The 130,407-nt window shown below is 38.7% G+C and overlaps 6 protein-coding genes across 7 annotated transcripts; 3 read left to right on the top strand and 3 right to left on the bottom strand.

The window, feature by feature from the left end:
- Positions 1-17,083: 17,083 nt before the first annotated feature.
- LOC140160027 (uncharacterized) lies at positions 17,084-17,563 on the bottom strand. The gene has a single exon (XM_072183296.1). It carries the CDS (start codon positions 17,561-17,563, stop codon positions 17,084-17,086), a length of 480 nt encoding a protein of 159 aa, XP_072039397.1.
- A 205-nt stretch (positions 17,564-17,768) lies between these two features.
- Positions 17,769-25,277, top strand: LOC140160803 (uncharacterized). The gene is given in 5 exon segments (XM_072184112.1): positions 17,769-18,268; positions 18,271-18,932; positions 18,935-18,985; positions 19,198-19,345; positions 20,449-25,277. Coding segments are annotated over 5 exon segments (1,449 nt in total). The 5' UTR covers positions 17,769-17,862; the 3' UTR covers positions 20,631-25,277.
- A 6,163-nt stretch (positions 25,278-31,440) lies between these two features.
- LOC140160802 (probable cysteine--tRNA ligase, mitochondrial) lies at positions 31,441-55,872 on the bottom strand. The gene is made up of 13 exons (XM_072184111.1): positions 55,454-55,872; positions 54,869-54,919; positions 54,140-54,329; positions 53,175-53,280; positions 51,811-52,036; positions 50,799-50,932; positions 49,761-49,895; positions 48,496-48,634; positions 46,938-47,061; positions 45,593-45,691; positions 43,248-43,365; positions 41,608-41,720; positions 31,441-33,436 (listed from the first exon to the last, which is right to left on the bottom strand). The coding sequence occupies exons 1-13, from the start codon at positions 55,744-55,746 to the stop codon at positions 33,377-33,379; spliced, it is 1,788 nt and encodes a 595-aa protein (XP_072040212.1). The 5' UTR covers positions 55,747-55,872; the 3' UTR covers positions 31,441-33,376.
- Positions 55,873-56,411: 539 nt separating this feature from the next.
- Positions 56,412-65,138, top strand: LOC140160801 (inhibitor of growth protein 1-like). The gene is given in 2 exon segments (XM_072184110.1): positions 56,412-56,675; positions 61,239-65,138. Coding segments are annotated over 2 exon segments (816 nt in total). The 5' UTR covers positions 56,412-56,521; the 3' UTR covers positions 61,901-65,138.
- A 5,240-nt stretch (positions 65,139-70,378) lies between these two features.
- On the bottom strand, positions 70,379-87,929 carry LOC140160797 (malignant T-cell-amplified sequence 1-B-like). The gene is made up of 6 exons (XM_072184104.1): positions 87,774-87,929; positions 85,307-85,459; positions 82,661-82,755; positions 80,033-80,166; positions 75,234-75,301; positions 70,379-74,556 (listed from the first exon to the last, which is right to left on the bottom strand). The coding sequence occupies exons 1-6, from the start codon at positions 87,788-87,790 to the stop codon at positions 74,475-74,477; spliced, it is 549 nt and encodes a 182-aa protein (XP_072040205.1). The 5' UTR covers positions 87,791-87,929; the 3' UTR covers positions 70,379-74,474.
- A 247-nt stretch (positions 87,930-88,176) lies between these two features.
- LOC140160796 (CWF19-like protein 2) lies at positions 88,177-114,448 on the top strand. Of its 2 annotated transcripts, XM_072184102.1 has the most exons (15): positions 88,177-88,285; positions 92,403-92,507; positions 94,038-94,160; positions 96,259-96,444; positions 97,241-97,372; positions 98,335-98,547; positions 99,448-100,563; positions 101,298-101,537; positions 102,230-102,370; positions 103,515-103,724; positions 104,796-104,912; positions 105,667-105,822; positions 106,741-106,821; positions 108,342-108,443; positions 109,253-114,446. In XM_072184102.1, the coding sequence occupies exons 1-15, from the start codon at positions 88,193-88,195 to the stop codon at positions 109,409-109,411; spliced, it is 3,174 nt and encodes a 1,057-aa protein (XP_072040203.1). In that variant the 5' UTR covers positions 88,177-88,192; the 3' UTR covers positions 109,412-114,446. The 2 variants fall into 2 exon arrangements, with proteins under 2 accessions (XP_072040203.1, XP_072040204.1); XM_072184103.1 differs by lacking the exons at positions 88,177-88,285; positions 92,403-92,507; positions 94,038-94,160; positions 96,259-96,444 and adding an exon at positions 96,451-96,579 and having other exon boundaries at positions 109,253-114,448.
- The last annotated feature ends 15,959 nt before the right edge of the window (positions 114,449-130,407 follow it).

The raw sequence follows: 130,407 nt of genomic DNA, 5'->3' as shown, positions 1-130,407 counted from the left end.
TGCGCAGGTGGTGGTGGTGGTGGCGATGATGATGGTAGTGTGGTGGTGATGACTGATGATGACAGTGGTGGTGGTGCGGGTGGTGGTGGTGTTGTTGGTCAGTGATGGTGGTGTTGGTGTGGGTGGTCATACAGGTGGTGTGGTGGTGTGGGTGGTGATGTTGGTGGTGGTGGTGCAAGCGGTGGTGTGGGTGGTGATGGTAGTGTTGTTGGTGCTCACGGTGTTGGTGGTGGTGGTGGGGATAATGATGGTGGCAGTGCGGGTGTTGCCCGGAGGGGTGTTGGTGGTGGTGGTGCAGTGTTGTGGATGGTGGTGTTGGCTATGTACGTTGTGCGTGCTGTTGTTGGTGGTGATGGTGGTGTTGGTACGGGTGGTGATGGTGATGATGATGATGGTGGTGGTGATGGTGGTGCAGGTGTTGAGTCGTGTGGCCCATGGTGCTGGTGTGTTTGTTGGTGCGGGTGGTGGTGGTGGCATGCAATGATGATGATGATGGTATAGTGATGAAGATGATGATGATGGTGTTGGTGTTGGTGTGGTCTTGCGGGTGGTGATGGTGTTGTTGTTGGTGGTGTGGGTGGTGATTTTCGTGATGGTGGTGGTGTTGGTACCGCTGGTGATGGTGTGGGTGGTGTTGTTGGTCAGTTGGTGCGGTGGTGATGGTGGTGTTGTTGGTGGTGATGGTCGTGGTGCGGGTGTGGTGTTGGTACAGGTGATGGTGGCGTGGGTTGTGATGTTGGTGGTAGTGGTGGTGGGGTGGTGGTGTGGGTATTGTTGGTCAGTTGGTGCTGTCAGTCAGTGTGGTGGTCTCTAGTGATGATATTGGTATTATGTATTATTGAAGTAGCTATCTGCTAGCTGCTGATGTCATCAGTATTGATGAAGTACCCAGCAAACACAAAACGTTTTCGACATCATTCGCAAAAGGTTATAAAAGGTTGTCAGAAAACGTTTAAATGTCGGGTTATATAAACGGTATATTAAGCGTATAAAACGTTTTCATAACCTTAAAAAACACGTTTTGATAATCTACTGCTCAGCAAACAAAAATGTTTTACAGAAAACGTTTAAATGTCGGGTTATATAAAGGGTATAAAAATGTTTTAATAACATTCCAAAAACATTCTTGAAAACTTGATACAAAACATTCTAAAAAGAATGTTATTTTGGGGTTGAAAAAATATTTTGCGAAAAATGTTTGCCCAAAATATTTTCAATAACGTTTTAAAAACGTTTTCATGACCTTTGTATAACCCGACATTTCAATGTTATTAAAAGGTTTTGAAAAAAACATTTTAAGAACATTTCTGTGTTTGCTTGGTTCAAATATTTTAACATAATGTTATTTAAGTATTGACACAATATTTGGCAAAAATGTTTGCAAAAATAGTTTACAATAACATTTTTTGAAAACATTTAAAAATATTGTTGTAGTGTAGTTTCATACAAAACGTTTTAAAACGTTATCATGACCTTTATATAACCCGACATTTTAATGTTATTAAAACGTTTTTACATAAACCAAAAGCCAAAATATAACTTATTTAAAACGTTTTTAAAACGTTTTTGTGTTTGCTGGGTAGCTAACTGCTGATATCGGTATTGATGAAGTAGCTACGTATATCTACTGCTGACTGGTATTGATGAAGTAGCTATCTACTACTGATAAGGGTATTGATAAAATAGCTATATACTGCTGATATCTGCAGTATTGATGAAGTAGTTATCTTCTGCTGATATTGGTATTGATTAAGTAGCCAGCTGCTGCTGATATCATCAGTATTGATGAAGTAGCTATCTACTGCTGATATCATCAGTATTGATGAAGTAGCTATCTACTACTGATAAGGGTATTGATAAAATAGCTATATACTGCTGATATCTGCAGTATTGATGAAGTAGTTATCTTCTGCTGATATTGGTATTGATTAAGTAGCCAGCTGCTGCTGATATCATCAGTATTGATGAAGTAGCTATCTACTGCTGATATCATCAGTATTGATGAAGTAGCTATCTACTGCTGATATCATCAGTATTGATGAAGTAGCTATCTACTGCTGATATTGGTATCGGATGAAGTATCTATTTGCTGCTGATAAGGTATACACTACTACTGCTGATATATTGGCAGTAGTGATGAAGTAGCTATCTACTGCTGATATCATCATCAGTATTGATGAAGTAGCTATCTACTGCTGATATTGGTATTGATAAAGAAGCTATATCTACTGCTGATATTGGTATTAATAAAGTAGCTATCTACTGCTGATAAGGGTATTGATGAAGTAGCTATGTACTGCTGATATCATCAGTATTGATGAAATTGCTGAAATTGGTATTGATGAAGACTCATGAAGTAGCTATCTACTGCTGATATTGGTGTCGATGAAGTAGCCGTCCGCTGCTAATATCATTACTATCATGAAGTAGCTATCTACTGCTGATATCGGTATTGATGAAGTAGCTATACGTATATCTACTGCTGACTGGTATTGATGAAGTAGCTATCTACTAATACTGATAAGGGTAGGCCTATTTATAAAATAGCTATATACTGCTGATATCATCAGTATTGATGAAGTAGCTATCTTCTGCTGATATTGGTATTGATGAAGTAGCCAGCTGCTGCTGATATCATCAGTATTGATGAAGTAGCTATCTACTGCTGATGTTGGTATTGATGAAGTAGCTAGCTATCTGCTGCTGATATCATCAGTATTGATGAAGTAGCTATGATCTACTGCAGCAGCTGATATCAGCAGTATTGATGAAGTAGCTATCTACTGCTGATATCATCAGTATGAAGTAGCCAGCTGCTGCTGATATCATCAGTATTGATGAAGTAGCTATCTACTGCTGATATTGGTATTGATAAAGTAGTTATCTACTGCTGATATTGGTGATACAGTAGCTATCTACTGCTGATATTGGTATTGATAAAGTAGCTATCTACTGCTGATATTGGTATTGATAAAGTAGCTATCTACTGCTGATATTGGTATTGATAAAGTAGCTATCTACTGCTGATATTGGTATTGATAAAGTAGCTATCTACTGCTGATATTGGTATTGATAAAGTAGCTATCTACTGCTGATATTGGTATTGATAAAGTAGCTATCTACTGCTGATATTGGTATTGATAAAGTAGCTATCTACTGCTGATATTGGTATTGATAAAGTAGCTATCTACTGCTGATATTGGTATTGATAAAGTAGCTATCTACTGCTGATATTGGTATTGATAAAGTAGCTATCTACTGCTGATATTGGTATTGATAAAGTAGCTATCTACTGCTGATATTGGTATTGATAAAGTAGCTATCTACTGCTGATATTGGTATTGATAAAGTAGCTATCTACTGCTGATATTGGTATTGATAAAGTAGCTATCTACTGCTGATATTGGTATTGCATGATAAAGTAGCTATCTACTGCTGATATTGGTATTGATAAAGTAGCTATCTACTGCTGATATTGGTATTGATAAAGTAGCTATCTACTGCTGATATTGGTATTGATAAAGTAGCTATCTACTGCTGATATTGATAAAGTAGCTATCCTGATATTGGTATTGATAAAGTAGCTATCTACTGCTGATATTGGTATTGATAAAGTAGCTATCTACTGCTGATATTGGTATTGATAAAGTAGCTATCTACTGCTGATATTGGTATTGATGAAGTAGCTATCTATCTACTGCTGATAAGGGTATTGATGAAGTAGCTATATACTGCCGATATCATCAGTATTGATGAAATAACTATCTACTAACTGCTGATATTGGTATTGATGAAGTAGCTATATACTGCTGATATTGATGTCGATGAAGTAGCCATCCGCTGCTGATATAATTACTATCATGAAGTATTGATGACTAACTGCTGATATTGGTATTAATGATGTAGCTATCTGCTGCTGATGTCATCAGTATTGATGAAGTAGCTATCTAGACCTACTGCTGATATCGGTATTGATAAAGTAGCTATATCTACTGCTGATTGGTATTGATGAAATAGCTATTTACTGCTGATATCATCAGTATTGATGAAGTAGCTATCTACTGCTGATATTGGTATTGATGAAGTAGCCAGCTGCTGCTCATATCATCAGAATTGATGAAGTAGCTATCTACTGCTGATATTCGTATTGGTATTGATAAAGTATAGCTATCTAGCTATCTACTGCTGATATGGTAGTGATGAAGTAGCTATCTGCTGCTGATATCATCAGTATTTGATGAAGTACCGGGTATCTATCTACTGCTGATATTGGTATTGGTATTGATAAAGTTAGCTATCTAGCTATCTACTGCTGATATTGGTATTGATGAAGTAGCGGATATCATCAGTATGGATGAAGTAGGCCTAACTAAACTGGCCTCAAAAAGAAACTTTTATTTTTTTACAAGGTCATATCTTAAAATCCTGTCCATAATAATGTACAAAAATTACACACATGATGACTTTAATACTCTACTCTAAACACATGTCAGTAACCAAGTCAAGTTAGCTCAATCGATAAGGCGTTCGACTATGGTGCCAGAGCAGGGGCGGATCCAGGAATTTTTGATAGAGGGGGCGCCTTTTGGTCAACGACGAAAAAATGGTGTTAGGGGGTTACCCTCTCGAAAACTCAACGGTTTTGGCCCATTGTTTGCTGCTCATGGCCGAATTTGTTCATTTTTTAAATTTCTTTCATTTTTGTATTTTAAGTTGGGCCGGCGCCCTTTGCTAGGCAAAAAATAGAGGGGCGCGTGCCGGCTGCGCGTTAACTGCGCGCCCCCTAAATCCGCCCCTGCAGAGGTTGCGGGTTCGAACCCTGGTGGTGCCTAGCATAGACATACCACCTAGACCTATTACTGCCCATCCTTTACCACAGCGGGAGGTGAAGCCCCGTATCCAAGGTGATATTGACGGATTGACGGGGTTACTAGGCGCTGAGAAATATCGCATACATGTTTGACGCGCTCGTTTGCGTGATTACTGCGCCGTTATCGCCGCGTCAAATGCAACATGTTCCATAGACGCGAACATGTCTGCTTGTTTGCGTCCGGGTATGCGTCCTTGTCAAATTCGTTGCTAAGCAGTGTCGGCTTCACTACGCGAGTCAAAGTCATAGGTCTAGGTTCTCGTTTGTCTGGGGTGCCTAGTACGCTCTCTCATGGAAAAATTGAGTTAGCTTGAAATTACCCTGGACAAGAAATTTACTGCTAATTTGTCTCGTTGTAACCCGTACGAAACTCGTGGAGCTGATCCTGGTTGCGAAGGTTATTTGTGGAATGTCTAGGGTGTGCGCTCTTGCAAAGTCCCTGAATTGTTATTTAATGATTTGTGGAATGATGTGGGGCCGTAGTGGTCAGCGACAACCTGTAAAGTGTGCTGAGGCTTGTGGATCAACGTCTAGGCGTTATGCCTGTTGGTAGCGCACTGCACTATAAATCACTGCGCTTTTTTTCCCTTTTTTCTTTTTTTTGTCCAACTGACACAACAGTAAAATGCCCTGACACGGAACAGCTTCCGGGACCACATTCACAGGCGAATAATTGGAACCCAGCAAAATAAATCTGTGAGACGGTGAACAAGATCATTACACGTGATTATTTCCAAAAGAGTAAGTGGAATAGTGTGGAACGGGACTGCTTCTGCTTTTCACACACTTTCTTCAAGAAACAGGTCTTGTTCCACACTATTCCATTTACTCACAAGTTTTTTTGTGATATGGGTGCCAATTATTGGGCTGTGAATGTGGTCCAGCCGTTCCATGTCAGTGCATTTTGCGGTTGTGTCAGTTGGACACTAGGCTGTTGGGTTACTGACCAGTGTAGAATATTGAGTCTGTGTGCAATTTTTGTTCATTTTTATGGACAGGATTTTAAGATATGACCTTGAGAAAAATTATAAGTTTCTTTTTGAGGCCAAATTATCTATATAGGGCCTACTATTGATGAAATGATGTATAAATCCAAGTTTTTAGGGTTTCTGTAACACTTTTTAAACACTGCACGGTGTTTAATTTTTCATTTAGGGCCTACACAGTAAAGGTATAGGACACCTAAACCCGGACCGAACACCAAAGTACATAAAGTAAACACGTAAACATATGCCTATGAGTAGGCCTATTTAGATTCTATAGCTGATTCTAACATCAACCTATACTTTCAAAATTGTTTAGAATGTATAAACACACCAAATGTTTATAAAGTAGGCCTAAACACACATTACTTTCCGAACAATATTAAAGTTGTTGAATGTTTAGAATCTAAATACTCTGATGATGTGTTACTCTTACTCTTCGTGTTTAGGCCGTGTAAAATTAATATTTTGGTTCTCCCCTCCGGCATAACTACACAATACCCACCACACCATGGGCACAGCCCCGAGCTGCTTCGAAGGGATAGCCCCCTCAATTTGATATTTTCTTGTATTTTGACAAATAATCCCCCTATAGTCACATCATAATTTCTTTTACATTTTGGTTCTTGGACAAATGTCTTCAACGAAGCGCCATCTATCTAGTAGTTGGACAAATCATCCCCCTACAGTCACGACATGGCTTTTTGGATTCTGGTATTTGGACAAATAATTTCAGACAGAGAGGGCGTGTTGATTGAAAACAGCCCGACGGTGTTGGTCGGCGTAGACGCAGTGTCTTCGGTGTTGGTCGGCGTAGACGCAGTGTCTTCAACGAAGCGCCATCTATCTAGTAGTTGGACAAATAATCCCCCTACAGTCACGTCTTAATGTCTTGTATTCTGGTAATTGGACAAATAACCGAACACCATGGGCCATTAACCAAGTGCGTCCATGTCCAAATAGGATATGCACGCAATTCTTGGTTTTATGTTGGCGCAGTCGGCGCAGACGTAGTTCTGAATTCGATAGAGGGCTTATAGGCCTTGGTTTTATGTTGGCGCAGTCGGCGTAGACGTAGTTCTGAATTCGATATGGGGCTTTGAAAACAGCATGCTTCTTAACAGGACATAGACACACTTGCGTGTAGGTTTTGACCTCGCCGCAGTCGGCGTGGACATAGTTGAGAATTCGCAGTGTTCCGTAATTAATGGACACACTTGCGTGTAGGTATAGACCTCATAGTTGAGAACTCGCAGTGTTCCTTACTTAAACACAATGCAAGACTAAACATAATGTATGAGGGAATGCCTCGTTCTAACAAGAAAGCCCGACTGCGCGTTGGGACGAGAGACCTTATTTTTTGTAATATAGGCCTATTTAGAATCAATCGTATCAAATTTTTAGTTTAGTTGTAAAAACCATAAAAAGAGTCTCAATCAGTCTCATTAATTTTTATCTATTTTGCTGTTTGTTGGTATAAGAACATGTGTAATAGTGCAATGCATCGCAACAAGACCAAACTCATATAATTTGGATTCTATTATTTTTAGAATTCAGTTTATTCCAAAGCCATAAATTCGCGGGAGAATTGTCCCAATTTTAACGTGATAAAATGGACTTTACAATCCATACCCGATGACCCCCCCTTTTTTTTTTTTTTTTTTAGTTGCGGCTACCCAATGAACCCCTTTCTTTGGTTGCGGCTACCCATAACCCCATTTTTTCTATAATAGCATCATCAAAATGCAACTAAAAAATGCCGAAACTGTCCAATTTTGCTTCATTTTTTCCAAATTATGCCGAAAGTTTCAAAATTTTGCTACATTTTTTCACAATTTTCTACCCGATGACCCTTTCTTTCAATTTATACTCGATGACCCCTTTTTATTTTGTTTGTACCCAATGACCCCTTAGTTTTAAAAATAACGCTTTGTACCCGATAGGCCCCTACTTCGCGACTCCGGTAGGCACATACCCGTCACTTCCAAAGTTGAGTGCCCCCTGTCCCCGAGGTCCAAGTTGGATATGGTATACAAATGTGACTCAAAGACAGAGATATACACAATTATTGTTAAATTCTTGATGGTTTATTGATAGTAATAACAAAATATACTTACAAAATTGGATGCAAATATAAGTGAGATGATTGTAGTCATACAGTTATATCAAGATTAGAATGTACACGAATTTGTTTGCCTTATTAAGAAATACAGAAAGGTGTACAATAGAGTTGATAATGGTCATCATGGCTATGTGTCATTCATGTTAACTGTGTTTTCTTTTGAAAATATGCTAGCTTCATAAGCATGTAATTGAAGATTCCGCATGTTTTGAAGGTGATAATGATACTTTTGATAATTTTGGCTATGGAGCACGGGCCCAAAATGGGGAGGATGTATTGCACGTCCCACGGCTGGTACCAGAGGACGAATTAAGCACTTCCCAGCAAGTCTTGCGGTTAGCATATAGCTGTGGGGGTGAACATGACACCACTGCCCGCCCACTGCATACACACGTACACGTGCATGGTTCAATTTGAATTTGGACAGATATATTTACAATAAAAACACCTTCAAAAAGTTGGTCGATTTCACATTTTATGTTATCTTATCTACAGAAGGTGTGATTTATCCTTCATGCATACATCACTTTACATCTGAAATCGACCAAGTAATAATGACACACGGACAATTCTTAAACAACATCTTTTGCACAGAGTTCAATGGGATTTGAAAAATATAGTGGCAGTTGAAACTCTAGTGATAACACTTTTACAGTGCATGATGGGCCTTCCTTAAATCATCCTCTGGGCTGGTACGTTCAATCTCAGCCCATTGTCATTCCGAAGCAATAAACATTTGACTTCAACAGGAAGGCCTGTTTCCATTGCTACATTCTTGATGTTCTTATATTAAACGAAAGTACGATTGCCGGATTCCGAATGATATTGTTGATTGTAACACATAATAAGTTCTATGTTAAAGCTTTGTTTTACATTGCCTAATTACAATTGGGTGAACAATGTGTTCGTATGTTTACTGCGCTCTGTACAAAATAGAAGAATAACATTACATAAAACCCTCCACCACTAAATACTTACAAATTAATACATGAAGAAAATAATAATATTTAAACTGGACTACTGCCTAACATTTTGTGTCTTGAGCTGTTTAAGGTGGTTATGCAGGCATTATAAAAGTGCTCTAAACAGATTAATTGAGTAGACCAAAGTACACTGCAGTTAGCAGCCTGCACAACCGATTCTTTTGTTTGGCAAGGCTCACTCAGTCATTTAATGAGGCAATACAAACGATCGAATTTGGTGTTGAAATGAGCTAAATTTTTAGTTACACCTTTTCGATGTAAAATTAATTTTCTCGGCCAAATGAAAAGCAATCATTTTCATTTTTCAGTAAATGTCAGGAAAAATTGTAGTGCTTGATACTGTATTTTTTTTTCAAATTCTAGTGTTAAACTTAGGCGTGAAATTTAGTCATTTAGTGTAAGATTTTCATTTTGATAGGCTTAAACTCTGTCCGCGAGCCTTTTTTTGGATCAACCTTTTAGCTTTTCAAAGTAAGATAGTTCGCTAATGAAGGATTTTTCCCAACTTTCTAACGCACATCACCGTGAGCGATATATTATAGTTTTGTCAGAATTTCCGTTTTGATTTCACCATCTTTCACTGTCGGCTGAAAAAATTTCAAAATCAACACGTGAAATCTAAGGCGAGTACTAGCATTGTGGATCGATATCCCTGGGTTTAATAGGAATACCGGCATGATAGATAGATAGATAGATATTTATTAGAACATACGCTTTTACATCAGCGGCACACGTTTAAGACGGTGCGTTCTACATTTAGTCTACAAAGTTACAAAAGGTGATTCAAAAACAAGCAAAACAAAACATAAATACATTGATACAAGTCCAAAATTGAAAACGGGTCCAAACATTTCCCTGGCCCGAAGTAGGCCCTATACATGTAGACATTAAATAACATTAAATATATACATAATTAACCCGATTATCTATATATACAACACTGTTCTGAGCTATAACTCGTTATATGTCTATAGCAAAGTAAGCTCAAACAGGGACTTCAATACAAATACATTTATGAACATAATAAACTACGGTGACAGTGGACTATTGATTTTTATGGTTATTTCTATGAGCCCATGCCTTCTTGAGAAATGTTTTACAATACCTATAGCTATAGTGTTGCCAGAACTTCAATATAGCAAAGAAATTCCCAGACCTATAGCGCTCCTACTGATCATGTTTAACCAGAACACCCAATTGGGGATTTAATCGCTGGTCGGGCAATTTGCTTTCAATGAAAAATTGACCTGGATAACAACAAAGGAAATATCGACTATTTCTTCTGGTTGCTCTCGAGATAAAAGTACTCACCATTACCTACTTTTACTTAGTTTGACATTTTCGGAGCTTGAATGGAAAAAGGGTAAAACAAAACGGAAATTCTGACAAAACTATAACATATAGACCCACACGATGTGCTTTACAGAGGTGGGAAATATCTTTCTTTAGCAAACTATGTTAGTTTGAGACGCTAAAACATGAATTCCGTAAAAAGCTCGCAGGCGAATTCAAGGCCTATAAAAATCAAAAATATCACACTAAAAGACACAATTTGATGCTTAATTTTAACACCAGGATTTAAAAAAAATGTATATCCAAGCACCAAGTTTTTAACTGACATTACTGAAGAAAAAAAAAATTGCTTTATATTTGACCGAGAAAATTAATTTCATAGCAAAAAGGTGTATCTCTGAATTGTGCTGATTTTTACATGTATCGATCGACTTTTAGCGCGACTAAGCATTTCTAAAGAATTGGTTCATCCAGGCGGCTGACTGACTGATCAATATGCCTTTTCTTTGGAATCAATCGGACATAGGCCTACAGTTTTCAAAATACATCAATTTATATTTTCTTTGTATCGTATTGTCTTTATCAATAATCAATCAAGTCAATAAGCTAAAATGACTGGAGAAGCTCATTAACATATAATTTTTGCCAATATTTTGCTAACAATCCATGCATAAATGTTCGGGGTACTTTTATTTTGCATAAATTTGCCCTGAAACTTGGTCAAAGTGTTTCTAATATGTTTTAATGTATTATATAGTGAAGGCCAAGTTCAATAATAAACAACCTGTTTTACATCCGACTTATTCAAAACAAGGTGGAGGAAAGGGCATTTTATTTTTAGAGCAGAATCGTGAATACCCATAATTATAGTTATTCTAGCATACACTATGTCTGCACAAAAGAGGAGAAATCTTTTTATTTGTTATACTGACATATAGGACCCCCTTATTTATCTCAAAACATTCCTAAAGTGTTTCTAGTTTATTAGCAAGGCTATAGGAAGAATATTTGTTTTGTTAAAATAACTGACTTTCACAAAATACAAATCTAATTGAATAAACCTCAACAAAGGAAACAAAGAAGACGTGAAACATGTTAATTTTGTTTATTTGGCCTAACTTAAGGGCTGGGGTATGAACGTTTGGACAGTATTTATTTTGGGACATTAGAGCACATCAGACATATCGAATTGCATTCTGAATACGAAGAATGTCATTCTGATATCAAATAATTTTGGTTTTTGAAATTCGCAATTTAATACACATTTTATGGCAAATCATTAAAATTGATATTTTTGATATTTAACAGTACTCGAAGTAAACTTTATAAATCTGATGATTTATACTTAACGTGTATGTAGGTGGAATGAAATGCCGACGATCAATTGAAAAGTTTGACCTTTCGTATTGAAGATACGGATTTTTTCCCCCAAAACACCAAAAAAAATTAGGTCTTTTGGGAAAAAAATCTATATCTTCAATATGAAAGGTCAAAATTTTCAATTGACCGTCGGCTTTTCCTCCTGCTACATACACTTTAAGAATATATCATTAGATTTATATAATTTACTTCGAGGACTGTTATATATCAAAAATTTGAAAAATATCAAATTTTTATAATTTGTCATAAAATTTGTATTATATTGTGATTTTCAAAAATGAAAATTATTTGATATCAGAAAGACATGCTTTGTATTCAGAATGCAATTCGACAGGTCTGAGGTGCTCTCATGTCCCACAAAAAATACTGTCGAAACGCAATAAACGCTCATTTTAGATCCCTTAAGGGCTATATGTTTTACATCCTACAGCATTATCGTTGCTCAACAATGTAAAAACGTTTTTGTAACATTCCTAAAACATTTTTGAAAACTTGGTACAAATCATTCTAAACAGAATGTTATTTTGGAGTTGCACAAATATTTTGAAAAAAATGTTTGTCCAAGTATTTACAATCACGTTTTTAAAATGTTTTCACGACCTTTATATAACGCGACATTTAAATGTTATTAAAATGTTTTACGTTTTATAACATTCCAAAAACATTTTTGAAAACTTGGTACAAATCATTCTAAACAGAATGTTATTTTGGAGTTGAAAAATATTTTGAAAAAAAAATGTTTGTCCAAGTATTTACAATCACGTTTTTAAAATGTTTTCACGACCTTTATATAATGCGACATTGAAATGTTATTAAAATGTTTTACGTTCTTATAACATTCCAAAAACATTTTGAAAACTTTGTACAAATCATTCTAAACATAATGTTATTTTGGAGTTGAAAAATATTTTGAAAACGATGTTTGCTCCAAATATTTCGTTTTTATAAATATTTACAAATGAAGGTAAAATGTTTCTAGTAAATGGTTGAAATTTTAAACAATGTTTTTGCTTCCTAAGACTATGTATTTATTATCAATATCATGCCTTATACTCTGTTTGACCAAACTTCCTATTCAATCATGAGATGGAAATTTGTTTTTTAAGATGTATCCGGGAGTTGTATAACACTTTCAATTTTATTTCATCACTCACGAAAAATTGATTTCTTATGTATTACTTTGTTTCGTGATGAAAACCGTGATGTTTTATTTCATCATCACGCTCTAAAACAAACATTTTCTTATGCATTATATTTGTTTTGTGATGAAAATCGTGATGTTTTATTTCATCACGCTCTAAACAATAATTATAGTTACATGCATTTTAAGAAAAAAATCTTATTAAAACAGTATGTTGTTTAGAAAAATGTAGAAAGTGATGATGATGATGATGATGATGATGATGATGATGATGATGATGTCTCCAAAAGTGTCCCGGTTTTTTTCTTGCCCTAAATCGTGCGTATATCTATAAAATAAGGCACTTCAATAATCAATAATCAGTCCCGCGACGGTCTCCGCTAACTAGCTACTAACTTGGGTTATGGGCGCTGATTTTCATGTTCGCTGTCACTTACTCATCAGCGAAGTACGACCCTTTGTCAATCACCTTCAGTACCCCATTTCGGCATACTATATAAGAAACTCATCATGATGATCGAACAGAGAGTACTTTAAATGTAGCTTGTACCGTTTTCGTGTGGCATTCTTCAGAAGTGAGCGGTCCGTTTACCAAAATTTTCGGTCAAATCTCCATTCAATTAACACGGGAGTTGGCTAGCTATGCCTTGCCCTCACTCACTATTTTACCAAAGTACCAAATTTCTGAACATCTAACCTATAGCTGTAATTTTAGGTCATGTACTTTTAATATTGGCCGGTTAAGCCTAACCCTACCCCTACCACAATATACTGCCGGCCATTTTGAAAAAGTCCACTGAACCAATGTAGATACATTTTATGCAAAAAAACCGGCAAAAAAGCTTTCCGGATTCGGTTTCAGCAGCCAAAATGGCTATAGAATCCACTCGTCTAATAAATGATTTGCAAAAAATGCTATCATTTGCCCAGGTACGGTATTGTGCAAAATTTTACTCAACAGCAGAGTAAAATCTTTCCCCTTACTCAACACCGGGTAATTTTACTCAATTCATGTGATGTTTGGTTTATAATGTGATTTTTGGTTTACATTGTGATATTTTGGTTTAAAATGTGATTTTTGATCAAAAAATTAGTTTTTGGTCTAAAATGTGCTTTTTGATCAATAATTTGATTTTTTTTGTTGGTCAAAAATCAAAAATGTGACTTTTGGTCAAAATTAATGTGATTTTTGGGTTGGAAGGTGTTTTTGGTCAAAAATGTGATTTTTTTTTGTATGTATGATTTGTTTTCCTTTTCTAAAACATCTTGTTTTAAAATTGGGAAACAAATGATAATGACGTAGATATTCATTATTTTGTTTTATACACATTACCCACCTAAAAAAATGCGGACAGTCCTATATTGCATAATATGTATTTCGATTGAACATCTGCATTTTGTACCATTCAAAGAACAGTAGTTTTAGCTAGTAGTAGCTATACAGTTAATATTGATGAGAATTTCAATAATATGATATTGGAATTAAATTCATAGTCCCTCTTTAAAAATAAAATGTTATCAATTTCAGACAATTGAGGCCCGATTTAAGGAAAGTTAAAAATGAGAAAGAATCCTCACTTTGCAGTTTTTATGTTTCTTATTATTTTGTGATGATAAAAGTAAGGATATTTTAACTCTTTAGAAATTTCTCGTTTGTTATGTTTCTTATTACTTTTAAGGAAAAGTAAGGAATTTTTGTATTTGGAAATTTTTCACTTGTTATCATCATGTTTTGTGATGACAACAGTGAGAATTATTTTCATCATTTCGCCAACTTCTCATTTGTTATGTTTAACGTTTCTTATTATTTTGTGAGGAAAAAGTGAGGATTTTTTATCACTTTGGAATGTTTTCATTTGTTATATTTCTTATTATTTTGTGATGAAAAAGTTGTTCATTACGACGCCAATTTTTCATTCATTTTTTTAAATTATTTTGTGATGAGATACGTGAGGATTTCTATCACATTCGAAATATAATTAGATATGGCACGATTTGGGGGAGAAATTTTGGCACCTATTTTTTGGACATCATAATAATTCATCACTTTTTTCATCACTTTGAAAACAATATTACAAAATGCAATCAAACAATATCAAGGCATGGAATAATAATATTAAATTTCTCAATCCATGGGCTTAAGGGATCCAAAATGAGCGTTTATTGCGTTTCGACAGTATTTTTTGTGGGACATGAGAGCACCTCAGACCTATCGAATTGCATTCTGGATACGAAGCATGTCTTTCTGATATCAAATAATTTTCATTTTTAAAAAATCACAATATAATACAAATTTTATGACAAATTATAAAAATTTGATATTTTTCAAATATTTGATATATAACAGTCCTCGAAGTAAATTATATAAATCTAATGATATATTCTTAAAGTGTATGTAGCAGGGAGGAAAAGCCGACGGTCAATTGAAAATTTTGACCTTTCATATTGAAAATATGGATTTTTTTCCCCAAAAGACCTAATTGTGGTACTCTAGGGGTTTATCCTCAGAATCTCATTGAAAAAAAAAAAAAGGGCCTCATCGTTTCCTCGAGCACTGTTGCATGGAGAAGACCGAAAACTACTGACAATGCTAATTTTACATTGGAAAAAAAAAAAAAAAAAAAAAAAAAAAAAAAAACACCTCCCTCCCTCATCAATTCATGAAAATCCTCTGGACGACAACCAAAACATTAATTTTATACGGCCTTATGTGTTTACTTTGTGTTTAGGCCTAGTGTGTAAATGAAAAATTAAACACCTTTTTAAAAAGTGTTACAGTACCCCTAAACACTTGGATTTACCGTGTACTGCCGCATCACTCACTCTGCACGAGATAGTTGTAAATTTGAGTGAAATCCGAAAAGTTGATTTTGAGAAAATCTTCTTCTTCTTCTTCTTCCTTTGAAGTACAGTCCTCTCTACGAGAGTATTGTCGTACTGTGTGCAGTGCAAATGTGGCGAGCAGGAACACGACTTCCAGTGATGCTCTTGGAGAAACTATTTACAGGTGCAGAATAAGGTGCAAGTAAAAACCAAAACCACTGAGCGGTTAGCGGAGTGTCAGCAGGTTCAGCCTACTCCTGAAGGAATCCAGGGATTCGGCTGACACTACCGAGGCAGGAAGTTGGTTCCACAGGCAGATGGTGCTGGGAAAGAAGGAGTGTTGGTAGGCTAAGATCCTGCAGTGCTGTTGCCTATATTGCATGGGGTGACCTCTGGTTGACACGGTGGATGGAATGAAGAGAGGTGGGCCAGATGGAATGGCCACAAGCCCATAGACGATGCGGTAAAGCATGATCACTTTGTTATGGGCTCGTCTTTCATAGAGTGTTTTCCATTGCAGGTCTTCTAGCATTTTGGTAACACTGTGCCTCTGGTGGTAGTCAGATTTAACAAATCGGGCAGCTCTTCGTTGAACCATGTCTAACCGGGTCACAAGATCCTTTGGATGGGGGTCCCAGACTGATGAAGCGAATTCCAGAGTAGGGCGAACATAGGCGTTGTAAGCTTGTTCCTTGATCTTGGCTGGACACTTCCTGAGGTTCCTTTGTAAGAACCCTCTGGTACTATTTGCCTTCTTGCAGATATTATTGACATGAGGTTTCCAGCTTAGGTTTTTATGAATGGTGACACCTAGGTATTTGGCTTCATCAACGGTGCGTAGAGTTGTTCCATGTATGGAATACTGGGCGTTAACAACTTTCTTCTTGTTGGTAATTCGAAGCACCTCGCACTTGTCTGGGTTGAAAGCCATCTGCCATGTCTTCTCCCATGTCTGAAGACGAGCCAGGTCATCTTGAAGGGCGGAAGCATCATGGTCCGATCTGATTGGTCGATAGAGGAGTGCATCGTCGGCAAAAAGACGTATGTTGGATGTGACGGCTTCTGGTAGGTCATTAATAAAAACCAAAAAGAGGAGGGGACCTAGCACTGTCCCCTGTGGGACGCCAGATGTGACGTCTGATGTGCAGCTCTTTTTACCTTCCAAGACGACTTGTTGGGTGCGGCCGGACAGGAAGTCACGGATCCAGGACAGGAGATGACCGCGCACGCCGACATGGTGGAGTTTCAGTAGGAGTCGTTCGTGGGGAACCCGGTCGAAGGCCTTGGAAAAATCTAGTAGGATGGCATCAACTTGTTCTTTGTCGCGAAGGCCCTCGGCCAGGTCTTGGATGGTAAGTAGAAGCTGAGACTCACACGAATGCCTCTTCCTGAAGCCAAATTGCTTACTGGTAAGTATGCCATGTTCATCAAGATGGTGTATTATCTGGCTGTGAAGGATATGTTCCATGAGCTTACAGATGATGGAAGTTAATGATATGGGACGGTAGTTCTCCGGTTTGTGTTTATCGCCTTTTTTAAAATTGGTGAGACATCTGCTGACTTCCATTGAAGTGGAATCTTGCCTTGATGTAGAGAGGCTTCAAACAACAACGTCAAAGCTGGGGCCAACTCATTAGCACCTTCCTTCAGAAGATAGGCGGGAATGTTGTCGGGGCCTGAAGCTGAGAATGGCTTAACCTTAGCCAGCAGATTGCGTACTCCCTCAACTCTGATGGTGAATTGAGGTACCTCAGGATGGATAGTTGGACCCAAACTTGGGAGGTTGGTTGTATCTTCGTCGGTAAAGACGGAGACGAATTGATCGTTAAGCATGTTCGCCTTGACAACACTATCACTTTGTAGGAGACCATCCTTCATAAGTGGAGCGACGCCGGAATTTTCACATCTGTTGCTTTTTATAAACGACCATAGCTTTTTGGAGTTCCCAGATGAATCATCACATATCATATTGTTGACATAATTATTGTAAGCGAGACGACAGTCAGATTGCATTTGCTTTTTCAGACTCTTGTATCTGGAGCGGTCATTTTTGAATGTAAAATTTGGAATAAAAAACAGCCATCACCAAGGTGTCTAACCCCGCCTGGCATTTGTGTCTGCGTGTTTGACCTTTGTACCGATTACGTCATGATTGATCAGTTGCTACAAAACAATAACGAAATCCTGTTGTGTGGGAAAATGCGTGGTGTTGAAAATATCTAAAACAAGGTATTTTTGTGAAGAAAATATCGTCTAAAACATCAGCCATGTCTGCCGAAGGTAGCCCAGAACCGATAGACTTCGACTTTTTTGATGAAGATGATAACCGTTCTAAATCTAAGTCGAGAGAAAAATCGCCGGCCGGTACAACCGGTAGAGACAACACGTCACGCAATGATAAATACGGGCAACAAGATTACACGAGTGGTGGTAGTCGACCTGATTCTGTGCGGTCAACAACTAGTAGTCTCAGTGTAAAAATTCCCACCGGTGGATCTTCTCGTGAACGAAGACAAAGATATTCAAGTGATGAGGAAGATGATGATTACAGCCCAAAAGGTGTGAATGGATTTGACAAATCTTATCGAAAGAAGGGTAAAAATAGCGACCGATCTAGGTCCGACTCGGGAGGAAGTTCTGCTTCTGGACCATCAAAATCCACAAGACCAAAAAGTCCACGCCAAGACGTCATGGTAGTGGCAGCTCTAGTGCAAGTTATAGCTCAAGTTTAGATTCAAAAAGTGGAGATAGTGACTCCTCAAGCTCGGACAGTGTTACTGATGTGTCACCGATGCAAAGTCCCACCAATTCTCGGTCTCCAAGTCCACCAAGATTGCAGTACAATCATGATGAAATAAACTCATCACCAGAGAAAAGGTCCAAAAGGTTAGCTAGTAAAGATAGTGTGCGTTTTAGAGAACCCTCACCTGAAGGTGGGTGTGTCAGACCACCACCAGGTTCTAAGAAGAATACTCGATTAGCTGAAAGTGAAGCTCAGGAACTAAGCATGCTTCTCCGTGCAGTTTTAGAGATGGAAGACACACCACAGAGACCTGGCTTTCAGGATTTTGAACCACCTAGACTGCATAGACCTTCTTCAGGAAAACGACCAATGTCTGGAAAAGCCATGCCCCATCAACGCATGAATATGTCATTTAGCAATGATGAAGTGCGAAGAATTGATAAAGACAATCAAAGATTGCTGCAGAACATTATGAGCCCTCCTTCATCTGTTCCTAAGCCAGAGAAGAAAAGACCAAGTTCTGGCAGAATGCGGACAAGAAGTGCAAGCTATGGATCCATTCATTCAAGACCAGCAAGTGGACACATCAGTCACTTTCGGCTTTGCTGCGGCAAAGAGATCAGAGGCGCATTGAAATGGAAAATATGGTAGGCTATAATAGTTTCTACGTATATATGATGCCTGGATTTAGCAAATTATAAATTGTATAATACCAGCACGGTACCGAAACTAAAGGTAAAACTCAAAACTGGTTCAGTTTCTTTGATCGCAACACCTTTCATCGAATAGCAAGCTCAACGTACAGCACTTGAAACTATCAACTCTCCAAATTTAATTTTTTAATCATTTTCTTACACAGAAAATTCTGAAGAGGATAGAGGGGGCAAAGCCAACCAGTGAGTTACAGTCCAACAAATTAAAGAAAGATTTTAATAAACAACAGCAATATGCAGCACAAGTATCTAAAGCTCCAGGAAGAGTGAGACCATCAAGTGCTAGGAGAGCAGGTATGTGATTGGTAATTGGACTAACTGCCCTCTTCAAATTTTGAAAAACTTTTTTGTCTTTTCTGTACAATAGAATACATGTGACAGGGACTGCTTTTTGCTCTCTTAAATCCGATATAGGAGTGATGTTTATCTCTCCTTAGTTGACCACATTCTCTCCTTACATTCTATTGTAAACAAGGTCTTAGCCAGCCATGCGTCCACCCGTCTTTAAGACGGCCTAATCTAATTTTAGACGGGTGGATTTAATGGATTTTACAGATGTGATAGCTCTAAAACAGATGATTTTAAGGTTATATGAACTTGAGACTAATTCAGAGTGACATGTAAAGGCCAAATCAGGACATAGTTGACCCTAGTGACCCTTCCATGGGTATAGACAAGTTGTTTTATATTTGAGGGTCAAATTTTAGTGTCTGCTTGGACGGGTAGTTTCTGATTTCTGGCTAAGACTCTGATTGTAAATGCTATAATCAGCTCTCCTTGAAGGCTCCTGAAGAGCTTTTTAATGCTCTCCTGCAAATTCCAATAGACAGTCCCTGCTCTGATGTGACGTGTACCGTACGTAATTTATCAATTCTAGAAAAAGGTTTTTTACTTGCAGAATTTGTGCTAAATTGGTTTCAAGCATGAATGAAGATTTAATATTTTTGGAATAGGCCTACTCTCCTACACCAGAAAATTTGTGCAAAACAACAATGATTTTTTCTTTGCCTACATGATGTACATGAATGCAAATCTTATATTAAAGGGGAGGTTTAGCAATGCTGGTTGTACTTGAGAGATTGCTCTCACTCTCCTCCCTTTAGTGATTTTGCCAAGGGGAGCTCAAATTTATTCCCCCCATGGGACTTGGATAGAGATTGAGAAGATGAGGGCAAATGCCAATATCACATTTTTTAAAGCAATGCAAAATGGGTTTGTGTTTATGTTGATGTCCATGCTCAGTACCTTGGATGAGCCTTCAGAGGTGCTAGGTCATAAAATTTTGTATTAGTAAATAGACTAATAATATAGTGTTACAATGTGAATGTGAACCTTCAAAAAGGTGCAGCATGCTATATCTTTTGTGTAATGCTAAATTCCATCTTTTCTACTTTCAGATTTTACTGACAGCAGAGGTATGAGTAAAGCTTCAAGTATGCAGAGTTTACGCAGTGATTTCAGCCATGCATCATCTAGCACAGCAACATCATCAAGGATAAGGAGCAGACCATCAAGTGCCAAGTATGGACCAGGAACGCCTGCATCAAGGCCGTCATGGGATGACAGATTTGCTTATTAATATTAAAAATCCCATAAGGGAGGGTGTGCACTTTTTAGCTTTCAGAGGTTCTCAACAGCGTGCCCCCGTTTCAAATTCGGCGCCAACCACTGATATTGGCCCTTGACCAACTGTTCAATTTATAGGAAAACATGAAGCGGGGGTATATTTTGACCTTTAAGCATGTATGTTTGAAATGTGTGGCCCTCAAACAAATGAAGTTGAACCCCTGCTTTTAAATCACTACCTTTGACAAATGAAAACTAATAAAGCATAGGTGTTGCCTTCAAAAGTTTACGTCGTCCGAAAGAAAAGACCTTGGCACAAGTTGTGTGTGTGGCCATGTGTCCTGAACACGCTACCCTTAGCGTTACATCACAAATATCATGAATTTTTATACCAATAGAGTTTCTAATTAGATTATCTCCACAATTATCAACCCTAAACTAGCAAAAGCATACATTTTTGGAAAGCTGAAGGCATAAGCAATTCAAACATATACACATTTCAATTCATTATACAGGGTGACCTTCAATTTATACAGGGTGGAATAAAACAGATTTGGATAAAAAATGGGATACTTACATTGTATTAATGAACAATTGCTTATTACCAACTTGCAGTAATAAACTGGAAGTTAACAACATTCATTTGGTTAGAGGATAGAGGGAGCCCACTGCCTTTGGAAGAAACCAAAATCACAGCTGTTAATCTCGGAATTCAGGGTGTCCCAAAGTATGTTAGATTTTTTTACAATTCAACATTATTTTGAACTGAAACATTTTGCCCTTAACCCTAACCCTACCCGGAAGGGAAAGAAGAAACAAAAAAGGAGAGAAGGTGAAGAAAGAAGTCACTTGGTACCCCCGGTATTCGTTCCCGGGACCCCTCACATGCCACGCACACTATCACCGACATGTAGCTACCGAGGCTTGGCTGCCCCGGGCAGCAATTCCCTGGGTTTATATGACTTGGGCTGATTGCGTCATCAAGTCATGTGGAATGCATACACGCAGAGTGGTTTTAATAGTGAGCTTTAGTGAGACTCAGTTGGGTTAGGGTTAACCCATACAGAGAAAGTAAGTCCCTAATTAGATTCCTCATCAAATTTCTCTTCAGAAAATCTGTACTTTGACTATGGTAGGAAAATTACTTACTACAGTGTTTAATATGAAAACGGGTAGTTTTGTATGGAAAAGTTTGAATTTTCTAGACTAAACCAATGATTAAAAACAATTAGTAGAATTGTTTAGCTGTATAAAGGTCATGAGTCTTTTAGATGATAAATAGAGTCAAAATCCAATTTACAGCCTTTTTATGATTATGCATTAAAAATATCAATCCCATAGAGTTTATGTGTACAATGTACCACATCCCCCACCTCCACCACCCTGCCCATTCTGAATTCTATGAAGCACAGTGTCAGTATTAAAAAGGCTAACAGATTTTTTTACAGGGTTGAAAGTGCATTTTATTTAGCAATAAAATGAGACCACAAGCATGGCAATAACTTCTTGCTTGGCAGAGATATCATCATTTAATTTGAGTTGAATTTGGGAAAATGTAACTTACATCACCACCTTTTGGTAGCGAGTTCAAGATGCACAACTGTGTGTGTCTATCGGTCCAGTCAGTGTGTCCCTCCGGCCGTCAGTGTGTGTTATATGGCTTTGGTTAAAATTTGGTCTCATGAAGAGTTTAAAACCTAAATTGCAGCCAAACTTGGGTCACACTCTGCATTATGGGTGCCTTCATGTATTGGTGGTATCCAAAGTCACATACTGAGGTCAGAGGTTAACTTGTAAATTATAGGCTGAATTACAACCAAACTTTGGCCATAGCGCTACACTATAGGAACTTTCATGTAATAATGGTGTTCAGGGTTACACACACAAGTCATTTGAGGTCAACTTGTAAAATGTAAAAATGGCTGAAAATTGGAAAAAAAAGTCTCATATCTTCGGACGACAAAATTTGGGACCGCTGTCCCTATTTTTATCCCACTGGTTAGCGACTTCAGCCATGATTTGGGCTAATTGTGCGCTATATTGCTATCTAAAGGCAATAATTGGGTTACTGTTGCTATAGTTAATTCCGGACAAGACATGTACAATTTGACAGCAAAGAGTGTGTCCACAAGCATTCCAGACGCTTTTGACACTGCTAACTATGCGCAACTGGAGAGGGGTAAAAAACCTACGCTACGCAATGTTGTTACTAAGCAGCCGGTCGCTAAGGTCAGGGCTTACATGTACACAAAGTACACATGCATTTGACATGACGCTCGGAATGTACATTTTTGTTCGAGAATTTAAAATAGCAACAGTAGTTATTATCTGTTCTAACTTCGATGACACCTCTGTCTCTTTCAAAGAGTGATTTGATGAGACAGGTGTCCTGTTCAATTCTTAGCAAATCACTGTATTGATTGCAGATTTATTTGCTCCATTGCATTCACACCCACAAATCTTCTCTGACAGTGAATGGAATTTGTCCAGCATGACGCTACGACGAGGTGTCGCCGTACTAGCTGGAACATGCGTATTATTGTAGTATGTATTTTCTTACACTTATCTTCAATATGACAGCCAGAGGCATTTTGTGGTTCAAGAACCACCATTTTTTTTTAATCACTATGTGTGTGTTGTCCATGTTTGATGTAATAGCAAATGATTGAACAATTTTGTTCCCAGAGTTAAACTCTGTGAGAATGTTAAAACTTGTAGGAGTATTATAGTACGGTAGCTGGTTTCAGACATCAAAAACAGAAAGGTTAGGTTCAGACCACAGCAGCTGAAAGGAGTATCCCATCATGCATTGCAGTATATCTGCATGCTCTATAGCAAATGTATACAAAATATAAACAAGCGCCGATTAGATCTTGAGAGCTATTGATAGATTCACAAAATCTAGGTGTGATATTTTTTCAAACAACAGTCTAAGCTCCCCTGATTTAAATGAGTAACTGAAAGCTGAAGTGTGGGATTTTGTGTACATGATTTTCTATGGCACATTCAGTTCTATTATGGTACTGCAAAGCATAATGGGATACTCCCTTCAGCTGCTGTGGGTTCAGACAGTATTAGGAGCAATAGGAGGGCATCTGTTTTATAGTTATCTACAGTAGATAGTAATTGTTTGTGTACTTCATATGACCAAAGGAACTCTATAGTACTGACTATTGAATATCACCAAAAAAATCTCAATACATGATGTGTATACTGTGCGAGTTAATTTTGACATTATCAGTATTTATGTTGTAAACATGGATTTGTTACTTTTCTTACCCCACTCCCTGCATCATAGACATATTATAACATACAATGTACAGTACTTGTATTTGGCATAAAATTATGCTTCAATAGATTCATAATTATGATCATATTCTTTTTTTTAATAATTTTTATTGACTAGTAGGCAGGCAGGATGTAGTGGTAAATGTACAGTGGGATTTGTTGGGTTTATTTTTCGCAATTTTATAAATTCTGGGCAGTTTTAGTGGGTGTAATTTGTGTTTCCAAATATTCACATTAAGTACTATGTGGATAATAAATATTTATGTGGGGTTAAAAATTTGCAGCTGCCTGGTTGACCGTAAAAAGCACGAAAATTAACCCCCGTGAAAATTTTCCAATATTAAGTATACCATTTTGGGTGGGCAGTGTTTACCAGAACATACCATCAAGGCAGGCTGTTTTGTTGCAAGTGGACAAATACACACCAGGAAATTGTATGATATATAAGGTTACTTTGCATTGAAATGGTATTACATGTATCTTAGGCTAAAAACAAAAAAGTGCAAATGTTCAGTAAGGCTGAACTGATTATCAGATCATTTATGGGTTCTGTTATGTGCATCATCGGTAACACAATTTTTGTTGTTGTTGAAATTCTGGGTTTGTTTTAATGAAAATTATAAAAAAAAGTTATAGACCAGGGACACATTGCATTAGTATGCATTGCTAGCTAATAGCTATCCAATAGAAGCAAACTTAATAAAATGTACAACTGTATCCAGAAGAAGGTCCACTTTTCACAAAATTGCCCTCCTGGAAAAAGGTCCACTTTTTCAAAATCTGCCCCCCAAAAAAAAAAAACCCCAATCCTGCGTACTGGCCTGAATCCTTCTCCCCTGGTTTCCCATTATATAATATTTTTTATTATTGTAGCTGATTTTTCCATGATGTGTCATATTAGTATAGACAGTTCCTCACACACAGGATTCAACCTGTTGTTATGACAACAAGCTGCTCATTGATGCATGGGGAAAGACAACATGTGGAAGCCAATAATGCATACATACGTACACATGTACAGGGACAATTATTGTTTTAATATTAAATCAATTTTATGAATTTGCAATATTCTGATGAATTGTTTGGTGGAATACACCTGGCGTGTGTGGTACACAATTTGTAAATGGCTGATCAAAATTGTTGCATTTTAATGCAATTAAAATAAGTAGAGTGTTGTAACAAGATAAGTCAGTAGATTTCAATTGTGTAATGGATGAAATGCTGGGGGGGGGGGGCATATAAGTTAAAAAACAAGAACCCTGAGCCGCCTTATGCATATTGTTTCTACATATGTGATGCGATCAAGCAAAATCAGTCGGAACTCGGAAATATAAATTTTCAGTAAGATAGTAAGAGGCATTTACAAAGCTGCATTTTGGTATTGAAATTGAACAACCTGTTCCAAAGATATGAGTTTCCAAAACAATAGGAAACAAAAGGAAATATATCCTTTGTTTGGCTATATCTCAAAATCGATATTTCCGAGTTCCGACTGATTTTGCTTGATCGCATCTGTGTCCTATCTTTTCATTAGGAAGGGGGGGGGGTAAAATGTTGATTATGTTTCTCCTATATGGCCTTAAAATTCAATGTTGTTTCCTGTTTTGTTAGACAGGGAGGCAGGGAAAAAACAAACCTAGTTATGATTAAAGATTAGGTCTATAGGATGTCATCGATCTTTTGGTTTGGTCCCCCCCCCCCGGCCTAATAATTTTGTGTGGTAGTCAGTTGCTTTTGTATTATGTAATATTATTAATCTGCAATGTTTTGTTTGTTTGTTTTTTTGCTTGTTCGTTCTTAAAATGCTAGAGTGAACAACCACCTGTGAAATATAATAGAACTGTCATCCATTGTTTTAAAAACAGCAAAATCTGGTTTTAGTGTGTGTTTGTCCATGGAGAAGTATTTTGTGCACACCTTTAAGGGATCTAAAATGATCGTTTATTGCGTTTCGACAGTATTTTTTGTGGGACATGAGAGCACCTCAGACCTATCGAATTGCATTCTGAATACGAAGCATGTCTTTCTGATATAAAAGATATATAAAGTCCTCGAAGTAAATTATATAAATCTAATGATATATTCTTAAAGTGTATGTAGCAGGGAGGAAAAGCCGACGGTCAATTGAAAATTTTCACCTTTCATATTGAAGATATGGATTTTTTTTTCCCAAAAAGACCTAATTTTTTTTGGTGTTTTGGGAAAAAAAAATCCATATCTTCAATAAAAAGGTCAAAATTTTCAATTGATCGTCGACTTTCATCCCACCTACATACACTTTAAGTATCAATCATCAGATTTATAAAGTTTACTTCAAGCATGATTTGCCATAAAATGTGTATTAAATTGCGAATTTCAAAAAATCAAAATTATTTGATATCAGAATGACATTCTTCGTATACGAAGAATGTCATTCTGATATCAAATAATTTTGATTTTTTGAAATTCGCAATGTAATACACATTTTATGGGAAATCATTAAAAATTGATATTTAACAGTACTCGAAGTAAACTTTATAAATCTGATGATTTATACTTGAAGTGTATGTAGGTGGGATGAAAAGCCGATGATCGATTGAAAATTTTGACCTTTCGTATTGAAGATATGGATTTTTTTTCCCAAAACACCAAAACAAATTAGGTCTTTTTGGGAAAAAATCCATATCTTCAATATGAAAGGTCAAAATTTTCAATTGATCGTCGGCTTTTCCTCCCAGCTACATACACTTTAAGAATATATCATTACATTTATAAAATTTACTTCGAGGACTGTTACATATCAAAACTGAAAAATATCAAATTTTAATAATTTGTCATAAAATTTGTATTATATCGTGAATTTCAAAAATGAAAATTATTTGATATCAGAAAGACATTCTTCAGTATTCAGAATGCAATTCGATATGTCTGATGTGCTCTCATGTCCCACAAAAAATACTGTCAAAACGCTCATTCCAGATCCCTTAAGCATTAGTGCATTTTTTGTTCCAGAATGCAACACAATTTTAAACTTAAATTTGGGTGCTAGGTTGAGGTTGAATTTATTTATTTAAACTTTGTATATTATCCAAGACTTAGACAAACAAGAAAGGCAATAATTATCTAGATGTGAAAGTTGTGTTTTGTTTTTTTAATTAATTGTAGGAATTCCAAAAAAACCTCTTTTTTTTACTTTGTGCAATAGGTTTATGGTCCCAAAACGGATCAAGTTTGCATTATTTCAGTACTGTGCTATATACGTGACCTGCTACTACAAAATGAGCGTAAAGTCGCAAGGTGAGAATATCGAGACAATCCAACTGTTGAGTTGATGTTCTTTGTTTAAGACCCAGGTATTGGCAGTGGTATAGGTGCAGTCATTGAATACATAGTACAGCATATTATGTCCCCATTTACAAAGGACATACCACAGTTGGAACGTCTAAAAACACCCTGCTTGCGACTTTGCGCTCATTTTGTGGGAGCAGGTCACATATTTGTTTTTTACTATCTTTACGTTTTGAAAGGATTAGATCCGTTTTTAAAAAAAACCTCTGAAAATACTTTGTAAATTTGAGTCACATGGTACTTTCAAAGTCATTGTAATTCCACACAAAGTAAGATATGAAATGCTGTTTACTGAAGTTTTAAAATGTTTCATGTTTTAATAATTATTCTATTTAATCATATTCTATTTAAATCAGTACTTTCTTATTTTTTTAAACAATTATAAATGTGGATTGTTTTTACAAAACCAAACCAAATTTTAATTGGCGATTTGACTTTCTTAACTCCGTCATCAGATTTGAACTGGTTTTGTAAAAATAATGCAGTAAATATCCATGTACTATTATTATTATGTTGACTTGACAATATTGACGAATGTCGCTGGTATTGGTTTATTAATTTAATAATAGCACACTGGTGATGGCTCATTAATTCTTGCTGTTTTAAATGTCATATGATGTACATGTGTGTATGTAACAGGTAGAAAGGTAAAGAAATACTAACACTATTTACTTGACTACATGGTACCGTACAACTAATTTGGTATAATTACAGTATGCAGGGGCATAGAGGCAGGGGTGGGTATCCCCCCATCACCAAAGACTAAACAGGTGTACTTTGCGAGTGTAGCAAGCGCAAAAACAACTCAGGTTTTACGCTTTTTCTGTCAAAAAGGACCAAATTTGCCTGTTGGCGAGCTAAGTGAGCAAAAAAAATGGGTTCTTTATGCTTTCTTGGTCAAAAAAGTCCAGTCTTGGCCACGCCCCTGCAGTACATGTATGTCTGCTAGTGCTAGGATATATATGTACCCATGGTAGATTTCTCGGTGTTTTTCCTTTGAAGCCAAAATGTATGGATGTTTGGGTGATCAACTTGTTTTTGTTTTAACTATGGAAACTGTTAAAAAGCTTGATGTATACTCCCACTTCACGCAAAGCTGCAAATGATGAACAAATTAATTCGCAGCTTTGCGCGAAGGCATTGATGTATACTTCCATCAAAATATCGCCGAGTATCACAAAGAATTGTTGCCCCCCCTGTGCTTTCTGATAGGACTTCACTGGTCAACCCCTCTCCAAAAAGTTGAACCAAATCCAACTCTCCGCAAAGTGAAGAAATCTGCGAATTTCCTTCGTGTAAGTCGTAAATTTTCAGCTCAAATTTTGTTGCGGCCGCGAAGTGAAGTGTACATTGAACTTTACCTCTTCATGTGAGATAATAGAGAAGTAAAATAAATAAATGAATAAATAAATAAATGAATGAATGAATGTTGCATTCCTTATATTCCTGCCTTAGAGTTGGGGTTGGGAAGAACGCCGGGACTCCACATAACACAGTGAAAATGTGATTTGGTGCGTATTTCGCTATATACAGTATTGAACCGTGTGCGTAATAAGTTAATCGTGCAGAGCGTACACTCATATATGTACAAAGGTGGTCAAAAACATTGACATCATGAAAACCAACTTGAGTTATATCTGTTGTCATTTACTGTATACTGCCAGATATGTCAATATCAGGAATGTGATTGAGAAATGCAGAGAGCATAGACTTCCTCTTTACATGTGCTTCATAGATTACAGTAAAGCTTTTGACTGTGTTAGCCACCCTCAGATGTGGGAAACTATGAAAAGATGGGTTTTCCAAGTCATCTTGTGGATCTGATCAGCTGCTTATATGAAGACCAAGAATCGGCAGTCAGAACAATAGTAGTGGAGACACAGATTGGTTCAAGATTGGAAGAGGCTTACGACAGGGCTGTGTGCTATCACCAAACCTATTTAACATCTACTCTGAAGACATAATGAGAACAGCTTTGGAGGGGTTTGAAGGTGGAGTGAAGTTTGGCGGTACAAGAATTACTAACCTGAGGTACGCCGATGATACCACTCTTATTTGTAGCAGCAGAGTAGAGCTGATTGATCTTTTGAAGCGCATCAAAGAGGCCAGTGAAGAAAAACACCTTCTCCTGAACACAAAGAAGACAAAAATAATGGTTGTAGACAGAGAGAGAAAAAGTGATGAGTTTGTGATAGATGGACAACAGATTGAGGAGGTGAAGCAATTTGAATATCTGGGTTCAATGATTAACAACAGTGGTGACAGCACAACTGAAATTAAGAGAAGACTGGCTATTGCAAGGACAACTGTGCAGGGCATGTCAAGCATATGGAAAAGCAGAGGCCTATCCATTGACCTCAAGGTACGCCTACTTCAGGCAACTGTGTTTTCCATTGCCACTTATGGATGCGAGTCTTGGGCTATGACCAAGAATGATAGGAAAAGAGTAGATGCTTTTGAAATGTGGTGTTACAGGAGGCTTCTACGAGTGACATGGAAAGACAGGAGAACAAATTCTTGGATCCTTGACAAGATTGGTACAAGTCTAACCATCAGAAGCGGCATAATGGAGAGAAAGCTGAAGTACTTTGGCCATATTGTCAGGAAACATGGAGGTGTAGAAAAACAGATTTTGCAAGGGGCCATGGAAGGCAAACGAGGAAGAGGACGTCCACCAACATCTTGGACTAATGACGTGAAGCTGGTTTCTAACCAGGGAATGCAAGGTGCAACACACTTGGCATCGGATCGAGTGAGATGGCGTACTCTTGTGAAGACCACAGCAGCGCTACACAGCGCCACCTGACACAGAGAGAGAGAGCCAGATATGATATGGCATTTTTACTTGAAGGGTGGACTGATTCTAAACAGAAGTGTCTCAATCTCCCAAGATAAAAAGGCAATTTCTAAATGCAAAATCACAGACAAAGTATCTCATATAAAGCATTTTCCATCCTGATGTAGCAGTGATGTCAATTCGCTTTTCATTGGGAGCAGCTACAAATCGCTAGAGTCAGCTCAAAGAGCTGGCGTACACACGCACGTGCATAAGACGAAACGGCTGCCTCAACGCTTTGACGTCACTGCCATATCAGGGTGGAAAGTACAATGGATTCTCAGTAACACCAAATGTCAGGACCTTGGATGGGCTATTTCAATTAAAATCCATACAAATTGTATGGAAGACACAATCATGTAAATCTCCCACACAGGGAGTGTAGATTTCAAATGGATTCAGGTAATTCCATTTGAAATTCATACTCCTTGTGTGGAAAATTAAGGTCATGTCTTCCATATGGTGGATAGCCCATTTCAGTTTGTGTTGACAGAATTTTGTGTTACCAGGTCATAATGTATAAAGATATCTGCTTGGGACTGTAAAACTATTTTCCAATGTAGTACACCAAACAATCGTTTGTAAATCTGTACAATAATATGTAAAATAAAACAGAATTATGATGGTTGATATCAAATAAAATAACAATTTTGTGCATGCGTCTCATTCTTTTATGTGAAGTACTTAGATGGTACATAGGTGAATGATTGTCCCAACATTGTTCAAGGGTTAAATTAGGCAAACAGTATTTAAGTTTTAAATTAAACTTATTGGTGTTAATAAACAAAGGGTGGGGTAACATCATTGTCATCAGACCCACTACCTTGTACTTGTGTCCTGATCTGTACAAATTACACACATCTGAATTGGTAGGTAGGTGTTCAGGGGTTTCACAGTCTCGTAATCATTATTTGCTCCAATTCCAGTGGCACCTCATGCATATTGCCCTGGGTAGGATAATTAAGGCTATGTTCACAAGAGGGGCATGGAAACTCACTACACAGCTCTGTTATATTGAAGTAAAATGGTAATGCTAATACCTATTTCAATAGGTAATGGCTCATCTGGTAATGGCGGGGCAGATGACCCATGACAAAAGACCTTGTTACAGTTGGTTCCGATCAGGGTGATAAGCCCGATTCTTGGATACACTTGACTGTCCTGTCCTTCGTTCACCAGGTCACTTGTGCCTGGCCGAAGTTTCATCAGCGTATAAATATCTCCTAGATTTCAGCTATTAATGCCTAGATATGCGCGACATAAAAAAAAAATAATAATGAGGTGTCACTGGAGCTGGAATAGATAATAACATCACTGCACTTTGAAATAAAATGGCAGAGGCAATTTTACTTGTCAATTTGTTTATTAAAAACATGCTCTTTTTGGCAATGGATATGAAAGCAGACATTAGAACATATGTGACATGATCAAGGGGAATGAGTCACATGTCGGCCCTGGTCGAAAATGAGTTTTACAGATGTTTCTAAAGAGGACATTTTAGAGCTTTCAGAAACTGAAAACCCCATGTTGATACGACTTTTCTTCGTGAAGTTACATCAATTTATCAATCACTGAAAACAATATAAAACAAAAGAATTTGAACACTTTCTTTGCCAATATCTCAAAATCAATATTAGCGACATCCGACTCATTTCCCTTGATCGTGTCACATATGTATCTTGCACATCTGATGAAGTCTGGAAATTCACAGTTTCCTAGATAATAAAGTACAAGTACAGGGAAGAATTTACAACCCCCAAAAGGGTTTACATCTCTGAAAATGCCAAGATATTCCCTGTGAATCAAGGGTGAAAGTCATCAAAAACATCCAAAGATATACTGTATTTCGTCAAATAGTCGCCCCCTCAAATAAAGCACTTTTTTCAAACAAGATGTTTCAAAAATGCCGATATTTCCATGCTATCTTGTGTGTAGTAAGCTTACCAAGTTGCCCACATGGTCAATAATAATAGCGTCACTTTTTGGCGAAAATCTGGATTGGAAACCCGGAAGTGTTTCTAGTTCATAGTTTGTCATTTTAGCGTGAGTTTTAAGTTTACCTAATGATTTTAACGGAATTATCGTTCTAAAATTGACCTTGAATAAACGCCCCCCCCCTTGGCAAAATGTAACTTGCCCCCGGGGGCGTTTATTTGACGAAATACGGTAATCTTGAGATACTGTATCAATTACCTTGTAGCAGCTGCTTTGTCATGTTGTAAAACCATGAGCCATGACAACGGTCACCTGGTTGGTCAAAGATGTTGTTGAGTGTGTAGGCTTTTCTATGACCATTCATATTTTACAATATCAAAATAACTGTTGCACTACACTCACACTTTGATAATTCATCAGTAATGCCTTCTTATAGACATTTTGAGGCTATTTTACCATCATTTAGACTTTTTAAAAGAAATTCTATGATAATCTCATCATGGATTTTTATTAATTTATTTGTAATTGTTTGTCCAAAAGTGCCTGTCCATAACACAGGTTGAGGATTTGCCCACGAGTCTACTTTTGAGATTGTCCGTCAAAAGGATGAGTGGACTGGTCTCTGACTAACACCTTGTTGTGAATGGATTCATCTTTCCACAGTTCCTTGACCAAATATTTTAACCTCAAATTTGCTACAACATAAATTTTAGTGATCAGGCCCTTTAGGCTACGATCACATAGAAGTATACTGTATATGGTATACGCTATACGCTCATTCGATCAGGCTGAGTTCAAATAGGAGTACACTAAGTGAACTCAGCCTGATCGAATGAGCGTATAGCGAATTCTGTATACAGTACACCTTTATGTGATCGCAGCCTTAGAGATGATTTTATGTTGATGCATTACATGCCAAAAAATTTAAGTAACCACTACTATGCTGCCATCTTCCAGTTAACAAGTTTCCCATTAAAGTTGTCTTACTTTTGCAGTTTCTGCACCAAATTATAGCATTCCACATCAAGTTCATTCCTTCACCTTGCCTGCTAAAGCAGCCAACCAATCAAAACTGATCAATCAAAAGTAAATTTTCTCCCGAGTTGAACACTTTTAAAACTGCATACATTATCATAATGGTAGATTTATATATTTTTTATCAGTGATATAAAATGCTAGCTCAAGTCTATCAATAGTTAAAATGTTTCATCTGTGAAGGTATGCAGCTGCCATTTTATGTCACATGACTTTTCATGCATGATTTGAGTTTTGGTGTTAGCCTAATTACGGATGATGACAACCAATAATAACAATGCATGGTGATTACAAGTGCATATTCCAAGTTTATTAATTATTTCTCTGTTCCCATTGTGTCACGTTGTCTTGCTAGGCTTCTCCACAAATTCCCACGTGCCGTGTTCTTTGCTTCGATCCTGTATAGAAATGGTGCAGAAAGAAACAGACAAAGGAGTTCAATAATGGAATAGTAAAACTCAAGATATTTGCAAGTTTCATGAGATCTGTTTTCTTTCTACGTGTAATAAAGGAACAATAGGTTGTTGTGTACATCATGCACTCATCGCATGTTCCTAAAAGTAATTGTCAAAAATGCATGAATGGAAATATTTCTTGATAATTATCAAAATTGTTCTGTTTAAAAGTTCTTTTCTTTTCTTAGGGTTATATGACAAACATACAGTGGCTTCATAAGGTTTCCAGACAGGGGGTACTGCCCTCTCAAAAATATTTGTTGGGAGCAATTGGGACAGAAAGAATGAAAGATAATGTGAAATAGTCCCAAACAGAAATGTTTGGTAGACTCATAACCGGTGCGATCTTACCTTTCCGATGTTGATTAAGATACTTCTTCTTGCATCGATCCCGAGATGCGGAAAACCAATAGTCATTTTGTCCCACATAAATGAATAAATAACAAAAACCCCGATCCCCGGTGGACTCACCCAAAAGGTGACGTCACACCATATGATCGCCCTTATCCGACTTGGGATCCCCTACTCGGACCAAACTTGTAGGGGTGGCGGGGTCCGGGATAATCAACATCGGAAAGGTAAGATCGCACGGTTATGAGTCTACCAAACATTTCTGTTTGGGACTAGACTCAGTATACCGGTCGATCTTACCGTTTCGATGTTGATTAAGATACTTCTTGCATCAACATCTGAAAGATCGATCTAGCAAGTAACCGACGGATGGAGGTACAAGATTGGTCAGCATCTGATCAGGGATCGGGAGCGGTAACGATGGTTTTCGCGAGGTCAGAAAATATTTTCCCCCAACGGTCGGGAAACAAAAAGACCACGCGATCACAGACATAAACCTCCTTACTTAATAAGTTTGGTGGTTAAGAATAGCGACACTGGTTCTTACCATGGTGAGTATTCTGTATAGTCTGAAAACCTGGTACCCGTACACCACCGTATTATGATCGCCCGAACAATGTCCCGTAAACCTCCCGCCCGTCTCTGATTACTAACGTAAACGGAAGTATCGTAGAGAAGGGCGAAGGTGGCTTCCGGGACACCGCCTAGATCTCCTCAAGGGACAACCGAACGGTATACCCAAGATGATGAGATAGCTCAGTGTCGAGTGGGTCGTGGGACGCTTGAAACCTTCGCGATCCCCGGACCCCACCAACACCTGGACCAGCCATTGCGACAGCGGCTGGACCGAAAGGCTCTGTAAGGGTGATGAATGCGGTCGTGAGTCCCTCGCAAGGCTTGTGTTCGGAAGACATAGTGCTGCAGCGCCTTATCGGACACCCCAGCCTATCTTTGGCTTCAGCCGAACCTTGCCCAACCCTGGGGATTGGAGAGGGACGAATGTCGGTATGCACCGCGCCCGTTCGTAGTCACGAGAACAGAGCGCCGAAACAGTGTCGCTCCAGTGTTTGTGAACACGGAAGCTAACCTCGAGACCGTGTGCAACTCAGCACCGCCGTCCGAAGCCAACGCCAAACCGGAAAGCCATCTTGAGAGTTACGTATTTAAGCGTCGCTTTTGGCGGAAGGTCAGAAGGGTGACCCTTAAAGTAATCTAAGTCTGTGTTGGGATCCCTTAGGAGGATCACTTTCCTTTTTGGTAGACACTCGTTGAACATACAGTCGAGGCGTGAACTAATAAGGTAACCATCGGCTATGATAGTCGAATTCGTCTCGAAACCTCGGTGAATGGAGAGGACAGCTGACTTATAGCTGGCCCCAGTGGCCCGCTGAAGTCTTGCTTGGAACTTTTCTGTCAGAAACTCCGGAACTAGCAGCACAGAGGCTCTAGCGGGAGAGCTATTTGTCTCATTGCACCAAGCGTAGTATGGAGCCAGACTCTGGCTATACGTCCGTAGGGTAGACTTCCGTCTAGCCCCGGCGATGAGAAAAACAGCTTCTGATGAAAAGTATCCCTCCGCTGCGTGTTCCCTGGTAAGGGCCATGCAGCTAACTGCAGGTGCTCTAGTGATAGACTGGTACCTCCGCTCCGGGCATCCGGAGTAGATCTGGTACTGGGAATGCCAGCGGCCTTGCCGCTAGCAGAATGACAATGCAGTCTTCCCACCCGATCTTGGCCACCACCCTCATGAGTAGTGAGATCGGAGGGACTGCATAAGCTGCCATCCTCCCCAGTCTATGGACAGAGCGTCCCACGGTGAATGCTTGGGGTCCGCGACCCTTGAGCAGTACACGGCAGTGGATGATTGCGATGAGATGCGAACAGATCTTTCGAGGGGTGGTACATCCCCTTGAAGATCGTCTGAGCGCCCTGCGGAGCAAGGGACCATTCTGCTGGTCCCGACACCCTTCCTCGTGACAGATTGTGCGCGAGGATGCTGGTGACGCCCGCGATGTGTATCGCTCTCATCGTAATCTGCCTGAACTTGCACCACCCTATCAGGTGTCGTGCATGCAGGCTCAATCGTGGTGGCCCGGAGTCCCCTTGTCTGTTGGGGTAGGCTACCACGGTTGTGTTATCCGTCAGGACAACGGTATGTGATTCCACGATCACCTCCTCGTAAGCGAGGGAGGTTGATGTGAAACTCTGTCTCTATGGCCCCCATAGGCCCGAGACGGAGTCTCCGTGGATGTGGACCCCCCAGCCCCGTTTTGACACTATGGTCGCTCACTACGTGACATACCGGGGTGCAGGAAACCTGACACCCTGGGTCAAATTGGGCTGATGGGTCCACCACCAGAGTTCCTCTCGCGCGATCTCCGACAACGGAACCGCGAGGGATATTGGTGACGACTGGGCCTGCAAGCAGGCTAGAAGGTGTAGTTGGGTAAGCCTAACGTGAAACGGCAGTACAGTACGAGGTCTACCATACTGGCCATTAGGCCTACCACCTTCATCCATGCCACAGCGGGTTTTGCCCGAGACTCGCCAAGAGTCAGGCACACCGCACCATGTTAAATCACCCGCTCGGGTGAGAGCACCGCGAACCCCTCCGTGAGGGTGATCTGGGCCCCTACAAATAGTGGTGTCTCGCGTCGGGACCACGCTGGACTTTTTGAGCTGATCAAAAATCCAGGGTCCCGCACCCTACGGACTATCAACCCCATGAGACCCGTAGTCTTCAGTGGAGTGCGTCCGTGATATGAGCCAAACGTCCAGGTAGCAACTGATGTTGACACCCCTGTGCTTCAGGTGCGCTGCCACCGCTCTGACCAAGAGTGTTAAACACCCTGGGAGAGATGGACAGGCGGATGGCGGTATCAAAACTGGTAATTTTGATCCTGTACCTAGAAGCGCAGATGCCTCCGATCTTGAGAGGCGATTGGCATATGCAGATAGGCGTCCGAGAGATCTAGCGATGCTGTTCCCATGCCCCTGATGGGGCAGGCTAGCACCGAGGCGAGAGTCCCCATTCTGAACCTCTTGGGCCTGAAGAACGTGTTCAACAGCCTGCGGTTCCGGATGGGGCTCCGTCGCCAGTCTTCCTTGGAGCCAATGGCTCCAAGATCACCCGTAGAACGGGGGTAGACCGGGACAATCGCCCGCTTGCGTGAGAAGCTGTGTGATCCCTGTCAGTAGTGCCCGACGCTGGGGGCCGTCTGACGGCACTACTGTGGACCTCTGAAATGTGCAGGCAGAATGTGGGGAGACTGGGTTGCCAGTCTGTAACCCCCACTCACCACTGACCATACCCAGGCGCTCAAAGAGATGGTTTCCCACCTCTGGGTGAAAGCCATAAGCGGTCGCCCACTGGGAGATCCCCTGTGGAAAAACCGCTGAGCCCCCAGGAATGCTCTGCCTAGCTTCCCTTGGAAGAGCGCTTGCTCTTCTTCGGGCTTGCCAGCTGTTCCTGTGCTACCCTTGCGCCTCCCAGAAATGGGTGCTGCAGAGGTAGTGGGCTCAGGTACTGTTGGTGGTGCACGGCCTGCTGAAGTCGGAGCTCCTACCCATGGTAAGGGCAGTTTCCGACCTCTTCAGAGTGCTCCCGTTGGTAGCTTCTTTGCACGGTCCTCCACCGTGCGCAGAAGCATCCAAAGAAAAAGGACCCTGCCTTTCCATCGCGTTGAGCGATTGGAGTGGCAGGCCCCTCCCCGGCGCTGAGTGGACACCCTATGGGCTAGGCCCATGGAGCTCTCGTTGAGGCTAGCTAATAGGCTCACCTCGGAAGAGCTCAGATGTTGTCTGAGCGTGATACGCTTGACGACATCTGGGTCCCTCTCGGATCCCCTCAGGTAGGTCCCGTGGTCCTCCCGCGTTACACGCAGAGGAAGCGTGCAAGCACGCGGCGTCATAGCTCTACTGAGCTCGACAGCCCCACGATATCTACCCGTGAGGTTTGCCGGGAATGAGAGTGCAGGCGTCCCCTGTGAGGAAGCAGCAGCTGAGCATCCTACTGAAAGGATCCCTGGTCCTCCTCCATGGACTCCCCTTAGGGGGTGTCCGGAGGAAGATCAGTGCTGTTGCTCCCCTCGCGGGCAGCGGGGAAGGAGATTGTAGTGATGTCACTACCGGACTCAGCTTCCGACTCCTTTCCCTCGCCCACAGTATCCGTATCATGCTCCGATGATGACGGTAACTGAGGACGGGCATCTGAAAGCGGGTAAGAAGGCATAACCACTGTGTGGCTCGCCGACTACCTGCCAGCAGAAGAGGGAGTACTCCCGCAAGACCCTGAGGTATCCGCCATGGCACCACTGGGTCCGCATGCTCTCGCAGCCGCCGTCCTAGCGCTAGCAGCACGGGGCCTACCCTGATCAAGATCTGGGTTAGCCCCATGCCGGCTGGCCTGGTCAACAGCTGATGTTGGTACTGCGTGGCCATCGCTGGCGACACTTGCCACGGTGCTAGGCCGTGGAAGAAACACCCTGCGGCGGGTACCACGGGCATACCCAGCCGGCAGCTGACCCTGAAAGGATCCGCCACCAGGGTAACCCCATGGTACTGCAGTACCAGCACCGCCTCCCCTTGTTGCCACAGAGACTGTGGCGACTAAAGCGGGTGCTGCGGCACCGGTGCGGTATCAGCGTGGGTACCCGTGAGGGTTCCCAACTGTGGACCGCTGTAACCCCGCCACACCGCGTTCCCTGTTTGGGGATCAAGCTGTGTGCTGGCGTGGTACCGGCGCGGTACTAGCATGGGTACCCGTGAGGGTTCCCGGTTGTGTACCGCTGTATGCGTGGTTCCAGCGTAGGTGCCCGTGAGGGCTCCCGGCTGTGTACCACTGTACCCATGCCTCACTGCGTTCCCCGCAAGGGGATCAAGCCGCGTGTATGGGTACCCGCTATACCGCTGTCCCTTGGCTGAGGGAGCTTGCCTAGTACCACGGGTAGCTGAGCGTGCATACCCCCGATAAATCCCCTCGCCACCTGAATAGGCAGCGTCAATCAATGGAGCTATGCCCTGTTGATTTGACAGTGATCGATCAAGAGAGGGTAATTGACCCATTGACGGTAATGGATCACCCACGCTCCGCTGGCTCTCGAGGACATAAGTGGGTTGTTGATCAGCTAGGCTGTTCAAGCTACTTACTGTACCCTCTAGAGCTTCGCCCAAGGTCGCTGTGTGTGGCGGACCACTCACGGCAGCTATGGGCGGGTGCATAGCGGCTGCCACTGAAGTCAAGCCGTAGCGCGTCTTTGTAGCTGCCACCGAATGCACCTGGGTCGCTGTCCCGTGAGAGACTGCGAGCCCAACCCCTGAATAATCGCCAGCCAGTCCCTGTGGACAGCCAGCAGCTATTCTAGGGCCCAGGGTATCACTCGGCGGTCCCGCCATGGAACGCTGCCGTGTGACAACCCCAGTTGGTTCTGCTAAGACTACACCCACAGCGTTAGCAGCGGTATCGTCTCTGCTGAACCCATGCATGCTAGGGTTCAACCCAGGCAAGCCCGGGTACCCTTGCATGCTGCCCGTCGCTGGCTACTACTGTGGCTGTTTGAGCCCGTAGATATGCCTGCAACAGACGGGTGTCCTCCTGCTAAAAACCCGTGAGGATTTTCGCTAGAGGACTGGTATCCTCCTGCTACAAAACCCGCTAGGGTTTTCGCTGGTGGTTACCGCTCTGCTGCCTGCTACTTTGCTCCGACGTATAGTCAGTGCTTTCGCTGGCTGCTGAGCCTTTGGACGCTTTAGCAGTCCCGAAGAACCGCCTTGCTTGTCCGGGACCGGAGCCCCTTAAGCAGACCTGCCATGACCCATAGGGGCTGTCACAGCAGAATCTACCGTGTCGACTGGTATCCTCCTGCTGCAAAACCCGCTAGGGTTTTCGCTGGTGGTTACCGCTCTGCTGCCTGCTACTTTGCTCCGACGTATAGTCAGTGCTTTCGCTGGCTGCTGAGCCTTTGGACGCGCTTAGCAGTCCCGAAGGAACCGCCTGCTTGTCCGGGGACCGAGCCCCTTAAGCAGACCTGCCATGACCCATAGGGGCTGTCACAGCAGAATCCACCGTGTCGACCTTACCAGTGCCCTTGGTAGATTTCTTCTTCGTCTTATGGCGATGGCGGAGCCTATCCCAATCGTCAAGCTGGAACTCGGAGAGTCCTAAGCAAAAGAAAGACATCTAGAAGATCGTGAGCACTCCCTGTGGGTGAAACAGAGCGGGTGTGGGTCCCGCTCCGTCACCAGGGAAGGGCAAGCCCGACAGGGCCGAGGCGAAGCGAGGAGAAAAGGGAGGGGGGGCACCCCCCCCCCCAACACGCGACTCAAGCCCAGTAAGCAAACCTGAGCACGGAGGCTGGTCGCTAACGTTAGTGGTAAAGTAAGGACTGGCTAACTTTATTACTAAATGTCAGACGGGTCCCTACCAATCCCCACCGTATGAATATCTGATTAACTCGTCTTTATTGGACGGTAATGAAGACATAACGATAGAGTAATCACCCTAACATAGCAACAATAACCTACCGTACATGAAATACAATGTGTATGTACAAACATCTATTGTAACTTACAGGCTGCAATGGTTGTTTTACGTGGGAAACAAAATGAATGGCGTCAACGAGCGGCCATTTTGAATTGCTCGTGTGTCCCGTATACAAACGGAGGCACGATATGTAGCTAAGTTTTGGATCGTTTTGTGTCACTTTTTCGCCAGAAAATGCCGTCAAAACTATCCTCAGCCGAACAATACCGGTTTGGTTTTACCTAAGGTGTGAAACTACAACCGTATATCTCGCCTTTGGTCGAGAAATTGATACACAGTGCTATGAACAATCGATAGGCACGTCTGTGTCAGTCGGAGACCAAGGAGGATAAGGATTTATCATATGGTGTGACGTCACCTTTGGGTGAGTCCACCGGGGGATCGGGGGGTTTTTGTTATTTATTCATTTATGTGGGACAAAATGACTATTGGTTTTTCCGCATCTCGGGATCGATGCAAGAAGAAGTATCTTAATCAACATCGGAAACGGTAAGATCGACCGGTGTACTGAGTCTTGTCCCTTTTAGACAAAATTTCTCACCCCCCCAATGGTCACGCTGGCTACATGCCTGATTAAAGATTCATGGCAAGAAGCTTGTGATTTGTAAGAAAAACTGAATTTGACTTAATGACTGAAGTTATTACAAAGCTGTTCACATCCAACCATAGCATAATATATGCAGACAAATCAAATACATGATTAAATTCAAATTGATGCAATATGTTACCAGCTCCAACAAAACCCAGAACAAGTTGCCAGGCATGTTTTTGAGTTATAGGCCTTTAAAGACGACATTCCCATAAAATAAAAAAAATTTGGAATTCTTAATTTCATGGTATTTGAGTGTGAGACTAAGTGGACTTTCAAATCCTTGGAAGCTAGTACTTATTAAAAAAAGGTTTATTTAATCAATAATTAACAATTGAACTATGATAATCCCTATTCAATCCTGTGTAAGGCAGGAAACTAATTAGCCCATTACTGTGAAAAGCAATTTCGCAAAAATATCAAGGTATCATTTACAAAATTATCCACATCTTGAAAAGTATTGATGCTATGTATATAATTTTGGTATCATTTTGAAGCTTATTGTGCTTACATTTTTATCCAAATCATGAAATGTCAAAAATGCGACTTGTTCCTGGTTTTGTCAGAACGGATATATGCAGACAATCAAATACATGATTGAATACAAGTTAATATATGATGCAAATATCTCACCTTAATTTGTATGCCTGAGTCTGCAAGGCCATCTCTGAATTGATCACAGGCTATCAATACTGGTGCTCTTTCCTGCATCACAAGTTTCTTCTTCTCCTTCGATGTCAACTCATCTGAGCAGATAAAGTCAAAGTATTACAATTTTATATGATCAATCTGTTACCCAGTCTCAGTGACGTAGCTAGGGGTTATGGCGCCTGGGGCAAGGATACAGAATGTTGACACAAACTTATAAAAATATTTTTTGCCGACAGACATTGTCAATTGTTGACCCCAGTTTTTTTTTACCCATGTTGCTCGAAAATCTAATAAGTGATGAGGAGGGTAGGGATCAAAACAAACGTATAGCAATACAGGGTCAGGGCAAAGAAAGTGACACTTCCAACCTGTGCCGGGGTGTCTTGATTTTTTTTGGGGGGGGGAAGGATATGGGGCTGGTATTCTCAAATTTAACCCCACAAATAAATCAAATTTGATGACAAGGAGACCCAAAAATTAACCGATTGTCTGGACTTGGTGAAATGTTAGATTCAAACTGGACCTATGCACTTGCAACAATTGATCTGGATATATGTAGCGCTACAAAACACTGAAAAATGAGTCTGTTTTCAAGATTTTCTATGCCTTTTTCGGAAGAGCATCCCATCTTATATAAACACCTCAAATAAAGAAAGTCCGCAGTCATGTAACCCGTCCTACACCAAAACCTGATCTTGTTATGACAATTTGATTGAAAAGGTCGTGTGCAGAATCTTGTTAGCTGCAATTTGATACCAAATTTGCTACCGAAAACTCTGAATTCACAGAGATTGATACCAGTATATGAAATTTGATCCACTTTCAAAAGTTGCAAATTAAAAAGCGGAACATGCGGACCTGTAGAGGTGAATGGCAGAGCGCGACCATTGACATAGCCCGAAACAACCGCTAGGTCATATCGATCGCATCGTGCCCTAGTATTCATCAGAAAAGCACTGTAGCAATCCATGCGTTTTAAATTGACAATTGAATAAAGCACGCACTTGGTATAGTCGACAGGGGCCCATCGTGGGCAAGCAAGCTTGACCATATTGCCACGCAAGCAATTTCGACTGCGTGCTTCGTTTTGATTTGCAACTTTTGAAAATGCACCAAATGCCATAAACTGGTATCAATCTTTGTCATTTTTGAGTGTTTGGTAGCAAATTTGGTATCAAATTGGAGCTAACAAGATTCTGCACACGACAGTTTCAATCAAATTGTCAAACAAGATCCGGTTTTGGTGTAGGACGGGTTACATGACTCGGACTTTCTTTATTTGAGCAGTTTATATATAAATCATTTTCTGGAATTGTGTGACCTACAGCTAAACAGAAGAGAAATGGTACCCTTCTCAGTTGCATTTCCCTGCCACTACCTTTCCATGGTAACTGTGCTCATTCACATCACAATTGGCCTTAAACATTATTACAATCAACCATTTTGTACAAATTTGAAGGTGTAAAATGGCCACATTTGCTTGATGTATGTACAAGTCTGGCGAAATAACAAATGCATCTGAAAGCTAATGCCACAAAAAATGACAACAGGAGCACCAGATCAAAGAATACTGGTACATTTTTTATCAAATCTTTCTTTTTTAAATGCTACATTTTCCTCACCATTTTGAGTCATAGAGTTGCTACTATCCAATGCCCACTGTCTCACACTGTTGCGGAATTCTACAGAAGCATCTAATACACTGGTAAGGGTCCTTGTTGAGGCAGTTGAACCTGGAGACTAACAGGCAAAAAAAGAAAATGTGAAAATGAATACTGAAAATGAATATAAAATGCTGTCATGCAAGTGATTATATCAAACACCCACTATCTATAATAAATTACTGTAACTGGCGAATTGGTAATTGGCTAAAAACTTCTACAGTTTACATTATTTCGGAAAACGGATTTTTGCGTTGCGTAGAGTAAGGTTGTAAAACGTCCAATTTTGTTTTTGTTTACATTAATGGTGTCAAATAATGTTAATTAGTTTTAAAAGCACTGAAAGTTCCCTGCGAGCTAAAACTTTTCACGCCAACACAATACACTTATGTTGACGTAGCCTGATATAGGCCTTCTGTCCTGTCATCGGTGTGAAGATAATATGCCTGTTGTCTGAATTAACCATGTTAATAACTTGGCCCTATTATTATTATACCTCAGGCATTCAATATCCTTTTTGCAGATCCAGACTCAGGGTTGCCAAAATTTTCAGTCAGAATCAAATCACCCAATTTTTTTCTTATAAACCATTGGCTTTCTGGTAATGTACAAATTGTGGAAAACATTTCAAAAGTCACCTAATTGGGCTAACAAATGGTGGCTTCTGCAACCCTGTCCAGACTATGAACATCTCATTTACACATATTTTCACACATCTTGGAGACTCACCAAATCAATAATGTCAACATTTACTCTAAAGGGTCAATGTCCTTTTTGGATGTCAAGACTGATGTGTCATCCCATATACCTAACAGTGGTGCAGCCAGGACTTTTTCAGAGAGGGGGGGGGAGGCAAATTTCATTGTCACAAATGGGCTACAAAGTAAAAAGTACAACAAATTTATCCAAAATGGGCTAACAAATAAAAAGTACAACAAATGCATACAAATCTTAAATATCAGGTCAGCCAGCATACCACAGGGGCCAAGAGGGAAGTGAATAAAATTGTGTTCATCTGCTAGCTCAGTGTTGTAGCCACGACTTTTGAAGGGGGGGGGGCAGCAAGGTACATTTCAAGGTGAGGGACAAACTTGGACAAAAATGGTCAAAAATGGGCTAAAAGGTACAACAAATTTGTCCAAAATGGGCTAAAAAGTACTGTATAAACAAATGCATAAAAATCTTAAATAACAGGGCGGCCATCGGTGGATATGATATGGTGGCAAGAAGACTTGCTTTGATCATGATCTAATTGCAATTTCAAGCCATTGATTTTTATGGAAAAGATACTAAATATTATATTTCTAAATGATAATCTCATTAAATAAAACATTTACATGTACACAAAATATACCAACCGCGAAAGACTCTGACCGCGAAAGACGGGTGACTGCTAGTATGACGGGTGACTGCCACCCCTAACCAAGAAATTTGGAGAAACCGATATACCAAAATTGAAAATTTTCAGCCAAATTTAATGCAAACAAATTTTCTCCAAATATTTCAAAAATTTTGGCTACTAGCGAGGCAAAGTTGGGCAGTGTTCCGGAAAAAAAATTGAAACCATATACCAAAATTAGTCTAGAAAGAGAGGTCATTGATATACCAAAAGGCTGAAAATGCTACCCACATCCAGGTATGGTCATTTGTACTGAGTACTGAGTCATGTCAAAAGGAGACACTTTTGGGCAGGTTGTCAATTTTGCGGTTTTTACATATCTTAAATAAAGAGACATTTTGCTCCACAACGCCGTTTTCCCCAATAAAATCGGATATTCCTAAGCGAAAATATTGAGTTCGTAAGTTATGGTACCGTATTGTAAAATTGGAAATTGAGATATCGGCCTTTTAAAAATATTATTGACAATGTTGAGCGAGTAAGAATTACCTTGAAAAATGTCTCAAAAAATACAAGATGCCAGTTATATTTCGGTCTGAAACTATCAGACAATATTTTAAACATAAATAACATCACAAATTCGCAACAACCCCAAATTGTAAAAAATCACCTCCGGGCAGATTTTTGGCCATTTCTCCATTTACGATCCTGCCCAAAAGTGTCTCCTTTTGACATGACACGTCACATATTCTCTGCCCCAAATTGTTACATACAGCCTTATCTTGAACACTTGATCCAATACCTATAAATGATCCAATAATGCCAATTATCTTGTCAAAACTAACTTACAAAACTCTACATATTATAAATCATTACAGCATGCACACTTGATATTTCATTTTATGCAACTTTGCAATGTGCAACATATCTCAACTAATAACCAACCGATGTATCATTAATAACTTACATTTCTTTGTGTAAATTGCACCCCAAGTGAGTTCAGCACATGGTTGATATAGGTAGAGATTGCAGCTATGACACCTGGACTACGAGCACCACTTGTATCCTGAAAAGCGAAAATTCATAAAAAGTTAAGTTTAAAAAATTATTCAACCAGATTGTTTCTTAAAAAGTTTGATACAGCTATAAACAAAATGCATGTATTTTATAGAAATGGGCAGAAACGGCATTTCATATCCTCTCTCTGTGAACAGCTATTACCAAGTGTTGCATCCTCCCCAGTCACACATTGTGCTATTGCAGTTGAAATCCATATACCCCCTATTGAAGACATGGTCTTAATCTCCTACACAGGGGGTGTAGATTTAAAATGGAGTCACCCATTCAGGTACAAATGGGATATTAGGTCATGTCTTCCATGGTTGTATGGATTTCAACTTGAATAGCCCATTTCTACACACACATTATTGCCTGATGGTTGATGAGGACTGCATGCTCACAATAATATGACTGGGCAGATGATGTGGGCAGCAAATTAGGTTTAAATTTTTTTGCAGATCATAACAATATTGAAGAAAAGAACATATAATGGCCAGAACCTGTGGCCTGAACTTAAAGTATGAGTCAAAACCAAGGTCTGTTTGTCATGTACTTTGTATGTGGGCCTGCTTGGAAAGCAGTGCTTGTCACTGAAGCTGTTTTACCCTCAGTAAAGAAATTATATTATCTATCTAATACATAAGTCTACAATGCACTGGAGTCTTCATATCTGCCAACTTCTTCTTCTGCGGTAAGTGTAATATCATTGAAATTCAAGTTGCAGTGCAAAATATGTACAGTGCGATGTGCAGGTCATGTCATGTAAACTGAATGTGCACTTTTCACTGTGACAAAATCCTTCTGTACTTCATACCCAGGATAACCTACACAAATAATGCGATAAGCAAGGCCCAACAATTTTCGCTATGCGAAAATCCTGTAACGCACCACACAATTTCCCCTTCTCCAAGCAATAAGACTTGGTCCATGCATGTAATATGACTTTTTTCATGAAATCCACCAATTTCATGTTAAATTTCAGCAAAATATAGGTTTTCTCCTTACTTTCTGCCATTTTACTCACAAAAATGATCCAACAACTTTGATGTAAACTTTGCACAAGCATTGTTCTTCAAACCTGTGATGTTGTCTGTGCAATTTGTCATTTTTTCTGCGCAATTTGTTATTATTTTGAACAAATCGTCAGGCCCTAAGGATGCTGCCATCAATACTTTGTATTTCTAGCTGTTCCACATGGTTATTAATATTTGCCTTGTCATTATAGTGCTTGTATTTATGATATTACTTCTAACCTTGCTAGTATTTTGTAGTTGTTTATTGCCAAGTTGTACTAGGTCCATCAGCCCCTCCATTGCTTTGTGTGTATTAAAGTCATCTGCTAAGGCTGCGATGAACTGATCTCTAACTTCAGACAATCTGAGGGTATACAAAAAGAAAATAATCAGCCACTGTCCAGATTATTCACACATTCAACAACTCTTCCTATACTTTTGTACAGGAGCCAACCGTTGTTAATCCGTGATGAATCCACACTTTTGCAGTAAGCGTATACGCGAACGCCAGCGCACATCCGCGTTATGCGTGAGCGCGTAAAATTCGTCATCTCTGGAATCTGTGTGCGTAGCACGCTTAGAAGTTGAATTCAGTATTTTGGAAATATCGGATTCCAGGATCTGTGATCGGATAAAGATTGTAGCTGCCCGAGCGAAGTAAACCATGCAGACGCGCCGGACGCGAGTTGTTAATCGATGATGAACAACGGTGAAACATGATTGAATCCCTAAATCATAAATAGTATTCAGCAGGGCTTTACCTAGATCTTAACGATACCATTTTCACCCTGTGGCAGCAAAATTAACACGTTGAAGCAGCTGTTTCGCTCGCACATCTATGCAGCATCTTTAAGTGTGTGCATGTGTACAACAGCGCTTTGGGTGAACGCTAGCAATTTGAGGCTGCGCCCAATGAAATGTGCACTGACGTCACTGCCACATCAAGGTGTAAAATGGTATAGCTATTAAATTCACCACTAGGGGTAGCAAATGAGGAAAAACAAACACAACAAACAAGAAGAAGAAAATTTAGAAAGAAAGGCAAAGAAAGAGGAAACCAGAATAAAAGAAAGGGAACAAAATCTGCCAGGGTAGCCATTTCATTAGAATTGAGCATCACTCTTCCTCATCTTCAATGCAACCCTACATACTGGGGTTAGGGAGTATCATCCTACTCTTCTTGATACTGACTGTTTAATATCATGCACAGAGGGCTCATGCTCACAAAAGAAGAGCACTAAAGCTATTATGGTTCATTTTCCACTGGACATTTGCCCCTAAACAATCCAGTCAATGTAATAGTCTGTTTCATCTCAAGATGAGAGTAACACCATGTTGGATTTCCCAGTGGCAGATTCGAATTGCGCATGCTAACCTAATCCAGTGGGGTGTATTCACACTTGTCGGTACGCTGGCTATGCAACGGCGTAAATGCACTGATCCGAATCCGACACTGCAAAATCCAACATGACGCGACAGATTATAGCATTATGTGGCTCCTACATTGAAGCAAGACCCAGAGATGTAAGTGAGGTAACGATCCACTCCCTGAAAAACATGCGAGCCAAATGCGAGCACCTCGCCAAATTTCTGAAAGTGCAAGGGGGCTTGTCCGGGAAATAGGCTGCAAGGTATCACCCCATGGCTCTTTTTATGACAAATTATCATCATCCAATCCCGAAAATGTAAAAAAAAAATTTTAAATCTGGCCCGAGACCTTCCATGCATCAGATGAATATTTAAACCACTGTGCTACACTCTCCCAGCCTGAATGAAAGAATCAATAGTATACACAGACCTTTGCATCAGGGCAGCTTCATCAAGTGGCTGACACATCAATTGACCTTTGACATATGCATCTGAATCACTGAGAAACGAGGAGAGTTGATTGCCTAAGGAAATGGCATTTTGCATTATCTCATCACCATATTCAATATCTGAAAAAAAAAGATTTCAATAGTATGTTATACTGTCAACATTTCTCCTTACATCCCGAATATTCCTGCCAAAACAGGATAATTTGTTACAAGGCTCCTTTTATGTGTTAACCATCTCGTATACCTGTGCGATGTCAAGCGTGTGCACTGTGCAAAATAATACGCGATGGATGGTTAGCAGTACGCTTAATTTGTAAAAGAAATCATGCAAAAAATTATAGTATTCATCAATAAGAAATGAGTTTGCTAATGTCAGGTGGCCTTACAGTGAACTTGGTGGGGTACAGGGATATGCTGCTCAGAACAGGAGCCTTTTACGGGCTCTCAGGTTTAGCGATGGGTTTCAACGTTTCAGAAAAATGGTTTCCTGACGGATGCTTTTTTAAAATATCTGGAAAAGTGAAGTCTAGGAAAATTATTTTCCTTTAGTACAACAATAAGTTTAATAAACTTATTTGTCTGGTTGGTTTTTTTTAATGAAATTTAAGACAAGTTTCCAACATTTTTACAAATTAAGGTTTAATTTTACAAATTTCAAAATCATCAAATTTGGTATATTTTCAGGACCAGTTTTCAGAACCAAGACACACATCACCATCCAATCCAAAATAAAGACCCACCCAGGACAACTAAATCAAAATCACTTTGTTATGCCAGGTTTGTTTTGGGGTTAACACCATTTCCAAAAGAGAGTCAACTGCGGGCATAAAATCTCAATGCTGATGAAATTATGAGCTACATACATTTAAGAAAGGCTGAAAATAACTGCAAAGTCCTTTTATTCTATCCCTTAATTCAGCACACACTTAAGGATTCACACTACTAAATACAATAACCTAGCAGATGATGTGAGAGCAATCGAGCCTGCTGAAAATGGCAGCAATTGCCCTAGTCATATTGAGGAAAATGTTATTTTATGAAAATTAGTGTTTTGGTGACAATTTGAAAATCTCATGTTAGCCTTGACAACATACTTTTTTCATCTTTTTTTAACCACCGAGATGTTGGTTTTTACGAAAAATGTAACTTGAAGCAACCAGTTACTTTATAGCTGATAAAATTGAATTTGAATAGCCACCATTTTACACAGTAACGTAATAAAGCAGCATAAGGAAACTAATCTTACCATTATTATACTTTGTAACTAGACAAAACAATCTAAACTGGTTTGCAGTATACTTCTGTAGTACCTCTCTGATGCTGATGACATTCTGCAAGGATTTGGACATCTTGTTGACATCATGTTTTAAGAACAGGTGACCTGGGAACACAAGATATACAAGACACAAGTATTACAGTATTAATTTATCAGGAATATCAATTATATGATAACGTATTCAGGCGCCTAGCAAGGTGACAAAAAGTGGGGCGCTTCTACATGAAGCTGCATAAAAGATGCAAAAATGTTCAAAACAGTGCAAAAAAGTACAGAAATTGCACTAAAGTGGGGCACCCCTGATAACATTTATACAAAGATGACAGATGCTTGATGACAGTGTTTTTGATTCTTTGAAAATAATTGAAATGTAGCGCAATACACTGGAATGGTTTTGTTAGAAGCAGAAATGGAGCAGGCAAAATTGGTCAAATTTGCACTCACACTGTGTGTTAAGCCACTGCAGTATGCTTGCTTTCATGGCAGCAATAATACAAAATAATCAGTGACGAACATTCAATATTCTAATATTCAAACCAGAGTAAAGATCGCAGTACCACAGACTACTACACTAACAGACTATTTGCAAACAGATAAAAGTCCCTGTGCTTTGTTTGTATGAATTCTCACATAATCATGTGGGCCGATCGTCCGATCATGTGTCTAAAAATTGTGCGTGCCTTTGTGTATACATGATAGAGTATTGTATGTCTTCGAGTTTTTGTGAAAGACCGTAAAAATACACAATATGTGCTTAGCAGTTTCATCCGTCACACTTCATGGGACGATGGGCCCTCATTAATGGGTGATGCTGGGACTTTACCTGTTTGCAAATAGCCTGTAATAGTCTATGCCCTTTACACTTCGTTAGTGCTTACAATGAAGAGCTTCTTTTGAGGCAGAGCTGCATGCTTTAGAGGTCATTATTATATGCAGTAGCTCATTTGCTTGACATTCAAGACTTCTAATGCCAAAAGTCAAAAACAACAAAGCTGTACTGCCACTTACCAGAGTGTAGGAAGTAGTTAGCCCATTGGTCCGATCTGAAACATCCTTCGCATTGTGCGATCTCATTTGTATGATGCGGAAAGGCAAGATCTTTACCTCCTGTATGGATGTCTAATGACCTTCCAAATATGCCACTGTGAGGAACAAAGAAATACAATACAATCACCTACAGATATTCACCATCTCATTGAGCTATTAGGCCTATTCCGTTTGAAATCCACACTCCCTCTATGACGGACATGACCTTAATCTCCAACACAGGGGTGTAGATTTCAAATATAGTCACCCCTTTAGGTAACCCCATTTGAAATTTATACTCCCTTTGTGGGAAGATTAAGGTCATGTTTTCCATTGGAGGGGTAGTGGTTTCAACTGGAATAGCCTAAAATTTGCTTTAGTGTAGATCTAGATATGTAGATAAATAGTATTCTGAGCAAGTTGGGATGGCCAGTAACACTGAAAAGCTGCAGACTGACTCAACTATAAAAGTTATTGGCTTCCATTTGGATTAATATTTAATTACACTGATATCTACATGTAAATTTGTTACCCACCCTTAGAACCAAACAAGCAAGATGTATGTCTGAAATGTTTAATACCCTCCCCACCCAAAATAAAATCTCAGATGCACATGAATTGATTTGTTTCATTTCTCTCTCAACAAGCAATGTCTTAGCTAGCCATCCGTCTGCCCGACAATCCCCGTCATTTACCCGTCTGCCCGTCATTTAAGATGGGGAGTTTGCTCATAGGATGGGCAAAATTAATGCCTTTGACAGATGCTATATTTTAATTTTAGCTGTGGAGAAAGGCTATTGACCTTTTTAGTAGACCAGACTTGCAAAACAAGGCCATAGCAAGACATATTTGAACTCTTTGAACCCTCTCAATGGGCTATAGAAGTCTGGTAAATGTTTTAAAGGTCAAATTAGGATAGGCAATTTTATTCAAACCACAATTTCTAGCTAACAATACACAATTCTTAACCCACAAACAAACAAGTAGTCTATACCTTGCCATGGCAGAGCATTCAATGTGCCATCCAGGTCTACCATTCCCCCAGGGTGATGTCCACCATGGTTCATTTGGTTTAGCTGCTTTCCACAAGGCAAAGTCTCTTGCATTGCGTTTCTCTGATAGATTCTCATTGGGTTCGTCTGCTTCACCGGTGTCCATGTTGTCTGTGGAAAGCTTGCCGTACTGAGGACCAAAAGCTTGCACATCGAAATAAACACTACCTGAAAAAATATTTATAAAAGAAAAAAGTGCTTCATGAAATAAGCACAAGCTATTTGGATCAAGTTGACATATTTATGCCTGCTGATCAGTTGGTAGAGCAGTTTAAAAAGCCATAATTTAAGATAGATTTTAAAATATATATGGCTAATTTTGTTCAAAACCTGTTTTTTAAATCTTTGTAATGTTTACAAAATGTCAAACGTAAACCTAAAAAAAAAAAAAATGGATTCAGCTGATTTAATAGTGCTTGCAGGAGAACAGAGCAAATTTGGAATTAAGATCTTAATTAAGATATCAAATCCGACATAGAACACATGCTGGAACTTGGTTTACTTGCAACTTTGCGATGTTGCGTTTGGAACCACCAGACTTCATAAGGCACCTGACCCATTGGACTGGTCAGAGTCTTAGCCAGAAATCAGAAACCACCCGTCCAATCTATACCAAAATTTGACCCTCAAATATAAAACAACTTGTCTATATACCCATGGAAGGGTCTCTGGGTTCAAATATGTCCTGATTTGGCCTTTACATATCACTTTGAATTAGTCCCAAGTTAAAAATCATCTGTTTTAGAGCTATCACATCTGTAAAATCCATTAAATCTACCCGTCTAAAATTAGATTAGCCAATCTTAAAGACAGGCAGACATATGGCTGGCTAAGACCTTGGGACAGGTATCAACTTAATGGTACAGACCCATGCATGAGATAAGTTAAAGTCTATCATGTGATCAGTCCAATGGGCCAGTTGCCTTATGAAGTCTGGGGTTCCAGACTAGAGTCAGAGTTGCAAGTAAAGTAAGTTCCAGTATAAGATTTAATTCCAAACTCACTGTTTACAACTATTGGATGACTAAGAACATTGACTCATTTCACATAATTACACAATTTTGGCTCCATTTCTTTAATTATTATATATTTTCTCAGGCATGTATCCTCTGGATCCTCGCATTTAATATTTAATGTCTCATATTGACTGATGTCATGCTATGACACAGCAGATAGGCCGCCCTCTCTAATTATAATTTTGGCAAAGAACGACAAAATTAAAATGTGACCAAAATCGTATATTATGGATTTAAAAAATATTGTGTACAGAAAATTACTTGGAAAACCCAACTGCCAGTCGACTTACCAGATGGAGCAGCATAGGCATATCCATTATTAATAATTTGCTGGATGAACGCAATGATTTGCGGGACGTGATCTGTGACATTGGTATACAATGTTGCAGGTAGAACCTATAAAAAAAGCAAAACAAACTTTGAGTGATCACTAAAATGTAAATAAATTATCATTATCTGGTGATGGACACATGATCAAATAAAACAAACAAATATAGATTATATAACATAAACATTACCGTACCAAAAACATAAAGCGATACAATGACCAAATGACCCCATTTTCTTTTTGCCTTGGATCTATCAGTCACCCAAAGACCACTTTTTGCATTGGATCTATCAGTCACCTTTTTTGCATTGGAATTGGATCTATCACTTTACCCAAAGATTCCTCGTTTTGAATTGGATATCAGTCCTTCAAAGACTCATTTTTGCCTTGGAGTTGAATCTATCAGTCACCCAAACACTACTTTTTTGCATTGGAATTGGATCTATCAGTCACCCAAAGACTCTTTATTTTTTTGCCTTTGCTCTATCAGTCATGTACCCAAAGACTCCTGTTTTCAGTTGCCTTGGCTCTATCAGTCACCCAAAGACTAATTAATTTTTGCCTTGGATCTGTCAGTCACCCAAAGACGGTAAAGACCTCTTTTTTCAAAATGATTAGCAACTCAAGTTCCAATCAGTACTGTATTTATTGTGTAGTTGTATCATGCAGAGTCCAGAGATATGATATTAACCCCATGAGAACTACCTGCCGATTGGTTAAAAAGAAGTTTTCCTTATCAATTGGACCAATCAGCTAGCAACACTTTTAGAATAATTTCACCACACAAAAAAATTGGGGTGAATTATTTGCAAAGCTCCATTCTGATTGGTGATTAAAATGAAGATATTATGTAATTGACCAATCAAAGGCAATATTAGTAGTGCTCAGGGGTCAATCTATAAATGATGTTAATTATCATATACTTACATTCAGGTTGTCCATATCTTGGTAGAATTCATCTTGATAAACTTTTGTAAGCTGGCTGAATGAAATGTCAGATTCCTGAGATCTTTTGATAATCTTATCATCAATATCTGTGATACCCATGACCTGGACAACATCGATGCTGAAGAACTCGGACAGGATACGGCGGATGATATCAAATCGAACATACGAGCTGTGAAACAAATAATGGAAATGCAATTTGGTAGAAAAGCATCCTTTGCTTTGTTTTTGTGACCAAACAAAAAAACAAACCAATAGAAATCAAACACAAATGTTTGTGACATATTCTAGAACTTGAGTGTAAGTTCAAGGTGGTACTACATGTACACCCCCTGATAAATTTTGTGACTAATTTTGCATTTTTCTCAAAAAAATAACTACACACTGTACTGGTAACAAAAGTTATGTATACTTTATAGGGGCAAGGAATCCAGTTACTTCATTGAAATTTCAGTGATTCAAGACAAGTGGTTCATATATATGTTAAGAAATGAGGTACATTCTAGTGGTACCGCTTTTCTTATCATAAATAAGGTACCGCTTGTCTTGAGGCACTGAAATTCCAGTGTAGAAACTGGATTCCTTGCCCCTATAATATACATAACTTTTGTTACCAATGCGTTTTTATTTTTTGAGAAAAATGCAAAATAGTCACAAATTTATAACATTCCTGACATCTACACATCTTTTGCTCAAAATGTATTACTTTACCTGGCATGTCCTATATGGGCACTGTCATAAACTGTAGGTCCACAAGCATACCTGTAAAAGAATGAATTGAAACAAAACTATATGTATGAATTTCAACTTTAGAGCAGCATAGAATTAATAAATCAAATCATTTGTGAGAGCTTTAAAATGAGTCATACGAATGTATGGAAAAGTCTCTGCATACAAAATTATTTTAAATATACAGCGTAAAATTGCAGATTAGAATGAGAATGAGAAGAATACACTTCTGAAGATTTCTTTTTTCTCTCTCTCTCTCTCTCTCTCTCTCTTTTCTTAAATACAGTTTTTGCCCTGAATATTAACCAAATTTCTTGACAAATTAAAAGTTAAAAACCACTCTCATATATCTCTAATATGATTACTGACTAAATATCACTTTGTACTTGGGGATGTGCATGTTTGTTTTCCTGGAGATTCACAACCAGAAGTTTGAAGTCAAGCCTCACACAAGAACCAACAAATGAAAGTATTTACTTGTTTCCTTTTTCACCCAAAATGTTCATGTTTCTGCCAACCTTTCCTTTTAGACTACATCTACATGTGTAGCATTCTGATTCTACTTACCACGTTGCAACATTTTTATTGGATAAAATAAGTGGGACTTTTACTTTGTCTTTTCTTAAACTGTTCGTAACTCTTATCCCAGTGTCATAACCAGATGGTTCTTCCCAATTTGTCGCACTTGAAAAGTTCCTGAAGAATGACCTTGCTATTGCAGATGTTGTTGGTACCTGGCCTCTTCGACATGTTTTTTGTAGGAATGTCCGGGGATGTTTGCTGCAAAATCTGCTGCATTTTTGATGTAAACTTTGACTGACTATAGAAGATATGGGTTGACATCTGAATGTTTGCAGCATTTTGATTCTTTCAAGAACAGAATATTAGTTTTGATCTCCAATGGATGTGCAATGTAATGCAGAATTAAGAACAGAAACCAAACTTAGCAGCAAGTTCAACTTCAAGTTCAAGTTCAAAGCACTTTCATAGTTTCAAGTAAGCTTATTTACAACTAGCTGAATTTGTCCTTTCATGGCCCATGACATGGGCTAATCTGAACATAATATAATATACAATTGATAATTAACACGCTATCATTTTAAATCATTATTTCACCAAACTTAAGCTTGCAAAGTCATGAAGATTCTGTCCAATTTCCTGTCCAGTCCATTCATCATGTTCATTTTGACATGTGTCTGTTTTCTGAATTGTGTGTAACCTCTGACCTGTAATTCACCCTGAAACAAAACAAAGACGATTTCACTTTGTAATAGGAATAGTCTATAAATATACACACGAAATAACAATGTTGTGCAGTAAAAGTGAAATTTACAAAACATTCTTTGTACATTTTGTATACATATTTTGATATTAATTACATTTAAGTTGTTGTGTAATTTGAAAAATACCGTTTAAAAGGTTAGTAATGTTCCCAATTTCGTAAGATTCATGTATGGCTCCCTATTTTAAAATGTAGTCGTCCTACCCGCGATAATTGATCTGACCTTCCGGTCATAACGCAAGCGCAGTTCACCAAATGTTACAAACGGCGTCTGGCTATGAAAAGCTGATGACAGTGTGGGAGATTTACGGGAAAATTCTTTCCAAAAATTAACCTATTTCTATGTATGTAAAATGTATCAAAATAGAGATTTTAGTAGAGCGTCGACTGCAGACATGGCTCAGACAACAGCTTACGTAGAAGACTACTTAGATTGTATAGAATCACTTCCAAATGATTTGCAACGAAACGTTTCTCAAATGAGGGAAATCGACAGCAAATATCAAGGTGGGTATGCGTATGAATGTATTGACTAAAATTCTGTTTGGTCATGGTTTTGGTTGGCCGTGACATTTTACCCGGAATTTCACCAGTCAGTTTTTCACTGACTTTATTATAAACTTATAAAATGTTAGTAAAATATGCTCTTGTTACTGTTGAGAATTAGTTCACCACGTAAACTTGTATCATGTGTAGAGGGCGAGGTGGCCTAGTGGTCTAAGGCGCTGGACCATTAGGGAGAGTTGAGCGAGGGGTCCGTGGTTCGAAACCCCATCCTGCCCGATCCTTGTTGCTCACTCTAAATAGTTCCAATAGGTCGGAAATATCATAATCATAAGCTCTTTCAGTCTAGAATATAATTGTGATATTTCTCCTCGTTCCCATCCACCGTGTAGAATGTTCAGGTGTACACGGTGGGTACCCGGCGTCTCGTGGTTCGAATGGTCACGTAAAATGGCGGTTCCGTGTGTCAGACGAGTCAAACCTGAGCACGTAAAAAGTTGCAGGCCTTATCGAAAAAGAGTAGGGGATCATCCCGGGCGTGTTACCTGCACCCTCCCTAGGTCCCAGGGCAGTAGTAGTTGTGAATACAGTGATTGTAGTAGATTAGTTGTGTTAATAGTAATGTTGTGAAATGGTGTTATAGATAGATGTTAAAAAGTACACTGCTTACTCAGTGGTGCGCCTGAAAATAGGCGGGATTTCCCAAAATACAATACAATATGGCTCAAAATTCGGACCGCTGGCCATTAATGATTAAGTTTACTGCTTTCTGTGTTTTGCAATTTGTTGATGTTTTAATGATCCCTGAGTTCCGGTCGATTATTTTAGCTGTGTCACATGCATGACGCTAGTGGGTACCAGCCAAACTTCAGGGGGAAAAAATCACGATCGCCGATAACGATGTAATAGGATTTATACACAGAGATATTTCTTGCCAAAATTTGACCATTTCTAAGTAGCTTTGTCTGCGTTATATGAAAAAGGACAGTCTTAAGTAAGTAAATGTGCAACGCTTTTGATGTTTTGGGATACTGGGAGGGATCAGAACAAAAAAATGATGGAGCCTATTCTTGACTGTGTAATATTCCTTCACCACACTGCCGTATGGCAATAACCTTATACGATGGACAGATAGTATCAGTTTGTGAATGAGGACATCGTATAAGTTCCTTGTACTAGTTGAGAATGACAATTGACAGTCACAGACAGTGAATGGAGAAGTTCAATTTCATTATAAATCAGCCATGAATTTGCTCACCATAATAAAAACATGAAAACCATGTTCGCCAATTTGTCTTCACATTTGAGGCCTACGCAAGACAAGAATATAATATTTTGCTGTAAACCTTTGACAAGCACGTACTTGGTACTTGTATTCCATATTGGTAACCTCCAAAAATCTCCATGAAGAAGTTTAAACTTCAATGTACTACGGTACCTTGAATGTTGCAAAGTCGGAGCTAACATTATGCATTAACAACATGAAGTAAAACCGTACAGTATTCAATGACAATATATGGTGCAAAGTTTATTCACATGTCATTGTATTATTAATGAGCCCAATCGCCATTATATTATAACTTCCGGTTTTTGAGAGCAGTTTTGGGACACTTTGACCTCTATCGGGGAATTGCTGTAATTTAATTATTATTAATTAACTAATTGTCATAATGTTATCATTAAAAATATTTAAATAATTAATTTATTTAATAACAATGTTTTTTGGATTTGTTTTCATTCTTGTAAAACATTTTAGATTATATTCTGTACGCACAAAAACTAATTTGTCTGAATTTCCCCAATAGGTTAGAGGGCAAAGTGTCCCAAAACTGCCAAAACTGTCCCGCAAAGCATTGCATACTTCCAATGCCGATTGGGCTTATTAAGCCAAGTAAAATAAATAACATTGATTGTATCCCCGCCCTCACCATACTGATTTTTGGAGATTTTCAATTTTTTTTATTTCTCTTATTTGCTCCCTTACCTATTGATCGGTGCTGATCGCATGCTATAAAACTTCACATTATATATATCGTACATTTCAACATATTTGAAAATTTTTAACAAGAATAGAATTAAGGGGGTACTACACCTCTGGCCAATTTTGTGCCTATTTTTACATTTTTCTCAAAAATGATTGCGCATTGGAGATAGGGGTGTGATTTTCGGGTAATTTTGTGCCCGGTACCCGGCGCATTTTTCGGGCACCTGAAATTGCAAAAGAAATTTTTTTTTTTAAGTTTTTTTTTCCGGTTTTGTAGTGTCCTGGACCTAGACCTAAATCTAGGATCATTCATGGTTGACCTAAAAAAAAAAAATTGCACAATGTTTTTAGTGTTTTTTATGAAAATTGATAATTTGTATTCATGTCATACTCTATAAAATGATATCAAAATGCATTGAATTTGAATGCATTTTGATATCATTAATAGAGTATGACAAGTTATCAATTTTCATATAAAAACACAAAACATTGTGCAAACATTTTTTTTTTAGGTCAATCATGAATGATCCTAGCATTTAGGTCTTTTTTTTATAAATTTCGGGTAATAGGATTCTCGGGCGGGACTCAAATTCCCGGGACTCACTCACACCCTAATAATTGGAGACAAGTAAGATATGTATATTATAGGGGCAAGGACTACAATTACTGTCACTGAAAATTCAGCAACCCAAGGCAAGTAGTTATTGATTTATTGATCAAATATTGGTTTTCCCTCATTTTTGACTGTCACTCCACAGCTGTTTTCAGTACGGTACTGAAATTTCCAGTACAGTAGTTGTAGGCCCTTCCCCTATAATATACATATATCTTACTTGTCACCATGCACCATAATTTTTTGAGAAAAATGCAAAAATAGGCAAAAAATTGGGCAGGTGTAGTACCCCCTTAAAAGAGGAAATGTTTTGCTACCCAAGACTAACCAAAGATATCCCTTTTCAAAGTAACTTGTCATTTTACTAGATAATCATAATCAATCATATTCCAAAAATTTGCAACTTTTCATATCTTTTAGTACTGTGAATTCTGTGATTGAAGTGGTTCTGATTTGATGAAGAGAAATTTCTTGCTTTTGCAATAATATTTAAAAAAACTTACTACAAAATAGAAGTGTTAAAATAAATCATCAAATCATTTACACAGTTTGCATGATTCCTGAGTGACTTTTCCTACTTTATTGCTTCAGTGACACAATTTTGCAGTTGATTGATAAGTTCTGATGAGTGTTCACAGGCCTAGATAGAGCAGTGGTGTCACATGTATCCAAAAATATTGGGGTCAACGTTAGACAATTCCAGGAAAAAAAGTTCATTTTGGCATTTGCAAGGGCCAGGGGTCGAAATACAAAATAAAACTAACATGCACAACTTTTTTTCTTAAAAATTTTGGCTGATTTTCACAAAATTTTACATGCACTGGCAAAATTCTGCATGCACAGAGTAAAAGTTACATGCATCTGTGCTTGTAATGCATGTTGTATTTCGAGCACTGGCAAGAGCAGCCAGGCAATTGAAGGCCCTTAGTAAGCACCAAGGCAATCACATGCTAAAGAATACGGCCAAAGTTACACATTTTGAGGGGCACCAAGGCAAAGGCATGGGGGCACCAGGGGCACCCAAGGCCTTTGGTGATTCATTCATTCATTTATTATTTTCACTCATCAAATAGCAAAAAGTTAGAATACATACAAAATCATAATACAAGTGAGAGTGAAGGAATCACAGGATTCACAACTTCCGAAAAACTGGCCCGAGCATTTTTAAGTGTGGGTTAGGGATAACCGGATAAGGCTGATGATAAGAGAGATGTTAAAAGAAGGACCCAGCAGCGAGCACTGCTTATCCAGGTCCATGTACAATTGTACATGACAAAGTCGACAAACCACTATTTCTTTTTTAAAAAAAGAAAAAAAGAAGCAGCATCATTTTAATTAATCTTTAATACAAGTCAACTAAAATCCCTTTGTAAGTTTCAGCACATAGAGTATTAGTCAAGATGAAAAAGTAATTAACCTCTCCACTACATGTGCCACTTTGACCTGGTTGACTCCAGAACTTAGCAGCCAAAATACTAAAAAAATTTAAATGTTATATTATGTTCATTGACTTGGCTTAATATAGGCCTACTCTGTTTGTTTGTTGTTGTATTAATTTAGTTCTGTAAGGGGATGGTCAATGCTGGCCTTATTGGCCTTTCGATCATCTCCTCCATAATTGTCTTGTTTTATTTTTATGATGTTGAATTTCTTTGTATTTTGTTGTTTTTTATTATGGAAATAAAGATAAATTCAATGAAAACGCATGCCTTTAATTTCTTAATATGTTACTTATAATTACAAAATCTAGCCTTGTTACACTCAGGAAGTGATTTTTGTAACTTAATAATTTGTTTTGAGATGAAAAAACTGAACTATAAATCACTTTTTTAGTTTTTGCCAAGCGGTTAAAATCACGGTTTAAACTGCGGTTTTTTCCACCTGCGGCAAAAACCTGTGAACCCTGATAAATTTATGATTTTTAAAAAACACATTCTAAAATTATTGTTTCTCTATAATCTTCTTTCAGAAATCCTAAGAGAAATTCAACAGCTCTACAGGAACCTGGTGTCCAAAGAGAAGGTCGAGGGGCCCAGTCGACGAAGATGTCTGGTACAGATACAGCGTGCCCTGGTCCAAAGCCAAGAACTGGGAGATTAAAAGCTCCATCTGGCCAACCAGATTGTAGAGATGACAGAAAACCGCCTGCGAAATATGGAAATGAATCGTGATCGGGTGGAGACAAATGAAAAGGCAGCACAGCGACCAGTTGTCGTACCGCAGACTGCCCCCAAAGTAGTGAAGAAGAAAGAATCTGAGCATCACCACCACGAGAAAACGGCCAAGCGCCCTCGAAGGCAGCGTACTCAGGATAATAACAGTAAAAGTAGTAGTAGTAAGGACAAAGAAAGCACAGCAGCTAGTAGTGACAATGCCAAACCGGCTAAGAAGAAGAAGCGCTCCAAAACCAAAGACAGGGAGCAATCTCCCATTGAAATTCCTATCGATCCCAATGAGCCCACGTACTGTCTGTGTAACCAGGTGTCGATGCGGCGAGATGGTGGGATCGATCACAAAGACTGTCCATATGAATGGTTTCATTTTGGTTGCGTGGGTCTCACTAACAAACCAAAAGGCAAATGGTACTGCCCCAGATGTATCCAGGAGATGAAGAAAGGGAAGAACAAATGAACAGTACTCTTACATATTTTGGACATGTATTTAGAATACATTGTGTACCCCTGTTACTGGGGAAACAAGAAATGGAAGACCAGGGACCACTTACATGCGATCCCTTGGTCTACCATCTATTGCCCTGGACCAGGGGAATTCTGTGTGAACCCGGGGATGTCGTATGTGACCCGATATGATCCGCTCAGGCCAAAGTCGGAAATGTTGAAAATTGAGTTACTACCATTACTAACTTGCTAATTAAGTACACATGGATACTTACTGATTTTGATCTCCAGGTCTCGTGAATACTTGGTCACAAAGTTATGAACCTATTATATATTCATTTTCTTATGTTTTTTTGTTTTTGTTCCTTCTCACTTTTTGCCTATATCTCAGTTTAATTATTGCTGACATTAGCTTGATTGGATTAGATCTGGTCACATTACATATAGTAATAATAACCGCAGTGTATTTATTACACTGACACCAGGTTTAAGTTAAATGAAAATAAATGCCTTTCAACCATTAGGACCAGAAGCCAGTTTGAACAAAACAGTGGCTCCTGATCATTGGTATTTACAGTCACAAGAACCAGGGGTCATTTGGGGCCTTATGGGAGCCCCTCTTATTTCCAAGCCTGATTGAGAACAGGGATACTTTTCACCCAAGTGAAAAAAGGGAAAAAGTACACCATCAAAGATATTGATGATCAAAAATTGAAATCTGTGTGTATGTTTTTGGGGCCATGTTTCTACAACTGATGTCGGAAACATAGAGGACTAAGTGTGGATTAAGAAATATTATTCTGTGAATCTGTGTTCTAAAATGAAACATAGCTCAATCCTGATCCCTGATCCGTGATCCTAAGGTCGATATGCACAAAACAAGTAAGACCAGGTCTAACTTTATAACTGGTCTAACTATGGAAATAAGTCCTACGGAGAAGGAACATTTGAAATTCTATATTATACATGTACATGTAGCTTAATATTTAGATGGCTGCAGTTAGATTTTTGGACTTTGTAAAAGAAAAGAGTAAAAGTGTCCCTCCTTAAATCTAACCTGCATACTGTATTTCATCGAATAGTCGCTCCCCTTTAAATAAACACCTCCCAGCAGTTTTTGTGATGAAAATAACCCTCAAACTAATGCCCCCCTCTGAATAAAGGGCCCAATTTTACATGTTTTTGACTGCAATACTTCAAATTTCACCTGAAAAATTTATGAAAACGGTGCGTAAGATCTCATAACACTTACATTACGAGTAGCCAGCAGAGTCTGATTGTAAACTTGGAAGTGAACCGGAACTCATTGATCCTAAGTTCATAGTTCGTCATTTCAGTTTGAGTTTTAAACTTGCCTAATGATTTTAACGGGAATTATCGTTCTAAAAATGGCCTCTAATAAACGCACCCTTTTGGAAAATGCAACGCCCCCTGAGGCGTTTAATTGAGGAAAGTTAAACCAGGTCTAACGTTAGATCTGGTCTAACTTGTTTTGTGCATACCGACCTAAATCACGTAATAGTTTACGGGGAGTGAGTCAAATTTTAATTCTTCACTCTTCAGCCAATAGCATGTTTTCCAGTTTTGCAAAGAAGTTTCAAATTCTCTTGTAGACACAGGAGTAAAATTTAAAGTGATATCTTAGCCTATTCTCATGATTCTTGTTACCATATACAGGCCTTGTCTTTTGAAAATTGCTGGCGAGTGACAAATCGCTCTCCTCAAAACTTGCCAGGTGAGCTGTAGGCGAGTGATTTTAATCACTTATATTATTATTACATCAAATGTAGGCAAGTGATAAAAAGCTCTCCTCAGCTTCATTTTAGGCGAGTGATCACTCTCGCTCGCCTCAAATGACAAGGCCTGCATATACAGTAAAACCTCATTATAACGAAATCTGATACAAGAAAAACCCTGTTATAAAGAAGTATTTTTCCAGAACCAAGATACAAAATTCTTTTGTTATTTGTTGTTTTTACAACCCTGATATAACGAAATTTGGATATAAAGAACTAATTTCTCTGTCCCTGACAACTTCGTTATAATGAGTTTCCACTGTAGAACAAGACAGACACAAACTTTGTTGTCATTCATCAACTTGTACAATTCAACATTTGCACCAAATATTAGATTTACTGTTCAAGTTGCCTACATTGCCTAATTACCTTCTAAGAGTCATTGTTGAGTAACAATGTAGCTTGCAACACCATCAGGGAGTCTTCATTCAGTGTGTTCACAATCCTCCATTCTCCTGACCACCTTTGAAGTAACAGCAGATCATCATAGATGATGGGCAGGTCATATTCTGCATCCCTGTTAGGTGTACATGTAGGTAGGTAGTTACGATTTGATTTAAATCTGGTCAACCAGACATACCTATTTTTTGACGGACAAACCAACGTTGCGACTGAAACCTTCAGTCTTTAGCTGGGTTGTGATGCAAATGACCTTGAGTACCGGACACTTCCGGTATTGATGACATTCCTCGGCGATTGTCATCAATACTGGAAGTGTCCGGTACTCAAGTTCATTTGCATCACAACCCAGCTGAAGACTGAAGGTTTCAGTCGCAACGCCGGTTCGTCCGTCAAAAAAAGGTATGTCTGGTTGACCAGATTTAAATCAAATCTTAATTTCAACATACCCAGATGAATGAGAGTCTACAGTTTGTTACATGTAGGTAGGTTTCAGTAAACATACAACTGATCACAGAGATGACATCATTCTGGACAATGTGGAAGTTAATGCAAGGGTTATTATTTTTGGAATGTTCAGGAACATCGGGGAAGTATTAAAACAAAAACTTCTCAGGGATGCTGGATACAACCTGCCTGCCATCTATACGCTGACAAAGTTGCGTAATTAATCGGATTAACTACCACACAGTGTCAACACCCTGTATTATAAATATTTTTTCCATACAGCTCAATACTCTGTTGAAATCAATATTCTATTATTGACACAGATAAAGAAAGTTTACACATGCATTGTGTTATAGGGCTTGCACCTGGAACTTAACTGAATGGGCTAAACATGTTCCTTTATATGAAGTAGAATTGTAATTCTCAAAATTAAATATATCACAATTTTTACATTGGATTTCAAAATCTTTACTTTTAAAATGCAGTAAAAGATATCCACAGCAAGCTGCAAGGCCCCGCTAATTAGTGTACTGCTTTTCGAGTGAGTGTACTGGAAACACAACCCTGGTTTTACCTGAAAACAAATCGATTTTCTTGTAATTGAAACATCATATGTGACATGATCAAGAGGAATGAGTCGCATGTCGACCCTGGTCGAAAATGAGTTTTACGTTTGTTTCTAAAGGGGACATTTAGAGCTTTCAGAAACTGAAAACCCCATGTTGATACGGCTTTTCTTTGCAAAGTTATGTCAATTTATCAATCACTGAAAACAATATAAAACAAAAGAATTTTAACACTTTCTTTGCCAATATCTCAAAATCAATATTAGCGACATCCGACTCATTTCCCTTGATCGTGTCACATATGGGGTACTAGAGCATGCACAAATCGTAATAATTTGTAGAATATAGAAACTCTGTGTGTATCTCATATGATAGTCATGGTATGCTTAGCCTGAGTCGCTCGGCCTATCTCGAACAAAATCGCGATGCGTAGCTGTTGAAAAACGAGAGGAGTCGCTGTACTATCACGGCAATTTTTGACACGAAGATATAGGGATGATGACGATGTGTACCATAGCAATAGGACAAAACAAAGCAGGTTGAACTAATCACCTGTGTATGTCTGCAATCATAGATTGAATACAATACTGGTCTTTTCAAAGATCTTACAGGTGCAAGTGATCAACATGATATGGTTCAATGCAGAGGTACCGCGTGAAAGTAACAGTGCAGCGCGGTATATTCAAAAATTGTTTTGACCTATTGCTATGGTAGTTAATCCGATTATTACGTAACTTCGCCAGCGTATGATGACCTACTGTAAATTGACCAATGACTAACCTCCTGGCAAGCCTTATATAAGTATGCCACAGGCATGAGAATTTTTTTATCAGCCTGTTTTTCAGGCAGTTTTCAAAAAGCCATTCTCATGCTTGGACCAGGAGGTAAAATGAGCTCCTGGTTCCAAATTTGACCCCCCCCCCCATAAAATATTGGCCACACCAGGAGGCAAAACTTGGCAACCATGGGGTAAAAAAAAAAAACCTACTCCTGCTTGATATAATCTTTGCCTCCAGGTTATCAGGTAACACAAGGATTGTGATCACAACGCTTACAAAGACTCTGAAAACGGTAACATTATTTAAAGGAAATACCTATAAAATGACAAGGGTCCAATCGGCTATTGCAGTTGAATCCGTACAGTGCACTATTGAACCTTCCATCTTCCTCACAGGAAGTGTGAATTTCAAATTGGGTTTCCTTAAGGGATCTGGAATGAGCGTTTTGAGCATTTCGACAGTATTTTTTATGGAACATGAGAGCACCTCAGACGTATAGAATTGCATTCTGAATATGAAGCATGTCTTTCTGATATCAAATAATTTTCATTTTTTAAAATCACGATATAATACAAATTTTATGACAAATTATAAAAATTTGATATTTTTCAAATTTTTGATATAACAGTCCTCGAAGTAAATTTTATAAATCTAATGATATATTCTTAAAGTTTATGTAGCTGGGATGAAAAGCCGACGATCAATTGAAAATTTTGACCTTTCATATTAAAGATATGGATTTTTTTCCCAAAAGGACCCAATTTTTTTAGGTGTTTTGGGAAAAAAATCCATATCTTCAATACGAAAGGTCAAAATTTTCAATTGATCGTCGGTTTTCATCCCACCTACATACATGTTAGGTATAAATCATCAGATTTATAAAGTTTACTTCGAGTACTGTTAAATATCAATTTTTAATGATTTACCATAAAATGTGTATTACATTGCGAATTTCAAAAAATCTAAATTATTTGATATCAGAATGACATTCTTCGTATTCAGAATGCAATTCGATATGTCTGATGTGCTTTAATGTCCCACAATAAATACTGTCCAAACGTTCATACCCCTTCCCTTAAGAACCAAAGGAAAACACAATTGCAGTATTCGCAGCAGCAGCAATTGCTTTTTAAAAAGTTATTTTCTTTACAAAAGTTAAAAACCAGTTTATAGACCCTAAATTACTTGTTATTCAAGTTTAGAACTGGAGAAACACTGCTCCTAAAAAAAGAAAAATTTAAAAATTCTAATCTACATTGTAAGCTTTTTTTTTCAATGCTGGTACATTTTAATTACTGTTGCTTCTATTGTACAGCCAGGGACACATTGAATTAGATTTCATTGCTACCTGTTCAATAGAAGCAAAAGTAATTAAAATCTAGAAGTTTATCCAGCTGAAAAAAAAATTGAGGTGCGTTTTTGCTTCCAAAATTGCATTTTCCTCGCTTGTGGATGGATTACAACTGGAATGGACTAATAACAATTACATAGTATCTTCCTGCTGCTGTCATAATGTAATTTATCATTTTCAGATTTTTGTTTGCTTGTTTTTAGATCCTGAATCAATTTGAAGTATTTTTGTGTGGAATAGCCCTCATGTCATGAGGTTGGGGATTTAATTAGTTTTATACCATGTATACATTCATTGTATTTACAGTAGATTTGAAGAAATTCTTTGGCTTATATGATGAGCCTTTTGGAATTCCTTGTGAGTTAACCCCAATGCTGACATATCGACTGCTCAGTGCCAGAAGTGGGTAAATGCAATAGCTGCCATTTGTAGATGAGTACAATGTACTGTATGTAAATTGCAAAAATGTTCACAGGGCAGCTATTGCACTTACCCACTTCTGAAACTGGGCAATCGATATGCGTTTAGTCTTTCAATATGCAGTGACAGCACCTGGTTGGCATAGGAAGAGGAACCCAAGATTGACATTTCCAATATCATGGGCTCCCCTCATGAAAATCAAGAAATCTGCAAAAAAATATTTTGGATAAAAAATACCCAATGTCTAAGGGCAACCTGTTTGAGACTGTCATCCCTATTTTACTTGTTTCCAAAAGAAATGAGGAAAGCAGGCAGTCGCGAAAGCGGACGAGACTTGTGGTTCGAGCACCGCCTTGTCCAAGTTCCTATTCATCTTAACCCCCTGAGCACTACCTGCCGATCTAACGTTGCCTCTGATTGGTCATTTACATGATATCTTCATTTTAATCACCAATCAGAATGGAGCTTTACAAATAATTCACCCCAATTTTTTTGCATGGTGAAATTATTCTAACAATGTTGCTGATTGGTCCAATTGATAATGAAAATTTCTTTTTGACCAATCGGCATTCAGCAGGTAGTTCTCATGGGTTATATTTACTTGGCTCCATCCTATCCTGGAAAAATCATCTGGGATTCCCACTGTCAATATATTTTCAGAATCTTGTTCCCTACCGACAGAAGGATATTTTGTCACTTTTAGTATCATGTGAGTGATGGAGGTCTTATTTAACATCATTAAAATAATGGTTAAACATATACCAAACCAAACTAATGTGTTGTCATGATTCTCATTATGTGAAGTCTGTAGTTCACATCCATATTGAAACTTTGCATGGATCTGCTATTTTGCTACCAAAACAAGGTTCTCCATGCAAAACAAGGTTCTCCCTGCAGGCGCCAAAAGTGTATTTTTGTTTTCCCACATTTCTAGCAACACACCAGAAGGCTATTGTAAGTGTACATGGTAATTAAAGCATGGGTATAACCAGGTGGTGGCCGCATTGCATTCTCTAAATTCAGTAAATTTTCATTGTCAACCGTGTAATTAAATGGGATTATTTTGAAATTTTAAAACGCTTGAAATATCACAAACAAATAGGCCTATGTTGATAAATAATATAAATACAAGCTAAAACCGTTGGGGTTCGATAATGAACCCCACAAAACTAACCGAGTATATGGAAAATGCCATGCGGCCAGGCGGTTTCACAAGTTGCCGGCTCGATCATGTCATCCGCCGTCTGGGTATAACCTTGTTTTGAGAATTGAGATGAACATGCAATGGATCAATATTACATATACCAAATTCACTGCACATCTCTCTTTAAGGTGGTACTACACCCCTTGATAAATTTTTGCATTTTTTCAAAAAACAATAACACACTCGTATCAAAAGTTATATATATTATAAGGGCAAGGAATCCAGTGGATACTACACTGGAATTTCAGTGACTCAAGACAAGCGGTACGTTATTTATGATAAGAAAAGAGGTACCGCTAGAAAGTACCTCATTTCTTATGAACTACTTGCCGTGAATCACTGAAATTTCAGCGAAGTAATTGGATTCCTTGCCCCTATAATATACATAACTTTGTTACCAGTGTGTAGTTATTTTTTGAGAAAAATGCAAAATTAATCACAAAATTTATCAGGGGGTGTAATACCACCTTAAAACATTTTCAGGAACATAAAACAGGTGTTAAAACTCCTACAGTATTATTACAGAACTAGGCGGTTACCCGTATTTGGCTGTTCTCGGCTGTCGCGATTACCTGGCTGATGGTGACTGTACCCACCAAGTTTTATGCGCATAGGACAGTTTTTACTAATTTGACCTCAGATGACCCCCTGTGACCTCGAAATGACCTTCCAAAATTTGGCTCTAAATGTTGACTGTAGCCTACCCACCACGTTTCATGCCCATACAACAGTTTTTAGTAATTTGACCTTGGATGACCCCAAAATGACCGTCCAAAAATTTGACTCTAAAAGTTGACGGTACCCAATTATTATATAGATGAGCATGTTTCATAAGGTTGGGGTTCAAAATGCTGATTGCGTTTTTCATATTTATACTTTGATGTTATTTTTGCATTCACTTCCGATTTTTTTAAAGAGCTTGCAGGCCTGTTCTTTTGAGGCTTGCAATTGCATGCCTTCACATACCTAAAATGATCACGGGGCGTTGGCTTTACAGTAATGCAGTAGCATAGCTAGGATTTTTTCACAGAGTGTAGAGAGTACACTTGAACTTCTAAGGTGTGGGATTTAAATTTTGATTTGCAAGATGCCTAGAATTTTCAAAGACCTGTGTTTGGTCACCTTTAGTCACATCAAACACAAGACATACAAAAGATCTTGTTTTACAATAGATTTGTAATATGCTTTAATATTGATTACTTCTTGTTCTTAATACTTCTTAGTTACAAAAAGAATAAAACAAGTTTTTGTTACATAAGATTTCTGATTGCTTAAATAGCAAGTCAATATTCCATCAGCTCTCCAGTAATGTGTACATCCAAATCAAAACGATGCACTTGTCACCTGCTACATGTGTCTCTTTTTACACAAATAGCTAAGAAGAAATACCATACTCATCTCAAGTGGCAGTCACTTCAAATCATCCCCAAGTCACATGGTCCAGGAATGTTCTCTGTATTCCTAAACCATGTGACTTGTGGATGATATGAAATTACCTGGACACTTGAGATGAGTAATGCTATTTATTCCCATTTTTAACTATGGTAAAAAGAGACACATGTAGCAACCGACAAATTCGTCATTTTGACATGGATGTACAGTTTAGAAAGTTACACCATCTAGTTGGGTTTTATTTTTTAGAATCATGTGCTCTTAAAGTAGAGAAAACTAATTTCATGACAAGGTATAGTTTTTTAGTTTGTTCAGTCTTTTGCCATCCACATGTATGATGTAAAAAACCAACTTTTGTGGGTTTTATTATAACCTTCCAATAATAATTGAGGGTTGAGAACTGGAAAGCCTTTTGGTACCAAAATGGGCTATTCCATTTGAAATTCACACTACCCCTGTGGAAGATTTTGAAAACATCTTCCCTAGGAGGAGTATGCATTTCAAATGGAATGAACACATTAGGCAGCTCCATTTGAATTTCATACACCCTCTGACAAAGATTCAAACTGAATCTTTCACAGAGGGAGGGTGAGTTTCAAATAGAGTTGGTTAATGTGTTAATTCCATTTTAAATTCATACTCCCCCTGTGGAAGATATTTCCAAAATCTTCCACAGGGGTAGTGTGAATTTTAAATGAAATAGCCCAAAGAGTTACATCTTCCTAGTTCTCAACCCTCACCCCAGTAGTTTCCCTTCAACAATACCATATGCATGTGCGCATATATTCTAAAGTCTGCACAAGAAGTAACGCAGCTGTTATAAATACACCTATAGCTTCAGAACTAATAATTGTTTTCACAATATTTTAACATAAAAAGAAGGATAATTTATTTACGCGCATTTTGATACCAAATATGTCCAGTTTCGTTCAATATTAACAATTCAGCAGTGTTTTGAAACAAAGATACCCGAATTTAAAAGTTGCCGCTATTTGTATTGATTTGAAGTAAAGCGCGAAGATAATGACGTGCTACAGTGCTGGCATAATAACCATTGATCGCTGTAAACTGCAACTTTTAAATTCTGGTATTTTTCTTAATGTTGGACGACATTTCACAAATGGGGTATCAAAATTCGCGTAAATAAATCATCCTTCTCTCTATGTTGAAATATTGTGAAAATAATTATTAGTTCTGAAGCTATAGGCGTATTTATAACAGCTGTATTACTTTTTTTGCAGACACCACCTACTGATGACATTACCTTATTTTTCAGAGGGAGTGTGAATTTCAAATGGGGTTTCCTAAAATGGGTGACTCTATTTGAAATCTACACTCCCCTGTGTGGGAGATTTAGGTCATGTCTTCCATAGAGGGTGTATGGATTTCACAACTAGAATGGCCCATTATAAGAAAGACAATTCCTTGATTATTTTTTTGAATTCTCATTTTGCACATACTTGAAATATCTGGTTTGTTACACTTATCCCCAAACGGTGACAACTCTCTAGTCCGAAGGTTGCCTAGTCCAAAGGCTCCTTAGTCTGAAAGTTCGCTAGTAGTCCGAACACGTAATTTACCATTCACTGGTCCGAATTCTGAAAAAGGTTCGCTAGTCCGAATATTGGGTTCTCTGGTCCGAGGGTTCGCTAGTCTGAATAATAAATAAAGTTCTCTAGCCCGAATATAGAATAAGGCTCGCTAACCCTAACCCTAAACCTCCCTCTTTTTCTATATTTGGTTTTCGGACTAGTGACCCTTTGGACTAGAGAACCTTCGGACTATAGCGACCCTTCGGACAAGAGAGAAGTCACGCCCCAAACTGGTAATAATACTCTGAAAATATGCACAAAAAATGTGTTTTTGTTGTAGTTGATAGAAGTCTGTTTTGTTGAGTACTAGATTCAACTTTCAAGAAATGGCTAAATAGCTCAGAATATCATTCCCTCCCCTGTTTTATAAAGCTAAGCTCCAAGATCAGGTTGACAAATTTGGCATTCTACCATTGACTCATTGAAATAAACTCCACATCATTGTGTTGGCATTCGCAATTTTGCAATGCTGTTAGACAGCCATATTTAAGATAATTCATTGAAGTAATAAATTAAAATTAAAAAAGACCACTTCACTGCTTTCATGACAGTAGTAGAATCAAATATAAAAGAAATGAACACAGTAAAAAGCATCTCATATTTTGGGGTCAACATATTTTTGTGATTTATACATATTTCATCTATAGATGCAAAAGCTTTACTCTGGTTGTTTTTGTTCTTTTTAGTTTTTTTTTTTTCTTCCAAAGGGTAGTTTATCTGAACCCTTTCAATGTTTACAAATAGTTTTCGTAAGGCAATATAATATATGGGCCAAAAAAAAAGGTTTGTCTCAAAGGTTGCGCACATTTGTAAAATCGCGCAGATTTTTTACCTCAAAATACCAAGTCGGGAATAAAAAAAAAATCGCATTTCGCATTTGTTTTCAAACCACTTTTGAGCTTTGAGACAAACATTTGTTTTTTGCCTTATAATATTCGCAGAAGAGGAGTGAGAATGCCCTCAATGTTTTTCACAATTCTAATTTTTACACGATTTTAATGGACTGAAATGCCCTGATAAAGGCCTAAAGTGCTGTGACAAAATTGTGAGATTTTTTAATAAAGTAACTGGGATCTCAAGATCAGATTACGCAGATGTTAACGATCTGGATGCTGGAAAGAAATAATACAAAACGTTCCAGCTACGGTGACACCTCATGATGTCATGAGCTGAACAAATTCCATTCTTTGTGTCAGCAGTAATTTCACTAGACATGTTCATCTATCAAGGCACAGTTCTTTAACCCCAAAACATTTGCACATTCATTGAATGACCTTTGAAGATTTGGGTACAAAAATTCATACTCTGAAACTTGAGGTCAAATTTTGTACTATGATTGTTTGATTGAGGTTATTGAATATGCCATTGGGATGAGGCCATTTTGCTCCATAGTGTTTGTGAGTGTGAATGCAATGGAGCAATAAATATAACATTGATTTGCTAAGAATTGAACAGGGCACCTGTCTTATCAAATCACTCTAATACCTTTGTGGAAGTGACAGAGGTGTCCTCAAAGTTGGAACTACCGTATTGTTTGTAATAAACGCTCCCCCTCTAATAAACGCCCCCTCCAATTTTTGTGTGAAAAATAGACAAAAATGCAAACATTTCCATGCCATATCGTGTAGGTAAGCTTAAAACTTGCATCAGTAATGGCAGTCACGATCGCTAAATTGCATGGAAAAAACCTATTTTGACTCAACTCCCATCCATTCATTGCCTAATTATGGTAAAATTTCACTAATTCCATGCACTTACAGGTGTAATTTTGTTGTATTTCCCACGAAATTGTAATTTTCAGTGGGCGCCGCCATCTCTTGTATGGTCGTAAATCCTCCTTTTAACAGGAGCACCATCGGAAATTGAACCCGATTTTTAAGCTTTTTTCACTGACAATTCACTTCCAAAAAACGCCACACATTTAGAAAAATGCAACGTCCCCAGGCGTTTATTACAAACAATACGGTATACCTTATAGTATATGCTTTAAAAGCATGCATACACTACCTTTAGAAAAAATTAATCTTCATATAATTACAGTACTTAAAACTGGGTGACAAGTTGCTCCACCAGCTTTCTTAATTATTGGGATTGAGAAAAATATTCTTTTCATCCTAAAGTTTGTTATGTTTTCAACATTGAGCAGGGCTTACATTTAACTTGTCCACTGTATGTTTAAAATTGAGTTGGCTGTGTTTTACAAATTGCCCACCAGCATTTACAGCTTTCCTTATCTAGCTGGATTGATCCAACAGCCCAGTGCTAAGTGGGCTATATTATAGTTAAACTCCATACACCCCCTATTGAAGACATGGTATTAATCTCCCACAGAGGGTGTAAATTTCAAAAGGAGTCACTCATTCAGGTAACCCCATTTGAAATTCACATTCCATGTGTGGAAGATTAACTTAGGTCATGTCTTCCATAGGGGATGTATGGATTTCAACTTGGATAGAGCAATGTGAGCCCTGTATTGAGATTCTGTTGAAGAGGGCAGTGGTCTACACTGTCCAACATTGCACATGAGCTGCAACTACAGTAGTGTGTTTTACACCCAAGGCCAGGCTGGTAATATTGGTCAATGCTCACATGGAAGGCCTGTATTTTAAGTTTTCTTTGCACCACAGAGTCCAACCAGTTGCTATTTAACCGTTTTCATTTGCCAGAGTCCGTCGTTGAGGTAATGTACATTGTCTATTCCGATGCCTTTGTTCACAGATTTTCTGGGGAAAAATCAGGTATATTAATGTAACAAAATGCATTTGAAAGAATTTGTATAATTACCAATATTTAGCTCCAATAAGATGTATGCTTGATGATTTGAAAATATGCATACCGTATTTCGCCCCGGGGCGTTTCCCAAGGGGGGCATTTGTTCAAGGTCAAGTTTAGAACGATAATAACTGTTAAAATCATTAGGTAAACTTACAACTCATGCTAAAATGACGAACTATGAACTAGAAACACTGACTTCTGGTTCACTTCCGGGTTTCTGATCCAGATTTTCGCCAATTATTGACACTATTATCGACCATGTGGGCAACTTACTATACAAGATAGCATGGAAATATCGGTATTTTTGAAACATCTTGGTTGAAAAAAGTGGTGGGGGGCATTTATTTGAGGGGGGGTGAGACTATTTGACGAAATACGGTAGGTATGTAGTGCAAAACTGCAAATTATGGAGGTCAAAAGTCAGGAGTCACTTTTCTACCAAAATTTGTCTCCCGGTTCAGGCTTGTTGACAGGAATCAGAGCTGCTTTAGGTCTGATGGGAGCCATTTGGCTCCTGCTAAATTTCACCCTTGGTCTGATTCCCATTTGCACACAAAGTAGCCGGATACATGGGTCTGTCCTAGATATAAGACATTTCAGTAAGAGCCCTAATTATACTACTTACATTTCATCAGCAGACATTTTCATTATTCCTATTGCGAGTGCATGCTCCTTTCCCTCAGCCATAAGTGCCTGCAAATATTTCATTAAGGAAAAACAAAACAAGCAGTTCCACCTTGGTTGAATGGCAATGACCCCCACAGGTCAAGTTACATGCCATTTGGAGGCATTTTCCAGTGTAAGTTTGGTTTGGGTAAAGGTAGGAATATGAAAGTGGACCCATCATTACCTAGCTGGGGGGTTTACACCCCCCCCAGCTAGGTATTGTAATAGTTCGGGTTCTTCCGCTGGAAACAAACCACTGTAATCTTCCCGTTTTCTTCCGCTGGCAACAAAGTGAAATTGCACATGTTTTTTACCTAGCTGGGGTTTACACCCCACCTAGGTATTATAATCGTTCGGGTTCTTCCGCTGGCAACAAACCACTGTGAAACCCTGACTTGATGCTATGTAAGAATTATTTGACTTGTGAAGATATGGTTTGGCCTTTTTGAATCATTGTTTTTAGCTGCGGGTGTTAGCTGCGGGTAATTTAGAGTGTGGCCTGTGTTGGTCTGGTGGGTGGGGTGGGGTGTTGCTGGGTGGGTTGGTTGGGTTCTGGTGGCGGGGGAGGGGGGGTAAATCCATGTGTCTGATAGGTAGAGGTCACTGAGCAGATTTCCATCTTGTAATAATGTAATAATGTGTACATCCATATCGGGAGGGTGGGCTTGTCGGCTGCTGCATGTGCCTCTTTTCATTTGTTGGCCTTGGGTGGGTGCCGGACTCGTCCCGGGTCCCGGTCGCTTGGGGTCGTCCCCGGGTTGCCTGGTTTGGGAATGTTTTCTGTATTCCTTCATGTAGGCAATGTGGCTTGGGGATGATCTGGATTGGCCTCCACGTGGCATGGGTCTGGTTTTTGTTCTTGGCTGGTAGGTGGGGGAGGCATGTGTGATGGCTGGCGGGTGCATCCTTGTGATGTGGATGTACACACAATGTGTTTAAACAGTGCAATAGTATATATTTTTATGTAATTGCCCCAATGGGTTGGAGGAGTCACACCTTTTGGTGACAGTGTCTTGATGCTTCTGACTCTTCCTGGCTAGCCCATTAATTGGGTCTATTTTACTTTTGTTTCCTTTTGTATATATTGAGTAATTTTACTTTGCTTTTTGATGTATTTTAGCCGAATTTGTAAAATAAAATAAAATAAAATAAATAAATAGCAGCTCTATTTATTTTATTTATTTATTTATTTATTTATTTGGAAAACGCTTTTATAACAGCGGCACCCACCGTCTTGGTGGTGCATCCATATAAACAAAAGTTAACAAGAATTAAAAGATGATACTGAAAGTATTTACAAAAGTTAACAATACAAACAGAAATACTAAAATACTAAAGTTAAAATACTAAAAAGAATACAAAGTTGGCTTGCATTCATCGTCCGCCTGTGGGTCAAATGAAGTGAGGAAAAAGAATGAAGCAAATAAAGCCAGCATCAAAAGCCAATTGGCCCCTGGGTGGAAGCTGAGTGCCAGCCACTTAAAAACTACATCAACTGGATATATACATTATACAATAGACAAGATTGTATTCAGTGTGGTGAAGAATTAATTACTTAAGGAAATCATTACGTGCCTTCCATGTTCTTTTCAGTAAAGATTTACATGTGACATCAAAACAAACATTAGCAGTGTGAACTAAGTCACTAGGAAAAGTTGGTAAAATTGGGTGCAGTCACCCCCAAGCAAGATAAATAATTTCTCATCAATGTTGCTTGTAATAAATAATTCCCATACATATAATAGACCATTCCTTTCTAAACTTTCCTTCAATCTTTTGAACTCATTAGAACGAATATCATTGTACACTCGGCAAGAAAATATAAAATGCCTAATATCTTCTATATTACTATGACACAAATCACATAAACCAGAAGTTTTACTATTATGCCAAGAGGCAACTCTACCGTTTAGAGGCAGTGTATTTGATCTTGCCTTAAACTTTAAGCTGGCACCATAAAAATCCAATTTATCTTGAAGATAATTCTCCAGGTTGGGCTTATTCTTAAAACGTATGTAATCACACAATGAGGATTTATTACAAGCTGTATTGTACCAACTTCTATTGTAATGATCTTGATTTGCATCTTGAAACAATCTAATCCACGATGGTTGATGAATAGGCCTATACACAGACCGAAAGATTTGGTCAAAACCACTGTCATTTAAAGTCTCTTCAATTTATTTATTTATTTATTTATTTATTTATTTGGAAAACGCTTTTATAACAGCGGCACCCACCGTCTTGGTGGTGCATCCATATAAACAAAAGTTAACAAGAATTAAAAGATGATACTGAAAGTATTTACAAAAGTTAACAATACAAACAGAAATACTAAAATACTAAAGTTAAAATACTAAAAAGAATACAAAGTTGGCTTGCATTCATCGTCCGCCCGTGGGTCAAATGAAAAAAAAAAAAAGAATGAAGCAAATAAAGCCAGCATCAAAAGCCAATTGGCCCCTGGGTGGAAGCTGAGTGCCAGCCACTTAAAAACTACATCAACTGGATATATACATTATACAATATCAATGCAACCGATCCAATTCCATCTTAAGTCACCATGTCTCTTCGTCTGTTAGTCCGTCCGTTAGTCCGTTAGTAACAAACGCTAAAAAATGCTGTTACGTCTACATTGTTTGTCGCATGGCTATGATACTTGTTGAGGGGAGAGCCTATACCGCCCCATACTGGAAAAGCGTTTATCCCTAAATTTGGGAAAATGAGGGAAATTGAGGGAAGTTAAGGAAATTGAAGAGAATTAAGGAAATTGGGATTTTTTTAAGAGAATGAAGGGAAATAGAAATTTTTGTTCTTTTTTTTTTCCGAATTTTTTTTTTTTCCAAAATTTTTTTTTTGAAATTTTTTTTTCCAAATTTTTTTTTTTGTGAAATTTTTTTTTTCCGAAATTTTTTTTTTCCCTAATTTTTTTTTTTCCGAATTTTTTTTTTTTTGAAATTTTTTTTTTTTCCAAATTTTTTTTTTTCCGAATTTTTTTTTCCAAATTTTTTTTCCGAATTTTTTTTTTTCCGAAATTTTTTTTTTTGAAATTTTTTTTTTCCGAAATTTTTTTTTTTCCTTAATTTTTTTTTTTTCCGAATTTTTTTTGTTGAAATTCAGTGACAATAAACTTGATGAGAAGAGTAACATTTTGGAATATTTTGCATGGATCAGGTCAAAGGTCAGCTGGGGTCAAATCTTGAATTTCAATATCTGGACATCTGTAAGGGTACGGGCAGGCCGTTGCAACTTCTATACTAGCGCCAATACAAAAGATGGCGACAGCGTCGGCTTCCCCTGTGTATTACTCTGTTGATAGCCTGCAGAAACTGCAGAAAAATGCTGCTGCCATCTACGATAGTACTGCGTAGTGCTGTGGAGACTTATGTTAGCATGACGTCACGAATATGCTAATTACAGAAAAATGCTGCTGCCATCAACGACAGCAGCTAGCGACATAGGCTACGTAAATCGCGTATTTATATAAGGACTTATTTTTTGCCACTGGCCTCACGTCGGTGAACGGAGTTGCAAGTCCATCGCACTACGTGCTCTATATTAGTCCATGGTACGGGGCTCAATCTCGGCGACAACCTCATGACCAGGGGAACATGTTGGAACATTTTGCAGGGGCAGGTCAAAAGTCAGCTGGGGTCAAATCTTCAATTTCAATATCTGGACATCTGTAAGGGTACGGGGCTCAATCTCGGTGACAACCTCATGACCTGTGGAACATATTGGAACATTTTGCACGGGTCAGCTCAAAAGACATCATTCTGGGGCCAAATCTTAGAATTGCGTTATCTGGACATCTGTAAGAGGTACAGGGCTCAAACTCGGTGACAACTCATGACCAGGGGTGAATTATGGAACATCTTGCAGGGGTCTGGTCAAAGGTCATCTGGGTCAAATCTTACAATTGCATTTTCTGGACATCTGTGAGGAGTACCGGACTCAAAACTCGGTGACAACAAGCCTCATGACAGGGGAACATTTTTGGAACATTTTGCAGGGGTCAGATACCTCCACAACACCAACATGCCCCAGCTAGGTTTGTGGTCTATGACCACCATTTGCCTCTAGTTAATATACCAACTTTTCAAGAAATTGGACCCATCGATACACAAAAACTCAAAAATGTCTGCCAAATTTAACAACTTTTCCTACATTGAGTATCCGTAAAAAATTGAGAAAATTTGGAAAAAATGACCCATCCAGATACCAAAATTGGCCTTAAAAAAGAGGTTATTAATATACCAAAAACCTGCACATCCCCATATCTCCATTAATTGCAGAATATATCAAAATTCAGGAACATTTTCAGCTTTTTCTCCCAAGTTTAGGTTTTGGATTGGAACTGAGTGTCATCTCTGAAGGAGCCACTTTTAGTACAACAGAGTTAGTGGTCAGCAGGGGTAGTGCTAGAACTCAACACTCCAGTGTCCGCAGGGACCCCAGAACTTGCAGAAAATTAAAAAGTAGGGGGTCCGGAGTGAAGTTTGGTGAGTCCGAGTTGCACAAATGCAGCATAAATAGTATGTCTGCAATAGCGCTAGATTGAAAAACTGGGGGTCTGCAGGGACCCCTGAACTTGCAGAAAATTTAAAAACAGGGGGTCCGAACTCTATTTTGGTGGGTCCGGGATCCACAAAAGCAACCTAGCGCTACCCTTGGTGGTCAGATCTGTTAACAAAAATGATAGAAAGATAAGAATGTTTGTTTCCCTCACCTTAAAAAAGATTACACAATAAAGGATACAACTACGGTCTCTTTCTCTGCTGGTGTTAGTATTGCACCTTTTGATGTTAGCCCTGGACACATGATGTTGGCTCCACTTAATACAAACCTTACGGCCCCTTTGTCTACTTGTTGAGGTGGGAGAATGAAAGGAACTGAAAAATAACAAGCATAGAGATTATAGTCAAGATATGTTACAATCGTTGCTATTTTTTTTCAATGTTGTCTATGTACCACTACACTGGCATTAAGGACAAAAATGGGAAAGGGCACATTTCATGGGTTTCCATTAATTTCAGGGCTTCTTGAGCACTGGTTCAGTGCATATTCACTCCCCCAATCCGAAATGCATTACAAGCAGCGACCCGTGGGCCACATGCAACCCAATGAAGTCCAATGCAACATTATGATATAAGTTTATACCACTACCGTAAACGTTCACCTAATGGCGCTATGGGCTCCCTTGACATAACTGGAATTTTAGACACAAACTAAAAGTGCCCTCCCATAAAAAAATCCCACCAGAAAATAAGGGCACATACCCTTAATTCTTGTTGGGAGCTCTCTATTTGTACATGAAATTTAGTTTACCCCATGGCAAAAGAGCCCAGGTGCGCCATTAGGCGAACGTTTACGGTATAAGCAACCCGTCAAACTGTCAGAAATTCACAACTTGGCTCTTGTGTCCAAAAGGTTGGTCACCCCTGATGCAAACAAAACCCCATCGAAAATTTGCTGGGAAATGTATCTAATGACTCATGCTTCTCCATTCGCTGACGTAGTGCATGTTAGTATCCATTGGTTACTGGTTCAAGCCTTGGCTAATACACCTTTTCCGAATTATGATAAGCCATAGGCTTTGTGTTGTGATCATTTCGATCAGTGGTTCATAACAAAGAAAGCAACGGTCATATTCTAATGTGCACTACGCCAGTGAATTGAATTGTTCCATGAAAAAATATACTGTCTACAATATATAGTACATTGTAGATGTACATACACTACTCCAAGAAATTAGAGGAACAAACCTATATTTCATGTTTTCATCAAAGATAAAACTTAAATACATTGAAAAATTGGTTCAACTTCATTGTAGACAAATTCCATTGTTTGCTAGACATAATGACTAATGAAAAAATGTGTTTCTCCAATCAGCTGGTCCTCAGAGTATCGGAGTGTCCAATTGTCAAATTTTGGCATTATTTTTGCTTACAAAAGGTTCTCCAAACAGTTTTGAAATCAAAATCTCCACAAATCATTCTTAAATGGTGCCTAGTAATGGGTATGACCTCCTCGGGCTGCTATACACTCTTCACAACGTCGAGGCATGCTCTGGATCAGGGTGCGGAGGGAGTCCTGAGGAAGGTGATCCACTCTTCAATCAGAGCATCTCTTAGTGACTGGACATTGTCTGGAACTTGTTGCCGTTGTCTTACCCGTCTACCAAGCATGTCCCAAGCATGTTCTATTGGATTCAGGTCAGGTGACCTTGCAGGCCAGTCCAGAGTCTCAATTCCCTCATTGTCCAGGAAGTTCATCACAACACGAGCAATATGTGGACGGACGTTATCCTGCATAAGAATGAAATTTTGACCAATTGCACGAGCAATGGGGACAACAAAAGGTCTCAGTACCTCATCTCTGTATCTTACACCCGTCAGTGAGCCTCTGTCTATCACAATAAGGTCCGTGACGTCCGCTCAAAAGATCCCTGCCCAGACCATGACGGACCCACCTCCAAAATGATCAACTTCAACAATGTTACAGTTAGCATATCGTTCTCCTTGACGTCTCCACACCCTCACATCATTGGTGGAAACAGTGAATCTGCTCTCATTTGTGAACAGTACAGGGGGTCCAATCACCATCTTGCCAATGTTGGTGATTTTTGGCAAAGTCCAATCTGGCTCTGCGGTGCCGTGGGATCAAAATGGGACCTGTTGCAGGTCTTCTAGCGTTCATTCCGTCTTCATGCAAACGACTCCTTACTGTTTCATTGCTCATACGCACACCAGCCCCTCTGCGGAAGTCCATATTTATGGATCTTGCTGTACTCTGGCGGTTCCGACGAGCAAGCAACTGGAGATAACGGTCTTGCCGGGGGGTTATGATACGTCTGCGGCCTTGGCCTGGTCTTCTGACATACAGACCATCTTCCAGGTAGCGATGATATGCACGATTAATGACACTGGGAGGTACCCCAAGCTGCTCAGCTGCATAACGCTGTGTGTGACCTTCTGCAAGCATCTGGACAACCCTAGCAACCTCAACCTCGGTCAATTCGCCATTAACAACATCCCACATGCTCAGAAGACTGAGCGGTACCAGTAGAAATTGGATTAACATGTTGGAATGAAGAAATCTGAGAAAAGCTTATGGAGTCTGCTTTACACAAAATCAGTGCTTTGAGTGAACATGTGGATGTCCAAGGCCGTAAGTCCTTGAAGACATGCATGGTTTCACATTTGACTGTCCAGTATTGCTAAGATTACAATAGGGTACACCTGGTATACAAATGACATGTCCTTGATGCTTTCTGTTGATGCAATACCCAGTTAAAGTTATAACATAACCTTGTTCCTCTAATTTCTTGGAGTAGTGTACATACATAATGTTTTCACTATTACACATACACAATTCATTACTCACATTTATGTAGTAACCTTAATGTTGGCATAAAGTCTCCTCTCTGTTTGAAGAAAAGTGGTTCCCCTTTGATGGTAAGAATTTCAATGTGATCATGGCTGCAAAAGGAATCAAAATGCAGTGATATTAATTAAATTAAAGCTATGGGTATTCAATAGTAACAAGTACATTATACCGTATATCAAGCAGTATTAATTAAAGCCATATTATCACATTTCTGTAAAAATAGATTAGTATCCATAAAATGTTAGCTTTTACTGTCAGACATGTCCCCTTTTAATTTTGAACCTAACAAGTGAGGTAAAGCATAGAAAATTGGAATTTACTACTAGCGCCTATGCAATTGTTACTCCCTGCATGTTGTAATATGGTACGATCCTTGGGGTGTATGTATGTGTATCCCGCACGCCGTGTACGTACTGTGCATACGTGTTCGACTAATATTTCCTTTGTAATAATAAAACGCCGGTTCCATCGTTTTATTCAAAATCTAGGATTTTGACAAGACTACAGAGTACATGTATCTTTATTGACTAAGGTACATTACAATCGTGTAAAAACCAGAATTTAACATTTTTGAGGGCGTTCTCCTCAGCAAATGTTATAATATGTGACCATCCACCACAACTGAGCCCGGATGTCTCCAGTGCCACTATTGAGATATGCTCCATTGAACTTAACAATAAACAATAGGAAACAAAGGATTTATTGACTGTTTTATTGATTTTTCACTACTTAAATGTCAAGTACTATAGACATGATATACATCATTTTAAAGCTAATTTCAAGCAGAATATGTTGGTTGAATATCTCAAAAATGATGATTGGCGACTTCAGGGCTCAGTTGTGCTGGATGGTCACATATGGCTTTAAGCCCTAACTGCAATAGCTGCCCTATTGGACATTTGACAATTTCTGCATTCTATATTGTACATGTTGATAAAAAATATGACATTTGGCAGCTATTGCAGATGGGGGCCTTCTTCCACTAAAACCTTCCAGCAAAATGAGGACAATCTTGGCAAAGTTGTTTTTCAGTTACCATTCAAATCCCAGGGTCAGGATTTAAGCGAGGATTCTAGAATAGATTCTCGCAAGAATGCTTGTGAACAAATTTGTGTGAATCAAAGCTGATTCTTGTGTGAATCAAAGCTGATTCTTGTGTGAATCAAAGCTGATTCTTGTGTGAATCAAAGCTGATTCAATTCTCACAAACATTTGTAGTTTACACAGAAATCAAGATTGATTCTCGCACTACGAAATGAGATTCTGACCCTGAATCCCAATCCTCTTATTATATAACCATGTTTTTTTAACCGGGTTTGCGAAGTAACTTGGCATCCTTTTGTCACATTTTTATGACATTTAAAACATGAAATGAAAGCTGATTATATTAGGTCCTTTAAAATTATGGTATCCAAATTTGTTGTGTCTGGTTTCAAATTAATATTCCACTGGCTAAAGTTGCCTTGAAATTTGGCGAGAATTAATTCTAACGGGGATTCTCCTTAACCAATTTGTGTGAATGATAGTGAAACTAAAGACATGTGTGTCAAGTTTTTGATCCTACATGCTATAAAGTAAAAGGGGAGAGATTATTAAATTATGAGCACTGTATCACAACCCTGCACCGAATTACCAATACACGTATACAGGTGAGGTAATGTTGAGTGGTGTAGCATTATCATTTGGCGTTTGTGACCGCAGACTTTCAATGTGTTAAACTAGAGTCCGAAGTTTACCGTTTTCTAAAATCCATTTTCCGTGTTGTAATCGGTGTTGTAAAATCTGTGTCATGAATAATGCTTAAAATGTATAAACAATGATATTAATGTCACAATAAAGTGTTCAATATCGCGATCAATATGCTCTGATTGGAATATGCTCACGATAATATAGGCCGAATATTATGATGTTTGGAGGGATATAGGGGATTCATGCCTTGGTAATATACCTTTATTTCGGTATTATGAAACAGTATTTTTATCATAAATATTGACATACACAACTCATCATTGTTTTTAACATTTATTTCTCTTATCTTTAAACAATTTTTGTCACATCATACAAAAATATCATTTTCCGTGTTGTACCTCCGATTCCGTGATTTTCTTCCGTTTTCCGTAAAACGGAAAACTTTGGATTCTATGTTAAACATTAAACATATAATGTTTGCTGCAAACTTGGGCTTGTTCATCATTGTATTCTAGGGGAAGAGGAAGTAATTGACATTATTTTCCTTAATGTAGATATTATTTTAGAATTCACCATTTGAACATATTAGTATATGTGATCATTGTTTTTCTTGGGCTATACAGAATATCAAAATGATTGATATACCCATCAGTTTCCAGTGATTATGGACAAGACTGCCATATCAAAATAAAACGGAGGAGCTCCCTTATTTATAAATGAATGTTATATGATCATAAAACTGTAAATCCTGGGCATTTCAAGAAGATCCACACTCCACAGTTGTATTGAAGATGCAGGCTTGTCAATAAACACCTTAAACTGATGGGTACCAATCATTTTGATACAGCCTGTATGTTCAATACTATTGTGACTCCGGGCTATGACTGATACTGATAATTTACCAAGCCATACTGATGAGTCCAGGTACTGAGTAACACCAATACATGTACATACCATTTGACTAATTTCATTTGTTCTTTCTTGGGCAAGATGATGTCTTGATACTCTGCTATAGCTGGGTAATTTGACAAAATATCTGACGTTATTTTACGTATTACAGAGGACTTCATCTGAGTAACACCAGATATATTCTCCTTATCATCAAATCTGTCAAAATAATTGACCAAAGTAAATAAATAAACAAATAAATAAATAATAACAATATATTTGATTTAGCATTTAAGGTACGATTACCGAATAGGGTGCAACTTGCTAGACTTGAGTCCAGTCTTTGTTTACGGAGTTTAGGGTTAGGGTTTAGGGTTGGGGTATGGCAGCCTTGTAATAAGACAAGTAGAGTTGCACCCTATTCAGCAATAGCTTGACATTTAATCAAGTACATGTCCTGATGGAAACCAGTACACATCAATTAACATTACATACCACTACACCCATTATAATGGGTGTAACTGCCCAACACAGTTTTTGGTGACTTTGGTTTGAGAGTTGTTTTTAGGTAATTTTGGGTCGCTGATTTCAAATACGGTATAGCATTAGTTTTTGCATATCACGTCAAATTTTCACCCTATGGTATACCCCCGCTTATATGAGAGGGTGTATTGCCCGGGTCCATAAAGTTACTAAATCACATGAACCCAATTCAAAGTCAAAAGGTAAATGCATAAATATTGACATAATAATATCAACTATATAAAGGTACACTAATTTGGCAAGAAGATTTGCCTTAGCATGTTTATGGAACAAATTTACGTCTACGGAAATATGTAGAAATATACAAGATTCCATTTGTTTCAGAGCTCCATTATGTGGTGCAAAGCATCATGGGAAGGTATGATTGTCTGCTATTAAGCTGTATTTATCAGTCCAATTCCACTTAATGTACATTGTACAATATTTTTAAGACAAAGGCAAAAAGTATAACTCACCCTGTCCTTGCTTATTAAACATATGTGTTCTAAATAGTAATTCATGAAATTTCACCATTTGTCATAGAAAAAAAACTTGACCTGATAGGGAAAAACTGATGCCATATTTGAAATCAGCGACCCCAAATTAGTTAAAAACAACTCTTAAATCCAAGTCACCAGAAAAAAAGTTAAATTTTGTTGGCCAGTGTTATCATTCTTGACAAGATAGCTCATGCTTTTTAGGCCTAACAAAAATAACTTTTGGTTTCCGGTTACATTGCTGAAAAAACTGGGACTGTGTAGGTAGGAAAAAATTTTATTTTGAAAAATTTTTTTGATCCATGATGCAAGAACTCTCTAACCCACTCCAACCTTACGACATGTAACTATTAATACAAACCCACCCAATCCCAACCCTTGCCCTTATCCCCTTATTTCCGGGCCTTATTTAGGGAGAAATTGATTTTACCTTAAAAATCGGACCTATATTTAATTTTTTATGTTTTTAAAATGCATGAATGTGTTAGTAACGTTTTAATTACTTTATTTTGCCTAATTTCATTGAATTTGCTATTTTTATTGCTAAATATAAATAAAAGAGAAACCTTTAAAAGAATTTTGGAAATTTAAAAACAAAATCAAAAATTCTGAAAATGCAAGTTTTTTTCTTCTGGGTAAGAATTTTTATCTTACATGTACATACAACAGTTTCTTTCTTGCAGGTTAGAAATTTGATATAAATAGGTCATTAAGACTCATCATACAAAATTCATGCATGGGCCTATTTCTAAATTTCTAACCTGGCCGGGGTCACCTATAATGAGAAAATTGGGGGGATGAGGCTGTCTATTGATAGAGGCCGTCAGCATGACGTCATATATGCCGCCATCTTGTGGGTACAGGAAAATCACTGTGTCGATGATATGCGTGATAATAGCTGCATAGCTGCGTGACAAGCTGCGCCCTGCGCGTAGTGTCCGACACATGAACACTCGTATCATTTGTACCCACAAGATGGCAAAAGGCCTCTATTGGGTTACGGATCTTTTAAAAATAAAAGGGCATTTCGTGATCCACAGGCTCCACAGCCTCATCCCCCACTTTTCTCAAAAAAGTTGAGATTTTTATACCACTGGAAACCTCTGGCTACATAATGTTTATGTACCGGTGCATCAAAAATTCCAGATTAATTCGTTTAGCAAAAATAAAATATCGTCAAATTTTAATTTCGTTCTGGTATACCATGTGAACCAAATTACAACAGTGGCCTAACTATTGCAGCTATGCTATGGAGCAGTGAAATGCACATAATCATGCATATAAACTCGCAAATGCAAAATCAGAATCAACTGAAGGATTAGTGTTATAACCCTAACCCTCATCTAAGGCAGCTAAACATGTAAATATAAAAAACCCAAATTTAAACTACTGTCATGACTGTCTTTCAAAATCAAAATTCAAGATTATCAAATGAGAATGAAATTGTTGTACATGATCATGATATTGGATAGCTTCAAAGCTGAATTTATTTATTACTTGTGAAGTGAACTTACTTCTTGAACCACGCCATTTTAGAATTGGGAAAAAATGCCCGACTTCTACCGTAAATTTCAGTACAAACTCTGATTTCAGTAAGCTTAAAAATTCACTCAACAGCTTGCTTGTCCATCCATTTGACCCAGCTCATGCTGATGACCTCAATTGACCTGTATGTCAAGACTGATCCATTAATATTAATGAGGTAAAGATGTTTTATGTTTTATGATTTCAAAATAAAATCTATGTATAAAAGAAATAATTCTGTGGAATTAACCATACTGAAAATAAATGCCATCTTATTTTTGTATAATTAAATGTAAAAAGTAATACATTAAAGGCTTTAAACTCGTTCATAATTCGCAGCTTACTAGCATACAAAATAAAACTCCCCCTTATCAAAATCGAACAAGCCAAGTCAATATATTCAATCAAAATGTCTGCGCCCTTGGTTGACTTCGAAAGTGAGAAAGTTTTGAAAGCAAAAAGAGATGAAAAGAGAAAGGCCAGGGAGGTTATTCTTCAGAAGGTATTGCTGAATAAGTTAAAGATCACATTGAATTCAAAACTTTGCGAATTAAGTGTATTTGGAGATTGAAATCCTAAATTTAGAATGCTGCAGAGTTGTACTTGTAGAAACTCAAGTCAAGACATGTGCAAGTGCTGCACTCAGCATGCAGTGCATGTACAGTATATAGGTATGCCAGGTGAATTCAAATTTGCCATCAAACTGCAACATTTTATATATCAAATTAAAGCCCTTGAGTAAAGAAAGCCAAAACTGAAAACCTTTTTGTCATAGCACTTTCCGTAGCAAAGTTACATTCTTGTCAAAGATTGACTTGAATCATCAAAAAGATTCAGCTAACAAAACAGCATTTTGGTGGTGTTTCTAGATCTTTAGTCTCATGATGAATGATAGCAGCTTTTCTATGTGGAACTGCTATCAATTTCCCTCTAAAATTCCATGTGCGAGTGTCTCATCACCATAAAAAATCATATATTTGGGTCAAGTGAAGTATAGACAACATATTTATGTAGGGTTCCTTGACCTAATTAAATTTCTATGTAAATTATAATATTATATGTATTGTGTTCTAGGCGAATTTGGCTGACTAGCAAATGTGTTAACTAAGGTTTGCCTGGCATACCTATACAGTATTCAGGGTTGCCAAAAGAATTCAGCCCGAATTGCGGGTCAAATAATCTAGGTAACCCAGGCAAACCGTAGTTAACACATTTGCTGGTCAGCCAAATTCGCCGACAATGTCAATGCATTTTTACATAGAAATTTAAAACTTGTGCCCGGAGAAAGAAACCTACATAAATATGTTTTCTATACTTCACTTGACCCAAATATATGATTTTTTATGGTGATAAGTCACCCGCACATGGAATTTTAGAGGATTTTGATAGCAGTTCCATTAAAAAAAGCTGCTATCGCCATGAGACTACGATCTAGAAACACCACCGAAATGCCGTTTTGGGGAATTTTGCTAGCTGAATCTTTTTGATGAAAGTCAGTCTTTACAAGATGTAACTTTGCTACGGAAAGTGCTATGAAAAAAAGGTTTTCAGTTTTGGCTTTGTTTACTCAAGTCCCCCAATTTTTTTTCTTTACCATTTATTGGTTTCTATGGGGCATGAAACTATCTGAAGTCGCGGGAGCCAATGTTGAAAAGTCACCCAAATTTGTTCTTAACTTGGCTACCAAATCGCGGGTTTGGCAACCCTGACGGTATTCTGTTGGTCGGACATCCGGGCCGACAATAGCACTGGAGTGAAAACAACATTCGCATTCACTGAACTCTGGAGTGTATCACAAGCTATCACACTATTGTACCAGGTTCGATATGCGATAGTTGTTTTCACGCCAATGCATGAATTGATGTGACGTGGCCCCGACCGAGAGAATAGACGTTCGCTTTTTCGTATGACGTATCTCTGACCTTGTAAAGCTGAATTTATACTCAATCGCTTTTGCAGAAAAGCGATTGTCACGCATGCTCAATGTTTACCTACAATGTACATTTCCAGAGCGTCGAGCCGATCAATCAATTCAAATCGCTGAGGCTAAAACGACCCAACCTCAACTTCTCAGTGATATCGCTTGGCACGCGAATGCGTCAACCAATCATATACAATGTGTGAAAGGTGAATTCAAATTTGCCATCAAACTGCATCATTTTATATATCAAATTAAAGCCCTTGAGTAAAGAAAGCCAAAACTGAAAACCTTTTTGTCATAGCACTTTCCGTAGCAATACACCTTGTCAAAGATTGACTTTCATCAAAAAGATTTTTTTGAAAAATTTGCTCTGCATCTCTTCTAGCTCGTCCACTATTCTCCTTAACAGCTCGACCGTGCTGTCCTTAAAATGTTGGGGGAGCGGTATGAACAGCTCTCCTTAATATACCCTCAAGGGGAGCTGTTGACAGCTCACCTAGTAGCAGAGATGCCAAACTTCCGATTTTAATCGGAATTCCGATTTTGTGTGTGTATTTCTCAACAAAAAAATCTGATTTTCTATAAAAAAAAAAGGTTGGAAACCATAGAAATACTGCTACTTAAAAAAAAAATAGCCAATTTTATTTTACAAAGTTGTACATTTTGATTACTTTTGCTTCTATTGAACAGTCAGGAACACATTGAATTAGTATACATTGCTAGCTGTTCAGTAGAACTTAAGTAATTAAAATGTACAACTTTATCCAACTTTGTAAACATAAATTGGCAAAATTTTTTTAAGTAGCAGTATTTCTATGGTTTCCAACATTGAATAACAAGTAATTTAGGGCATATAACTTGCTTTTTTGGCTAAAAATATTTTTTGAAAATTTAACAAAAAAATAGAGGGGGGGGGGCCTTCAAAAATGTGATGAATCATCGTTTTTATATTGCGCAATATATATATCCATTTCAGCCATGTAGGCCATGTTATTAGGCCAAAAAATACTTTGGAGAATGTCTCTCATGTACAAAAGTATAGGAAACTGAACATTTAAAACCACTTTTTTGGGATGAAGGAAGCATTTTTTCAAAAAAGTCTAAAACAGGTTTTTATGTTGAAAATGGCCTTTTGGGGGGCTAATTCTGCTAAAATTACCTGGGCTTAGGTACCTAATTTGCATATTTTATGGTATAATTTTGAGAAAACAAGCCTTGAAGAATATTACATGTGTAATAGATAGTCTTCAAGGCTGTTATCTAGGCAGCCCTCGAATTAAGGATCTGAAGGGGCACGGCAACTTTTTTAGGGCAAGTTGATAATTGCCGTGGATTTTCACTGAAAAGGCAAGGCAGCACGGCAATTTGTAATATTTCAAAAGGGCATCAAGGCAACTGTTGAAAATTTGAGAAGGGCACCAAGGCAATTTTTCAAAAGTGAATAGATGCAAATTACCGTCACTGAATTCGACACCAAAGTAAAATTCGACTCACAACTTTGCACTAAAACTAACCTGATTGCTTAAAAACCTGCTTTATAATACAGTTTAATTTACTTAAATTTGGCGATCCCTAGTTCTGAGCTGCAAAACTGACTCGAAATGTAGCGATGAAACAGCTGTAACTTTGGTAATAATATTGATCAAATTCGCGGGATAAAAACTATTTCGTGCAAAACATATCTAGAGATGGGCTCACATGTACAAGATAAGACGATACCGGAAGGGTATCGCCATCGGGAAGTCAATGTTTGATAATCGAAAGAACAGTTGATTTGCCCAGCGCTCAGATTTTGTTCACGACATCGACACGAGGTCGAGGAAGCTTTAGTTACTAACAGCGTTTCTGATTGGTCGATAGTACGTTGAGGGTATTTCTCTGACCAATCGAGAAAATGAAGTCAGATTTCTAGTAACCAGATAATGTATAAGCCGATGTGATTGGCTGAATATGTAATACGTAGGGGTAATGAATATTAATTCACAACAAACTATTGTGTATGTGATTGATAGCTGGGTTACGATGCTCAAAATAGCGATCGTGTTCAAGATTTTCGATTTAATTTTCCACAATTTTGCTGGGATTTAACCAGTACTTGTTAATGAGGGCTGGCCGGCTAGGGCACCCACGGCAACTTCATTTAGGGGCACGGTCGGCAAGTGACTGCCGTCGGTAAAGGACATATTTTGAGGGCATTGCGGCAATGGGGGTGGGCACCCACGGCAATATGCCGTCGGTGCCGTGGGTTAATTCGAGGGCTGTATCTAGGCTTGTTTTCTCAAAATAACCTTATTTTTTAATCCATTTGAATGTAAATTTACCCTCAGAAATGGTGTCTCCTGCAGTGTAAAATGTGTAGAAACCCTCTGGCTTCGAGGGGCTTCGCCCTGGATCCCACCAGGGGCCCCTCGACCCGCGGCCGTGGGGGCGGGACTTCGGTCGCTTCGCTCCCTACATTCGCAACTTTCAAGACTGATTCAGAAACATCCAATTTGATCTGTTCTACATGTATATTTATAAATTAAAAATTAAAAACCATGCAGTTGATTTTTAAAGATAAAAACGTACCGGTATGAGAAAATACAAAATATAAAGCCCTTATCTCAAGTTATCTGCATCCCGATCTTGTTAAATATATCTGACATCACTGGTTACCTTTGCAAAGACTGATGTTTTCTTTCATTGTTTCTTTCTTTAGGCCAAGAATGATTATGATAAGCGTGAGAGAAGAAAGGAGTTGGCTAAGGAAAGAGGAGATGATACCTGGATGCTGCCATCAGTTAACTTGAGACTTGAAGCTCAGGTTGGTATTCAACAGGAAAAACAAATGTGTTATTGATGTTGTTGGAAAGTTTGGTATGTTGTGGGAAATTTGACCTATTTACATTTTACAGTGTTATTGATGTTGTAGGAAAGTTTGGTATGTTGTGGGAAATTTGACCTATTTACAGTGTTATTGATGTTGTAGGAAAGTTTGGTATGTGGGAAAATTAACCTATTTACAGGGGAATGACTTTTTGTCCAGGCCTATATTGAGTATGATCAATGATGAAATAATCTCATGTGAAACAATGGATTGTACGAATTTGTAGTGTAATTTGCCAATCAATGTATGTTCTTGCTTATAACTTGACCATTTACAAGTGAAATGCTTGTATTGGTGTGTAATTACATTGTAAGGGTGGTCTTAATCTATACTCGGAAGATCATACTAATTAACTTTCCCAATGGACTACCAAAACATGCCACCTTCAATGTACAGCTGTGATTTTCTCCCAAATATATCATATAGATGTTTCACTTACCATTTCTTGTTTGGTCCAAACATGACCAGCACATGGTGAAACATTTATAGAACCCAGTTTTCAATCAACTGTGTATCAACTGAGGCACAATTTAGGGGAAGTTGAAAATGAGAAGAAAAAAATCCTCACTTTTTTCCTCACTCTTTTTGGAATGTGTTATATTATTTTGTGATGAAAAAAGTGAGGATTTTTTCATCACTTTGCATTATTTTTTTAATTTCTTATGTTTTTTATTGGTTTGTGAGAAAAAATTGAAGATTTTCTATCACTTCGCAAATTTTTCATATTATGTTGTGTTTCTTAATATTTTCTTGTGAGGAAAAAAAGTTTTATTGTCAGTTAGGACTAACTAAAGGATTAGGATTTAGCTATGTTTCATTTGGCAAAACAGGATAATATTTTTTAATCCAAAAAATTAGTTCTGTATTTTTCTGGAATGGGGAGTAGCCTTTCAACAAGGCTTTGCCTGGAGCCCTGTAGTGGGAGCGCCATCGTGCTCCTTGGTATGGATCGAGAGGTCTTTGACAAAGACTAGGAAATCACTAGTGAGTTGGTTCATTTCAGTGTTACACACATAAAGGTTTCATCGCATGGTGCATATTTAGGAGAAAATCGTTAAGCTGTTGACAACTAGGTTTATTTATGAAAGTTCATCTGTGTTGGTATAAATCATGATTTTGATTTAACTTTTGATCCAAACACAAGGAATTAATTCCTACCTTGGAATTTTCAGATGGTACTCCATCTTTCATCAGCGATGCCCGGAAGTTTCAGGAGGTGAGCCTAAGCTAAATTGATTCAGAATCAATCAAAGATCCCAAAATAACTTTCAAATCTTTGTTCTATGAGTTAGTCACGAACTCTACAGGCTGGTCTTCTACTACATCTGAAAATTCTGAGGTAGGAATTAATTCCTTGTGTTTGGATCAAAAGTTAAATCAAAATCAATGAGGTTTATTGTTTTTTGGGCATTTAATTGTTTGGACTCGCTCATAATTTGGCATATTTCTTTACATATTGTATATCAGGAAGAGAAAACTAAATCCAAAAAGCACAAGAAGGAAAAGAAGAAAAAGAAGAAGCATAAAAAGGAAAAGAAACACAAGCATAAGTCTAAAAATGACAGGGACCAGTCGTCAAGCTCAGACGAGGTAAGTGTCCACATTTTTCTCCACTTTGTTTTGAGAATTTAATTTTGTACTGTTGAAAATAGGCAATGCATTTTATGGGGCAGGCAAATTTGTGATTTTACCCAAGCATACCGTATTTGCTCCATTAACCGCCCAGGGTGCTTAACAAAGTCATTTTTGGTGGGCGCTTATTTTTTACATTGTTTAGGCCTACAATACGTAAAAAAGGCCCTTCATCATCATCAGTGTGTATGTTTCAGGCCATGGTTCAAATTTGCATGTTAGTTAAGGGAGGTGTAATGAGCGTGAACCTGGTTTGGATGCAGAGGGAGTGTGCCTGTAACAGACACAGCCACCAGAAAAGGACCAGCTCAGATCGCGCACCAAATAAGTTTGCAGTCCAGAACTTTCATTTTTTCTCAGCCTTGCAAAAAATAGGCAGAGGTGGGAATCGAACCCGGGACCTCGGTGTTGTAACACCTACTGTGTTACCACTGAGCCAACTTACAATCAGCTATGAGAAGTTTGATAGTAATCCTTGATATTGCTGAATAGAATAAATCAATACTGATAGGTCTATTTATCTAATGTACGATGTTATTCAAATTGGCCTATAAACTAGGAATATAATGTGAAATGACTATCAATCGATCAATCAATCAAGTTGTCAAGTTATCAACAATCAATAATAAACCGACGTAGGCCTATCATGGAATATTACTAACTAGGCCTACTAACTAATATACCAAATAAATAAAATAAATAAATAAGTCAGTAAATAAATAAATAGGCATAGGCCTAAATAAATAAATAAATACATAATGCAGAATGCAGTTAGTATTTTAGTTGCAAAATTCCAAACATTCTATTCACACATTCTATTATAATTTTCTGCTATACACGCAAAGGACCTGTGCCTTTAATATGTCCGCGCCTAATCAATAATGAGTCTTTCACCATGCTCACACACCATGTTAAACTATTGTATCCCTGCAAGTATAGTACTGACCAAGTCCTAACACCTCAATGAAATGGATGCTATAACGTACCCCATCAAGCGAACATATCAAGGTCATATCAGGGCGTTATACAAAGAATGGTCAAAGGTCAACGCTTTCCAAAGAAGTATAGTAATAGATGTAGACACAAGCTTTCGTATGGGAAACATAAACACATAGTCGTCAGCCGTGTGGGTTTTATGAGATTTGATACGGCGCTGAAGTCTATTGGCTGTCCCAAAATCAGTACCAGACCCGGTTTCCAGACGGCAATGTGTGTGTTGTTACAAGGAATGCAAACTCATTTTATCAATGAGTGAACCACATAGAGGAATACGACATCTATCGTGAGCCAATCTGCATTCTGTTGCCTGCAAAAGCCGACGATCAGGTAAAATTTCTAAAAGCAGCGTGACTAGATATTTGCGTTAATTTCATGATACGTGTAAAACGCATTGAAAACGCCAAATTGCAGTCATAAAATATATAATATTAGTAAATCACCCAATCGAATGTTAACGTAGGTATGTGGAAAAGAACTGCAATAACAATAACAAACTATGTGCCCAAAGAGTTGTCTTTGGCATGTCGCTTTTGAAATATGACCAAAAATATCAAATTTTGGAAAAACGCCCCAAAATTTAAAACAAACACGAACCTTCCAAAATAAATATATATTAGCACTCGTGCCCAGTCACTACCTGCCGCTGTGATTTGGGGGTAACTCATTGCTTCCCTCTCCAGATACCGAACTTCAAGGTCGCTCATACCCCAGCCCTTAATAAACTAATATCACAGTTTGCTTGTTGTAAAGTCACTGGGTGGGCGCTTATATCGGCATGGGTGGTTAATTAAATGAATACTGTACTACATATATGTACATACATGTATGCTGAGATTTAATTAATACACACAGTAAAACAAACTTATTAATTTTATGAACTATGTGTAGCATATTCAAAGATGACTTAAAAATTATTTTTTTAGCGATTTTTCTAAACATTTAAAAGGTTAACTATCTGTTGGTGTGCATGTTTAAACATGACAGGTCGAAAAAAGTATGTGTTTTTTTCCTTCCGATTCAAATCATTGCCTTGCATTCAATTCATTCATATCCGTAGGATTCTAGTGAAGAAATGGAGTGGGTTGTCAAAGGTACAGATGAACGTGTGGAATCAAACAAGCCTACCAAACAGTATGGTGTCACAATGCCACCACAAGCATACTTGGGAGACGACCTAGATACCCAGATGAAAGATGAGGATCCGGAGGAGAGAAATGAGGAGGCAGCATCTGCTGATGCAAAGGTAAAGTAGACAAACTCTGTCCAGTATGATGTAACAATGCCACCACAGGCATACTTGGGAGACGACCTAGATACCCAGATGAAAGATGAGGATGCGGAGGAGAGAAATGAGGAGGCATCATCTGCTGATGCAAAGGTAAAGTAGACTCTACATTGTAATCTCCTGCTTTTAATAAATTATTGAGGGCAGCGATAAGATGATTAGCGATGTCATCCCCATCTGCAGTAGGTGTGCAAGCCAATAATTATCCTGCCATCGTGTAGGCTGGAACACTGCCGTGTGGGTACCATACAGATTTGAGCTTCGGTAAAAGTGAATTCCCACAAAGTACTGGGAACTGGAAGGCGTATTGCTACAGATTGGAAGGGTCCGTGTATTGGGTTGATTTTTAATGTTATATAGACTACAGTACTAGTCGTTATCCATGGACCTGAGGGAGGGTCTACTCTGGTCCATAAACCATAAATAAGTTTTATTAGCAATCACCCAAACAAAACAGGTATAAAAAAAGTCAAAAGACAGATACACAGATATTAAATGTTGCTGAAAATATAATAAGTATAACATGTATAGAGAATTTAACATATTATGGATATGAGAAGTTAGCTGTCAGTATTTAACATGTTTAAAGAATGCCCCCCGCCCTCGACGTTCTGACCTGTCCCATCTTGCCAACCATCGCTGAAAACCTTTCCCAACTCCAGTCTTGACAATGTAGGGATCAATGACTGATAAATAGAAACCAAAATGGTGGACTCTGTTGTTTACACTCTTTCGTTTTCTTGTGATCTTTCAGTCTGTGCAGCAGGATGACTGGATGGCTAACCCATTCATGATGGCCACATATTCCAGAGATGACATTCGTAAGGAGAAAGAATCTGAAAAGGAGAAGGAAAGAGAAAAGAATTCTAAACTCGCAATGGATACTGTAAGTACTCACAACCAATTTTGGCTTGATGTTTTCTTCTTCTATCATGTCCTTTATAACTAATTGATGACATTCATCCACCTATCAACGCATATTTATGCCGAAGTGGTATTCTGCGGTAGGTCCTTGATGGAGCAAACCCCATCAAGTAATGGGCATTTCAGCATGTGTTGCTTTGATTTTGGTAGTTGCTGCTCCTGCCAAAAGTCACCTTGTTTCTGCTACGTTTAATTACAAAATATTTTATTTCAGTAAAAAGACAATATGTGACACGACCTGGTCCATGAGGGCCAAAAGAGGCATTTTTGACAATTGAGTTACTGTAATTATTACACATACAATAGGCTATCATTTACTGAAAACGCCAAAGGTCTAGCATACTTGGTTCTAAAGTTAGGAAGTGTTTTGATGTCTATTTTCTTATGTATTTTATAGTTTTTTACTCCCTATTTTTTCCTCTATCTCAACTTCAAATTTGCTGCCTTTGGCCCCCATGGACCAGATTGTGTCACATATCAACATTTCAAGGGGTATTTTGTGATTTTTACTAGCCCTTCCTTTCCTTTTGGGGTATTGTTCAATGTATAACCACAAGAAAGCGTAAAAAAAGTGTATCTTCAAAATGTCATTTAATCTGATCAAATTGTGAGTTATGCATAATTACAGTATCACAGCACCCTGTAGTCCACTGTGTAATTTAGGGCTGTTACCTGCCCAAAAATACAAATTGGTCAATGTCTTTGTCAAACTATAAAGTCTACAAGAAATTTTGTTCACACATACATCATGTAGTCCTAAGTTTCTAATGGTATAACTTCTTTAGAGTAAGTTGTTTGAAGGCTTGTCCTTGTAAAATGCTGTGGGACAAATGTAATTCAGGTCACCGATTCAAGTTAACTTTTGTTCAGAAACACAAATGCTGATCAGCTAACCATTCTTTGCTGTCTATTACAACATTTCAGCCTGGTACGTCAGTTAGAGAATTAAACCCATTCTGGAAGGATGGTGGAACAGGTCTTCCAGAAGAGAGTCCTTCATCACAGAAGAAAGCTCCTGCAAAAGCTGGTATAGGAGATTTAGGAGCAGGATGGTTAAGGAAGTCCTTCCAAAGGGCAAAAGAAATGGCTGAGGAGCAAGGAAGATCTATTGAAGATGTGGCAGCTGATAAATGGGGGGTAAGTCATATCAGTGGTGTAGTCACATGAGGTGCCTGGGGTACTGGTCCCCCTGGTACCGATGGTCCATTGGCACATCCAGACCCTGGAGTTCATTTTGCCACATGGTAGTAAAAGAATTCTTTGATGATAATAATAAGTTTTTATAATAAAACAGTAAGAAGACTCTTGATGATGTGAAATTGCCTGTAAATCATAAAATCTGTAAAAAACACTGAAAAGTAAGCAACGACAAGGATATTGTTTCTATTTCCCCCCTCTAGTTCTGGAACTGGTTTATATTTTTGGGCTGTTGGTACAGTTTTTATATTCTGCACCCCCCCCATCCTACCTATAACCAGCAGACCTCATACCTGGCAGTCTCATGAACATTCTTTATAATGGACAGCAAAATATTAACTGTATTAAATTGCTGTGAATATTGCTGAAGTAAAGTCAAATGGTCTCTTTCGTTACTGAACAGACCTGTATTACTATCATTTGATGTGCTCAGTAGGATTACAGGTATAATTGTATTGTGATACGAGGAACAGATTAATAATGATCATGATAAATCTATCCTCTCTATTTTGGATAATGTACAGTTGTACACTTTCCAAATTTTTTCCCAATGGAAAGGGCCAATCTAGTTGAAATCCATATACCCCTTATGGACGACATGACCCTAATCTTTCCCAGAGGGGGTGTACATTTCAAATGGAGTCACCCATTCAGGTAGTCCCAAGGTTATGTCTTCTGTAGGGGGGGGGGGGGTATGGATTTCAACTGGAATAACAATCTATCATATTAATCCTTTTTTGTGACAAAAGTTTCACTGGTTTTAGAGCATGTTATCTGAACTCCAAATAAACCTCTACATGCCTCATATTTACATGCATTTCTCTCCTTTTTTAAAAACAGTCATTGGAAAAATACTACGAATTATTAGCAGAAGCGGAAGGTGCTGAACGTCACTCGACTGACAGACGTAGGGGATCATGGAACAGGAACAGAGATAGATACGGTGGTAGATCCTATGATAGGGATAGAGACAGACCGAGAGACAGTTATGGAGCTAGGGACAGTGATAGATATAGTAGAGACAATCATGAGAGTAGAGATGGAGGTAGCTACCAGGGCAGGCAAAAATCAGATGATTATCAACAGAATAAAGATCAAGGAAGAGAAAGAATGTTTAGTAGAGACCAGAGTAGGTATGGCAACAGAGATGCTAGTAAAGAATCTTCATCTTCTAGGAGAACTTTTATGAAACCAGGTGATGATGATAGACACTCAAATGACAGAGATGCTGATAAATATACTTCATCATCGTCTTCTAGGAGAACTTTTATGAAACCAGGTGATGATAGCAGATCATCAAGTGATCGAGATGCTAAAAGAGATGCACCATCATCATCTTCATCATCTTCCAGGAGAACTTTTATGAAACCAGGTGGTGATGATAGACCCTCAAGTTACAGAGATGCTAACAAATATACTTCATCATCATCATCATCTCCTGGGAGAACTTTTATGAAACCGTCAAGTGATGATGATAGATCAGCAAGCACGAGTAGTTCTCTTAGGGATTATAAAAGTATGTTCAAGAAACCTGGAGACGATTCATCATCAGCTTCGATGTCTCATGGTAGAGGCTCCTCCTCCTCTGCTTCAGCAAGTGTGTTGCCTTCTTGGAAGAAGGCGGCATTCAAAAAGCCAGGGGAGTTAGATAATATTAAAGATAGAACATCTGATAGTAAGGCATCTGGAACTCCGGCATGGAAAAAATCAGAATCAAGAACAACTGACAGTAAAGAAGATGATAGGTCTCGTACCAAGAAAAGGCATTCCTCATCATCCAGTGATAGTTCAGGGTCATCCAGCTCTTCTTCCAGTGAGGGTGAAGATGAGAGTGATAAGAGAAGAAAGAGAAGCCCAACCCCACCTCCACCGCCACCTCCCGTGAAACTTTTGAGTGAAAGTGAGATGAATCAGCTGGGTGCTAAGATTGTCAAGGCCGAGCTCATGGGAAATGAGGTAATTATAATACCGTAGAATTCTGTTACAATAGATTGCTCTTACAATAATACATGTTTGTTTCAGTAGTAATATAGTTGCTCAAACTTGCCAAATAAGGGTGTTTTTTTAAGACAAAAGAGACAAAAGGCAGACACCCTCCACAAAAACATTTGCAGTTTGAGCATTTTGTTTCATAATACTTGCAAACAAAACCTAGAATAAAACCTAGAACATGTGCAGAGAGCTGTTATATTCATGAAATACAATCTTAACATTTTCACTCAAAAACTGTGAGGAATCGGTCAGTTTTATAATCCAGTTAAACCTTTTTTTTAAAACTTAAGTGTTAATATGTGTCTTTTCAAAAATGGGTATCGCATAAATTAGCAATTTTTTTTGTGGTTTTTTGACAACAAACCTTATACATTAGCAGATAGGCAAGGTCTGTTTGACCAACCTTTAACATTAGCAGGTAGGCGAGGTCTGCTTGTTCTCTGTTGACAAGCGGCAGTCTTCAGTAAACGGCTCTTTTCAGAGCCACCAGTAGGCAAGGGGCGGCCAACATGTCTCATTCTTAGGTACTTTGTCCTGAAGAAGTCAGAGCTGCTCCTGACAAAAGCATGACAGTTCTAAACTTGTCTGATGGCGAACCCGCTAAAAACTTACCAATTCTTTGACATAATTACAATGGGGTCATCTTGAATTCTAGCAAATATCAACACAATGCTTTTAAAATGCATTTTAACTCACAGGCTTTAGCTCAGAAGTTAAAAAACAAGCTCGAAGCATCACGACAAGCCAAGGCCAACCAACCAGCAAGACCAGCATCTCAACCAGGAAAGATGAGGAGAGATGCCAAGGATGAGGGAGCATCATCAGGTGATGATGAGGTGATACTGACAAGGACTGATAGGAGCGGTCAGAGCTGGCCCTTACCAGACAGGACTGTACCGGCGGAGATGAATACAGGACGCAGGAAAAAGAAGCAAAAGGTAGGTACAACATGCCGTGATTCTCATTTACAATGTGCACACAGGGGTGTGATTTGTCTGGAATTTTCCAGTTTTTCCGGATTTTATTTGACCAAAATTTACACAATTTTATTGATTTGTAGCCTGTTTTAGGGTATTTTTGCCCGATTTCATGCTGTTTTTCTGGATTTTTTACTATTTTCTGGATATTTCACAAGCTTTGAATCACATCCCTGGTGCACATTTTTGCGTTATTTGGGTATCGGAGGCCTCGGCTAGTGGTGGGGTAAAGTACAATGTTTGTAGTGGTTTTACTGCAATATTTAAAGGGTTTCTAAGTGTTGAAAAACCTTTGAAACAAACAAACATCTTTGATACTAGGTACAACAGTTTTATTAACTACACTAGACCAATGAGAAAAGGCTTGCCAGAGTATGTTTTAAAAAAATTAAGGAAACCTACTGGAATAATACCCTTGCACCTTACCTTTTCTTACTGTTTTCATTCAGGCATTTTAATCTCCATTAGCTAAATGGAGATGAGTCTTTGTGGCACTGAGTCCTTTATTGACTATGTTTGTACATTTACTTATTTGAATATACACCTCATGCTCAAATGCAATACCTTTCTGGGAAAAGGAGCACTTTGAATTGAGTCTGATGTCTGTCACCAGATGATTTGGATGCTAAGCATTTTGTTTCTTCTCTCGTCAGGTTGTTACCCACGGCAAATCTGGTCAACGAGAACGTTATTTTGGAGATGATGATGAACTGGATCTGAAGACGCTCGTCCAAAGGGAGAAGATGAGCTCAGCTGAAGACCAACAGAAGGTGTTTGCAAGAATGGCAGCAAAGGTAAAGTCATTTGTTTTTACCGCTGACAATTTGTATTATGTGATTTTGATTGGTTACAAAGAAGGCTATATATCAACCAGAAATATGTTAAGAGTGGTCACCAGGACTGAAGGGGATGCAGGATTAAGGTTAGAAACCCTAAGAGGTCTAAAAGCTTAATTTTGATTTGTTGCTCAGATCATGATATCATGATTATCCAATCAGAAGCACTGTAAGAAAGGCAGTAGTACCCATGGATTAAATGTGTTGTTCATGTGTTGTTCACATCAGAGATTGATCTCATGCTTGATCCGCTATAAAAAAAATATTTGTTCAATTATGTTAAGGGGTCGGTCACCCACCTTTGCATAGTATTTTTTGTGGGACCTGAGAGCACATCAGAGACACCAAATTGCATTCTGAATACAAGGAATGCCTTACTGATATCAAATAATTCTGATTTTTTTATAAAAATATGCGATATAATACAAATTTTTTCGCAAATTATTAAAAATTGATATTTTTTATATTTTTGACATCTTGAAAGTAAAATGTAATGATATGTACTTAGAAATTTCAGGTTTTTTGGAAAAAATGTATATCTTCAGTGCGAAAGGTCAAACTATTCATACGATGGACTGCTTTTCCTCCCAGCTATATATACCCTTAAAGCACATATTATTAGATTTAAATAAATACAGGTGAGGTAAATCATCCACAGTAAAGTGCTCAACCAAGAAGGGAGCTGGAATACATTTAAAATAGACTTGGTGATTTATTAAAGCATTATTTACAATATTGTTTCATGCAGGCCAGTCGAAACAGATCTACACTCATCAGAATCGGCTTCGACTGGCCTGCATGAAACAATATTGTAAATAATGCTTTAATAAATCACCAAGTCTATTTTAAATGTATTATTAGATTTATAAAGTTTGCTACAAGGACTTGTCAAAAAATTTGTATTATATTACAAATTTCAAACAATCAAAAAATGTTGATATCAGAAGGATGTTCCTCATATTCAGAATGCAATTCAGTGTGTCTGATGTGCTCTCAGGTCTCACAAAAATACTGTGCAAACATTGCAATCCGAGCCAAGAGTAGAATTATTGTTTTCTCACATATGATCCATAAACAAAATAATTTCTTAATATATTTGCAGTCTATGGATAAAATTAACATGGACTACACCTTAGATGACATGTTTGTATCGTCCGCTGCTAAGCAAGAATCTAAAGCTCAAACAGAAGAGCGGGAGAGATCCAAGGCTATCGCGGAGCATCGTCGTCTGGCGGCATCACTGAGCAAATGTCCTATGTGTATAGACAGCCCGGATATGAAGAAGCATCTTATTATTGCTCTAGGAATGAAGGTATGCTATCAAGGGTCATGATAACGTTGAATCACTTTTAATTTTCCTTTTTCCCTAACATACTACAAAATACTACAGTGCCAAGCCACTTTGCTTGCATGAACCCCATTTGATGTGATGCGATCACTCTAAGTCGTTTATATGCACCGTCTCATTGGCCAGGCCAGAAAAATGCCTGTGGCTACCAGTTGCCGACCTCTTGCTTGGCACACAATCCTGACTAAAACAAACAACTTTTCTCTTCCATTCCTTCCTTTTGTCCTTCCTTCCTTCCGTACATGCTTCCTACCTACCGTCCTTACTTACTTCTATCTACCTATCTACCTTGGATTACATTTTTGACTGCTACATGTAAGAAACTCAATCATCCTGAAAATATATACCTTTCATTCTGACCTGTTACCATTCTCTGCGCAAAGACCAATAAGTGAGTACTGTACAATATACCTGTAATTACCCAATTGTTACAATGCTGTGTATGCTTATTATGGGTCACACAGTGTCATTGCCCCGATATCTTCATGGCAGAAATCGCCATGGTAGGTTGAATCCACAGCCATGCATGGCCATTTTGTTCCGACCTTTGAGACGCATAATGAGCCGAGGGACATCCGACTAAGGCTACTGATAATAGCCTGGTAATTGACCTCTCTGTGTGTGAGTGAGCATGTATACGCCATGATGAGGTCAATGGTCATCTGCTTTTAGACTGCCTCCACGGGAGTGAATGCAGCTAGCCTACGCTGGGCTATAGTTCGGCACATATAAAATCATATTATTTTTGTCGGTTTTTGAGTTCAAGACGCACGCTTCTTTCTCAAGATGCTAGCTAACGACTATCATATCCGTTGAACACATATATTCAAGTGCAAGGAACAAAATCTGGCTTCCTTAGACTAAATCAATTACGAGAGATATTCATCATTTTCTACCCCGGTATCCAAAGATTTATCGTCTGAATATCAAATCATGCATAGCACATTCACGTGTATTGATCCCGGGTATTCATTTCAGTGTCTCTGCTGTATAATGTAATTATTAACTGGGCGATGTCGGTGTGGGTCATTTCAGGTGTACCTGTGCCTCCCAGCAACAAAGCCCCTAACTGATGGTCACTGTCTGATTATACCAATGCAACATAGCATAGCTAGTACTGGGTTAGATGAAGATGTATGGAATGAAGTACAGGTAAGTCTCCACAATTTCAGGAATAAGATTTGCATAAACTTAATAAGTCTGCCCCATTAGAGTGAAATATGACGTACACCAAAATGCATGCAGGGATTTTAAGTTTTCTGTGTTTTTTTGACGGATTGCCATTTCTGGATCCGGAAATCTGGAATACATTTCCGGAATTGGATGATGATATTTCATTATAAAAAAGAGCAAAAAAAAGTGGGGGCGGGGAAGGGGTTATACCCTCATAGACTATTCCCAATCCCTAGTGTTCACCAAACAGATAGTGCTCCAATTCACTTCACTTGCACCGTTTTAGGGTGTTTTTTCTAACAGCTGCTTAAATCCTAAAATAAAATAAATACATTTGGGAATTTGGCAACTGTCACGTTTTTACATTACCTTTGAACTTTTGAAGTTCCTGAGATGGGGGCCATAAAATTAATAGAAACAAATTTGGAAATGATTTTTTTTTCAACATTTCTGAAAATGGATGATGAAATTTTCTTAGAAAGTACAGTATTGGACTATTCTAGTTGAAATCCATACACCCCTATGGAAGACCTTAATCTAATACACAGGGAGTATGAATTTCAAATGGGGTTACCTGAATGGGTGGCTCCATTTGAAATTGACACTCCCTATGTGGGAGATTAAGGTCATGTCTTCCATAGTTGGTGTATAGATTTCAACTGGAATTGCATCCCTGCTAAATTAAAGTTCCCTTTGTTCTGCAATCTTAATAGATCCTGCTGATCTTTTCCAGATTTTCCGTAAAGGTCTGACCAAGATGTTTGAAGACCATGATCAAGATGCCATTTTTCTAGAAACCTGCATGAATCCCAAGAAACAGAGGCATATGTGTATAGAATGCGTACCAGTACCAAAGGAGACGGGTGACCTGGCACCAATATACTTCAAGGTAAGGGAAAGCCTGTAGGATAAAGTTACCATTGTAGTATGGATAAGTGGAATTGTTTGTTGCACAGTCAAACAGAGTACCGCCTTAATATTGCCCTGTGTGTAATGGTATATTGCAGGGACTGTCTTTTGGAATTTACAGGAGAGCATTAAATAGCTCTTCTGGAGCCTTATAGAGCTGTTTAGAGCATTTACAATTTAATGTAAGCAGAGAATGGGTAACTTAGGAGACCTAAAAATCACTCTCCTATATCAGATTTAAGGAGAGCAGTAGAGAGCGATTGTTCTCGCTCTCCTCAAAAGGCAGTCCCTGATATTGATTTTTTTTGGTTTGTCACTCATAGGAAGGCAAAAAGTGTACCTCCCACAGGCTAAATATTTGTTTAATGATTAGATGGAATGGATGTATCCTTGAATGCTAACCTTTTTAAGGCATCTACGGTAGCTGGATCTATTTTCGGAGCATTTTTAGTCTCTGGTGGTATGTGGGAAGAATGTCTCGAAGACATGTGTGCTACATTATATAGCATGTCATTGATGTTGTAGACCTAGCCATAACAAATTCCATACATTAACACGTCGGTTCTGTTGATGTTTATTTTTGAGGGAGGTCCTCTCGAGATCTTGACGATGAATGGCAGATACACTCTGGGGCGGCCATATGTGTCGGTAGATTTGATCTAACTAAAACTACTTCTGTGTATTTAGCTTCTGAATGCGTTAAAGCCAGGGACAACCATCACCCCACTGACTACCATATCAGAAGATTTCAAAGAAATCAATTCCATCGTAGTTTGCCCGTGGACATGTATTATGTGTTATGTGTTAATACATGGATTGTAAATATGCTGTAAAAATTTTAATACACAAAACTCTTTCTTTGGTCAAGTTAATAATCACAGGAATTATTTTGTTGCAGAAAGCCATCCAAGAATCCGAGTCAGAGTGGATGCAAAACAAGAAGCTGATAGACACTCGCAACAAGGGATTGAGAAAATCGGTAAGAAATAAGCCCATTCCATATTTGTATGTGTGTGTGTGCTCAGAAGTCAATATGTGACATGATTAATGGGAATGAGTCGCATGTCGGCAATTTTTAATTAGAGGCGGTTAACATCATTTTCTGGCTACATTTTGATGCAAACCCTACCAAAATCACACATCAGGTTACCGAATTAAGCAATTCATCAAAATCGGACATCCGGTTGCCAAGGTATAGCAATTTATCAGTGGCTTAAAACAATATAAAACAAAAGAATTTGAACACTGTTTTTGCCAATATCTCAAAAACGATTAGCGACATCCCGACTCATTCCCCTTGATCATATCACATGTTTGCAAGCATTACACCACCCTTCTACGTATGTGTATATACTCTGTGGGGCAGGCTAGCTGAACACCTGCCTATGCCACAACCAAACTTGAGGTGAAATCTAAGCATAAGGGGCTTAACTTTTCTCCCATAGATAGAACAGAAGTTATGTTTCCCTACAGAGCTTTTACAGTCATGCAGGTTTGATTGGTAAGTTCCCTGAACAAGTGAGACTCCTTACACTTGTAAACTAGCTAGCTAGCACTTGCAGGATGTACATTGTGGGTGTATTTTGGCATTGTGGGGGTACCCCACAGAATTAGAGAAGGAGAACCGGGACTCCCTATACCGCCACGCACAATCGAGCCGTCAGCTATGGGGAGAAAATTGGGGGTATTCGGGTCCTTGCCGACGGTGCGCGGAGACGAACGAAAACAATTATGCGTCTCATCTGAAGCGTCTTGGTACTCGCGTGCAGGTCGCGTCAAGTGCGTCTGTCAAATGCGCCCATCATCCATGTCGCGCTTGCATGACAACGAATGCCTCGAGCGCATTCCGAGGGAAACCGAATACCCCCAATTTTTGCTCCATGCCTGTATCAAGACGGCGGTCGAGTCCTGGTTCTCTGGTTTTAATTCTGTGGGGTACCCCCACAATGAAGACATCTGCAAATGGCATTTTAGGGCCTCTAGAGGGGGTAGGGGTAGGTATTAAATATACCCTCAAAGTGCCACCATCAGCCACCCCCCACAATGAGGGTCAGAAATTCGCAACAAAGTGCGATTCTCCAAGTGGAATTTTGTAAGAATCCATGGATTCTCGCCATATAACTTTGTATGAAAAATTGAAATATTTACGAGAATCCATTTAGATTCTTGCAATTTTGTTGACGAGAATCTTTGCGAGAATGGATTCTCAAATTCTCATCGAATTTCTGATCCTGACAATGTATGTTCATACCTTTGTTGTACCAATAAACATACAACATACACGAACCCTATGGGGTTACCCCCATAATGTACCTCCTGTAGGTATCTTTACGATGTGTGTTTTTGATACAGAGGGTTTTCAATGGATTCATGATCAGAAAAGTCCTGTTGTACACTTCCAAATATCTGCCGCACACTTCCATTTTTATTCAGTCATATATGACTAGTACCTCATGAAAACAATATATATTTGATTTATTTACTTGTCTCGTCTTTCAGGTACCCACTGGATTCCCTTATTTCAGTGTAGACTTTGGACTGGATGGAGGATTCGCTCACATCATAGAAGATGAACAGCTATTCCCTCACTACTTTGGCAAGGTAAGAGCAACGAATCTGTCATCTGTTAAAATGCAGTATGATATTTTGCGACTTTTTAGTGAGCAGATAAATATTCATAGAAAGACATTGTCTGCTGTGCTGTTTGCTCATAGATCTCACAAATTCTGCATATGAACCAAACACATAAAAAAAAAGCATTACCCCATTTATTACGAAGCAATAAATCAAAATCTATGCATCAGTGATGATCACATTTTGAAACTGATGGCAAGCAAAAAGAAATCAATTTTACAGGCATGAGAATTTTCCATTTTACAATGGAAATCTGTTTTATTTTCATCAAAATTTGTGGTGTCCGAGTTAAATATGAATTCGAAAAATAATTTTTTTTGGGGGGGGGACGGTGAGGGGTCTCAACTTGTATTTCCAGTCATGACCTAGAATTCTTTTCTTTTTTTAGCAGTTATTTTACTCTTTATTTGTAGTAATTGTATTGAAATGAAAAACAAAAATATTAGTATAAAATCACCTAGAACAATGTAAATCAGAAATGGTTTAACCATATACGGCAATTGTCCTATATGAGCTGGCTGATAAAAACAAGAACTAACTGGATTTTATTTTACTTGATTAATCTCAGAAATCTTTTTCTCCTGAAAAATCGGTCGTAAACTGTTGTGTTCTGTACAATGCAATACAATGCGATTTTTAAGGCAATTCGCCATTGCTTGTGAGATTGTTACCGTGTATCAGCGCTCACTCGCTCACCGATTTTCAGCAATTAAATCCCGATATTCAGTTAGGACAATATGCCTATAAATTGTTGTTAATGTTGTTTGTCTCTGCAGGAAATCATTGGAGGTATGATGGATGTAGAGCCCATGTTATGGAGACGCCCTCACAAACAGAATTTCAAGATCAACGTGAAGAAAGTGCTACAGTTTGCCGACTGGTGGAAACCTTTCGATTGGACTCAAAAATTGAAAGATAATGGAACAAGATGGTGAAGTATGAGCTCCAAATTTAACCACCAAGTGTTGGTTGTATACACTGTAGTTTTCAAAACGGTTTTATGTTCGCAAAATTTCACAACTGGACAAGGAGACGCGAAAATAAAAACTTACAAAATTTATATAGACAGTTACATAATACTGCTCAGTGCCAGAAGGTTAAATATCACTAATTATGTATTACACAGGTTTCAATGGGAAAATGCCTAATTTCGGGTGGAATTTTCTCATATTCAGAACTCTCACAGTATGCCACTAATATCAGGTGAAACTATATGATTTAGATGCCAAATGATCAAAAACTCAACATAGGTTGACCTGAGACTTTTCTTGTTTTAACACACTGAACTGTAAACACCTTAAAATGGCAGTGCGCCCTCGAAGCTGAAAGTTACAATATGGTAGGGCGAATATTTACTAAAACCGAAGCATGCGTATGAATTTTGGTACTATTACAACAAAAAATGTCATATAATGAGAGAAAATATACCATTTTGAAGCATCAAACCCTAAAAAGTACTTTTTTGGCTATATAACTTGATCAATTTCAGCGATTTTAATGCAGTCTTTTCAGATACCAAGCAAACAAATAGTTACTCGTCGTATTTCCATGTATCGCCCAGGCCTATTAGTGGTATGTAACCAGAAGTGGGTAAGTGCAATAGCTGCCATGTATAGCTGCCATGTGTAGATGAGTACAATATGCTGTGCTGTGCACTTATCAACTTCTGGCACTAAGCAGTCAATATTGGCGGTTGAATGATTAGAAGGTTGTAAGTGCATAGTAATAACAAAGCACTTGCAATCTTCTGACTAAACAAGATATCACCAAGGTCTGATGAGATTTGGCTCAAAGTTTGTAGCCATTTACAATTTATAAGTTAAAGGAGGATTTTGTGATCCTAGCATTCTCTTTTTATGACGTTTTTCAGTAGATTCCGATTTTGCGTTTGGGAGTTATGCCCGATTATGTGTATTGCATTGCTCCATCCAGTGGCGTAATTTAATTCTGGTATACCAGAACGAAATTCAAATTTGACGATATTTTTGCTAAACGAATCAATCTGCAAGAAATTAAGAGTGGTATCCACTCTGAAGTGTATTTAATGAATGATGTTTGTCAGCCAACTGTAAGATGTTGATAAACTTCATCCAGTCTAACCAATGAGTTTATAAACAATATGATATTTATTTACCAGTTTGTTAATATGTATGATGAAGGGCAATAGCTGCTATACCTACATTGGACAATTTCTGTATTATGTGATGCGATCAAGCAAAATCAGTCGGAACTCGGAAATATTGATTTTGAGATAAAGTCAAACAAAGGAAATATTTCCCTTTGTTTCCTCCTGTTTTGGAACCTCTTTAATTGCTCATATCTTTGGAACTGGTTTTTCAATTTCAATAGGATTTTCTGCAAAATGCAGCTTTGCAAATGCTTTTTACTATCCTATAAGAAACTGAAAATTTAATATTTCCGAGTTCCGACTGATTTTGCTTGATCGCATCACATATGACACCTGGCAGCTATTGCAGATGGGGCCTGTTTGCACTAACCTCTGGGTATGTAAATTGTTGACGTGCAAATGGTGGGCAATGATAAAAGCATTTTAAGATATGTTGGTAGATGCTTTGAAGATTGTACATGAAAGAAGATTTCTGTTTTTAATTTAACTTCCATTGGCTTAGGTCATCAAACCATTCAGTCAGGCTGAATCACCTGGTTGCAAAGATAAGTTGAGCCCAACTCATGAATTTGCTGCCATAGTGCATGTTAGTAACCATTGGTTACTGCTCCAAGCCTGGGCTCATACACCTGTTCCGAATTTTGATATGCCACAGGCTTTGTGTTGTGATCATATTCTAGGTCATACTCCTGTAGGGACTATTTTTTCCATTTTTACCAGGCACATACTTTGCAGCCAAGTGCATTTATTTATTTTATTCATGTATTTATTTATATTTTAAAGAATGACCAATGCTTTCTATTCTCCCTAATGATAAGTTGCATAGTGGCTGTACTATTTGGGTAATACAGTACTCTCCTTTTGAGGAAACAGGACGCTTTACTGAAGTATTGCTAACTTAGTAGCTGTTGCCCAAGCCAGTGGTATCCAGTGTTATATAGTACATGATGACATACCAATAACTAGAGCTGTAAAGCCCTCGAATTAAGGGGCACTGCAACTTTTTTAGGGCAAGTTGATAATTGCCTTGGGATTTTCACTGAAAAGCAAGACAGCACGGCAATGTGTAATATTTCAAAAGGGCATCATGGCAACTGTTGAAAATTTGAGAAGGGCACCAAGGCAATTTCTCAAAAGCGAAGAAAACACAAACAGTATGATAGATGATTTGAGTGCTAACAGAATTGTTTTAATAACTCTACCCCAATAATAGGCTGGCCATTAACTTTGGTATCAGTTTGACTTTATTCTTTTCAAATTTCAATATCAATGATATCAAAATTGACATTTATGCATTGTTAAGGTTTCTAGGTTCTTATATCATTGGACTATTGACCATTAAAAAAAAAAAAAAAGGTTTGTTTGTCCATAGAGGCTTATGAAAAAGTTGGGTCGTTAGGTCGGATTTTTTTTTATTGCACTTGAAACTGACAATTTGAAGACTGGTAAATAAGTCAAAACACACAGCACTTTTATTGGTTTAATTCTTGAGATGGTTCTGCATTTTATACTGTTCCTTTTCTTTGCATTTTCTTTCTTTAAATTATACTAACCACTGTTAACCATGAATGTTGTCAGTGCTGGGCTATTGCGTTCCGTAGTATCTATCAATTGCCATGGTCCGGTTTCCGATTTTGCCACTTCCACACGGAACAGGGTTAAATTTCTGTCCAGCGGTTGCAACGAATCATATAATTCGCCTAATGTCTGCGTGACATTGTAGGTGCGAATTGTGTTAAGAAGTATTTTGGCACCATGTTTTACTAGCACATTCCACACAAATTCCACACGACCACGGTCGCCTTGACTCGCCGCCATTGTTGTGATGAACATGTTTAGAAAAATTACAATGTGCGGTTTACGTAAATGAAGCTCAAACATGAACATATACAGGTTTAAAAAATAAAATAAAACATGGTATTATTTTTCTAAAACATATGCGTCATCATCTTTATAAACTATTATTACGATAAATTTATGGAAATAATAATGTTTTTAGAATTGAATTGTAAATATGCAGCAAATTGCTGACTCGGCGATGTATTAAAATCTGTACATCAAATATACGTTGTACGCACTAGAAATATACAGAATTTCATGTCATTGAAAAGTGCATTGTATTTTTACACAACAGCGACGAAAATACAACAACAATACGAAATGTTGGAACTGAACTCCACAGTCTCCACCTAGACTCTGTAAACATCCAAATACGCATGGGTACAGATATTAATATTTCTGTTTTCCCAAAATTTACTTTGTAGATGCATTTTTGAAAAGAAAAATATTGAATTTAAAAAAAAATTGGTCGAGACCAGGGTACACGGTCGGTCGGACGAGGACAAACAAACAATTTTTTTTGTTGGCCTTAGGAGTACGACGTCGCACAGCTTGCCACTTGGCAACAGCTCTCCCAGGATCAAATGCCTCACACGATGGACCATCTACACAAATCCTGAGGAGGATCTCAATATAGTTTCCTGGGTTAGGCTGAATCCCCAGTCACCCAAAAACCTTGGCAACAGCTCTCCTAGGATCAAATGCCTCGCACGATGGACCATCTACACAAATCCTGAGGAGGCTCTCAATAGTATCGTGGGTTAGGCTGAATCCCCAGTCACCCAAAAACCTTGGCAACAGCTCTCCCAGGATCAAATGCTTCACACGATGGACCATCTACACAAATCCTGAGGAGGCTCTCAATAGTTTCCTGGGTTAGGCTGAATCCCCACTCCCCAGTCACCCAAAAACCTTTGCAACAGCTCTCCCAGGATCAAATGCCTCACACGATGGACCATTTACACAAATCCTGAATAGGCTCTCAATAGTTTCCTGGGTTAGGCAGAATCCCCAGTCACCCAAAAACCTTTGCAGCAGCTCTCCCAGGATCAAATGCCTCACACGATGGACCATCTACACAAATCCTGAGGAGGCTCTCAATAGTTCCCTGGGTTAGGCTGAATCCCCAGTCACCCGAAAACCTTTGCAACAGCTCTCCCAGGATCAAATGCCTCACACGATGGACCATCTACACAAATCCTGAAGAGGCTCTCAATAGTTTCCTGGGTTAGGCTGAATCCCCAGTCACCCAAAAACCTTTGCAACAGCTCTCCCAGGATCAAATGCCTCACACGATGGACCATCTACACAAATCCTGAGGAGGCTCTCAATAGTTCCCTGGGTTAGGCTGAATCCCCAGTCACCCAAAAACCTTTGCAACAGCTCTCCCAGGATCAAATGCCTCACACGATGGACCATCTACACAAATCCTGAAGAGGCTCTCAATAGTTTCCTGGGTTAGGCTGAATCCCCAGTCACCCAAAAACCTTTGCAACAGCTCTTCCAGGATCAAATGCCTCACACGATGGACCATCTACACAAATCCTGAGGAGGCTCTCCATAGTTTCCTGGGTTAAGCTGAATCCCCAGTCACCCAAAAACCTCTTAATGAAGGAGAACTGGCGCTCCACTTGAGCTGTAGCTGCGGGGATTACCAGCATTATTTCCACCAAATGAAGAACATTCTTATATCGCTGGACCTCGTCTGGTGAGGAGAGAATATTACGCCAAAGATTAGATGTGTTTAATTTTTTGTTATGTCTGAAGATGTCCGATTTGCTGTTAGTTTTAGGGCTGGAGCTGTGTTCAGTCATGCATTGGCCTAGGCCAAGCAAGGCCAACAGTAGTACAGTCATGAGCATGTTGAGAGGTTTAATATTGTCATACTTTTGGGGTCAATGAATCAATTTTGCCACTAGCACACACAACACATTAAGTCTAATGAATCTGGATACTCAAAACGGCCAGATACTGATTCAATTTTATAGTCTCAAAAGTGCCAAATATGCAGATGGTGCACAAATATATAAACCTGCCATTAGGCAAAAAAAACAGCAACCTAGGACTTTGTTGCCATATCTCTTTAAGAAATTCATATGTGGTCGCTGGCTACAATTATTTCAGTTTTATTTAGGCATCTCTGACCAATGTAGGCAAAGGGGAAGATTTATTGAAATAAATTTGAAATATTGTAACATACCTTTAATTTGCAAGTGGGTTATTTAACAACATTCTGCGAGGATACTTCATGGCAAACATGTCTATGACTTTCCCACAGTCAATTTCGATATCCTTGTGAAAGAGCATCAATACAGCTTTAATACATGCAAGGGGCAGATGTACACATGAAATAGAATATGTGCCTCATCACTGTCAAAAAATAAGTGAGAGTGCTGTCAAATTAACTTTCTTGTACCTGTACAGTTTGAAATTCCCATCAACATGTGTAGAGTGTTGAAACTTGGGAGCATGGCGGACATTTCATGGCATCAAATTGCCTTGCCTGGTCAAGACGCCTCAGAGAGTACCTGTACTCACGCAACACCTTTCCTAAAATAGTGCGATTTATGGGCAAGTCCTGTTAGGTTCTTCCCCCATGGTGCTCCTAAATGGAGATTTAACAAATGGCAAAGATGAGTTTGCCCTCTCCACCCTGCAGCTTGTAACAGGCTTCAGAAGTAACAGGTGTAATATCTTATGAATATTACGTCACTGGACGGGGAAAACCTTGTATGTACTTTTTGCCCTTGAACATGGATGAAGCAAACCATTCAATATAAAGTCTACACCTACAAGGCTTTATCCATGTTCAAGGGCCAAAAGTAAATATGAGGTGTTTCCTGCATGTACTTTTGGCCCTTGAACATGGATGAAGCAACCTCTTCAATATAAAGTCTACACCTACAAAGCTTTATCCATGTTCAAGGGCCAAAAGTAAATAATTATGAGGTGTTTCCTGCATGTACTTTTTGGCTTGGCCCTTGAACATGGATGAAGCAACCTCTTCAATATAAAGTCTACACCTACAAAGCTTTATCCATGTTCAAGGGCCAGAAGTACATATGAGGTTTTTCCTGCCCAGTGACGATTAGTGTTTTGCTTCTTATTGCACTGCTGCAAGGTTTCCGGTAGTGATAGACGTGCGTCATCTCCTGACCACTTTCGCTTCCAAAGTCTTGATTTCTTGATGAAATTTTGATGGAGAAGGCAAGTCGGGTTCATAGAATGCCTGAATTTGTTCTACACACTCCTGGTTAAGCATGTCAATGTTTCCAGGCAAAAGCTTGAATTGCTTGATGCGTAAGGTTGGTGAAACGATCATCCAGTTCAGAAATCAAGAAATCTATGGACTCGAGAAAAATACCTATGCGGTAATACTCAGAAACGTCATTAATTGGGAGGTTCCTCCACTGCGTTTGAACACTGCATCTTCTGGGAATACGCAACTCGTCTCCAGCTAAGGTGCACATTTTCTTCATTTGTGGATAAACGTATGTTTGAAAGTCTTCTTTGCTGTTGCTTTCTTTCTTTCTTTTTACGTTGTTCCGTTTTCTTTTTTCTTTCTTTTCTTTTCTTTTTTTTCCCTTTCTTTTTTTTTTTTCCTCTTTTCACAAACTGATCGGCATTGAAGCAATGGAAATCAAATTCCATGTATTCCATTAAAACAGCACACTTCTCTGGGCATACAGCCTTGAGGGTCATAACATTGTCATGGTTCAATGCATTCATAATGTTAACCTCTTTCAGGAATAAACCTCTGTCATCTTCGCTTTGGCTAATGAGTCTCTTCACACTCATGGTCCTTCCTTGATATTTCACTTTTGACACCTCCCCAAACTGGCCCCTGCCAATGATGTTATCGACCGTCACCTCTTGCCACTTGAAAACACAAACATTGTTGGCAAACTGGTATTGTTTCTGTTTTGAACGAGGACTACTTAGCACTTTGAATTCCATGACTCCGCGGAGAAAAAAAAACCAGTCCACCTAATTAGTACATATATTATTAAACAATTTCGAACAATTTAACTTCAAATTTTAATGTTATTTTGTTTTTATGGAGCTGTTTCAATGGCTGGGTTTTGCATAATTATGAATGGTTTCTTTCTTTTTTCTTTGGGCAACATGACTCCTGTTCCTAGACCCTTACATCCATTTTGACCAAACTTGGCAACGGTGTAAAGTATCACTCACAGACCTAACCACTACTCAGAAATTGATCAGTTGGGATCAATGATCATGTATGACACAAACACTAACTGTGCATACAATTTAAAACAGTCAAACTACAAAACTAAATGTGCTATCTTGTAGTCTTGTAGCCCTTGATAAGAGATGACCCCATTATACAACATATGGTTATTGGTTAAAAGTTTCAAAGTGCTCCCATATGTGCACATCAACAGATGGAAGACAAATTTGTCAAACTTCATATTTTTAGGTAACCCTTGAGTTTTGCCTTTTCTGCAGAGGGCACTTCAGTACTGGCCACTTAATTTTCAAGATGAGCTATTGTTACTGCATAGGACTTGATGAAGGCTTGCACTGCTTGGTGTTATAACAGTAAAGCTGAATTCATATTTGCATGCTCAGTGTTTACTTCTGTTTTCGGAGCGTCAAGCCAATCAATCAATAGAAATCGCTGGGGCAGAAATGATGTCGCTTGCGAATTGAAGAAATGGAGCGATGTCGCTTGACACGTGAATGCATCAACCAATCATTACCTATCAGGCCCCTGAACAAGCAATTTGCTTGAGTACAAGTGCAGGATGCATTCCTGTGCAAAAAGTTGCAGGTTCTCGCATTTGAAAACAGATTTTGGCTGATTTTTGAAAGTTATTGAAAGTTTGATGCCACTGATGATGGCATCTCCTGGAATTATTACAATACTTATGTATGGCAAAATCAGGCATGTTTGGGCAAGAGGTGAAATTTAAGTTAATGTCATTATTAAATTATAGACTTTGCACTTTGCCTTATTGCCTGTTTGATTGAAATTGCACACACCAAACCAAAGTTATTGAATTTTGAACCTTGAACTATCTGCTAGGTGCTTCTGTGCTATTACTAAAGCCTCATTATAAGTTGTCTTTTCCTCTTCAGGAATGCCAGCACTGTGCAAAATCAATGTGTTATTTTGCTGGCGTGTAAAACACAGAGCTGACATTGGCTTGCATATGACAATGTGTGGCAACAAGTCCTGCAACAATTGATGAAAAGTACTTCCTGATACTTCCCGCATTCCTTCAGTTTTGGATGCGGCATCGTGATATAATTGGTAGATCTGGCGTTTGGTTCACAGACTTGGCATCACTTTAACATCATCGTGGCGAAATCCTGGAATGCGTCCTGGCAGAGGAATTGAGTGCACTTTCCGTATAATTGGAAATAAACTGTACCACAAGTTTTATACTTACCTCTGCGGCAAAACTGCTCCCATATCTGCCGTATTTGGGGGTAGGAGAGCATGAATGCTTCTGCCAGTCCTGGCGTTGCATAGAACTGACAGTGTGGTCTTTGGTCTGTTTCGTGGAAATAAAAGGTGGCCGAATGCAGTTTATATGTGACCCTTCCCTGCATCATCTGGTGCGCACCCCTTCTTGAGGAACTAGATCTAGTTCTAATAATACTTAACTCTAGCGGCAAAACTGCTCCCATATCTGCCGTATTTGGGGGTAGGAGAGCATGAATGCTTATGCCAGTCCAGGCGTTGCATAGGACTGACAGTGTGGTCTTTGGTCTGTCTGGTGGAAGTAGAAAGTCGCTGAATGGAGTTTATGCGTGACCACCCCCTGCATCATCTGTAAAGAAAGAAAGACAACAGTAAAAGGAATTGAATATATGGATTTACAGTTTTGGAAAAACCACGCTGAATTGAATCATACAAATGGCATATTATCATGTAGAATTTTGCATTGTATGAATTCTAGGAGTTTATTTGTCAGCATATCATTGCATACAATGGGCAAGTATAACTACACTCTACATTTAAAAAAAAATATTTGCATGTAGGTTTGTGATCCCAGGACATTCACACTCCTCTTGAAGTAATATAATATATGATCTAAAATTAAGTCTAAAACATTATCACACGACTCTTGACATAATTTGGGGTAGATATTCCATTCGGTAATGCTATCTGCTAGGTGCTTCTGTGCTAGTACTAAAGCCTCATTATAAGTTGTCTTCTCCTCTTCAGGAATGCCAGTACTGTGCAAAATCAATGTGTTATTTTGCTGGCGTGTAAAACACAGAGCTGACATTGGCTTGCATATGACAATGTGTGGCAACAAGTCCTGCAACAATTGATGAAAAGTACTTTCTGATACTTCCTGCATTCCTTCAGGTTTGGATGCGGCATCGTGATATAATTGGTAGATCTGGCGTTTGATTCACAAACTTGGCATCACTTTAATATCATCGTGGCAAAATCCTGGAATGCGTCCTGGCAGAGGAATTGAGTGCACTTCCGTATAATTGGAAATAAACTGTACCACAAGTTTTATACTTACCTCTGCGGCAAAACTGCTCCCATATCTGCCGTATTTGGGGGTAGGAGAGCATGAATGCTTCTGCCAGTCCTGGCGTTGCATAGAACTGACAGTGTGGTCTTTGGTCTGTTTCGTGGAAATAAAAGGTGGCCGAATGCAGTTTATATGTGACCCTTCCCTGCATCATCTGGTGCGCACCCCTTCTTGAGGAACTAGATCTAGTTCTAATAATACTTAACTCTAGCGGCAAAACTGCTCCCATATCTGCCGTGTTTGGGGTAGGAGAGCATGAATGCTTATGCCAGTCCAGGCGTTGCATAGGACTGACAGTGTGGTCTTTGGTCTGTCTGGTGGAAGTAGAAAGTCGCTGAATGGAGTTTATGCGTGACCACCCCCTGCATCATCTGTAAAGAAAGAAAGACAACAGTAAAAGTAATTGAATATATGGATTTACATTATTGAAGATTATTGAAGAGATTCATCAGGATCGTTCAAAGCCATTTTCCTTTGATTTGTACATAAAGCACTCCTCATGTTTCAAAACCAAATTATATGGAAACTTATTTTCCTGTTGCTTGGAAAATGAAGGCCACATGAGGGGCATGTTCTTTTTGGATCTTGAATTTCCTGTGCAAAGCACACATACCACGGATTGTTATTGTAACTATTCTCTGAATAGGTAAATAAATCTTATTAAATAATTGATTTAACCTATTCACTCCTTCAGCATTTTCACCAAAGATACCACACTTGCGTGGAGTTTTAACATAAATTGGACCTCGTTGTAGCAGGTTAGTTGGGTAGTGTACCTGCTGGGCAAAATCAAAAGAATAGTGGAATTCAAAAGGTTTTGAATTTGTTTGATATTTACCTGACAGATCCATATGACCTGCCACACATCCTTAGACTCTTGACATAATTTTTTTTTGGCAGACATTCCATTCTGTAATGCTATCTGCTAGGTGCTTCTGTGCTAGTACTAAAGCCTCATTATAAGTTGTCTTTTCCTCTTCAGGAATGCCAACACTGTGCAAAATCAATGTGTTATTTTGCTGGTGTGTAAAACACAGCTGACATTTGAGCTCGTTGCTCATTCATGAGTTGTGTGAGCGTCGCATTTTCATTTCGCAGATCAGATATTTCCTTATCCTGTGTTTTTTGTTTTTTTTTACTTCTGTGATAACAGTTTCAATGTCTTTGGAATGTTTCTACAGGTCGGGCATATCCATGCAGAAGGTCTGGAACTGGCCTTGATGCCAACACATGTTTTGTGAAATTGCTCCAGCATATGACAATGTGTGGCAACAAGTCCTGCAACAATTGACAAAAAGTACTTTCTGATACTTCCTGCATTCCTTCAGGTTTGGATGCAGCATCGTGATATAATTGGTAGATCTGGCGTTTGATGCACTAACTTGGCAGCATCATCACATCGAAATCCTGGAATGTGTCCTGGCAGAGGAATTAAGTGCACTTCTTGGAAAAAAAAAGTTTTATCTCCTCTAAAGTCTCCTCTAAACTGCTTTGAACCTTTATTCTAGACTTTTTTTCTTCTTCCATGTTCATTTTCTTCTTCAATAGCTTCAAGTATGTACAATTGAACATAATATTTCTTTCGTAACATTTTGTATGAGATTTGCGATTGCCGTGGCAAATGGGTGTCCTGGCTCGAATTGATGTGATAATGTGATAATTTTTTTTGTTTTCCTTTCAATACTTTCCCGTATTCCCTTTCTTCTGGTGTAATGTAAAGTTTTTGCAATGCCATCAAACTTGCCTGATTTTGAAAGTTCAGTTTTACAATTCTTGCAGCACTCTCTCAATATTTATAGTTCCATGTTTGCTAATTCATGGTCTGACATTGTGCTTGTAATTGACCTCATGGGACACATGGCCAGTGGCTCGTCACAAAGATGAGCTCTCCTGATCTCCTCATGGTCGTGTCGTTTTGGAGTTTGTCTGTTGGTGGTCTTGGCCCTAAGTCCTGCTGATGACACGGTCTTGGCTTTCATTTCAACAAGTTTTGAAAGAGAAAAAAACTCTCACTCTGATGTGATGACCATATCAGGCGCTAAAGAAATATTCACACTGTGGTTGTGATGGTTTCCTTTATGAAGACAAGGCGGGTACCTGACCCCAGCGATATCTCTTCCAGCTCAGCCGCTGCTAACAGTGATGTGTTTGGGGGTGTGGACGCTCCACTCGCTGTTGCAGCTTCGGTTAGCGTAGGTTAGTGGTATTTTTATTTTTATTGCGTGTTCTTTTTGGAGGAGGTGGACCTGGGGGGATATTCCCTGTAGCCATGGTAGCTGATGGCCATTTTCCCCCTGTGGTTCTTTTGGGATTCCCTCAGCCTCCACGTCATCTCCCCTCCAAATCCGCCTCTAGATGAATGGCCCTAAAATGTACCCTTAAATCACTTCTTCTGGCATAAGATTTGTCTGTGCAAATGGGGCAGTTGAAATGGAAGAGCTGGTCGCCATGGGTCTGCTGCTGATGGCGAAGCAGATTTGAACGACTGGAGAAGCGCCATTCACAATGTCCACCATGTCCACAGGCCCAGTTGTTGACAGGGAAGGCTTCATCACGGGGCTCAAATACTGCTACTGACCCCTGAAGTGTAGGGTTTGTTACTCGGGCTGTCATTTTCATTTTCATTTCATTTTCATTTGAACTCTTAACTTTAAACACCTTCCTCTTAGGAACTTCATTATATGGAGCCATACAAAGTATCCAACAAGGAAAGATTTATCCAGTGCCTTTTTATTATAGTTGCGTTTCTGTCTCTTGGCTGCTTGCTTCAAGACTTCTCTTGCTCTGTCATGAGCTTCCCTTAATCTCTGTCGTATCTTCTGAGCTTGGTCCGTGGACAGCTCGGCATCCCGACTTGAATTGAACTTCTATTGAACTGCATCCCAATCCTGTTGGTGATGCTTCGGGTCCAGCAAGACCGATACCATGTTAAGCATGGTCCAGTTGAATCTTTCAATTAATCCGTCAGACTTTGGATTCAACAGAGTTGTCCTAGTCACAGGATCTTCTTGCATGTTTTAACAAAACTGCTAATGTTAGCTACTAGAGGATTCTTGAAGTTGAATGAACATGATGATGAAAAAAGGATTGTCATTTCCATGGACGGTTGATTCCATGGTCTTAATTGGTTGTTTCTATATGATTGATTTTATGATATGAATTTGTCTTTCTGTCAAAATCATTTAACCAGATCAACCTGATTCCTCCCCATAACCTTAAATGATTTTATCGGCTTCAGCAGTGCCTTTAATCAAAGTATGGTCTATTTCATTGAGCTTCTTGCATGCCGTTTATTTCATCTTGGATATATTCTCTGCCGATCCCATTCCATCGCTTCTGAATCCGATGTAAAAGTTTCTGTGCACCGTTGTTTTTGGAAGTCTTCTGGTAGCCTTTAACAATTTCTTTTTTCTCGCTTTTTATTTACTGCTGATAGCAAGATTTTGAAGGTAACCTATTTTGGCTATCTACTGCTAATAGCAAGATCTTGAAGGTAACCTATTTTAAAAAGTGATATGAATTGTGCTCGCTGTAAGGGAATCTTCAGCAAGTATGTAGTTGTGTCTCAACTACAGAGAAAATTGTACGCCATGTATGCTTCATACCCTTCATATAGCTTCTGCATTGTTGACAACCACTCCTCCTTACAAATGGGCTGCAAACGGCTTCATCTAGTTTAGTATGAGGACACATGTTGATGTCTGCAAATGCTGCAGCACATTTTGTACAGCATTGGTGCCCCATCAGTAAATTGAATTAGGTTCTCTTTCCGAATACAACATGCTTCTGTCAGGTGTGTATTGGCCAATTGTGTGAACCTCTGTTGCATGATAATTTAATCCATCTATTGTCAACAGCAGTAATGTTAGAAACCATGTGGTAATGCCAATTTGACGAATCATTGCAACAAAGTGTTTGAGAGTTGCGTCCCAGTAAGCTGGTGTTCCTCTTATTAGTCTCAAATATCAAAATGCTGAATCTCTTTCAATCATATGTTTGACTTGTTCTTTGTCTGCAAGCATATCAAATGAGACAGGTTTTCCATCAGGAGTTATGCTGTGACCTTACCTCCTACCCAGTAAGCTGGTGTTCCTCTTATTAGTCTCAAATATTGAAATGCTGAATCTCTTTCAATCGTATGTTTGACTTGTTCTTTGTCTGCAAGCATATCAAATGAGATAGGTTTTCCATCAGGAGTTATGCTGTGACCTTACCTCCTACCCAGTAAGCTGGTGTTCCTCTTATTAGTCTCAAATATCGAAATGCTGAATCTCTTTCAATCGTATCTTTGACTTGTTCTTTGTCTGCAAGCATATCAAATGAGACAGGTTTTCCATCAGGAGTTATGCTGTGACCTTACCTCCTACCCAGTAAGCTGGTGTTCCTCTTATTAGTCTCAAATATCGAAATGCGGAATCTCTTTCAATCGTATGTTTGACTTGTTCTTTGTCTGCAAGCATATCAAATGAGATAGGTTTTCTATCAGGAGTTATGCTGTGACCTTACCTCCTACTCAGAGCTGGTGTTCTCCTTATTAGTCTCAAATATCGAAATGCTAAATCTCTTTTAATCGTATGTTTGACTTGTTCTTTGTCTGCAAGCATATCAAATGAGATAGGTTTTCCATCAGGAGTTATGCTGTGACCTTACCTCCTACCCAGTAAGCTGGTGTTCCTCTTATTAGTCTCAAATATCGAAATGCTGAATCTCTTTCAATCGTATGTTTGACTTGTTCTTTGTCTGCAAGCATATCAAATGTCAGGTGTGTATTGGCCAATTGTGTGAACTTCTGTTGCATGATAATTTAATCCATCTATGGTCAACAGCAGTAATGTTAGAAACCATGTGGGAATGCCAATTCGACGAATCATTGCAATTAAGTGTTTGAGAGTTGCGTGCCAGTAAGCTGGTGTTCCTCTTATTAGTCTCAAATATCGAAATGCTGAATCTCTTTCAATCGTATGTTTGACTTGTTCTTTGTCTGCAAGCATATCAAATGTCAGGTGTGTATTGGCCAATTGTGTGAACTTCTGTTGCATGATAATTTAATCCATCTATGGTCAACAGCAGTAATGTTAGAAACCATGTGGGAATGCCAATTTGACGAATCATTGCAAAAAAGTGTTTGAGAGTTGCGTCCCAGTAAGCTGGTGTTCCTCTTATTAGTCTCAAATATCGAAATGCTGAATCTCTTTCAATCGTATGTTTGACTTGTTCTTTGTCTGCAAGCATATCAAATGAGATTCCATCAGGAGTTATGCTGTGACCTTACCTCCTACCCAGTAAGCTGGTGTTCCTCTTATTAGTCTCAAATATCGAAATGCGGAATCTCTTTCAATCGTATGTTTGACTTGTTCTTTGTCTGCAAGCATATCAAATGAGATAGGTTTTCCATCAGGAGTTATGCTGTGACCTTACCTCCTCAGAGCATTTGAAATCTGAGAGGTTATCATGTTCAATTCTGTGGCATATTCTTGCCATCAGGAAACAAGCTTACATACATTGTAGTAGTTCTTTCTGAATTTGAATTAATGGAGCTGGGACATGTACTGGCCTATTCAAATATGTAACACATTCTTCTCTCCCAGCAGCTGGTCATATTTGTATGACAGTTCAGATATTAACAGGTTTGTATTCAAGTTGCAAGTTGGATTTAAACTTATAACAATGTCATCTTCACTGCATAGTGCATTATTATGCCAAGATATATTTCATTACTTCTCTGGGCAAGTCACGTTGAAGAAATTTTGTAATATACCGATCCTACAGTTTTGAAATTTTTTGCTGACTGGGCATGGGATGCAAGATATGAAAGTTGAAGCGGTAGATGTATTACATGTAGTTTTTGATGTGATATGTGCCTGGTCACAATGATGTTTATGGATTTATTTTTGCTTTACTTGCTCCTATGTACTGGCACTTCATTTATTTCAGTACTAGAAGTCAAGGGTAGTAAAGAAGTCTTAGGTGACTGGAAGCTTAAACTTGCATGATATGATGACCTGGCATCATAAATATGGTCATGTCCCTGCTGTGTTGACTGGTGACAGATACAGTAGACTTACTATGCCCATGATTATCCTGTTTTTCTTGGCTACCTGTTATTTCTGGGCTACCTGTTGTTCCTGTGCTACCTGTTGTTCTTGGGCTACCCGTTGTTCCTGGGCTACCCATTGTTCCTGGGCTACCCGTTGTTCCTCGGCTACCCGTTGTTCCTCGGCTATTTGTTGTTCCTCGGCTACTTGTAGGAGGTGATGATGTTTCTCTTGCATTTTGTACATAACTCTAGTTGTTTCTAGACTAGTCATTCATTACATTTGAGTACTGACAGGGGGAAGACCTAGGAGATAGCAGGGAGGTTGTTCCAGGAGTTGTATACATGGTTAAAAAATGTCTGCTTGAAAATATTGGTATTGCACTTATTTGGGATAATTGTAGGTGAGTCAGAAGATCTTAAAGAAATGGATCCAGTGCCACGGAAATTCACTCTATCTTGTAATGAGATAAAAGACATGCCATGTAAACCCTTGAAGAGCTGGATGTTATCTTTAAACTTACGTCGGTCCTCAAGACTAGAAATGTTGAGTTCTGTAAGACGCTCTTCATAGGGGGCAGAACTTTGAAGGATGAATCTGGTAGCACGCCTTTGAACTCTTTCAATGGCAGTAATGAGACCCTTAGTAGATGGATTCCAAATTTCTGACCCGATTCCAAAATAGGTCTGACATGAGCCAAATAAAGAATTTTACGAGTAAGGGGGTCTTTCACTTCATTGCAAGTGTGACGGATCAAGCCCAAAATACGGTTAGCTTTGCAAATCATATGATTAATATGCAATTTCCAATTCAAATTATTAGTGACCATGATACCAAGATTGTTTTGACTAGCAACAGAAAGTAAATTGTGGTTACCAAGTTTATAATCAACAGGATCAACATGGTGACGTTTACGAGTTTTGACCTGAAGCACCACACATTAAAATCAATATCCCATGTTTTACTCCAGTTATTCAGAGCATTGAGGTCATTTTGCAGAGCCACTTGATCATCAATGGAAGAAATTGTTCTATATAATTTTGCATCATCCGCAAAGAGAGCAATGCGTGTATCAGGTGAGACACAGGATGGCATGTCATTGATGAAGATAACAAAAGTAAGGGCCCTAGGATAGAGCCCTGTGGGACACCGGATGTGACTGGTAATAAGTCAGAATGAGCACCATTGATGACCACTCTCTGCAATCTGCCCTCCAAATAATTGTTGAACCAGGCAAGGAGTGAGCCACCGATTCCCGCGTACCTTAGCTTCTCAATAAGCTTGGAATGGTTGACCGAGTCAAATGCCTTTGAGAAGTCCAGGTATACAACATCGGTGTCACACCCCCTGTCATAGATAGAACCAAGATTATGAGTAAAATCAACAAATTTGGTGGTGTGCCATAGTGGTTCTGTGATCAACTTATGAATAATGTGTATTTTCTTTTGAGCATCTTGGTTGACTGCATGGAGCAGAATATTGGGATCTGGCATGTGATTGACAAAGTCTATGATATGATCTAAATGGCTGCACCTTCAAACAAAATGTTGGCGCAATTGCCAATGTAGTGAACCAAATGATTACTTGATTACTCTTCAATACCAGACTTGTCAGATCCACAGTGATAAGCCTTACTCGCTGTTCTAATTAATCTAGTTGCACCAGCCCCTTTAGTGAGTAGCGTGTGCACATTCTTCCCACTGGTGGGAATATCTTCCAAAGATTTTAGGACTTTGTTACATTCCTCTGCAAAGTTTATCAGCAGGTGCATTTTGCAGTAGATTTGCCCAAATTTGCTGACACTCTCCTGCACTTCAGTTGAAAGGCTGTTCCAATTTTCGACAACTTTTGGTAACAGTTTTTTTTACGTATTGTTTGAAGCTCATCACCAAATTAGGGCATAGTCGGCTCCTGGTTGGTCATGGCACTATTGACAGTACAAAAGAGCCGATTGTTTATTTCGTCTACTGATCTATCCTCAACACTTGCAACCGCATCAGCCAACTCCTTAACACAATCTTTGTATGCATCAACTATTGCTTCTGTGTCTCCAGCTGCAAGTTAGTGTAGGCTTAGTGGGCGTGAAGTACCATCTGGAAGAGTAAGAGTTCTGGTATTTCTTGGTACTTCGTGGTTCCATCTCCATGTATGCAGTTCCGCAAATTTCAAAGGGTCAACTTTAGCATTCACACAAAACTTGTGAGAAGGATGTCAGCACATACCAAATTATCCTCAAGTTGCCATATTTCTCAATTTCAGTACAGTAATATACCATTGTGTCCTAAGTTTTCATGTGTGGAAAACCAAACAAGGAGGTAGAGATGTTTCACCTTGTAGAAGCCTGATAGCATGAGAATTTTGAACACAAAGTAACCAGTGGCAGTTAATTTGTACAAATTACATACCAGTTTTTCTCGCAACTTCAGACGGTGCCGGGTTACTTAAAACGGGCGATGGATTAGCCGATTTGGATCTGGAAGCTATATTACAGTAATATACCATTGTGTCCTAAGTTTTCATGTGTGGAAAACCAAACAAGGAGGTAGAGGTGTTTCACCTTGTAGAAGCCTGATAGCATGAGAATTTTGAACACAAAGTAACCAGTGGCAGTTAATTTGTACAAATTACATACCAGTTTTTCTCGCAACTTCAGACGGTGTCGGGTTACTTCAATTTCAATGTCAGCAATGTGTCTTGCCTCCAATCTGACAAAATGAGTATTGCCAATGTGATAATCATTCCATATATCTCTTGGTCGAGTGATCCGATTATGAGTGATAATCTTGGGAAATGTTCCCGGCCTTGATACCATCCACTGCACAAGAACACCCATCCTTTCCTCCCAGGCTGTGAACCTGTCTGGCAGAATGGAGGAGAGTGAGATGCCCCTGGCAAAGGGAGTATTGCCAATGTGATAGTCATTCCATATATCTCTTGGTGGAGTGATCCGATTTTGAGTGATAATCTTCGGAAATGTTCCCGGCCTCGATACCATTCTCTGCACAAGAACACCCTTCCTTTCCTCCCAGGCTGTGAACCTGTCTGGCAGAATGGAGGAGAGTGAGATGCCCCTGGCAAAGGGAGTATTGCCAATGTGATAATCATGCCATATATCTCTTGGTGGAGTGATCCGATTTTGAGTGATAATCTTGGGAAATGTTCCTGGCCTCGATACCATGCTCTGCACAAGAACACCCATTCTTCCCTCCAGGCTTATCCAGGTGATCCTGTTTGGCAGAATGGAGGAGAGTGGGATGCTCCTGGCAAAGGGAGTGTGATAATCATGCCATATATCTCTTGGTGGAGTGATCCAATTATGAGTGATGTTAATAGCATGTAACATCCAAATCACTGCCTTTCATTATGTAAGTATTTGTACATATTTTGAATCGTTAGAATAATTTTAGCAGGTCTCCTGATTCAAAGTGTTTGATATTTATGTTGAAATAATGAAATGGCATAAAGATTTCCCTCATTTAGTTAAATTAGGTTGCAATTGCCTGTTAATGTAATACATCCGAAACACTCCAAAGTTGGGAAGGTGTAAAAGAGAGCCTGATTATGCTTGTAAGAAAGGTGTAGCCCTTTGCATTATCAACTTGATGCTTCAGGGAGCTAATTAATTTGATTTATTATGATGTGCAGTGCAAATTTACAATAAGCTAGCAGGTTACAATATATGAATAAATGTGGCTATCGTTACATATCTAAATTAACATATTTTCTTCACAAAGATGTAAATACCATTTTATGATGATTAAATTTGCAATTGATAATTATCCATTGGTATATATGGTACGCCTCACCCACATGGCCTGGGGAAGATCGATGATGGGTCGCTTTCCGATGACATTGTGGATTTCATAATACCAAGGGGGGGGGGGGCCTCAAGTTCCACAACCCCGTCCCACTCTTACCCAACTCATCTGAGATTTTGCACTTTTTCAGAAGTTCTTTTATTTTATAGTACACATAAGTGCCTGTGCGAGAATGTAATGCCCCTGGGGCATTTATTACAGACAATACTGTATTATATGAACCAACATGTTGATGTTTCTTAGGTCAGGATCTTCCTCATACCAAGGCAATCAGTTGGTCATTATCATCTTCAGTATCCTCAGATTGGCATCTCTGCGTTCGTCCTGAGACATGCCCCTGCCGTCCGTTGCCTCATATGCATGCTATAATGCTACAGTTCTTCATTCAGATAGCCTTTAAAAAAAAAAAATCGCCACCGAAAGTGTGAAAGCAGTCGCCCCGATCCCCCACATTTTGTCGTCAAGAGACCCAGAAGTGCAGCTTCTGTGAGAACGGTGTCGTCGTCTAACATAGCCTCATGGAAACGACCAAAGTCAATAATTGGTATCTGACCATCTCGCACATGCTTTGCAATCCTCTTCATGAGATGGTTTTCATCTTCCTGCTCCCTGTGGACTTCATTGGTAACAGGGTCAATGGCAGGGATGTAAACATGGGCAGAAAAATCTCTGCCCTTGGTAATCCAGTGATTGATGACTGCAGCCAATTTGTACTGACCAATTATGCTTTGAAGCAGTTCTTTCCGATTCATCCAGGTGCTCACGCCATGTTTGTGGTTTATAACTTGCTCTAAATACCCCCCCCTAACTCTTGATAGTGCATCTATCCATGACAACTTGTCAACATGCAATAAGTTGTCCAGTTTGATGGTGACACTACACATGCCATAACGCAACAGTCCTTACGAAGTATTCTTCACTCAAATATCCCTTTCTATTTAAAAAGTCTGCTACTGAGTGTGACAGCAGTTGCTCTGCATCCACACATTCTGCCATCGTAAACCGAGAAGTGCAGCTTCTGTAAGATGCGCGTCTTTGTCTGACATCGCAAAACGAGACCAAAGTCAATATCAGGTATTTGACCATCTCGCACATGTTTAACAATTCTTTTCATTAGATGATTCTCGTCTCCTTGCTCCATGTGGATTTCCTTGGCGGGGATGTAGACAATTGGCAATCCATTCATTGATTACTGCATGTAATTTGCATTGCTCTATTATACTTTGAAGCATTTCTTTTTCAGATTCGCTCTAGGTGTTCTCGCCATGTTTGCGGTTTGTAACTTGCTCTAAACAGATCCCCCCTAATTGTTTTAGTGCATCTATCCATCGCAAATTGTCAACGTGCAATAGGTTGTCCAGTTTGATAATGACACGCGGGGGCACTACACTTGCTTTCTCTGTGATGGGATGACTGTCTGCTGTTTCTGAAATTCAATAAAGACAAAATATATAATGTAAAAAAATCTACCACTCTGACTTAACAGACTAGGACATTGTAGATGTCTGAATGGGCACTAAGATATTGTGTTGTGAAATGATTATTGTAAAGTTCCAAATATTTGGCTGTGATGTGACTTTGATGGTA

Source organism: Amphiura filiformis, chromosome 9 (assembly GCF_039555335.1).
Source record: "Amphiura filiformis chromosome 9, Afil_fr2py, whole genome shotgun sequence".
NCBI classification, from domain to species: domain Eukaryota; kingdom Metazoa; phylum Echinodermata; class Ophiuroidea; order Amphilepidida; family Amphiuridae; genus Amphiura; species Amphiura filiformis.
Note: the sequence above shows the minus strand (reverse complement) of the source record. Positions and strands in the feature narration are given on the sequence as shown.

Excerpts from the sequence above, each read along its gene's own strand:
- LOC140160027 (XM_072183296.1), bottom strand. The coding sequence starts at position 17,563 with ATGATATGTGATGATTCATCTGGGAACTCCAAAAAGCTATGGTCGTTT.
- LOC140160802 (XM_072184111.1), bottom strand. The coding sequence starts at position 55,746 with ATGCTGCAAACATTCAGATGTCAACCCATATCTTCTATAGTCAGTCAA. Across the intron at positions 48,635-49,760 it reads AGTTACAAAGTATAATAATG|ATATTGAATATGGTGATGAG; the intron begins GTAAGATTAGTT and ends TTTTTTTTTCAG. Across the intron at positions 41,721-43,247 it reads CAACTCTATGACTCAAAATG|ATGAGTTGACATCGAAGGAG; the intron begins GTGAGGAAAATG and ends TTATCTGCTCAG.
- LOC140160797 (XM_072184104.1), bottom strand. Across the intron at positions 82,756-85,306 it reads CAAATGAAATTAGTCAAATG|CCATGATCACATTGAAATTC; the intron begins GTATGTACATGT and ends TTCCTTTTGCAG. Across the intron at positions 75,302-80,032 it reads CAGAGAAAGAGACCGTAGTT|GCACTTATGGCTGAGGGAAA; the intron begins GTATCCTTTATT and ends AAATATTTGCAG.
- LOC140160796 (XM_072184102.1), top strand. The coding sequence starts at position 88,193 with ATGTCTGCGCCCTTGGTTGACTTCGAAAGTGAGAAAGTTTTGAAAGCA. Across the intron at positions 97,373-98,334 it reads CTAAACTCGCAATGGATACT|CCTGGTACGTCAGTTAGAGA; the intron begins GTAAGTACTCAC and ends ACAACATTTCAG. Across the intron at positions 104,913-105,666 it reads ATGTATGGAATGAAGTACAG|ATTTTCCGTAAAGGTCTGAC; the intron begins GTAAGTCTCCAC and ends GATCTTTTCCAG.